This window comes from Malus sylvestris, chromosome 4 (assembly GCF_916048215.2).
Source record: "Malus sylvestris chromosome 4, drMalSylv7.2, whole genome shotgun sequence".
In the NCBI taxonomy this organism is placed as follows: domain Eukaryota; kingdom Viridiplantae; phylum Streptophyta; class Magnoliopsida; order Rosales; family Rosaceae; genus Malus; species Malus sylvestris.
The window spans coordinates 23,335,395-23,479,573 of NC_062263.1; the positions used below are offsets into that span (position 1 = coordinate 23,335,395).

Consider the following 144,179-nt stretch of genomic DNA (forward strand, 5'->3'; position numbering starts at 1 on the left):
AAGCATCAACACGTACATAAATAGGTGTAGCAGAGATGAGGATGCTTCGTTGGATGTGTGGGCACACGAGAAAAGATAAGATTTGGAATGAGGATATCCGAGGTACGGTAGGAATACCCGAAATTGAAGGAAAGATGAGAGAAAATCAATTACGGTAGTTTAGACATGTGAAACGAAAACCTACTGACGCTCCGATTAAAAGATGCGATTACAAGACAAAGGTTCAGGGCCAAAAGGGTAGAGGAAGACTTTGGATGAGACTCTAAGAAAATACTTAGAGTACTTAGATCTAAAGGAAGACGTGACATAGAACCGAACGCAATGTCATTCTAGGATTCATATATTTGACCTCACTTAGTAAGAAAATGTTTTGTTGTTGTTGTACCGTTGGTTTTGATCATATTATATCTTAGCCGTTGAATTCAATGAATTTATAAATATAAAATTAAAAAAAGTACACATATAGGGTGGGGTCAGCCCCACTAACCCGAAGAAATCCTAGGCTAAATTTGCCCTATAAATGAGGTTTGGGTAAAAACTAATATTTGCCCCAAGGGTTGGAGCAAGTTGGAGTAAGTTTAAAACCTAACATTTGAGTTTTACTCCAAATGTTAGAGATGATCTAAGCGTAGTTAGTGAAAGGTATGGTATGTGAAAAATACGCACGGTGTACAATTTTACTAAAATAATACTTTGAAAATTTGGTTAAAATTTTAATATTTATTAATCAATAATAAGTTTAAACTATGGGTAAAATGTGTGAATTGAAAAACGTGTGAAAATAACGTGTTTTAAATCTTTCTCTTCACTTGGAAGTGAGAAGTTTTAGTGCAAAAATATCTATGTATTAAAAAAAACGTGTTTTAAACCTGAAAAATATGTATAGTACGTTGGAGTTTTAAAAAGCGTACAATTTAACAAATCATTTATACGTGTATGGAAAACAAAACTTGTTAAAATACGTATGTACATATATAATAAGGATATTATACGCAAATTTACTAACTATGAAGTTAAGTGACAATGCTAAATATTTTGAGTATTGTTATTGACATTTTAGAAAAAATCATTATGTTCTTTTCTAATAAAACATATTGTAAGAAATGTTAGCAATATTCATATTAAATTTAATGTTTTGTTTTACACAAGCGATTTTATGGAGTGGGAAATCAATCCCAGGCCTTCAACTACAACGGAAAAATGCTCCTAACTTGAGCGTCCCTTTCACTCCAAACCCTTTGCACTAAACCTTAATGTTAAGCTCTTACCATCATGCAACTTTCTGCTTCTCGTTTACAAGTGAATCTGTTTTATGTTTTCACTTATGAATATGGCAAAATAACATTTTTAGAACACCGATAACAACAAACACTGGGATTAAATAAAAATGTAACTAGCAATGTTGTTACAATCCACCTTCTCTTTCACACTCCTAACACCATTTGCAAATTCTATAAAAAATGATAGCAGTTTGGGACTACTTTTTGTAGAGTTAGCCATTCAACAAAGAACATAAAAATAAATAAATAAATAAATAAATAAAAATTGATCCAACAAAAACCACTAATCATTAAAATTCTAAAAAATACCACACAAATTAAAATTCGAAAACTTCAAGTCATATAAGCAAAACACACCACAAACATCAACGAGACAAAATCCAAGGCAGTAGCAAGAGAAAGAAAGCAAAAACAGAGAGAAAACTTTGGTGAGTAGAGAGTGGAAAATATTATTGATGAGTGATCATGTCTTTTCTCCTTTGAGCAGCATGCTTTGTCCTTCTCAAGTTTTCTTAAACTCTGAGGTAAGAGTCCTTGATTGCGCTCATTTTTCTGACAACCGCGTCCATCAGCATCCATTCCCTTTGTGACATTGCACATCAAGAGAGTCTTATCTGCATCAATGGGACCAAACATTCCTTTAATTTATTTGCTTTCATCGAGCCACCATTGTTACGTCTGGATGGAGTTCATTCTCGCACTATGTCATTGTTGACGCCACCATCTGTTTCGAGGTTGAGAATAATTGAATGGTCAATAACATCCATGACATGGTCTGGCAAAGCCAAGGCTACAAATTGGTAAATGGTTAAACCGCCCTTGAACATGTCATTAATAGGTCTTTTTCCTGTGAACATTTCACACAATAGTATCCCATAGCTGTAAACATCTCCAAGTATGGAAACTTGGCCTCCTATGTCGTACTCTGTCAGGACATACATACAATATGTCGTATGCAATTTACTATTAGAACAATATCTTTTTTAGATTTATATGATACTTATTTTCCAAGAAAAAAAGAGGAAGTAATGTATTTTTCATAAATAGAAATTAATTAGTTGGTTTTTTGTAATAATTTACTAAGAACATAAAAAGGAAGTTAGAATGATAGAAACTCATACCTGGAGGAATGTAGCCTATAGAACCCTTTAGCTGAGATGACAGTGTTTGACTGAAGGATGAATCATTTGATGTTTCAAAGAGGAACCTTGCTAAACCAAAATCCCAACATGGGCTACCATATCTTCATCAAGAAGTACGTTGCTCGGCTTTAGATCACAATGAACAATGGCCGTTTCACAAGTGGTGGAGATAATCTAATGCAGAAGCAACATCAATGGCAATGTTCAATCTTTGCATAAAACTCATTCTTTTGCTTGGAGATTCCTCCTTGTATCTTGGATACAACGTTGAGTCTAAACTTCCCTTTGCCATGAACTCGAAAACTAGACTTTTGAAGTCCCTGCCCTGATTATCAATGCTCGAGCATGCAGTTATGATCTTGAGAAGATTCTGGTGCCTTATACTCCTTAAAGCTTTGCATTCATTTATGAAACTTTTGGAAGCTCCTTGTTGTTGAAGGTTTAGTACCTTAACCGCAACTACTGTTCCATCATTAGGAATTACCCCTTTATAAACATAACCAAAACTTCTGAAACCAATAAGATTATCCACAGAGAACTTGTTAGTTGATTCAGCGAGTTGTAAGGAGGAGACACTTGATTTCCAATCCTGATAAGAATGTGAAGTTACAAGTCTATCTCTTGACTTTTCTAGCATTGAACAAGCACCACAGAAGCATGATAGAGCAATTATGATTCCAAGTACACATGCTATGGGGATGACTACTTTTGGGGAGTGTAGTCCTCGAGATGAATGGTGTTTTTTTGGGGGGCATGGAGGTAGATGTAATTGTGGGATGCCACTACAAAGCCTATGATTTCCAAGAACAGAAACACCACTAGCATTTGCAAAAATACCATCTTTAGGCAACTTGGCCTCAAAATCATTATACGAAAGATTGAGATACTTGAGAGCACCAAGCTTGCCTATGAATTCAGGAATTGGCCCAGACAAGTCGTTGCTTGAAATATCAAGTTTTTCCAAGCCTTTCAAATTCTTAAGAGATTGAGGAATTGTTCCTTCAAACTTATTACTTTGCAAATACAAGCACTCCAAACTAGTACAACAGTCGAGGGTGCGTGGGATTTCACCTAATAAATTGTTTCTTAATACATTTAGCTCCGTGAGATGCACTAAATTACCCACCTCAAAGGGCATCAGACTAGTCAAATAATTGTCAGACAGGTCTAGAGAAATTGAAAGGGTTGAAAGCTCCATAAGCATTTTAGGTATGGTTCCCGTAAGGTTGTTACTGGAAAGGTAAAGATCTAATAGGTAGTGACAATTTCCAAGACTTGGAGGTATACTACCCTCAAACCTGTTTGAGTCTATGTTCATGTATAACAATGAAGTCATATTACCAAGGGATGATGGGATTGACCCAGAAAATTGGTTAACATCCAAATACAGTTCCTTTAACTTTTCTAGCTTCCCAATTTCATGCGAGACATTGCCACTCAAATGGTTATCTTCTAATTCTAAAGCAGTCAAGTTTATAAGGTTTCCAATTCCCCTATGAAGGTTTCCATGTATAAAATTTCCCCCCAAACTAAAACATTAGGTTGGGTCGAAAGGTTGGCTATGGATTGTTGGATATATGTCAACAATCTGTGATAAATTGATATATGCTAATAAATAAACAGTGTAATATTGAAGATCGAGGCTTGCGTACCGTAATGTCCTTGAAACAGAAATTCCGCCCCCACTCAGTACTTGTAGTTCTCCGGACGTCTGTTTCACCAGGATTCAACGATTAAGCTAGAATTCCAGCACCGGAAAACTTAACTTCTGGCGAATTTCTTTGTGGTACTTTCAATAAGAATGATATGGATTATAGAAGGAGATTTATGTTTTCTGTGTTCTAAATATCATGCAGATGGATGTATATATAGAGTGATTATTCCTGTTCGCAGCATGTATGAGAATGAGATGTGACTGTTGGGAGACATCTCATCATATGTGTGTTTTCTTTTTGCGTACTTTCACACTTTAGACTTCATCTGAAAAGATGAGTGGATGAGTCTGTTGATAAGATAATAATAATAAAAATAATTAAATTCGAAATTAATTAAAAATAATTAATTAAATCCAAAAATAATTAATTAGAGTATTTAATTATTAGAGTCTGTTTATACCATATTTAGGGCCTCGTATTTAGATCTCGTACAAATACTCGGGGGACTTAAATGTAATTATGGGATAAAGGAAGGGGCAAATATGTAATAAGTGAGGAGTCCTTATTCTATAAAAGGACCCCTCACCCTCACAATGGCGGAGGCCTCACTCTCACTCTCGGAGGCCAATTCCTAGGCCTGAGATCCCCTCTCTCACCCTCAGAAGCTCTCAGAAGCTCTCACCCTCTCCCTCTCTATTCCCTCAAATAAATACATAATCAGTGTGGACGTAGCCCAAACCTTAGGGTGAACCACGATAACTCTTGTGTCATTTACATTTTATGCAGATTCACGGTCGGATTTACGTTGTACCAAGACCTCCGGTTTTGTGCATCAACATTTGGCGCCGTCTGTGAGAATCGACACAAAAAACTATGTCGGTTCTCTTTCATTTTTTCATCAAATCTCACCACTGTGAATCTGCAAAAGCATAAAAACCAAGAACACCACTTTCTCTCTGCCTCTTTCTCTCTCCCCATGGTTTCTTCAACTTCAAATTCTGACTTTGAATTTGGCATTTGGGCCTCTTGCATATTTGCAGTATGAAATCTCTGCATACAAGATCCCCACTTCTTGACAGTTTTCGATACCCAACCTTCAACCATATCAAAACGGCGTTGTTCCGATCCCCGATCGGACCTTCTAGATCGAATCACTTTACGCTTTCCTGAAGCTTCAAGTCCTTTAAGATGGCAGATAACGACGAGGGAGGAGGCTCGGAGACCCTTCTTCGCCTCTCTCCACCCAGCCGCTCGATCGCCAGGTTCAGGCCAATTTCCAGACCGTGCTTCCCTTCCAATTTCTAGATTCTATTGTCTCTCCAGGGCCAGCCGCACGACTCCGCCGTTGCCAACACCACCGTAGCTGCCCAGTTTATTCACTCTCTCATCTCTCCGGGGCCAAAATCTCCATGCCCAGCACCTGTTTGAGGAGATCGCCCACTAATAGAGTCTCGTCGCCGGTTATGTCTCCCAAAGCTGTTTCCGCTTCTTGCTGCTCAGCAGAGCCTCACTTTCTCTCCCATCTTCCTCCGAACCAAATACAACCCAGATGGCCATCAACAGGGACTCCACTTCCTTTCCAATGATTGGCAAGATTGGGTCCTACACTGTCTTTATGACGCCGCCCGAACCGGTTTTTGAATCTCCCCGGAAAATGATCACGCCGGTCTTTGAGTCCCCCAAAAAGGCGGCCCCGCCCCCGGTCCAGCAGACGCCTCAGCAATTGCTGAGCCCATTGCCGTATCTTCAGATTCCTCGTCCGATGGCTCGATGTCAAGGATTTTCTAAGAATGCGGTCACCAAAGTGCAGAAGGCTCATTCAAGTTTGGACGACCATTGGCACGCTATTTTGGATTAAATCAGTCAAGACATCAGTGAGCGCTAGATGATTATTACCAGAGCAAGGGAGTGATGTTGATGGAAGCTGATATAAGCAACTAAGTTCAATCAAGGTCCAGAATCAAGGCGAGAAGAGGTCAAGTCACTGACCCGCACAACATAGCCGAAAGATTACGGAGAGAGAGAATTGCAGAGAGGATGAAGGCTCTGCAGGAGCTCGTTCCCAATGACAGCAAGCCGGGTTCAACGCAGCTGCAAGGTGTAGGCAAACACGACAGAGACAGAGACAGCAAAAGCAAAGTAAAATAGAAAAAGGAAAAGACAGAGACAAAGATAATGGATGGGCACGACCAAAACAAGTGGGTTTGGCAAAAGATACCTTACAAATCAAGGTGGGCAGAGAAGGAGTGGAGAGATAAAGAAAGGCATATGGGTGGTGTCTGTCCAAGCAGCTGTCATCCTAGAGAAAAGCAAGGAAAGCAATGGCAATTAAAAACTTAAAATCAGATGGTCTCCAAAGGCCATAAAACATGGGTGGACAGATATAATTGCGGAAGACCAGAGATAATTGCGGGGGACTCAAGGATCATGCAGAAAGGAAAAGAAAAAGTAAAAGCAAAAGCTTTTGCAGCCATCTGCCATTCCACTACCCAGCCTTCAATTATGCAGATACTATCTCATTATCCAACCATCTGCCATACTCACCTTCAAAAGCAGTATTTTTGAATGATGTAATTTATTTTTATTATCTTTCGGAGATATCTGTATAAACTCCATCAGAGAGTAATATGTATAAACTCCATCAGAGAGTAATATGTATAAACCCCATCAGAGGGTAAAAAAAAAAAAAAAAAAAAAAAAGAGGCAAAGCCCAAAATAAATGGGCTGGAATGTTGTGTGGAGAGCGAAGGCTCATAAGCCCAAAATAGCTCCAACCAGGCGATCAAAAGTACGCCTAGTACTCCACAATTATTCGACAACCTGCCACTATTACCACCAATCAGGTGATCAAAAGTACGCACAGTACTTCAAATCATACATGAGCATTACTCATGTCAATCATACATAACATTCATGAGCATCACTCATCCAATCATACATAAACATTCATGAGCATCACTCATGTCAACATTCATGAGCATCACTCATGTCAACATCCATGAGCATCACTCATGTCAATCAACATAAACATCTATAAGCATCACTCATGTCAACATCCATGAGCATCACTCATGTCAATCAACATAAACATCCATGAGCATCATTCATGTCAAATCAGCTTCAAAGACTTCATTTACAGAGCTCTAGCTTCAAAAGCTTCATTCACAAGAGCTCTAGCTTCAAAAGCTTCATTCACAAGAGTTCTAGCTTCAAAAGCTTCATTTACAGAGCTCTAGCTTCAAAAGCTTCATTTACAAGAGCTCTAGCTTCAAAAGCTTCATTCACAAGAGCTCTAGCTTCAAAAGCTTCATTCACAAGAGCTCTAGCTTCAAAAGCTTCATTCACAAGAGCTCTAGCTTCAAAAGCTTCATTTACAAGAGCTCTAGCTTCAAAGCTTCACTTGCAAAGCTTCACTTACAAAGCTTCAGTGCAGGGTATACAAATACCACATCCGAACAACCGCCACTTCGGCCCATACATGGATTCAATTTGAAGTCTTCAGCCAACAGACTCTATTGACCGAAGACTTGGGGGACTACATTATGTACCATATATTGGGCCTCAACTGGGCCTCATGAAAAATACTTGGGGAACTCTAGCCCATTATTTATGTATTAAGGAGTGAACCCTTATTCTATAAAAGGGACTCCCTCACTTTCATTGAAAGATCACCCATGATTTATGTATTGAGGAGCGAGCCCTTATTCTATAAAAGGGACTCCCTCACCTTCGTTAGAGAGCATCGCCGCCGGCTGAGCAACCGCCTCGCCGTGGGCATCAACTCTAGCCCATCACTTATGTATCGATGAGCGAGCCCTTATTTTATAAAAGGGACTCCCTCACCACCATTAGAGAGTATCGCCGTCAGCTGAGCAACCACCTCGCCACGAGCATCACTCCTAAATTTATGTATCGAGGAGCGAGCCCTTATTTTATAAAAGGGACTCCCTCACCTTCAAAACGCCACAAGCCAAGCCAACCAAGGCAACATAAGCTACAAGCAAAGCGGCCTCACAACATGTGCTACTTCTAGTTGAGCATCATTTCAGATTGGGCACCGCCTCATATCGAGCATCAGTTACTTCGGCCCACACATGGACTGAATTTCAAGTCTCCAGCCAAAAGACTCTCTTGACTGAAGACTTGGGGGACTACTGTTTATACCATATTTAGGGCCTCGTATTTAGATCTCGTACAAATACTCGGGGGACTTAAATGTAATTATGGGATAAAGGAAGGGGCAAATATGTAATAAGTGAGGAGTCCTTATTCTATAAAAGGACCCCTCACCCTCACAATGGCGGAGGCCTCACTCTCACTCTCGGAGGCCAATTCCTAGGCCTGAGATCCCCTCTCTCACCCTCAGAAGCCTCCTCACATCCCCTAAGCTCTAAGCTCTCTCTCCCTCTTCAACAGAGAAATACAATACAATCAGTGTGGACGTAGCCCAAATCTTGGGGTGAACCACGATAACTCTTGTGTTATTTACATTTCATGCAGATTCACGGTCGGATTTACGTTGTTCCAAGACCTCCGGTTTTGTGCATCAACAGAGTCCATCTTTTGATAATTAATTATATTATATTATATTAATTAGCACATCTCAAAGCCCAACCTCAAGGGTGAGCCCAATTTTATTTTCCAAGGTCTATCACTCCAATCACTTTCTACAAGGGACAAAGCCTTATAAAGTGAGGAAACATTGTGGTGGTGAGCAATGTGGGACAATGAAATTCTACTCAAAATTTCCAACATGGATCCCGGAATTTCTACTCCAAAATTATTATAGATTAGACTCAAAAACTCCGAACTAGTGCAATTAGCCAAGAAACTAAGAAAATTCAAGTCACCAACTTTTCTATTTCCTAACCGATTGTCATGTATGTTTAGCCAAATTAAGCTTCTCAAGTTTCCTAGACTCTCACCAAGGAATGTCCCAGAGAAGCCATTTTCAGAAAGTTCAAGCACCTGAAGTCTAGAAGCATTTGACAATGATATAGGAATATTTCCTCTGAATTTGTTCGTACAACAGTGAAGTTTTATGAGATTAGGAAGCATAGTGTCGAGATTTGGTGGTAGCTCTCCATGCAACTGGTTAACGCCAACAAAAAACGTGGATATGGAAGAAATATTATAGATTGGGGATGAGATTATACCAGATAGATCATTAATATGAACTAAGAACTTCTCCAAGCCTGTTATATGCCCAAGCTCATTGGGTATGCTTCCTTGAAAATTGTTGTCACCAAGATAAAGAATACTCAACAAAGAAAAGTTTCCTATCCATGGTGGGATGGTTTCAGTGAGATTGTTACCATCAAGCCATAAATATTTTAAATTCAACAATGAACTGAGTTGTTTCAGAATGGACCCCATAATCCGATTGATTTGTAGATCAAGCACTCTTAGTTGCGTGCATTGTGACAAATTAGTTGGAATTTTCCCACGGAAGGAATTATGAGAAAGGTTGAGATATTGTAAGCTTTGTAGACGATCCATTTCTGGAGGAATTTCTTGTTGTCACTCAAATTGATACCAGTAAGATAAGTAAGATTTCCAATGAAAGATGGAATGGAGCCTACCAACTTTTTTGCTGTGTTTTTTTTTTCAAAGCACAACAATACCAAACCAGCCTTAAATCTCACTTCCATAATTCCATTGGTTTCTACTTTTGCCCAAGGCATGAACGGCTGCTTAATTTGTAGTGCTCGGTTAAAAAAAAAATGGAGAAAATCTTGAAAGAGAAACTTAATATATGCTAAAGTTGAAATACCCTCCCAATTTTCTACCGATGTTAATTTGCGCTAATTCCTATTATGCCCTGATATACCCATCATGTATGTACTGTATTTATTTTACATTTTCTTTTTCTTCGTTCTCCCTTCTCACTCTTCTCCTCGACTAATCTGGCGACGACGACCAACCAACAAAACAAGCCCTCGATTGGTGTTTTTGGTTCCTCTCTAAAAGCCCCCCTCTCTCTTTCGAAAATTCCTCGCCGCTGCTCTCTCCTTGATGGTTCAATTTGGGTTTGCTTAAATCCTATGACGAGTAAGTATCTCCGATCTGTGATTCTTAGTGTTCTGAAAAGGTTTATCGGCTCGGAATAATTTGAAATTTTTGGGAGTTAATGGTTTGAGAAACAGCTCTCAATTTCCGGTTTTTGTTTTTGCTGATTTTTGAAGTGGTTGTGAGAACCAGTTCTTTTGAACCAATTTAATCGGTTTTAGTGATTGCATGTGGAGGGTTTTTGAATTTGTAGAGTCGATCTGAAAATATGGTGGGATTTTAGGGGATTGAAAGTGTTTACAGACTGTATGTGCTGAGTTTGAATTTGAATTTTACAGACTGTTTGTTTTCTCAAATTTGGTTTTGGATGAGAAAACGATGATAAACAAAGGGGAAGTCCCAGACTTGCAGTAGGCCTCAAAAGTGTAAGTCATCTTTTCTTCTATTTTGCTGATTTTGTCTCATGGTTTCTTGCAAAGCTAGCATCTTGTAATATATAAATAATATAATGTATTATAATATATAAAAGTATAATGTATATAAGTATATTAATGGGTTATAGTATAATGCATGTTTATATTGGTAAAAGTAATATTGGAATGATATTTCATGTCTCCTCATTTTCTATGTCAGAAAAGACTTTCCTTAAATATCATTATCATATATATATGGAGTAAGGGGCGGAGCCAATTACATGATGCCTTACATGATTATAGTTCCTCTTTTTGTTCAGCTCTAAACCCCTCTCCCCTGGTAATTATTGAATTCCTTACTAATGTTGTTTTGGCTTTTAGTTAAATTTGGTCAGGAAAAGTTCTATACTTACTAACTTTTGGAATGATAATTATCAATCTACTACAGGGATACTGCACAATTAAAATGAATCAGGGATTATGTACTAATATTTAAGCTATATAATGTTTATGGATGTGTACCTCACCTCATTGTGTAAAATAAAACATCGTTGTATAACAAAATGGATCTTATACTCATGTAAAATTTGGATCTACTTCAAATTTATCACTAAATATAATTGGGTTTTAGTAAGTTTTTCATCATTTTGTATATTTTTTCCTTTAACTTTCTGGGTTTTGGAGAAATTTTTTCCTTTATCTGAACTTAGTAGTTTTTTAGTATGCTTTGTACAATTAAATTTCTGATTTTGGTAGTGATACGCCAATTTCAAGTTTGAAAAGAAAAATGTATATTACACATGTGATTTGTTGTTTATGTGGTAAAAAAATAGGATGACTTTATACTCACAAAGAAGGGTGGAGGAATTTAGAGATTAGGGTAATGAACTGCTTTGGAGCTTAAGGTTGTTGGTTGAGAAATTAATAAGCTTTTCTAAGACCCGGTTTTAGGTTTTGAATTCTGCCCGAACGAAACTGAAGTCTATTTCATCTGCTTGATACAGGTTTTAGGGGTTTGTGGACAAAGTTTTCGGACGGTGTTTTCCCCATGATGAGCCTCACTGGACAATACATTCTGTAAATAGTAACTTTTGAACACTGTGCTCTATTGGGTTGATGAGAAAGTGATTGAAACAGATTCTGTAAATCAATGTTGGTGGAGGTGTTGTTCCGCAGCCTCAAGAAGAACAGAGCAATGTGTTTGAAATAAGGTCTGACTGAAACTTTTCTATTAAATTTTGCATTTTTTGAGTTTTAAGCCATTCAAAATGGTTTGTTAAGTAGGAATAAAAATACCTGTTAAACAAAGATTACTAATTACTAACCAAATTCACATTTGTCTACATTAATCTATTAAGTAGGTAACTTATCAATTTTTTGGGGCGATCTTGTGTATAGAGTGATGTGTTGTAACCAGCGATGCAAGGGCGAGATCTGATCGGTTGCACTCGAACAAGGTTTGTTTCTCGAATCACATTCATTAGTAATATTATTAATGTGCTTTGGTAGGGGTTTTCAATATGATTTTCTAATTTCCCCTTTGCAACATTTTTTTGTTTTGTTTTAGGAATATGTATGTGATTTATGTTTGATTAGCATAAAAATTAATAAAACATAAGAAATGCAGCAATTGGAAACATGGTTGCTAAGTGATAAGACATAGTAATTGTTTTAAATAACTATACTACTTTTGTATTGTATGCAAGCGTAAGAAAATTCCAAATTGTAATACAGGATCTTAGGGCTGAGTGTTTTGTGTTTAATAAGTCAGTGCATTGGTAGAATACGAGCCGTTGTGTCTGGTTTGGATGTGTGTCTAAGGTGGTACCCCATTTCAAGGCAAATGAGAACACTTGACTATGGTAACCTAATGGCTTTCTTTGTTATTTTTTCTTAATGGGTTATCCATTCCTTGTTGTTGTTGTTGTTGTTGTTGGTTATCCATTCCTTGCGTTTTTACTGAGTTATTGGCTCTGGATATTTTGTGGTTCACAATGATTCTGTTTTTGTTGTTGGGTTGCTAAAAGCAAGCAAAACCTATAAAATTGGCCTTTCGGTAGTTTTTTTCTCTGCATGAATATTATGCTAGAAATTATCTGTTTGTGTTTTGTTTTTGTCTTAATATACTGGATAAACTTTGTTATGACAATCTTAACCAACAGGTGGATGACGCATGTATTAGTTATGTTTGTAGAACTCAATGCATACCTTTTATCTTAAACTTATATCAAGTAATCATATTTGGTAATCTCCATTTGATTTGGGGACTTCACTTTCTCAGAAAGAATCATATGTTATTTAATTAATTACAAAAAAGATTCATAAGATTCTTATAAAGTTGAAGCTTAGTGTATGTGAAAGAGAGAGGGAGATCCCGTCTTGAATGGCATCATGAAAATCGTTCAAACAATATCAAGAAAGAGCACTCAACTTGTCTTCCGAAGTTAACCTTCGGCCGCTACAGTAACGTTTATGGGTGCCTACTCCGTCGCTAATCGCTTTAGTCACCGTGCAGTTATGAATTAAGGGGATTAACTGTTGCCTCTTTGTCACGATTAATTGCAGTTATACAGGAAGAAGAAAAAAAAAAAAAAGTTGATAAATTCTGAAGGAGAATAAAAGGCTTTGAGGGAAAAAGCTAGAAATGGAGGTGTGTGTGGTTTTGTGTACCATCAACCGGAGAGGGAAAGCAAAAGAATACGTAGAGACAGAGAGATGGGGTTTAAATATGAGGGCATAGTAAGGAGAGGAAGCAAAAGCAAGAGTGGTAATCAATCATTAGTGGAGTGAAAAATGTCATTGGTGCGGTCAAAAACACTCACATTTTCTTTTAATTTTAGGGCCAGAAAATAGTAACGTTATTCGCTCCCTCTAATATCATTGGAGTGAATAAATTGGTCATGAACTAGGCACTTCTAAAATTCGAACCTAAGACCTTTTGTAATGAAAATATTACTGAACAGTATTAGTAAGTGACAAACATCTTTTCCTTTACTGCCGTGTCTTTTACTTCAGGAATAAAGGAAGAGATAGAACCAACATATGTCCACAATATATGGGATCTAGAGTGATAATTAGTGGAGACGAAGGTGACATTGTTTGGTACTAAGGGATGTGATATCTACACACTCTATTTTATTTCTCACACACCTTTTTAATTTTCGGCCGTTGGATCAGATGAATTGAAGAAAATCAATGGACAAAAATTTTCAAGGGTGTGAGAGAAGTAAAATGAGGTGTGTGAATAGCACATCCCGGTACTAAAACATCAAATGCTCTCACTTTTTCTCCGATACTGTTTCTAGTGAGAGAGAGAGAGAGAGAGAAACCAAGAGCGGTAATCAATGGTAATTAGTGGAGAGAAAAAAAATGTCATTGTAGGGGTCAAATGCACTCACATTTTCTCTTAATGTACCTGTGGATAGTAATAATACTTATACACCCTAATGCGGGTTTGATCTTCCTCTCCCTCTAATATTGAACAATTTAATCCATTAAAGTTATCGTTTATCTCAATTTTTTTTTATATACAACAATATATCTACAAAACACTAAGGAGGGGAGAATAATTGGTTGCAAACTTGTCACTTGTGAGATTCAAATTTAGAACATTATAAAAGAAATATCATTAAACAATATTACTAAGTGGCAAACATCTTTTTTCCTTTGCCCTTTTTGTCCTTTTAAAATACAAATCTTTTCAATGTACTTTAAATTTTATAATAAGTATATAATTCAATAAATTCTAGACACCAAACCGGCAATATATAAGTAATATGTAGAAAAATGGCAGAGTTATCCATGCTTGGCATCTTGGGTGTAAAGAGCCAACATCATATCAATTGTTCTGAGGTATTTGATGAGGAAATGGGTTGAACATTTTGACTGACTTGGTTGAAGAGGTATTCTTGAAGAGGAGGAAGAGTTAAGCATTCTTACAGGTCTACCTTGACATGGAAGATGAAGGTCGACATGCGTAGGGATTTAAGCAAGTAGTGGTGCTGTTTCTTTACAGTTATCGGCAACAATAGTGTAATTGGAACTGAAAAATTATTGTATAACACATACTGAATCATTCAAAACCAAACCTTCTCTCTCTCCGACTCTCCTTCCTAAAAACAAACCCTAATTTTTCTGTAATCTCAGCCGCCGGCTGCTTGCTTTGGCTTAGGGTTGGTTACAACCACTTTTCACCTTCCTCCTAGCCTCTCTCTCCCCTCCTAACCCTTTGCCAACCCCTCCACCTCTGTTTTTCACCTTTCACTCCCTCCCCCTTCCCTGCGCTGCCCCCTCCCTCGTGTCTCTCCCTTTCCTTGCATCTCTGTCTACCATCTCCCTCCCCCGTAGTTTTTTCCCATTATTTTGTGCCTTTACCTAGATTTGCAGTTGCCTGTTTCAAGGTTCTTTCCTTGATTTGGGGCTTGATTGGCGGTCAGGGTAGGCTCGTGGCTATTGGTGGGTTGGTTCCACTTCCATCAGCTTGTTTTTGTGGTTGTGACCCTCTCCACTCCAATTTGGTGGTTGCATCCTTGCCCGCTTAGATCCTGCGGACCCGCCGCCTAGGGCGTTCAATGATGGGGCGGCTATCTTGTGCAACCATATTAGGTGACTCCGCCTTGTGTGGCCCGATCTTCTCAGGGATGTTGTTGAGCTCACTAGTGTGCTAATGGTTTGGTCCTGGTTTGGGTCTTGGTCGTTGAGATGAATTGATCGGTGGTCCTTTCATTCTCGAAGTAGTATGTAGTTGGTTTTGTTACCTCCCCCTGTAAATTGTGGTCGCGTGTTTTGTGGTTGCTGGATTTGTCTTTGCTTTATACGATTGATATGTAGTCTCGTCTTTCAACGATGATTTATTGTGGTCTCGCTTGCGATGACTTTATGTGGCTTCACACTTGTGCGATGACCTATGTGTTTGCCAATGTTAATTTGTTGCGTCTATCGTGCTTTTGTGACAAATTTGAACTGGAGACATCTTGTAGGGTAAGGCAGTGCTTGTGTTAGCTGTTTAGGGGTTTATTGTTTGTTTACTTGCACAAATTTACTCCAACCAATTTCTTGATCACTGAAGCTTATGTACCCGATTGGCATCTCGTGTAATTGTTTGTGAAATTCAATGAAATACCAGTCTATCGTTTCTTGTCCAAAAAAAAAAAACAAAAACAAAAAACAAGTCACATTGTAGAAATTGGAATTGTGAGTTTTGGGTTTACTAGTTGACTTATGAACTCTGAAGTCTTGCCCTACTTATCGAGAATTTGTCATGTCCACACTGGGATTTGGGGACCAATTTAATTTATAGAAATGCTAAGGAGATTTTTTCAAATGTGACTCTGTATGGTCTCTGTCAAATTAAATTTTCACTTTTTAAATATTAACGTATGAATTTTAAGCACATCAAACTCAATAATTGATCCCTTAAAAATACAAAATTTATCATACCACATATACATTTAAATAAAATTTAGAAACTAAAAATCAAATGAAAATTAGGATACATGGCCCACCTGCTGAATTACTCTCATCTCTATGGTTTCATATTAAGAGTATGATTATCTCTTATCCTATTCACATCATCTTCCCTCTCCTCCCCTCACACTATGCTTTTTGTCTTGTTGTCTCTACAAAAAAGTCAATATAAAATGTTGACGTGGCTTAATCGTACCAATTCTTATCCCCACTAATAACTAACTGTTTAACCTACTAACAAAAATTAAAATTTAAAGTAAGAAAGCATGCACACTATAAATCCAATTCCTTACAAGGAAGCAAGCACGCTACAAATAATGGGTATTGTTACCTACACACTCATTTTTACTTCTCACACACTTCTCTCATTTTTCGGCCTTCAGATTTAAAGCACACTGCTCACCTTTCATTGTTCCTCCAATTCATACATATACAATAAGAAATAGTCAGTACGAATTTGAAATAGAACATACAAACGAAAGTACTATGTTCAATTTTAACATACACAACATCGTCAAGGCAAAGTTAAAAGCAATATAGCATGAAAAAGAAAAAGAGAAACAAAAACCACAAAACAGCAATGCCTTCTCATGTGAAGCAGCAGAGCGGCAAAGGTCGAACATCTTTGGTGAGTACAGAGTGGAAAACGTTCTTCTCAGCGATGCCCATTCCCCTTTGAGCAACATTGCTTTGTCCTTCAGTCTTTTCTTAAATTTTGAGGTATGAGTCCCTAATGGCACTCATTTTTCCGACGACCACATCCATAAGCATCCGCTTTTTTGGTGATATCGCACAGCAATTGAATCCTATCTGCATCACTGCAACCAAGCATTCCTCTAATTTCTTTGCCTTGTTTGGACCATGATAGTTACGTCTGGGCGTAACTCTTTCTCGTACTATGTCATCGTTAACATCATCATTTGCTTTGAGGTCAATGAGCAATGAAGGGTCAACAACGTCCATCACATGGTCAGGCAAAGCCATGGCTGTGAATTGGTAAATGTTTAGACCATCTTTGAACATGTCATCAGTGGGCCTTTTTCCGGTGAACATTTCTAGCAACATTATCCCATAGCTGTAAACATCTCCCAGAATTGAAACTTGGCCTCCCATGCCATACTCTGCCATTGTTAGCAAACATGTGTATCTTATTATAGCACTCATAGTCCAGCTCAACAAAGCACTTTAAGAATTAGTTGGTTGTAAGTTAGCATGGTTAATTACTCAGTAAACTAATCCCTTTAGTGTTACTTCTAATTAATCAAACCTTAACTTAGCTGAGTATCCAGACTTGTATTTTATAGACGTTCATTCAATCAATTCTAAGGATAAAGTTTATTAACATTTTCTAAGTACGATTCATGAAGTCAATGTGGAATTCGATTAGCCATGACATTATAAACTAAGATATCATATGCAAATGCAATTTGACTTTTACAAATCGATAACGTCGTTACAAATTTTTATGTTATGATTTTTTGTTTGTTAAAAATAAGAATTAATTAGCTAATTTAGTAATAAGTTATTAGGAACAGAAAAAAGAAACTCATTATTCATACCTGGAGGAATGTAGCCTATAGAACCCTTCAACTGAGATGACATGGTTTGACTAAAGGAGGAATCATTTGATGTTTCAAAGAGGAGCCTTGCTAAACCAAAATCCCCAACATGGGCTACCATATCTTCGTCAAGAAGTACATTGCTTGGCTTTAGATCACAATGAACAATAGACGTTTCGCAATGGTGGTGGAGATAATCTAACGCAGAAGCAACATCAATGGCAATGTTCAATCTTTGCATAAAACTCAATCTTTTATTTGGAGATTCCTCCTCACATCTTGGATACAACCATGAGTCTAGACTTCCATTTTCCATGAACTCGAAAACTAGACTTTTGAAGTCCTTGCCTTGATTATCAATGCTTGAGCATGCTGTTATGATCTTGAGAAGATTACGGTGCCTAATACTTCCTAAAGCTTTGCATTCATCAATGAAACTCTTAGAAGCTCCTTCTTGTTGAAGGTTTAATACCTTAACAACAACTATTGTTCCATCGCTAGGAATTACCCCTTTATAAACAGAACCGAAACTTCCTGAACCAATCAGATTATCCACAGAGAACCCATTAGTTGATTTAACGAGTTCTGAATAGGATACGCTTGATTTCCAATCCTTATAAGAGCGTGTAGTTGCATGTCTATCTCTTGACTTTTTGAGCATTGAACAAGCAACAAAGAAGCACGATACAACAATTATGAATGCTAGTGCACAAGCTATTGGGATGACTACCCTTGAGGAAAGCAGTCCACGAGATGAATGCTGCGAATTTTTGGGGCATGGGTGTAGATGTAATTGTGGGATACCACCACATAATCTATGATTTCCAACAACTGAGACACTACTAGCATTTGAAAAAATCCCTTCTTTAGGCAACTCACCCTCGAAATTATTATATGAAAGATTGAGATATTTTAGAGCTTCAAGCTTGCCTATGAATTCAGGAATCTGTCCAGATAAGTTATTGTCTGAAATGTACAGTTCTTCCAAGGCTCTTAAATCCTTAAAAGACTGAGGAATTTTTCCTTCAAATTTATTGGCTTCCAAGTACAGGAACTCCAAACTAACACATCTGCTGAGGGTGCTGGGGATTTCACCTGATAACTTGTTGTTTGATATATTTAGCATTGTGAGATGTACCAAATCCCCTACTTCACTTGGCAGTGAACCAGTCAAATAATTGTCGGCAATTTCCAAAGAAATTGAAAGAGATGAAAGCTTAGTAAGCTCTTTAGGTATTGTTCCCGTAAGATTGTTATTAGAAAGTGAAAGTATTAACAAATCTCGGCAATTTCCAAGACTTGGAGGTATACTTCCAGAAAACCCGTTGTCCTCCATGTAGAGCTTTGTTAACGAAGTGATGTTACCCAAGGAGGACGGAATTGGCCCAGAAAACTTGTTGCCACCCAAAAAAAGTACGACTAACTTTTGAAGCTTCCCAATTTCATTAGGGACACTATGATCCAAATAGTTACGCTCCATTCCTAGACGGTTCAAGTTTATAAGATTTCCAATGCTATTAGGGAGGCTTCCATGTATCAAATTTTCCCCAAGAGTAAGGGACTTTAGTTGGGTTGAAAGGTTGGCAAGAGAACCCGGGATTCCTCCTCCAAAATGATTTTGGAAAATACTCAATGTTTCCAAACTAGTGCAATTAGCCAAGAAACTAAAAAATTTCAAATCACCGTTTTTTCCATTTCCCAGTCGATTGGATTCAAAGTTTAGCCGAACTAAGCTCTGCAAGCTTCCGAGATTTTCACCAGGGACTGACCCAGTGAGCTTATTCACAGAAAGATCAAGCCTTTGAAGTCTAGAAGCATTTGACAAAGATACAGGAATATTTCCTGTGAATTTGTTCATACCACAGAAAAATTTTACGAGGTTAGGGAGCAAAATGCCTAGATTTGGTGGTAGCTCTCCATGCAACTGGTTTTCAACAACACTGAAAATATGTATGGACGAAATATTATAGATTGAAGAAGGGACGATACCAGACAAATTATTCAGCTCAACTGTGAATACCACCAAGCCTGTTATATGCCCCAGCTCATTGGGTATGCTTCCTTGAAAATTGTTTTCGCCAAGAGTAAGACTGCTCAACAAAGAAAAGTTTCCTATCCAAGGTGGGATGGTTCCAGTGAGATTGTTACCAGAAAGCCATAGATGTTCTAAATTCAACAATGAACTGAGTTGGTTCGGAATGGACCCCTTAATATGATTGTATTCCAAATTAAGCAATCTTAGTTGTGCGCATTGCGACAAATTAGTTGGAATTTTCTCACGGAAGGAATTATGAGAAAGGTTGAGATATTGTAGGCTTTGTAGATGACCCATTTCTGAAGGAATTCCCCCATGAAAGTTGTTGTCTTTCAAATTGATTGCAGTAAGATAAGTAAGATTTCCAACGGAAGGTGGAATGGAGCCTACCAACTTTCGAGCTTCCAGGTTCAACATCAAGACTCTTTTGGTGGAACGATGGCAAGAAACCCCAACCCAATTGCAGAAATGGATGGAATGATTCCACGAGCTCATGACGTCGAAAGGATCTGCCGTTATTTTTTTCTTGAAGTCTAGCAGAGCAAAGCGATCAGATTCATTTCCAAGCAGAGTAAGACTGCGAAGTGCTGTAGATTCGAGGCATGTGCTCATGCATAAAAGAATGAACCCATGCAGGAATTTGAACAAAACCAGCTTACGGTTGATACGTGAATGATCCATCATTGCTCTAAGACAGAGAGCAAAACAGGTTAATTAACGAAACTGAATTTGCACAAATCCATAAATTTTGAAATTTTGAAATTTTGGGAGTTAATGTTTTGAGAAACAGCTCTCAATTTCCCGTTTTTGTTTTTGCTGGTTTTTGAAGTGGTTGTGAGAACCGGTTCTTTTGAACCAATTTAATCGGTTTTAGTGATTGCATGCGGAGGGTTTTTGAATTTGTAGAGTCGATCTGAAAATATTGTGGGATTCTAGGGAATTGAGGTTTCTTCCGATTCTAAATTTTACAGACTATTTGTTTTCTAAAATTTGGTTTTGGATGAGAAAATGATGATAAACAGAGGGCAAGTGTAGTTCTTCTTCTAACATTTTGCTAAGTTTGCTCAGCTCTAAACCCTTCAGTCTACTACATAGATATATTGAATTTATTATAAACAGTTAAGAAAAATAGTGAAACACCAACAAAGAAAAAAACAACAGAGATACTGCACAATTAAAATGAATAAAGGATTATATATTAGTATTTAAGATATATAATGTTTACTGATGTGTACCTTTTTTTATATTTTGATGAACAATAATGATTTCAATTTTTTTAGCACCGATCATTTTCAGTTAAAAGTAAAAGGTTTTAGTTTTGACTCTTATTCTGTAACTTAGTCAATTCCCTCACCTCAGTGGGTAAAATAAAATATGGTTTTATAACAAAATGGATCTTATACTCATGCAAAATATCGTTGTATAACAATATGTTAGACATAATACAAATTTCCCTTGAAAATTCTGAGAGAAGATACATTTTGTGTCAACAAAAGTCTGACGCACTAATCCTTTTCTTTTTATATCTACCTTTTTTGTTATGATATCATTTAACCTCCCTTTTGGACATGCTTACACTATAGTAAAATGAAGTTATAAGCTTTCTTGGGATATTCAGAAAGTATGAAAATATGAATATTATCAAAGGAAATTGTATTGAAATTCAAAGGTTTTATTTGCACTCATTTTTTTTTCTTTTTCTTTTTCGTATGTTTGTGAGGAGATTAGAAACAAGCTCAAAGGTTTTGCACTGTTTTCTTTTCTCAATATCTTTGATTCTATATCAAATTTTCTTCATAATTAATTATCCTTTGTGAATGTTGATATTGTAGTGAACAATCACAAGAAGGTAAAATAAGTGAAGAAGAAAGTTGTTGAAGCCAAGTATGCTTAAGCAAATCAAACAATTTGTGCCTTTTTACTGTAGCTCTTTATATGTTTGGCATTAGTATTCTTTCTAAACCCATAAACTTGAATTTACTTAGAAGGGTTTTTTTTTTTTTGTGTAATCTGTATTTGCTTGGGTTGAATGAGTTGTATTTGATGATTTTTTTTTGGGTAAATATTGCTTCTTATTTTCTTCAGTTTGTTTATCCCTCTCATAAATAGCAAAAACACAACCAAAACCAGGTATGAGGTTTTCTTTTCCATTACAGGAGTTCCAATAAATTTTAGTTTTGCTGTATCTATTTGTCAATAATTTTAGTTTTTTTTTTTTTTTGAGAGAAATTTTTCTCTACATGAATATTATACTAGAAGGTATCTGTTCGGGTTTTGTTTTTGTCTTAATATAATGGATAAATTTGGATATGAGTTTTGATCTTTTCAATCAATTGAATTCTTTGGTTTCTATGACAATCTTAATCAACAGGTGGAGGGACAACAATTTGGAATTTTAGATCTCCCCATTGAGTTGCATTTTTTGGCAACCCCAATATTTTAGATCTCCCCATTGGGTTGCATTTTTTGCATTTTCTGGGTTTTATTGGGAAGGAGAGAAGGTGGGAGGAGAGAGAGAGGGTGAGGGAAGATAGAGAAATTTTTAATTCCAACTTTTACCTTTTATTGTGTTATTAGTGGAACCCATATACAACATTTATTTTTTGAGCCGAACTCATAGGTAGAGGGAGAGTCCGTTATCATTTCCCTAAAAACAAAAGAATAATCTTACACTTATTATTTATTTGAACCATCATTTATATCATCTCTTTAATATAGGTTGGGATTGCCAATGCATGTGAGTCTCCTATTTATTAGAGAAATGGAATAAATAATGGTATAAATATGTGGCAAGAGTAACATTTTTATAAATAAAAAAATAAAAAAAAATAAAAAAGTTTTTGTGAATAGTGAATAGAACTTGTTGGAGTATGTGGCCAAGTGGCCAACTTTTGGCTATAAAAAATTATAAAGAAAAAAAGTGGACAACAAAACAAATTAAAAAAGGGAAAGGACAACATGATTATGTTTCCTTGTTTTGTGGCCTGTTTTGTGGCTCCTTTAAAGCCATAATTATTTGGTTTTTGGGTAGAAGAAAGGAGGAGAAGAAAAGAGGGCTCATTTTTTCTGAAGAGAGAAGTTAGAGCTACCGAGAGCAAGGAGAGTTGCAGAGAGCCCAAAAAGAAAGAAGAAGCTGCTGCTTTATTGGTTAGTAATCATCTACCAAAGTAGTTGTTGTAATAGCTTTGAGCTATATGTATAGAGAAGAAATTATTCATTATATTTCTTCCTCTATTTGTTTCTTTAGTGTGTGAGAGCTATTGGGTGTATTGGGTTATTTGGGTTGTGAGATTGCCAACACTTTGTAAACTCCCATTTGGTTGATAGTGGATTATTGGGTGAGCTCCTACTGCTCCGAGGACGTACTCCAATTACACTGACTGTTGAGGAACCTTGTTAAAATCTTGGTGTCTTTAATATTTTGTTCTTGCATATCATTTGATATATTTTCTGTGGGTTATCAAGAGTTGGTTCCATAAGGTTTTGGTGCTATCCTAGCACAACAATTGGTATCAGAGCACTGGTTGCTCTTGGGTACTGTCTAGTTGCCAAAGATGTCAGACGGGCAAGATGAGAATCCTTTTGGAAGCAGCTCTGGGTTTGCAAGAACTACGGTGCAAAATGCAAAGTTCGAAGTGGAAAAGTTTGATAGCACAAACAACTTCGGGATGTGGCAATGTGAGGTTAAAGATGTGTTGGCTCAACAAAATCTACTTGCCGCTTTGGGAGAGAAGCCGGAAGCTATGTCGAAGCCGGAATGGGAGAAATTAAATTTGTGGGCTTGCTCTTCAATTCGGTTGTGCCTTGCAAAAACTCAGAAGTATTTTGTGATGCGGGAGACATTAGCAAGTGTGTTGTGGCAAAAATTGGAAGACAAGTATATAACAAAGAGTGCAGAGAACCGACTACACTTGAAGAAAAAGCTCTACCGCTTCCAATACAAAGAAGGTACAAAAATGATTAGACACCTTGATGCTTTTAATAAGTTGATTGCCGACTTGTTAAGTTTAGATGAGGATATTAAGGATGAAGATAAGACCTTAATATTGTTGAATTCATTGACGGACTCTTATGAGCATTTTGTTACCACTATTATGCATGGTAAAGAAACTGTGAAATTTGAAGATGTGTCAAATGCCTTGATGAATTATGAAATGAGGCATAGAGATAAAAATCATGATAGTACCTCTGAAGCTTTATTTGTTAGAGGTAGATCATCGGAGAGAAGATCATCTTCTAGTAGGAAAAAATCACAGTCTCGACCTAGAGGAAACTCTAAAGGTAGAAAACCTTTGGAAAGGGATGAATGTGCCTTTTGTCATAATAAGGGCCATTGGAAGAAAGATTGTCCTAGGTTGAAGACCAAAGGCAAAGAAAGTTCTGAAGCTAATGTTGCTGAGGTTGAAACAGATTTTTCTGATTTTGCTTTAACCACTTCCTCATCATTTGATTGTGCTACTAAGTGGGTGTTGGATACGGGTTGTACTCATCATATGACTCCTCACAAGGATTGGTTTTCAAGCTTGAAAGAGTTTGATGGTGGAGTTGTGTTCATGGGAGATGACAATCCTTGCATAACAAAAGGGATTGGTACAGTTCGGTTGAAGTTGCATGATGGCATGGTTAAAGAGTTGACAGGTGTTCGGTATGTACCGAATTTGAAGAAAAATCTTATTTCTTTGGGTACTTTGGAATCCAAGGGTTTTAGGTTTCATTCAGATGGACAGACATTGAAAGTTACTTATGGTTCACTTGTTGTGATGAAAGCTCCTAGATGTGGCCATTTGTATTTATTGCAGGGAAGCACTGTGACAAGTGAAGCATCTGTAGTCTCTTAAAATATGAGCACATCTGATTCAGATACTACTAGATTGTGGCATATGAGATTAGGCCATGCCGGTGAGAAAGCTCTACAAGGGCTTGTGAAAAAAGGTCTTCTAAAAGATGCCACGACTTGTAAGCTTGATTTTTGCGAGCATTGTGTCTTGGGGAAGCAAACTAGAGTGAAGTTTGGTACTGCTGTACATCAGACGAAGGGCATTCTTGATTATGTGCATTCGGATGTTTGAGGTCCTACAAAGACTCCCTCTTTGAGTGGTAGACATTGGTTCGTGACCTTTGTTGATGATTATTCAAGAAGGTCTTGGGTTTACACTATGAAGCACAAGAGTGAGGTATTGAGCATTTTCTTGAGTTGGAAGAAAATGGTTGAGAACCAGACTGGGAGAAAGATTAAGATTTTGAGATCGGATAATGGTGGTGAATACACATCCGACCCTTTCTTTAAAGTTTGCAAAGAGGAAGGAATTGTGAGACATTTTAGTGTTCGGGGAACTCCACAACAAAATGGAGTTGCAGAAAGATTGAATCGAACCTTGCTTGAGAAGGTTAGATGTATGTTGTCTCAGTCGGGTTTAAGCAAGTCATTTTGGGCAGAAGCAGTTAATTATGCATGTCACATCATCAACCGGTTACCCTCAGCTGCTGTTCAGGGTAAGACACCAATGGAGGTATGGACTGGAAAACCTTCTTCTGATTATGACTATATCCGTATTTTTGGTTCACCTGCTTATTTTCATGTGACTGAAAATAAACTTGATCCAAGAGCCAAAAAGGCTATCTTTCTTGGTTTTAGTAGTGGTGTCAAAGGTTACAGGTTGTGGTGCCCAGAGATGAAAAAACTTGTAATCAGCAGAGATCTGACATTTGATGAAGAAAGTATGTACAAAGTCTCTGAGAAGAATGTGAAAGATGTCCAACATGTGGAGCTTGAGAAAGTTGCCTCTGGTACTTCAAATCCTATTTCCGCTGATGTCGAAGCCACTACAAGTGAAGAAGTTGGAGACCATGAGGATGTTGAAGAAGTTGAACTTGAAAATTCTATTCAAGTTGAAGATGAAGTTTCACCTCAAGAGTCTATTGCCAAGAACAGAGGAAAGAGACAAATTACCAAGCTAGCTCGGTATAGTGACTATGTTTCTTTTGCTCTTCTTATTATCACTGATGAGATTCCATCCAATTTTGAGGAAGCTATTGAGAGTGAAGAAAAGGAGAGGTGGTGCAATGCCATGGGTGATGAGATGAATTCTCTCTTAAAGAACAAGACTTGGGAGTTAGCTAAATTGCCTAAGGGCAAGAAAGCTATCGGTTGCAAATGGGTATATGCCAAGAAGGAAGATGCTGATGAGAAAAGCAATGTGAGATTCAAAGCAAGATTAGTTGCTAAAGGGTATGCACAAAAGGAGGGCATTGACTACAATGAAATCTTTTCTCCGGTTGTGAAACACTCCTCAATTCGCATTATGTTAGCTCTTGTTGCACAGTATGATCTTGAGCTTGTGCAACTTGATGTGAAAACGGCTTTCCTACATGGTGATTTGAATGAAGAGATTTATATGTGTCAACCGGATGGGTGGATGGGTATATAGTGAAAGGGAAGGAGAATTTGTTTTGCAAATTGAAGAAATCACTTTATGGCTTGAAGCAATCTCCAAGGCAATGGTATTTGAGGTTTGATAAATTTATGAGAGGCCAAAATTATTCTAGAAGTCAATATGATCATTGTGTGTACTTCAAGAAGTTGCAAGATGGGTCTTTCATTTATTTGTTGATATATGTTGATGATATGTTGATTGCCTCAAAGAATGTTGAAGAGATTGAAAAATTGAAGAAGCAAATGAAGAATGAGTTTGAGATGAAGGATCTTGGTGAAGCGAAGAAGATCCTTGGCATGGAGATCACTAGAGATAGAGAGAAGGGTTTGGTCAGTTTGAATAAAAAACAATACCTTGAGAAGTTGATTCGGAAGTTTGGAGTTCATGATTCAACCAAACCGGTTAGTACTCCTTTGGCTCCTCATTTTAAATTGAGTTCTCTACAATGTCCTAAAACTGATAAAGAGAAGCTGCAAATGAAAAATATACCATATGCAAATTTGGTTGGTAGTTTGATGTATGCAATGGTATGCTCTAGACCGGATATTGCTTATGCAGTTGGCATGGTGAGTCGATATATGCATAATCCAGGTAAAGAGCATTGGCAAGCAGCTAAGTGGATATTGAGGTATCTCCATGGTACTCGAGATGTTGGTTTATGCTTTGAGACAGATGACTCTGGTATTGGTCATTTTGCAGTTCGTTATGTTGATTCAGATTATGCAGGTGATCTGGATGGAAGAAAGTCTACTACAGGCTATGTGTTTACTATGGCTAAATGACCAGTTTGTTGGAGGTCCATTTTGCAGTTGTCTGTTGCCTTGTCTACTACAGAGGCTGAATATATGGCAGTTGCTGAAGCTATAAAGGAGGCCATTTGGATACATGGGCTGATTAGAGATTTGGGGGTTGATCAGAAGCAGGTGGAGGTACATTGTGATAGTCAAAGTGCTATTTATTTGGCTAAGTATCAGGTTCATCATGCGAGGACCAAGCACATAGATGTGCGTTATCACTTTGTTCGTGAAATTGTTGGTGAAGGGGAAATCATTCTCCAAAAGATTCCAACTAAAGACAACCCCGCTGATATGTTGACTAAGGTTGTTGGTGTAGCCAAGTTTGTTCATTGCTTGAACTTGGCTCATATTTTGCCTATATAAAGAAGGCGTTGAGCAGTAGGAGTTTTGGAGCATTTGGCTCTGCATGAGTTGTTCTCTTGCTAGTGTTTGGGAGTGTTTTTGTGTTGGTTGGCTTATCATGGTGATTTCGGAACTTGGCCAAGGTGGAGATTGTTGGAGTATGTAGCCAAGTGGCCAACTTTTGGCTATAAAAAATTATAAAGAAAAAAAGTGGACAACAAAACAAATTAAAAAAGGGAAAGGACAACATGATTATGTTTCCTTGTTTTGTGGCCTGTTTTGTGGCTTTTTTAAAGCCATAATTATTTGGTTTTCGGGTAGAAGAAAGGAGGAGAAGAAAAGAGGGCTCATTTTTCTGAAGAGAGAAGTTAGAGCTACCGAGAGCAAGGAGAGTTGCAGAGAGCCCAAAAAGAAAGAAGAAACTGCTGCTTTATTGGTTAGTAATCATCTACCAAAATAGTTGTTGTAATAGCTTTGAGCTATATGTATAGAGAAGAAATTATTCATTATATTTCTTCCTCTATTTGTTTCTTTGGTGTGTGAGAGCTATTGGGTGTATTGGGTTATTTGGGTTGTGAGATTGCCAACACTTTGTAAACTCCCATTTGGTTGATAGTGGATTATTGGGTGAGCTCCTACTGCTCCGAGGACGTACTCCAATTACACTGACTGTTGATGAACCTCGTTAAAATCTTGGTGTCTTTAATATTTTGTTCTTGCATTTCATTTGATATATTTTCTGTGGGTTATCAAGAGTTGGTTCCATAAGGTTTTGGTGTTATCCTAGCACAACAGAACTAACAACAATTAAAGTGCTAATTAAGTGGGTTAACCAACATGAGCAACAATTAAATGCTAATTTCACTTTTCCTACGCGGTTAATATTTATGAATATAGTCCATTCAATAAAGCTCGTATATGCGAAATTTCAAACACATGGAATTGGAATTATTTTCATTCATGACTTCTCCTTCCCAGTTACTGCTATAAGATTATAAGTATGAGGTTAAACATTAAGGCCAGCTATACAAGGTTCAATTGATATAGAAAAGTCTTATTAAAAGAGGAATGCTAGTCCTTGTTGTATTAGCATTGTATTATGACGTTGGAATTGATTTTCCTACTGGACAGGGAAATATATTCAGTTTCCTATATGGATTTTAATACGGATTCCTCATTAGTTTTGTCTAGGATTATGTTCGATATATGGTGGTCTCTACTACTGTCACAGATACTAAGCTCATTATTGGACTTAAAACTATTATGAGTCGAGCATATTATTTTCTGCAAGAGAGGAAAGGTTCACTGAGTTTTGTTAGGAGAGTTTTTGACTATGGCATCATCTTCTGGAGCTTCTACAGGTTAGTCTTTGGCCATTCTAGTCATATAAATATTATATTTGCAGATATGGTGTTACAACTGCATGAATATTCATTTAGTATCTATAAGCGAGATATGAAACCTAACTAAAATATATAAAAATAATATACCTGCAAACAAGACATTAATTTGTGATATAAGTTGATAAAAAAAGAATCAGTCATATAATAGATAAATACAATTTACCTGTGATATAGATGGATTATAAAAATTAAAAACTAAATCTATAAATGGGGTTTAGAGCAGGAAGAAGAAGAAGAACATACATAACAAAAAGAAAAATAAGTAAGAATAAATAATTAAAGAGACAATTAGAAAGAAATTTAATTTTTATTGTAAATTTTGTCATTAAAGAGACAATTATTTATAATAACATCATTTTAAACTTAAGGGATTGGAATTATTTTAATAAATAATGAATTGTATTTTATTCAAATACTTACAAAAAAGATTCATTAGATTCATATAAGATTGAAGCTTAATGTTTGAGAAAGAGACGCAGATTACATGTTGAATGACATCATGAAAATTGTTCAAACAATATCATTTCATGAAAAAGCACTCAATCTGTCTTCAAAAGTTCATCCAAATCATATATACAAAACAAAAATATCAAACAAATATAAACAAAAACAAGACAAGCGGTAGTCACCTCTTTTTTCGTAACCTTGGCCGCTGCAGTGACGTTTTGGGTGCCTACTTACTTCGTTACCAATTGCTTTGGTATTTGAGAAAGAGACGCAGATTACGTGCTGAATGGCATCATGAAAATTTTCAAATAATATCATGAAAGAGCACTCAAATCTGTCTTCAAAAGTTCTTCCAAATCATACATACTAAACAAAAATATCAAACAAATAAAAACAAAAACAAAACAAGCAGCGGTCACCTTTTTTTTTCTTTCATAACCTTCGGCATGTTTTGAGTGCCTACTCCATGACCAATCGCTTGAGTCACCGTGCAGTCATGAATAAAAGGATGGTGACATAATTGCTCCCTCCTTGTCACGAGAAGAAAAGGCTTTGAAGGCAAAGCTAGAAATGGAGGGTGTGTGTGGACTCTAGACTATTAACTAGAAACGGAAAGCAAAAGAAGTATGCAGAAAGAGAGAGAGATGGGGTTTAAATGTGAGGGCAGAGTAAGGAGAGGAAGCAAAAGCAAGAGTGGTAATCAATATATACACACTCTAAGGGGGCAGAATAAATTGGTTGCAGACTCGTCACTCTTGATATTCGAATCTAAGAGCTCTTGTAAGAGAAATATCATTAACTAGTATTAATAAGTGACAAAAGACTTTTCCTTTTAATATACCTTGAGTTTTATGACTTAACCAACCCAATCTAAGTCTAGCACTAAACGAGTCATATTCAAAGAGGGGTGGCCAAGGACTTGGAATAAAGCGATCATCAACTCGGAAATTTCTATGAGAAAATGGGAATCATGTAATGGAAACTGTTGAATTAGTAATTACTAAAAAAAATAAAAAAATAAAATCTTTTTTGAGGAAAATTTGAAAGAAAAACAGAAAACATGTTTAAGTCTTGTTAAAAATATTAACCAAATTCACTTTCATTTTCATAGACTCGAGAAAGTGAAATTCTAAGGAAACTCTTAAAGTAGTATACTTCATGGATTCTTAGCCACCTTACATTTTAACGTCAATTTTCGTGCTAACATTATAAAATGTTGTATAAAAAACATGAGGCGGCAGAGAGTCCATTGAGAGTTTTACATTTAAGAGTCTCCGTAGCATTTCTACTTCAGGGAATATATGTTAAAACCGATATTTAAAAACATTGATTATGTCACATTGTGGAAATTGGAATTGTGCAGTTTCTTTTTGGGTTGATGTGTTGACTTTGGAGTCTTTGCCCTACTTGTCGAGAAATTGTCGTGTCCTCACTCCTCACTGGAATTTGTGAAATCGGTAATGGATGAGTTAACAGGACATATTCAAGATGATATTCCTTGGTGTATGCTTTTCGCAGACGATATAGTGTTGATAGATGAAACTCAGGAAGGGGTAAATGCAAAGCTTAACCTTTGGAGAGAAGTGTTGGAATCTAAAGGTCTTCGCCTAAGCCGATCAAAGACAGAATATATGGAGTGCAAGTTCAGTGCAAATGGAGGCCAAAACGAGTTAGGGGTGAGGATCGGAGATCATGAAATACCAAAGAGCGACCGTTTTCGTTACCTAGGATCTATCTTGCAAAAGAACGGAGAATTAGATGGAGATCTCAACCATAGAATACAAGCTGGATGGATGAAGTGGAAGAGTGCATCCGGCGTGTTGTGTGACCGCCGTATGCCACTGAAGCTCAAGGGAAAATTTTATAGGACGGCAATAAGGCCGGCGATGCTGTATGGCACAGAATGTTGGGCGGTGAAACATCAACACGTACACAAAATGGGTGTAGCGGAGATGAGGATGCTTCGTTGGATGTGTGGGCACACGAGAAAGGATAAGATTAGGAATGAGGATATCCGGGGTAAAGTAGGAGTAGCCGAAATTGAAGGAAAGATGAGAGAAAATCGGTTACGGTGGTTTGGACATGTGCAAAGAAGGCCTACTGACGCTCCGATTAGAAGATGCGACTATGGGACAGAGGTTCAGGGCCGAAGGGGTAGAGGAAGACCTAGGAAAACTTTGGAAGAGACTCTAAGAAAAGACTTAGAGTACTTGGATCTAACGAAGGACATGACACAGGATCGAGCACAATGGCGTTCTAAGATTCATATAGCCGATCCCACTCAGTGACTTGGATTTTCCAAGTCTCCAACCAAGAAGTTTTCCTCACTCGGGAAATTAAGGGAACACTACCCCAACCTACATGCTCCACTCAGAAAGCTTCAACATACAAGCTTCAACAAAAGAAAATTCAAAGAACTTAGCGAAGAAGGCTTTGGTGTATTTAACACAATACGTTGAAATGAAGGAAAGCTTATTTATTGATATCCCCGATAAGCTACAAATATGTACATATACATGAGTCAAAATAAACACACAAGAGGGAGCCTTCACAAAGGTTGCTTAGGAGAAGTCTCAGCAGTCGGTAGAGCCCCAGAAAGAGAAGGCACCGGAGGGGGATCATTTGGAGCCTCAGTACTGGACAGAACCCTAGGAGGAGGAGGCATCAGAGGTTGATCATTTGGAGCTTCATTACGCGGTACAGCCCCAGAAGACGAAGGCAATAAATGTCTTTGGAACAAACCCACAAATCTCTGATGATCAAGTAAAACCTGACCATCAGTTTCCTTCATCTGGTCAAGCTTCCTCTTCATGTTTGTAGCATAGTCATGTGCGAGCCGGTGCAACTGTTTATTCTCATGCTTGAGCCCTCTAATCTCCTGTTTGAGACTCATCACTTCAGCCGCCAATGATTCAACTTGGCGGGTTCGAGCAAATAGGCGTTGGGCCATATTAGACACAGAACCTGCACACTGAACACTGAGAGCCAGCGAATCCTTAACAGCTAACTCATCAGACCGTTTGGAAAGTAGTCTGTTATCTTTGGGAGTGAGAAGGTTCCTGGCCACCACCGCAGCGGTCATATCATTCTTCATCACGGAATCCCCAACGGTAAGAGGACCAGTTGGGGAGACGAAGGATGGGCGCCATATGTTGTCTGGAGAAGGCGGGGCTGCCTCTTCAACAAGGTTCAAGTCAAAACGACGGTCGGAGGGGCCAGACATTTTCAAAGGTGTTGAAGAGAGAAGAGGTCGGACAAATCAAGATATTAGAAGTGCAAGAATGAAGCTTCTACTGGTGGAGATTCAAGTGTGCTTTGGAACTTAATGCCAGCCTCTATAAAAATCTGCACTCGACGGAGCTTCAGAAATCAAAGAGGCGCCTGCTCAGAAATCGAAGAGGCGTTTGCTTTCTCAAAAGTTGGGCTGCTTAGAGATCACGAGGGTTGATCTCAGAAATCGAAGAGCCGTTTGCTTTCTCAAAAGTTGGGCTGCTCAAAGACCACGAAGGCCGATCTCAGAAATCGAAGAGGCGCTCGCTTTCTCAAAAGCTGGGCTCCCTAGAGACCACGAGGGCCGATCTCAGAAATCGAAGAGGCACCTACTTTTCCAGCCTTGTCAGCACCTGTCACACGCACACTCAGCTTTGCGGAAATTATGGGCATTCTGTCAAAGACTTCTGGGGAAGTAGAAAACACATGAATCTTACTGTTCAATCACCCACTTCCCACACGCAACAATAGCTCATGGGTACCACAGATAACTTTGCCAAAGTTCTCTGCCAAAGTTGAGCACGTGAAGCTTGCAGCTCCCACTACATCGCTCTGACCAAGAAGGGTAAAAGAATAGCAAAGAAACAGCACTAACAAAGTTTAGACCCATAAATTTTGAAGGTCTAGCTACCATATTATTACCCACAAGGGTAAAGGAACAGTACCACTGCTGGATAATTGGAAAGTCCATGTATGTCAACCTTTGTGCTTCGTGGCAAGGTAGACTAGCAAACATGCCCAACCTTTACTCACATTCGAGAAAACACTCCCAATAAGATTGCTTGCTCCAAAAGCGAAGAGGCACCGTCCTCCGAATCTAAAGAGCCAGACTCCTAACATGACTACTTTCTTAAAAATCGAAGAGCGGGTAAAGGAACAGTACCATTGCTGGATAATTGGAAAGTCCCTGTGTGTCAACCTCTGTGCTTCGTGGCAAGGTAGACTAGCAAACATGCCCAACCTTTACTCACATTCGAGAAAACACTCCCAACAAGATTGCTTGCTCCAAAATCGAAGAGGCACCACCCTCCGAATCTCGAGAGCCACTCTCCCAACATGATTACTTTCTCAAAAATCGAAGAGACACTGCTCCCCGAATCTCGAGAGCCAGACCCCCAGCATGATTGCTTTCTCAAAAATCGGTGAGGCATCGTTCTCCGAATCAATCGAAGAGGCGCTCGCTTTCTCAAAAGCTGGGCTGCTCAGAGACCACGAGGGCCGATCTCAGAAATCGAAGAGGCACCTACTTTTCTAGCCTTGTCAGCACCTGTCACACGCACACTCAGCTTTGCAGAAATTATGGGCATTTTGTCGAAGACTTCTGGTGAAGTAGAAAGCACATGAATCTTACTGTTCAATCACCCACTTCCCACACGCAACAATAACTCATGGGTACCACAGATCACTTTGCCAAAGTTCTCTGCCAAAGTTGAGCACGTGAAGCTTGCAGCTCCCACTACATCGCTCTGACCAAGAAAGGTAAAAGAATAGCAAAGAAACAGCACTAACAAAGTTTAGACACATAAATTTTGAAGGTCTAGCTACCATATTATTACCCACAAGGGTAAAGGAACAGTACCACTGCTGGATAATTGGAAAGTCCCTGTGTGTCAACCTCTGTGCTTCGTGGCAAGGTAGACTAGCAAACATGCCCAACCTTTACTCACATTCGAGAAAACAGTCCCAACAAGATTGCTTGCTCCAAAATCGAAGAGGCACCGTCTTCCGAATCTCGAGAGCCAGACTCCCAACATGACTACTTTCTCAAAATCGAAGAGAGGGTAAAGGAACAGTACCATTGCTGGATAATTGGAAAGTCCCTGTGTGTCAACCTTTGTGCTTCGTGGCAAGGTAGACTAGCAAACATGTCCAACCTTTACTCACATTCGAGACAACACTCCCAACAAGATTGCTTGCTCCAAAATCGAAGAGGCACCGCCTTCCGAATCTCGAGAGCCAGACTCCCAACATGATTACTTCCTCAAAAATCGAAGAGACACTGCTCTCCGAATCTCGAGAGTCAGACCCCCAGCATGATTGCTTTCTCAAAAATCGAAGAGGCATCGTTCTCCGAATCTCGAGAGCCAGATACCACAGACCACTTTTTCAAAGTGCTCTGACAGAGTTAAAACATGTGAAACTGGCAGCTCCCACTACCGTGCTATGACCAAGCAGGGTAAAGGAATAGCATTACTACTTGTTGTTAGGGAGACTCCTATATATGTCGACCTCCATCCCCAACGGACAGGCAGACCTGCAAAAATGCTCAACCCTTCATCATATCTGAGAGGGCACTCCCAACAAAGCCTTTCGAAATATTCAGCTTTCTTTCCCCCCGATAATACCTCTGCAAACAAGCTATACTAGAGCAAGAATATCTCATATCATCAGGGTTAAAAGCAAGAGTATCCCATATCATGCTTTTTCCCTGTTTTTTCTTTTGGCCTTGTTTTTACCTGCAAGACAAGGAGAAAGAGAGCAATCAGTCAGTACTTGGAATCAAGCTTCCAGCCAGGAACTGACTGCCTGGAACCCCTTACCTGATTACTTACCTGGCATTGCTCTCGAGTACTCATCTTCATCATCTTATGTTTCCAGGGAAGATTCCGCATCTGCTTGAGGAACAGATAGGGCAAGTGCGAAGGATACAAGGAAGCATGTGGAGACAAGCGTAACAGCACACGTGCCGATACATCCATTACTCTGTCAAAAGCAAAAGTATCCCATATCAGCAGGGTGGAACGTACTCTAGATTTGATGGACTTGTTTTGACCCTCAAATTCTTCAGTCGGCCTTATACTCTGGAGGAAACCAGAAAACCCTCCAGCTCAGTTCAAGAATAAGCCTGTGGAAAGTTACTTCTTCAAAAGCAAAAGTATCTCATATCATCTCTTCTCATTTTTCTTCTCTTTATCCTTCATGCTGCTGCAAGATGGGGAGAAGGTGAACAATCAGTCGGAGCTCTGATTGCTTACCTTGTCTGTCACCTCTTTCAGCAGACCCCCTAGCTCGGCGACTTGGGGGACTCCTACTACATGGTTTGTATCGCGCTTGACCAAGCCTGAAACTACAAGTAAGCTTCAAGTGAAATTGATACATTACCTTGTGCATCTCCACCAGTTAAAGATACCACCCCTGGATGGAGGAAGAGTACTTCCAGAGAAGATGCCACATCTACCTATGAGACAGATAAGGCAAGTCAAGACGACACCACACTCCGATACTTAGAAGTTTCGTGATTACGAGATCATTATCCCACAATATTTCCTAATGTCATTTGTACTAAATCATTCACTCGTACTCACTAAAGGAGAGCTTGAACCTATGTACTTGTGTAAACCCTTCACAATTAATGAGAACTCTTCTATTCCGTGGGCGTAGCCAATCTGGGTGAACCACGTACATCTTGTGTTTGCTTTCCTATCTCTATCCATTTATATACTTATCCACACTAATGACCGGAGCAATCTAGCGAAGATCACAAAAAGCGACCGTTTTCGTTACCTAGGATCTATCTTGCAAGAGAACGGAGAATTAGATGGAGATCTCAACCATAGAATACGAGCTGGATGGAAAGAGTGCATCCGGCGTGTTGTGTGACCGTCGTAGGCCACTGAAGCTCAAGGGAAAATTTTATAGGACGGCAATAAGGCCAGCGATGTTGTATGGCAGAGAATGTTGGGTGGTGAAGCATCAACACGTACACAAAATGGGTGTAGCGGAGATGAGGATGCTTCGTGGGATGTGTGGGCACACGAGAAAGGATAAGATTGGGAATGAGGATATCCGAGGTAAAGTAGGAGTAGCCGAAATTGTAGGAAAGATGAGAGAAAATCGGCTCTGGTGATTTGGACATGTGCAAAGAAGGCCGACTGACGCTCCGGTTCGAAGATGTGACTACGGGACAGAGGTTCAGGGCCGAAGGGGTAGAGGAAGACCTAGGAAAACTTTGGAAGAGACTCTAAGAAAAGACTTAGAGTACTTGGATCTAACGGAGGGCATGACACAAAATCGAGCGCAATGGCGTTCTAGGATTCATATAGCCGACCCCACTTAGTGGGAAAAGGCTTTGTTGTTGTTGTTGTTGTGGTAATGAGATCATGATCTCCTCTTTCTTCTAATCAATTTAATCCAGAATTTTTAGGTGTATATTGAATTACCCGTTGCAATGTGAGATCCACATAATTTAAATTTTAAATGTGTTAACAAATGTAGAGCAATGAAGAATGAAAATAATTCCAAAACAAATTCCAACTCATTAAGGAAGTAAACATGCTATAAATAATTTAGTGGCCACATTTAGGAAGCAGAAATAAATACAATTTTAAGTAAAATTTAAATGTTTAATCCCCAGTAGTTTTTAAGTAAATTCAACTAAGGAATCATGGAAGAGTAAGGCCAAGGTTAATCCACAACTGGGGTCTAGAGGCAAGAGCCCTTTTTTTTTTTTTTTTGGAAAAACGCTATATTTACACTAATCTTTGCTACTGTTTTTAGTCTCTTCAAAATGAAAAATCATTCCTACAACGTACTATGAGTTGTATAAACATATAACATGTAGAAAATGGCACATAATTAAAGGTTACAAATTTACACCAACTTTGCATTAAATTTGTCTTCATGTTTCAATGGTCAATGTAACAGTGTGAGATGAGTCCTATCATTGTGGAATTATGAGATTGCTTTATGGATTGATTTGTTGACTTTTAGTCTTACCTGCGCACTTTGTCTGGTGGAAAGTGGAAGAAAGTGGCGAAACTAAGGGAAGGGGAATCTGAAACTACCCCTTACTCAACGCTTAGGTCATCTCCAACCAAAGAGTTCAGAGGGTCAGAGGGTCAGAGGGCCGAAAATAATCCGAAAATTGTCTCCAACCGAGGGCTAGGCCAGAGGGCTCTGGAATCTGGGAGGGACCCACGGAATCGGAGAGGGCTGGTGGGCTGGCTATTTTTTTTTAATGCTTTGTTATTTCTGTTAGTTATAGCCGACAGAAATAATATATACTATATTATTAGTGTCGGTTATAACCGACACTAATAGCAATGTTAGTGTAATATCAGTTTGAATAGTGTCGGTTAAAACCGACACTAATTTGAATTCTAATTTGAATTCCAACGGCTAGCCAGTCACTAGCCGTTGTATTCAATTTTTTTTTTTTTTTTATGAATTTAAACCTGTTTGTACCATACTTGACCAATTCCGAAACTACTGAGCACCGGCCAACGTTATACCGTTAAGGACCCAGAAGAGTTTCCCTCCAACCAGGAGACCAATCATAGCGCGACACGTGTCGACATCAGAAGCCAATCATAACGCGACACGTGTCAACATCAGAAGCCAATCAAAACACGACACGTGTCAATGAGAGCTTGAACCTATGTACTCGTGTAAACCCTTCACAATTAATGAGAACTCATCTACTCCGTGGACGTAGCCAATCTGGGTGAACCACGTACATCTTGTGTTTGCTTCCCTGTCCCTATCCATTTACATATTTATCCACACTAGTGACCGGAGCAATCTAGCGAAGGTCACAAACTTAACATTTTCTGTTGTACCAAAGTCCTCACTGATTTTGTGCATCAACATTTGGCATCGTCTGTGGGAACGACACTTATTCCCACTCTCTTCAGCTTTGTTAAGCCGGTTTCCACCATTCGTACACTCTCTTTTGACCAGGTATCCCTCTCTAACATAGGGAGCGAAGGAAGCCACAGCACGCAGAATGACACCCCTCTTGCATTTGGTGCGAGGCAACGAAATAAGGAAGGAAAGAAGGTTGCTCTTTAAGCTAAAGTCGATGAGCTAGAAGCTCAGAACAACAAGATATCAATGAAGAATGAGGTCCTCCAGGAGCAGTATGAGAAGCTATTTGAGACGCTTTACGAAACTAGGTGTACTCAAACACGCGAGCTCATTTAGGAAGCAGAAATAAATACAATTTGAAGTAAAATTTAAATCATGGAAGAGTAAGGCCAATGTTAATACACAACTGGGGTCTAGAGGCAAGAGCCTCTTTTTTTTTTTTTTTTTTTTTTTTTTTTTTTTTGGAAAAACGCTATATTTACACTAATCTTTGCTACTGTTTTTAGTCTCTTCAAAATGAAAAATCATTCCTACAACGCACTATGAGTTGGATCATATAACATGTAGAAAATGGCACATAATTAAAGGTTACAAATTTACACCAACTTTGCATTAAATTTGTCTTCATGTTTCAATGGTCAATGTAACAGTGTGAGATGAGTCCCATCATCGTGTAATTATGAGATTGCTTTATGGATTGATATGTTGACTTTCAGTCTTCCCTGCTGCAATTGGTCTGGTGGAAAGTGGAAGAAAGTGCCGAAACTAAGGTATCATTTGTTATGCAGACAGGACGATATGACCGGACGAAACAGATAGGGAGTAAAGATACCCTCAAATGAAAACAAGGAGGAAGAAGGAGACGAAAATGTTATAATTTTGTGTTCCACAGATGTAAAACGAGTCGTTCTAGGAAGGTGAGGCGGAACGAAAATTTATCCAAAATTCGTTCCGTGGAACAGCGCATTCCACCCGTTTTAGGTGCACCAAATGTGGGACGGAACATCTCGTTCCACTTCGTTCAGTCATGTCCCACGTAACAAACGGTACCTAAGGAAAGGGAAATTTGACACCCGTCTACCCCTTACTCAAAGCTTAAACACTATCAACTTTTTGACAAATAATTAAAAAATAAATAAATAACAAAAATGGAACTTGAAAAGGCAGAAGGCCAACTGCCCAGCCACTCCCGCTCAACACCGACCACCACCACTGCACCAACGAACATCCATCTTCTCCTTCCAGATCTTCCACACCACAAATCTAGAAGCCCAACTATCGTCATCTCCTTCCAGATCCTCCACATTACCAAACCCACTCAAAACCGGAGGCTATGGCGTTGGAAACTACTCCGAGATTTTTTATTTTTTATTTTTTATTTTTACCATTAATATGCTTTTTTAATTAGCGTTAACTCTGTTAGGTTTTGGTTCAGTTAGCGGACACTAACACATGCCTTCACACTTTGTGTGTGTTAACATTTAAATTTTTTTTTTTAAATTTATTTGTTTTTAAAATGGGAAGGAGATAGGGAGAATGAGAAAGTGGGAGGGGAAGAGAGGTTTTTTTTTTTTTAAATTTTATTTTAATATTCGAAATATGCTAAAAATATATGTAGGCGAGGTTTAAATAAAAAACAACAAATTTGGTTTTATGAATTTTATTACTGCTCATAATTTTTTTTATTATAATAGAAGATTAAATAGTTTTTTTACTCTCTTTTGGTGGACAAATTTTTTTTTATTAATATGTAATTTAGATGTGTCAAAATTTCAAGAGATCCTACGTGTACTAATGGGTGAAGAAGATTTGAACTCTCCCTGCACATTGTTGAAGAAAGCAGATGACAATGGGTCACATTCACACACTACTAGCTGCTTGCCAAAGTTAAGCACTCATGACACGCCAATGCAAATAATTTTTTTGTAAAAATAATTTTCAAACCAAGATTAAGAAATTGAATGGTTTTCATTAAGAAATTTATACGGTAAACATATGTTATAAGAAAATTTATTAATATGTGCACATTCCCTATTGGGAAAGAAAAAAAACTCCCAATTTCTCTTTTTATGTTTATTTATTTATTTATTTTAACATATTGATTTAGTAAATTAAAAGAGAACACATACATAAAGACGATACTTAGTACTATGGTCTAGTAATATTCTTATTTTGTTCAATTCTCGCCAAATGCGAACTCGAACCAAATTATTATGGGTGTCTCATTGTGAGGTTTTAGCCTACTCTAAAAAAAGGTTTGTTATTTTGTGATTCTTTTGGGGGTGTGTATTTTTTTCACAATTGTTTTTGTCAGAGCGGGATTTCGATTTGACAAGAAAGGGAAGGTGGTTTTGTGTTAGCTTAATGGGGGATTTAGGATCTGCCCGGATGACGGGGCAACACGTCTCAAGGCGGCAAAGTGGAGGGATAAGCAAGCTTCCTAAGAAAAATACCTGAATGTAATATAGCCTAAGCCTCAATGATGAACACAACAAAATGATTTCCGGAAGCTAAACGAAACTTGACCTGCTAAAGATCATCTTTTCTTGAAACCATACTTTTTCCGTTCATAGAACAGATCTGTTTTGGCACTTCCCAGATTCACAATTTTCGGACAGCCATCTCTATCTTTCTCCTGCTGAGTACACTCTTTGCAGTAATAAGCATCAGAAATTCCAACCCCTCCACAGATAACACACCTTCCCTGGAAAGATCCATAGTTGCACTCATCGCAAACCCGAACAAGCGTGCAAGGACGCACATAAGAGTCACAAATTACACACTTACCGTCGCACTTCTCACACAACCTTCCAATAGCTATTCCAGGTTGCTTCCGGCACATAATCAGGTCAGGATGATGCTTCGCCATGTTCCTGCAACAACAGGGTAAAGTAAGATGCTGTCCAACAGAGAGAATAGAGCCAAATCGCAGTAGAAACAGAATCCAAACAATAAAAAACAGATAAAATAGCAATATAATCGAAGTTATAATCGAAGTTGGAACGAAGATAATTGAGTCCTATGGCAAGAAACCCAAGAGGAAACTCTGATTCTGAGAATATATTGATAAAATCTGAATACATTCGTAGCCTATTTATACTAGAGGACAGCAGCCTAGAATTCCCAATCCTTTTTTCTAAGAAATCCTTATTCTACTAGGAACTACCAAATTAAAATTTAATCCTATTCCTACTAAATAAATCCTAATCCTATAAATAAAGACTACACAAAACGTAAAGGAAAACATGAAAAACTCCCAAATTAACTAGAGCCCTAGCCAGCTACGTAGCTAGCGGACTCACTTAGCTTTCGGGAGCCCCTCAGAATATGCTCCTGCATCTTCTACAACAACAACAACAACAACAAAGCCTTTTCCCACTAAGTGGGGTCGGCTATATGAATCCTAGAACGCCATTGCGCTCGGTTTTGTGTCATGTCCTCCGTTAGATCCAAGTACTCTAAGTCTTTTCTTAGAGTCTCTTCCAAAGTTGTCCTAGGTCTTCCTCTACCCCTTCGGCCCTGAACCTCTGTCCCGTAGTCACATCTTCGAACCGGAGCGTCAGTCGGCCTTCTTTGCACATGTTCAAAATCACCGGAGCCGATTTTCTCTCATCTTTCCTACAATTTCGGCTACTCCTACTTTACCTCGGATATCCTCATTCCCAATCTTATCCTTTCTCGTGTGCCCACACATCCCACGAAGCATCCTCATCTCCGCTACACCCATTTTGTGTACGTGTTGATGCTTCACCACCCAACATTCTGTGCCATACAACATCGCTAGCCTTATTGCCGTCCTATAAAATTTTCCCTTGAGCTTCAGTGGCCTACGACGGTCACACAACACGCCGGATGCACTCTTTCCATCCAGCTCGTATTCTATGGTTGAGATCTCCATCTAATTCTCCGTTCTCTTGCAAGATAGATCCTAGGTAGCGAAAACGATCGCTTTTTGTGATCTTCGCTAGATTGCTCCGGTCATTAGTGTGGATAAGTATATAAATGGATAGAGATAGGAAAGCAAACACAAGATGTACGTGGTTCACCCAGATTGGCTACGTCCACGGAATAGAAGAGTTCTCATTAATTGTGAAGGGTTTACACAAGTACATAGGTTCAAGCTCTCATTTAGTGAGTACAAGTGAATGATTTAGTACAAATGACATTAGGAAATATTGTGGGAGAATGATCTCGTAATCACGAAACTTCTAAGTATCGGAGTGTGGTGTCGTCTTGACTTGCCTTATCTGTCTCATAGGTAGATGTGGCATCTTCTCTGGAAGTACTCTTCCTCCATCCAGGGGTGGTATCTTTAACTGGTGGAGATGCACAAGGTAATGTATCAATTTCACTTGAAGCTTACTTGTAGTTTCAGGCTTGGTCAAGCGCGATACAAACCATGTAGTAGGAGTCCCCCAAGTCGCCGAGCTAGGGGGTCTGCTGAAAGAAGTGACAGACAAGGTAAGCAATCAGAGCTCCAACTGATTGTTCACCTTCTCCCCATCTTGCAGCAGCATGAAGGATAAAGAGAAGAAAAATGAGAAGAGATGATATGAGATACTTTTGCTTTTGAAGAAGTAACTTTCCACAGGCTTATTCTTGAACTGAGCTGGAGGGTTTTCTGGTTTCCTCCAGAGTATAAGGCCGACTGAAGAATTTGAGGGTCAAAACAAGTCCATCAAATCTAGAGTACGTTCCACCCTGCTGATATGGGATACTTTTGCTTTTGACAGAGTAATGAATGTATCGGCACGTGTGCTGTTACGCTTGTCTCCACATGCTTCCTTGTATCCTTCGCACTTGCCCTATCTGTTCCTCAAGCAGATGCGGAATCTTTCCTGGAAACATAAGATGTTGAAGATGAGTACTCGAGAGCAATGCCAGGTAAGTAATCAGGTAAGGGGTTCCAGGCAGTCAGTTCCTGGCTGGAAGCTTGATTCCAAGTGCTGACTGATTGTTCTCTTTCTCCTTGTCTTGCAGGTAAAAACAAGGCCAAAAGAAAAGACAGGGAAAAAGCATGATATGGGATACTCTTGCTTTTAACCCTGATGATATGAGATATTCTTGCTCTAGTATAGCTTGTTTGCAGAGGTATTATCGGGGGGAAAGAAAGCTGAATATTTCGAAAGGCTTCGTTGGGAGTGCCCTCTCAGATATGATGAAGGGTTGAGCATTTTTGCAGGTCTGCCTGTCCGTTGGGGATGGAGGTCGACATATATAGGAGTCTCCCTAACAACAAGTAGTAATGCTATTCCTTTACCCTGCTTGGTCATAGCACGGTAGTGGGAGCTGCCAGTTTCACATGTTTTAACTCTGTCAGAGCACTTTGAAAAAGTGGTCTGTGGTATCTGGCTCTCGAGATTCGGAGAACGATGCCTCTTCGATTTTTGAGAAAGCAATCATGCTGGGGGTATGACTCTCGAGATTCGGAGAGCAGTGTCTCTTCGATTTTTGAGGAAGTAATCATGTTGGGAGTCTGGCTCTCGAGATTCGGAGGGTGGTGCCTCTTCGATTTTGGAGCAAGCAATCTTGTTGGGAGTGTTGTCTCGAATGTGAGTAAAGGTTGGGCATGTTTGCTAGTCTACCTTGCCACGAAGCACAAAGGTTGACACACAGGGACTTTCCAATTATCCAGCAATGGTACTGTTCCTTTACCCTCTCTTCGATTTTGAGCAAGTAGTCATGTTGGGAGTCTGGCTCTCGAGATTCGGAGGACGGTGCCTCTTCGATTTTGGAGCAAGCAATCTTATTGGGAGTGTTTTCTCGAATGTGAGTAAAGGTTGGGCATGTTTGCTAGTCTACCTTGCCACGAAGCACAGAGGTTGACACACAGGGACTTTCCAATTATCCAGCAGTGGTACTGTTCCTTTACAGTTGTGGGTAATAATATGGTAGCTAGACCTTCAAAATTTATGTGTCTAAACTTTTGTTAGTGCTGTTTCTTTGCTATTCTTTTACCTTTCTTGGTCAGAGCGATGTAGTGGGAGCTGCAAGCTTCACGTGCTCAACTTTGGCAGAGAACTTTGGCAAAGTTATTTGTGGTACCCATGAGCTATTGTTGCGTGTGGGAAGTGGGTGATTGAACAGTAAGATTCATGTGCTTTCTACTTCACCAGAAGTCTTCGACAGAATGCCCATAATTTCTGCAAAGCTGAGTGTGCGTGTGACAGGTGTTGACAAGGCTAGAAAAGTAGGTGCCTCTTCGATTTCTGAGATCGGCCCTCGTGGTCTCTGAGCAGCCCAGCTTTTGAGAAAGCGAGCGCCTCTTCGATTGATTCGGAGAACGATGCCTCATCGATTTTTGAGAAAGCAATCATGCTGGGGGTCTGGCTCTCAAGATTCGGGGAGCAGTGTCTCTTCGATTTTTGAGAAAGTAATCATGTTGGGAGTCTGGCTCTCGAGATTCGGAGGGCGGTGCCTCTTCGATTTTGGAGCAAGCAATCTTGTTGGGAGTGTTTTCTCGAATGTGAGTAAAGGTTGGGCATGTTTGCTAGTCTACCTTGCCACGAAGCACAGAGGTTGACACACAGGGACTTTCCAATTATCCAGCAATGGTACTGTTCCTTTACCCTCTCTTCGATTTTTAAGAAAGTAGTCATGTTGGGAGTCTGGCTCTCGAGATTCGGAGGACGGTGCCTCTTCGATTTTGGAGCAAGCAATCTTATTGGGAGTGTTTTCTCGAATGTGAGTAAAGGTTGGGCATGTTTGCTAGTCTACCTTGCCACGAAGCACAGAGGTTGACACACAGGAACTTTCCAATTATCCAGCAGTGGTACTGTTCCTTTACCCTTGTGGGTAATAATATGGTAGCTAGACCTTCAAAATTTATGGGTCTAAACTTTGTTAGTGCTGTTTCTTTGCTATTCTTTTACCCTTCTTGGTCAGAGCGATGTAGTGGGAGCTGCAAGCTTCACGTGCTCAACTTTGGCAGAGAACTTTGGCAAAGTTATCTGTGGTACCCATGAGCTATTGTTGCGTGTGGGAAGTGGGTGATTGAACAGTAAGATTCATGTGTTTTCTACTTCCCCAGAAGTCTTTGACAGAATGCCCATAATTTCCGCAAAACTGAGTGTGCGTGTGACAGGTGCTGACAAGGCTGGAAAAGGCTGGAAAAGTAGGTGCCTCTTCGATTTCTGATATCGGCCCTCGTGGTCTCTGGGGAGCCCAGCTTTTGAGAAAGCGAGCGCCTCTTCGATTTTTGAGATCGGCCTTCGTGGTCTTTGAGCAGCCCAACTTTTGAGAAAGTAAACGCCTCTTCGATTTCTGAGATCAACCCTCGTGATCTCTAAGCAGCCCAGCTTTTGAGAAAGCAAACGCCTCTTCGATTTCTGAGCAGGCGCCTCTTCGATTTCTGAGCAGGCGCCTCTTCGATTTCTGAAGCTTCGTCGAGTGCAGATTTTTATAGGGGCTGGCATTAAGTTCCAAAGCACACTTGAATCTCCACCAATAGAAGCTTCATTCTTGCACTTCTAAGATCTTGATTTGTCCGACCTCTTCTCTCTTCAACACCTTTGAAAATGTCTGGCCCCTCCGACCGTCGTTTTGACTTGAACCTTGTTGAAGAGGCAGCCCCGCCTTCTCCAGACAACATATGGCGCCCATCCTTCGTCTCCCCTACTGGTCCTCTTACCGTTGGGGATTCCGTGATGAAGAATGATATGACCGCTGCGGTGGTGGCCAGGAACCTTCTCACTCCCAAAGATAACAGACTACTTTCCAAACGGTCTGATGAGTTAGCTGTTAAGGATTCGCTGGCTCTCAGTGTTCAGTGTGCAGGTTCTGTGTCTAATATGGCCCAACGCCTATTTGCTCGAACCCGCCAAGTTGAATCATTGGCGGCTGAAGTGATGAGTCTCAAACAGGAGATTAGAGGGCTCAAGCATGAGAATAAACAGTTGCACCGGCTCGCACATGACTATGCTACAAACATGAAGAGGAAGCTTGACCAGATGAAGGAAACTGATGGTCAGGTTTTACTTGATCATCAGAGATTTGTGGGTTTGTTCCAAAGGCATTTATTGCCTTCGTCTTCTGGGGCTGTACCGCGTAATGAAGCTCCAAATGATCAACCTCTGATGCCTCCTCCTTCTAGGGTTCTGTCCAGTACTGAGGCTCCAAATGATCCCCCTCCGGTGCCTTCTCTTTCTGGGGCTCTACCGACTGCTGAGACTTCTCCTAAGCAACCTTTGTGAAGGCTCCCTCTTGTGTGCTTATTTTGACTCATGTATATGTACATATTTGTAGCTTATCGGGGATATCAATAAATAAGCTTTCCTTCATTTCAACGTATTGTGTTAAATACACCAAAGCCTTCTTCGCTAAGTTCTTTGAATTTTCTTTTGTTAAAGCTTGTATGTTGAAGCTTTCTGAGTGAAGCATGTAGGTTGGGGTAGTGTTCTCTTAATTTCCCGAATGAGGAAAACTTCTCGGTTGGAGACTTGGAAAATCCAAGTCACTGAGTGGGATCGGCTATATGAATCTTAGAACGCCATTGTGCTCGATCCTGTGTCATGTCCTTCGTTAGATCCAAGTACTCTAAGTCTTTTCTTAGAGTCTCTTCCAAAGTTTTCCTAGGTCTTCCTCTACCCCTTCGGCCCTGAACCTCTGTCCCATAGTCGCATCTTCTAATCGGAACGTCAGTAGGCCTTCTTTGCACATGTCCAAACCACCGTAACCGATTTTCTCTCATCTTTCCTTCAATTTCAGCTACTCCTACTTTACCCCGGATATCCTCATTCCTAATCTTATCCTTTCTCGTGTGCCCACACATCCAACGAAGCATCCTCATCTCCGCTACACCCATTTTGTGTACGTGTTGATGTTTCACCGCCCAACATTCTGTGCCATACAGCATCGCCGGCCTTATTGCCGTCCTATAAAATTTTCCCTTGAGCTTCAGTGGCATACGGCGGTCACACAACACGCCGGATGCACTCTTCCACTTCATCCATCCAGCTTGTATTCTATGGTTGAGATCTCCATCTAATTCTCCGTTCTTTTGCAAGATAGATCCTAGGTAACGAAAACGGTCGCTCTTTGGTATTTCTTGATCTCCGATCCTCACCCCTAACTCGTTTTGGCCTCCATTTGCACTGAACTTGCACTCCATATATTCTGTCTTTGATCGGCTTAGGCGAAAACCTTTAGATTCCAACACTTCTCTCCAAAGGTTAAGCTTTGCATTTACCCCTTCCTGAGTTTCATCTATCAACACTATATCGTCTGCGAAAAGCATACACCAAGGAATATCATCTTGAATATGTCGTGTTAACTCATCCATTACCAACGCAAAAAGGTAAGGACTTAAGGATGAGCCTTGATGTAATCCTACAGTTATGGGAAAGCTTTCGGTTTGTCCTTCATGAGTTCTTACGGCAGTCTTTGCTCCTTCATACATATCCTTTATAGCTTGGATATATGCTACTCGTACTCCTTTCTTCTCTAAAATCCTCCAAAGAATGTCTCTTGGGACCCTATCATACGCTTTTTCCAAATCTATAAAGACCATGTGTAAATCCTTTTTCCCATCTCTATATCTTTCCATCAATCTTCGTAAGAGATAGATTGCCTCCATGGTTGAGCGCCCTGGCATGAACCCGAATTGGTTGTCCGAAACCCGTGTCTCTTGCCTCAATCTATGCTCAATGACTCTCTCCCAGAGCTTCATTGTATGACTCATTAGCTTAATACCCCTATAGTTCATGCAATTTTGTACGTCGCCCTTATTCTTGTAGATAGGCACCAAAGTGCTCATTCGCCACTCATTTGGCATCTTCTTCGTTTTCAAAATCCTATTGAAAAGGTCAGTGAGCCATGTTATACCTGTCTCTCCCAAAAGTTTCCACACTTCGATTGGTATATCGTCTGGGCCTATTGCTTTTTTATGCTTCATCTTCTTCAAAGCTACAACCACTTCTTCCTTCCGGATTCGACGATAAAAAGAGTAGTTTCTACACTCTTCTGAGTTACTCAACTCCCCTAAAGAAGCACTCATTTCATGTCCTTCATTGAAAAGATTATGAAAATAACCTCTCCATCTGTCTTTAACCGCGTTCTCTGTAGCAAGAACCTTTCCATCCTCATCCTTGATGCACCTCACTTGGTTTAGGTCCCTTGTCTTCTTTTCCCTTGCTCTAGATAGTTTATAGATATCCAACTCTCCTTCTTTGGTATCTAGTCGTTTATACATATCGTCGTAAGCCGCTAACTTAGCTTCTCTGACAGCTTTCTTCGCCTCTTGCTTCGCTTTTCTATACCTTTCACCATTTTCATCAGTCCTCTACAAATTCAAAATTTCAAGACAAACCCAATTTGCAAATCTGCATAATTTAAACAATTTCATGCCAAATTGCAAGGTGCTTATATTCACAAATCATGAAACTAACGCCAAATCGATCAGCTACGAATATTTGCAAACTCTTTTACAACTATGCACAAAAATAATAAAAGTGGTTTACTTTTGTAACACCAATTCATGAGGGTAAGGACTAACAAAGAATGTAAATTCAAGAAAATGTGCAACAATGAAAAGCAGTTCATTGACCCATAAGTACAAAAACAGAAAAATAAACCCTTTTTTTTTTCCTTTTTTAATTTCTAATTACTCTTTCAACTTCTGGGCGCTTGCGATATTGCCTAATTCGCATCACAGAAAACAAATTGTGGGATTTAAAAAGGCTGTGTAAATAGATGAAACGATTCATGAATTGAACAGAAAAGGAACCCTAAAAAGGCTAATCGAATGCGCATTCGGCTAGATTTAAATTTCAGATGGGAAAAATTCAAAACTAAGCAGCAGTTTCCACATACGCGAAAGCTAGATATGAAGAACAAGTAGCTAAAGGACCAATGCTTACCGAAGATAGCTGGAGAGGACTCGGACGAAGGGCTGCTACGGTTTGAGAGATGAGAGCTCAAATGACACAGAGAATCGAATAGGGCTAATGTTTTGTTTTCTTTTAAGTTTCAATTAAAAATTCTTACAACAATTTCAATTATCTTATATTTGTTTTCTTATTTATTATTGGGCAGAAGATTTTCAGCTATCATGATTTCTCTCACTCTTTTTAATTTTGATAGCCAGATTAATAAATCAAACGAAAACAATTCACAAGATTTAACAAGTTGTGTGAAAATTAAAAAGTATTTATGTTTATAACTTCACCTTTATCAAAATAGCTTTATATGATTTAATAAAAAACGTTTAATGAATTACTATAAATAATAATGACAAAAAACAAGAGAGCGGTGATGATAGTATTGTAAATGAGTTTAGTTTGAGTCAAGGTCTAAAATATCGATGATATCGGAAATATCGGTAACCTAAAAATACGGAAATTTCAATGGAAATATTAGAATATTATTGATATCGATAAAAATTGAATAAAAACCACTGAAATTATAAGAAAAACTTGAAAAATTTTATTGAAACTTTGCAGGATATTTATTTAGTCAATTATCTATTAGTTTACCACAAAAAAATTAGAAGGAAATGCATTGCATGATGAATTTAACTGATTTAAATTGATTATATAGCGAGTTGGCAAACATTGTGAGTGTATAAAATATGTAGTAATTAATGAAAAAGGTTTAAACACACCATAATCATTTATATATAATGAATTAGTACAATATTTTACACTTTATACATTGCATGGTAAGACATGAGTGACTTAGTACCACATAGAGTTCCTATCAAGGTCTAAAATATCGATGATATTAGAAATATCTGTAGTCCAAATACACGGAAATTTCGATAGAAATATCGGGATAATATTAATATTTTAGACCTTGGTTTGAGTATGGTAACTATATTGTAAATAAGTTAAAAGCTATTTCTTCATAAAATTTGTAATTGTCCTTATGATTAAAATAACATTCATTAGATATTTTTGGATAAAAATAAGGTGGTGAGACATTTTGCATTAGTCTTATAATTTTTTATTTTTGTGGTGGGAGGGTAAACTGGCACGTTTAAATAGGACTCAGTCGTAAAAATAAAAAGAAGGTCAAAAGCTAAGCACAGTTAGTAAAAAGTATAGTATGTGAAGCACGTGTATAGCTTTACTCAAATAATACTTTGAAAATTTCGGCATTTTTTTTAATTTTAATATTTATTTAATCGACAATATGTTAAAAATATGGGTAAAGTGTGTGAATTTTATATGTATTATTGAAAGACAGGTGAAAATAACATGTTTTAAACATGAAAAAAAAATGTATTGTACATTGGAGTTTTAAAAAGGGAACTTTAACGAAAAGCACCCGGTACTGTTCACTTTAACGAAAAACCATATTTTTACACTAAAAAGTCAATCCTGGTACTATTCACTTTACCATTTATTTTGTCCTTATCATTAAAACTCAAAGTTTTCAAGCCCTTTTCATTAGTTTTTCTTTTTAAAAAACATACAATTTAACGGATCATTAATACGTGTACTGAAAACAAAACTTGTTAAAATACGTATGTACATATATAATAAGGATATTATATGCAAATTTACTATGACAATGCTAAATATTATGAAAATTGGTATTGATACTTCAAAAAGAAAAAATCATTATGTTCTTTTCTAATAAAACATATGGTAAGAAATGTTAGCAATTTTTATATTAAATATATTGTTTTGTTTTATACAAAAACGATTTTATGGAGTGGAAAATCGATCCTAGAACTTCAACTACAACAAAAAATGCTCCTAACATGAGCGTACTCCAAACCCTTTGCACTAAACCTTAATCTTAAGCTTTCACCATCACGTAACTTTCTGCTTCTTACTATTTGTAGAATTATCAAAGAGACGGGTCAAATGCCCACTTTCAACAACATTGATATTGTCCCCAACTTGGTAATTACCACCTACACAATCCGTCAGGTGTGAGATTTTATCCCCAATTTGGTAATTACCACCTGCACAATTCGTCAGGTGTGGGGTTTTATCACAAAAGACCTCAGTATTAGTTGGATTGAGATTAAGATATTTAAACTATTCTTTTCTCAATGATACGGTCGATATGAGACATGTCAACACGCCCCCTCACGTGAGACCCAATTAGTGGGTCACACTAATTGGGTGATCCACACATCGCACGGGGCCAAGGGGACTCACCCATCACATGGCAGTACTGTACAGGCCCGCTCTCTGGCTCTAATACCATGTAGAATTATCAAAGAGATGGGCCAAAGGCCCACTTCCAACAACACCGATATTGTCCCCAACTTGTAATTACCACATGCACAATCCGTCAGGTGTGAGGTTTTATCACAAAAGACCTCAGTGTTAGTTGGAGTGAGGTTAGAATATTTAAACTCTTCTTTTTGCATAATTAGCCATTCAACAAAGAACATAAAAAAAACAATTATCGAACAAAAACCACTAATCATTAAAATTCTAAAAAGCACCACACAAATTAAAATTTGAAAGCTTGGTCATATAAGTAAAACACACCACAAACATCAACGAGACAAAATTCAAAGTGATACCAAGAGAAAGAAAGCAAAAATAGAAAGGAAATTTTGTTGAGTAGGGAGTGGAAAATATTATCGATGAGTGATCATGTCCTTTCTCTTTTGGGCAACATGCTTTGTCTTTCTCAAGTCTTCTTAAACTTTGAGGTACGAGACTTTGATTGCGCTCATTTTTCTGACAACCGCGTCCATCAGTATCCGCTCCCTTGGTAACATTGCACAGCAAGAGAGTCCTATCTGCATCATTGTTACGTCTGGATGGAGTTCGTTCTCGCACTATGTCATTGTTGACATCACCATTTTTTTCGAGGTCGAGGATAATTGAATGGTCAACAACGTCCATGACATGGTCAGGCAAAGCCATGGCTACAAATTGGTAAATTCTTAGACCGCCTTTAAACATGTCATCGGTAGGTTTTTTTCTTGTGAACATTTCCAGCAATAGTATCCCATAGCTGTAAACATCTCCAAGTATGGAAACTTGGCCTCCTGTGCCGTACTTTGCCAGGACATACATACAATATGTCGTATGCAATTGACTATTAGAACAATATCTTTTTTAGATTTACAGGCTACTTATTTTCCAAGAAAAAAGAGAGGAAGTAATGTATTTTTCATAAATAGAGATTAATTAGTTGATCTTTAGTGATAATTTACTAAGAACATAAAAAGGAAGTTAGACTGATAAAAACTCATACCTAGAGGAATGTAGCCTATAAAACCCTTTAGTTGAGATGACATTGTTTGATTGAAGGAGGGATCATCTGATGTTTCAAAGAGGAACCTTGCTAAACCAAAATCCCCAACATGAGCTACCATATCTTCATCAAGAAGTACATTGCTCGGCTTTAAATCACAATGAATAATGGTCATTTCACAATGGTGGTGGAGATAATCTAGCGCAGAAGCAACATCAATGACAATGTTCAATCTTTGCATAAAACTCATTCTTTTACTTGGAGATTTCTCCTCATATCTTGGATACAACATTGAGTCTAGACTTCCATTTGCCATCAACTCGAAAACTAGACTTTTAAAGTCCTTGCCCTGGTTATCAATGCTCGAGCATGCAGTTATGATCTTGAGAAGACTACGGTGCCTTATAGTCCTTAAAGCTTTCCATTCATCTATGAAACTCTTGGAAGCTCTTTGTTGTTGAAGGTTTAATACCTTAACAACAACTGTTGTTCCATCACTAGGAATTACCCCTTTATATACAGAACCAAAACTTCCCAAACCAATAAGATTATCCACAGAGAACCCGTTAGTTGATTCAACGAGTTGTGAGTATGAGACACCTAATTTCCAATCCTTATAAGAACGTGAAGTTGCAAGTCTATCTCTTGACTTTTTTAGCTTTGAACAAGCACCAAAGAAGCAAGATAAGGCAATTATGATTCCAAGTACACAGGCTATGGGGATGACTACTTTTGGGGAATGTAATCCTCGAGATGAGTGGTGTTTTTTTGGGGGGCATGGAGGTAGATATAATTGTGGGATGCCACCACAGAGCTTATGATTTCCAAGAATAGAGACACCATTTACATTTGTAAAAATACCTTCTTTGGGCAACTCGCCCTCAAAATCATTATATGAAAGATTGAGATACTTGAGAACACCAAACTTGCCTATGAATTCAGGAATCTGCCCATACAAGTTGTTGCTTGAAACATCAAGTTTTTCCAAGGCTTTTAAATCTTTAAGAGATTGAGGAATTGTTCCTTGAAACTTATTACCTTGCAAATACAAGCACTCCAAACTAGCACAATCGTCGAGGCTGCTCGGGATTTCACCAGATAAATTGTTTCTTAATACATTTAGCTTCGTTAGATGCACTAAATCACCTACCTCAAAGGGCAGCGTACCAATAAAATAATTATCAGATAGACTCGAGGGTGCCGATAAGGTTGTTACTGGAAAGGGAAAGATCTAATAGGTTTTGGTAATTTCCAAGACTCGGAGGTATACTACCCTCAAACCTGTTTCCCCCCATGTAGAGGTTTAACAATGAAGTCATGTTACCAAGGGAAGACGGGATTGACCCAGAAAATATGTTACTATCCAAATACAATTTCTCTAACTTCTCTAGCTTCCCAATTTCATGTGGGACACTACCGCCCAAATAGTTATTTCCTAATTCTAGAGTGGTCAAGTTTATAAGGTTTCCAATTCCGTTAGGGAGGTTTCCATGTATAAAATTTTCCCCCAATGTGAGATAATTAAGTTGGGTCGAAAAGTTGGCTATGGATCCTGGGATTGCTCCTCCAAATTATTATAGCCAAAAGACAAATTCTCCAAACTAGTGCAATTAGCCAATAAACTGAGAAAATTCAAGTCACCAACTTTTCTATTTCCTAATTGATTATCTGCAATGTTTAGCAGAACTAAGCTTTGCAAGCTTCCTAGACTTTCACCAGGGACTGTCCCAGAGAGGTCATTTTGAGGAAGTTCAAGCACCTGAAGTCTAGAAGCATTTGACAATGATATAGGAATGTTTCCTTCGAATTTGTTCGCACCGCAATAAAATTGTACGAGATTAGGAAGCATAGTGCCGAGATTTGGTGGTAGCTCTCCATGCAACTGGTTGCTAACAACACTGAAAATTTCTATGGAGGAAATATTATAAATCGAAGAAGGGACCATACCAGATAGATTATTCAGCTCAACTACAAACCTCTCCAAGCCTGGTATATGCCCCAGCTCATTGGGTATGTTGCCTTGAAAATTGTTGTCGCCAAGATAAAGATAGCTCAACAAAGAAAAGTTTCCTATCCAAGGTGGGATGGTTCCAGTGAGATTGTTACCATAAAGCAATAAATATTTTAAATTGAACAATGAACTGAGTTGGTTCGGAATGGAGCCTTTAATCTGATTGACTTGTAGATCAAGCCATCTTAGTTATGTGCATTGCTACAAATTAGTTGGAAATTTCCCACGGAAGGAATTATGAGAAAGGTTGATATATTGTAGGCTTAGTAGTCGACCCATTTCTAGAGGAATTTTCCCATGAAAATTGTTGTCTCTCAAATTGATTGCAGTAAGATAAGTAAGATTTCCAACTGAAGGTGGAATGGAGCCTACCAATTTTCTAGATTTCAGGTTCAACATCAAGACTCTTTTGGTGGAACGGTGGCAAGAAACCCCAACCCAACTGCAGATATGGATGGAATGATTCCACGAGCTCATGACATCAAAGGGATCATCGGTTATTCTTTTCTTGAAGTCTAGCAGTGCCAAGTGATCAGATTCATTTCCAAGCATAGTAAGGCTACGAAGTGCTGCAGATTGAAGGCATGTGGTCATGCATAAAAGAATGAACCCATGCAAGAATTTGAACAAAACCAGCTTACGATTGGTACGTGAATGCTCCATCATTGTTCTAAGACAGAGAGGAAAATAGGTTAATTAACGAAGTTGAATTTGCACAAATGCATAAAAGAGAAGAAATGTTATCACATAGAAGAAAAACTTGATTCAGTATGTTTACAAAAAATGAGATGGCAACTATAAGTACCAAAAATCATAGAGCTCTGTCCTGCCATACATCTTACAAGGAATGAAGGAGATTTTTCAAATGTAAAGGAAACCTTGTCAATTCTTAATTAATCTTTGGACACACAAGAGTCTGATTGATGCGATCGTTCCCAAGTAACATTTAGAAGGAAAAGTTTAAAGGATATTGGGATTATTAACCGGAGAGCTTTTGACAGTTTAAGACCTAGTTTGGGAGTGAGGTGCTTAAAAAAAAAGCACCCATGAAAAAAAGCTGTGAGAGTTTTAGGTGTTTGGTAAACTGAAAAAAAATGGCTTATTTTGGAAGCTACTGTGAGAATAAGCTGAAATCAAAGGAAAAAGCTGAAGCTGCTATTTGTAGCTTTGGAAAACTGGCTTTTTTTCAAAGCACTCGAAGCTACAGTGCTTCTTTAATGAAAAGACCCACTATTAGACTGCTTTTTTTTTTCAAAAGCACTTTTACAAAAAAGTTTACCAAACACTCTGCTGATTTATTTCACAGCCGCTTATTCTCACAGCACAGCCACTTATTCTCACAGCAGCTTTTTTTCAAAGCACAGCAATACCAAACCAGCCCTAAGTCTCACTTGTATTGGCTTCTTCATTCTCCTTTCTCTCTTCCTCTCACTCTTCTCCTTGACTCAACTGGCGACGACAACCAAACCAACAAAAAAAAAAACCCTCTCCTCCCCGGAACCGTAACGAGGCATGTATCGAGTGATGTTAGTTTCTGAGATGAAGGGGAGATGATTGGTGTCTTTGGTTCCTCTCTAAAAGTCCCTTTCTCTCTCCTTCGAAAATTCCTCGCCGTTGTCCTCTCCTTGATGGCTCAATTCGGGTCTGCTTAAATCCTATAACGAGTAAGTACCTCTGATATGTGATTTTTAGGCCATCTTCAATTGAATGGTCCAGAGGGCCAGAGAGTTGAAAATAGTCCGAAAATCGTCTCCAACCAAGGGCTAGGCCAGAGGGCTGTGGAATCTGAAAGGGCCCCACGGAATCGGAGAGGGCTGCAGGGCTGGCTGTAAGCAGCCAACTAGCCAGCCCGGGGTTGGCCAGAAAATTGCTTAATATTGTCGGTTATAACCAACATGAATACATTTATATTATTTAATATAAATGTATTCATGTCGATTATAATCGACATGAATTCTTAAAAAGAATTTTGAATCCAACGGCTAGCTGGCGCCAGTTACCGTTGGATTCAATTTTTTTTTATAGGTTTTTTAATTCACAAAAAATCTATTTTTTTACCTATCAATACCTAAACCATTCATTCACCATTCCTCACAAAATTTTTAAATTTAAGTTAATGTTGTTTTCAAATTTAATTTGTAGTTTTTAAATTTAATTTGTCATTTTTAAATTTTAGTTGTAGTTTTTAAATTTAAGTTGTTGTTGTTTTTAAATTTAAGTTGTTGTAGTTTTTAAATAATAAATTATGTTTGACCCTATGACCCTTTGACCCTCGGTTGGAGACGGTTTTTTGTGACATGGCTAAAATGAATCCTCTGGCCCTCGGTTGGAGACGGAGGTAAATATGGCCCTGTACTGTTCATTAAAATATTAATATCTTGGAGAATCTTGGAGGGCTAGAGGGCTAAAACGAGCCATCTGGCCAGCCATCAGTTGGAGATGGCCTTAGGGTTCTGAAAAGGTTTATCGGCTCCGAATAATTTGAAATTTTGGGAGTTAATGTTTTGATAAACAGCTCTCAATTTCCGGTTTTGTTTTTGCTAATTTTTTAAGTAGTTGTGAGAAACCGGTTCTTTTGAACCAATTTAATCGGTTTTAGTGATTGCATGTGGAGGTTTTTGAATTTGTAGAGTCGATATGAAAATATGGTGGGATTTTGGGGAATTGAGGGCTTTTCCTATTCTAAATTTGGTGTGTGCGTTGTGCTAAGTTTGAATTTGAATTTTACAAACTGTTTCTTTTCTAAAATTTGGTTTTGGATGAGAAAATGATGATAAACAAAGGGGAAGTCCCACGCTTGCAGTAGACCTTAAATATGTGTAAGTCATCTTTTCCTCTATTTTGTTGATTTTGTGCCAGACTTGCATTATACTATAATTACCAGGCCTTAATGTATATAAGTATATTATTGTATTACAATATAAAAGTATATTACTGTATTATAATATATTAATAATATAATGTATATAAGTATATTGATGGATTATATTGTTGATGGATTATTGTAACATCCTACATCGCCCAGGAGAGTGGATCCCTTAAGCCTTATATGTATATTCTCATCTCTACCTAGCACGAGACCTTGTGAGAGCTCATTGGCTTCGGGCTCCATCAGAACTTCGAAGTTAAATGAGTTCGCGCGAGAGCATTCCCAAGATGGGTGACCCACGGGGAAGTTCTTGTGTGAGTTCCCAGAAACAAAACCGTAAGGGCGTGGTCGAGACTCAAAACAGACAATATCGTGCTACGATAGAGTAAAGCTTAGGATGTGGTGGGGGCCCGGGTTGGGATGTGACAATTTGGTATCAAAGCCAATCCCTAGCCGAAAGTGTGCCGACGAGGACGTAGGGCCCTTAAGGGGGTGAATTATAACATCCCACATCGTTCAGGGGAGTGGATCTTGTAAGCTTTATATGTATATTCACATCTCTATCTAGCACGAGGAGTTCGTGCGAGAGCATTCCCAGGATAGGGGATCCACTGGGAAGTTCTCGTGTGAGTTCTCAGAAACAAAACCGTGAGGGCGTGGTTGGAGCCCAAAGCGAACAATATCGTGCTATGACAGAGTCAACCCCGGAATGTGGTAGGAGCCCGGATCAGGATGTGATAATTATAGTATATATTGATGGATTATATTGTTGATGGATTATAGTATAATGCATGGTCATGTCTCTTTTTTTTGTATGTCAGAAAAGACTTTCCTTGATTATCATTATCATATACGTATGGAGCCAATGGCGGAGCCAATTAAGGCTTAAAAGGGGTAGCAATGTAGTTCTTCTTCTAACATTTTGCTAAGTTTGTTCAGTTCTAAACCCTGTCGCCTGGTAATTATTGAATTCCTTACTAATGTTGTTTTGGCTTTTGGTTAAATTAGGTCAGGAAAAGTTCTATACTTAATAACTTTTGAAATGATAATTACCAGTCTACTATATAGATATATTGAATTTATTATTAATAGTTATGAAAGATAGTGAAACAACAAAAAGAAAAACAACAGAGATATTGCACAATTAAAATGAATAAGAGATTATATATTTGTATTTAAGATATATAATGTTTATGGATGTGTACCTTTTTTTTATGGGAACTTTAACGAAAAGCTCCCGGTACTGTTCACTTTAACAAAAAACCACATTTTTACACTAAAAAGTCAATCCTGGTACTATTCACTTTACCCTTTATTTTGTCCTTATCATTAAAACTCAAAGTTTTCAAGCCCTTTTCATTAGTTTTCCTTTTTTTTATTAGTTTGATGAACAATAATGATTTCAATTTTTTTGCACATATCATTTTCTGTTAAAAGTAAAAGGTTTTAGGTTTGACTTTTATTCTGTGATAGTCAATTGCCTCACCTTATTGTCTAAAATAAAATATCGTTGTATAACAAAATGGATCTTATACTCATGTAAAATATCGTTGTACAACAATATGTTAGACATAATACAAATTTCCCTTGAAAATTCTGAGAGGAGATACATTTCGTGTCCATAAAAGTCTGACTCACTATTCCTTTTCTTTTTGTATCTACCTTTTTTGTTAAGAAATCATTTCACCTCCCTTTTGAACATGCTTACACTACAGTAAAATGAAGTTAAGTTATAAGCTTTCTTGGGATATGCAGAAAGTATGAAAATATAAAAATTGTATTGAAATTCAAAAGGTTTTATTTGCACTCATTTTTTTTTTGTTCGTATATTTGTGACTACGGGACAGAGGTTCAGAGCCGAAGGGATAGAGGAAGACCTAGGAAAACTTTGGAAGAGACTCTAAGAAAAGACTTAGAGTACTTTGATCTAACGGAGGACATGACACAAAACCGAGCGCAATGGCGTTTTAGGATTCATATAGCCGACCCCACTTAGTGGGAAAAGGCTTTGTTGTTGTTGTTGTATATTTGTGAGGAGATGAGAAACCAGCTCAAAGGTTTTGCACTGTTTTCTTTTCTCAATATCTTTGATTCTATATCAAATTTTCTTCATAATTAATTTTTTGTGAAGTTGATATTGTAGTCAACAATCACAAGAAGGTTAAATAAGTGAAGAAGAAAGTTGTTGAAGCCAGGTATGTTTAAGGAAATCAAACAATTTGTGCTTTGTTTTACTGTAGCTCTATATATGTTTGGCATTAGTCTTCTTTCTAAACCCATCAACTTGGATTTAATTAGAAGTTCTTTATTTTTATTTTTTTTTATTTTTATTTTTTGTAATCTGTATTTGCTTGGGTTGAATGAGATGCATTTGATGATTTTTATCCCTCTCATAAACAGCAAAAACACAACCAAAACTAGGTATGAGGTTTTCTTTTCCATTACAGGAGTTCCAGTGAATTTTGTTTTTTGCTGTATCTATTTGTCAATAATTTTAGTTGTTTTCCTTTTTTAAGAAAATTTTCTCTACATGAATATTATGCTAGAAGGTATCTGTTCGTGTTTTGATTTTGTCTTAATATATTGGATAAATTTTGTTATGCGCTTTCACACTACTACAAAAGGGTGTTGTAGTGTCAGTGGGTGGTGTCGCTTTAATCTAATATAGTGGCGGATAAGATAGTTGCGACACTAACTGAACATGACGTCGGATTTACTGTCGCTTATAAGCGTCATAAAATATTTATGTCACTTTTAAACCGATGTAAACATACATTTTAATAATTTTTAAATACTAGTGTCGCTTTTAAGCGACATAAAGTATTTTTTAAATACTGGAGTTGCTTTTAAGGGACATAAATTTTATATATATATACTAAATTAAATTTTATACCCCTAAAAACTATAATAATTATATATATATTAAATTAAATTTTAAAAATTGGTGACCATTGGATTGGCTTAAATATACATACGATTCAATTTCTTAAGTGTTATACATACAAAATAAATAAATTTAAATCTACTTAATAAATAAATAAATATATATATATATACACACACACACACCATTGAACTTGATTGGATATGAATTCTACGAAACTAATTTCGATTGTTATAAATGAAAAATCACGATTTAATGGTTATTTTAACTCTGTTTGATGATTTTTTACAGCTACACTCCTTAACTGTCACAGCCCGTCCCGGAATTTTAATTTCGAGGACGTGAAAAGACGAAAATGCCCTTAAACGGGACTAAGGGGCGAAAATTTAACAATTGGTTTTACTTAAAGTTCCTAAGTTATTTGGTTTTAGGAACTTAAACTAGGCTTAAGTTGGATTTTTATGTTGGAACTTATGACATTGGGATTGGGTTGGACACGTGGGATCCCCACACCTCAAAACCCTCCCCATAACCCGTAACATTGTCCATCTCTCTCTCCTCTCTCACAATCTCTCATTCTCCGTCTCTCTCCCTCACTCTCAAACGTACGGACCACCACCATATAACCCTGAAACTTCATGGATCGAGGGTTTTGAAGGCATCATCGTGCTTGTGAGGACTCCACGAACTCAAAGACACCATTTTCAGGTAAGGAATCCTTCGTTTTCACGTTGAAAACTCGAGGTCCGAGTTTGGCACTATTCATGAACTTTTTGTTGGTTGATTTTTAGGACAATCCAAGCTCATACTGAGCTTAGTGAGGTCCCAAGGAAGCTCGGAGTGCTTCGTTTGAAGGAATTGGACGTCGGGATCACGAGCTGCAAGTTTGGCCGGTTTTGCTTCGACTTTTCCGGTGAGATTTAGTTGTTTTTGAAGCTTAAAAGTAGTATATTGTGATTCTACATGTTTGGGGCTTCATTTTGATATATTATACGAAGAAAATGGGTGAGAAACGAAGGAGAACAAGGCATTTGAAAAATGCCCAGAATCCGGCCACCGGAGAAAAACCAGTCCGGCGAACTCGCGAGGAAGAAGGTGCGCGTGGGGGCGCGTGCTACAGTAAAAAAATTATTTTAAAAATTTTTCGACGTCCGTGACGTCGAGTAGATCAATGTGGTATATTCATATACCCAAATTGAGCACCGTATGAGGAGTTATTAACTAAGTTTTGGGTTAGGCGTTAAATAACGTCAAATTGGTTACTTTTGTATAGGTGAGGTTTATGCGGGCATCGGGCATGGCCAAGGGATGCTCAGGGACTTACGAGACGTCGATGTAATCTGTGAGTGGGCAGTTTTGTTTTCCGTATATATATATATACTTGACGTTTTCCCAGAAATTGAATTAGAATGAAATTATGTTTTAAACGAAAGGTATATAGAATTATATGAAAATGTGAATTAAGATGCCATGCATAGAAGTATATGAAATATATATAGAAATGTGAATCGAATTGCCATGCATGAAATGATATGAAAAGTATGAATTGAGATATGATGCATATGAATGAATGGTGCGGCGGACGCACAGGTGAGTATCAGGTGAGTATTTAAATACTGTTATGATGATGTTGATATATATTGAGCTCAAATCCTGCACCATGGTTTAGTGCTTATAGTATTCACCGCATCGCACGCTCGCCTTGGATCCAAGTAGATGCTGGTCGCACAGTCCACGCGGAGTGGGTGCGACGGGCCAGTCGAAGAGTGTTAGTGAGATTTCGACTGGTGGGTGACCTTAGATTATGTGCACAGATGATTGATGAGAAAGCACTAGAGCGTAACTTGTGTGCAGAAGGCCGGACAGGTCACAGAGGTGACTCCGGCAGAGTGAGAGTGATAGATTTTGAGCTCTAGGTTCAACCGTGCAGGGCTATTAGAGGGCCTCCGGTTGATTACTTTCTTGCACCTGATATGATTATTGTTGATGCATCCATACTTAACTGTTGAATTAGACATGGCATGGCATGATTGATAAAGAAAAATGTTGAGATAGTAAAAATGAAGTTTTGAGAATATATATGTATATTTATATTTTACATTTCTGGGAAAGTATACAGGTTTTACGGAGAGGGGTTATAACGTTTTGAGAAATGTTTGGATTTGGAAAAGAATTGTTTTACTGACCCACTCAATTTTGGTTTTGCGCCCCTCCAGGTTCAGGAATCACAAAGGTGTGGTGACTACGAGGAATTCGACGGTGTTCTGACAGATTGGACAAAATTAGGACTCACCTTCGGGTGTATCAACTTATAAATTGTATCTTAAAGCTTCCGTACTGTGCAAATGGTTACGTCACTCTCACGTGACGGCCAGCATGCCCTCCTTCGGGACGGGGTGTGTCATTAACCCTATATCAATACAATGATTGAATTTGATCTTCAATTTAAAATATTTAAACTAGTGGATACCATAAATCTTATGTTATACTTAATGAAAGTATAAATAAACTCCAAGTGTAAGTGAATTTATCGTTTTGACCAGATACGCATCATACTAAACTAATTTCAACGATCCAACCGTCAAACTTGTTTGTATATGCTTCGAGATCGCATACGCCTAAAATCGCAAAAAACAAACCTTCAGAAATTAAGTAACGGAATAAAACTTTTCGACGGTTATAAACGAAAAATCACGATTTAACGGTTATTTTAACTCTGATTTTGATGATTTTTTATAGTTACACTCCTTGACCCTATATGAATACAATGAATGAATTCGATCTTCAATTTAAAATATTTACACTAATGAAAATATAAATAAAGTCTAAATGTTAGTGAATCTATCATTTTGATGGGATGCGCATTCTACAAAACTAATTTCAACGATCCAACAATCAAACTTGTTTGTATATGCTTCAAGATCGCATATGCCAAAAATCGTAAAAAACAAACATTCAGAGATTAAGTAATGGGACAAAACTTTTCGACGGTGATAAATGAAAAATCACGATTTAACGGTTATTTTAACTCCGATTTTGATGATTTTTTATAACTACACTCCTTGACCTTATATGAATACAATGAATGAACTCGATCTTCAATTTAAAATATTTACACTAGTAGATACCACAAATCTTATGTTATACTTAATGAAAGTATAAATAAACTCTAAGTGTTGGTGAATATATCGTTTTGATGAGATACGCATCCTACGAAACTAATTTCAACGATCCAACCATCAAACTTGTTTGTATATGCTTCGAGATCGCATACGCCAAAAATCGCAAAAAACAAACATTCAGAGATCAAGTAACGGAACAAAACTTTTCGACGGTTATAAATGAAAATTCACGATTTAACGGTTATTTTAACTCCGATTTTGATGATTTTTTTACAGCTACACTCCTTGACCCTATATCAATACAATGAATGAATTCGATCTTCAATTTAAAATATTTACACTAGTGGATACCACAAATCTTATGTTATATTTAATGAAAATATAAATAAACTCTTAAGTGTTAGTGAATCTATCATTTTGATGGGATGCGCATTCTACAAAACTAATTTCAATGATCCAACCATCAAACTTGTTTGTATATGCTTCGAGATCGCATACGCCAAAAATCGTAAAAAACAAACATTCAGAGATTAAGTAATGGGACAAAACTTTTCGACAGTGATAAACGAAAAATCACGATTTAACGGTTATTTTAACTCCGATTTTGATGATTTTTTTTATAACTACACTCCTTGACCTTATATGAATACAATGAATAAACTCGATCTTCAATTTAAAATATTTACACTAGTGGATACCACAAATCTTATGTTATACTTAATGAAAGTATAAATAAACTCTTAAGTGTTGGTGAATATATAATTTTGATGAGATACGCATCTTATGAAACTAATTTCTATGATCCAACCGTCAAACTTGTTTGTATATGATTCGAGATCACATACGCCAAAAATCGTAAAAAACAAACATTCAAAGATCAAGTAACGGGACAAAACTTTTCGACGGTGATAAACGAAAAATCACGATTTAATGGTTATTTTAACTTCGATTTTGATGATTTTTTATAGTTACACTCCTTGACCCTATATGAATACAATGAATCAATTTGATCTTCAATTTAAAATATTTACGCTAGTGGATACCACAAATCTTTGTATGAATGATCTTTCGTTTCCTTCTTTTTGTCCAACAGATAGTTTTGCTACTTTGGCTTTCTCCTTTGCTTTCATTTAACATGTTGAACTATCTCTCGGTGACTCGTGTTAACGTAGCGGACTATGTGTTGGCATCTTGGTTAGGGATGATGATATTCACTTGCTTTGTTTAAATACCGATTTAGCCATGAAGATCATTTTTTACCAGAGCTCATAATTTACTAATCTATCTAAATGTCAAATCCGAAAAGTTCAGTGCCCACTACCAATTTAGCCACAAAGATCATTTTTTTTACCAGAGACCATTTATACCCTATTGTTCCCAAGTTAAAAATTCAGTTTTGCAATCATGCTTGAATGATATTGCAACCCCACCCATCCTAAGAAATAAGCAGCAAGCATGCTTAAAAAAGTTTAGCAAAAGAAAAAAAAACACCACTAAACTATCTCAAAGAAGATTTGAATATTTCAGAATATATCTTTGTCTATTATGTTGCAGAATACTTTACAGTTAATAAAAAAACATAATGACAAGACATTGTGAGTGCAGGTGTGTACAAACTACAAAATTATAAATAAACTTACGGGTAGTTTTAGGATTTTATTTTTCATGATTTGGGTGTAGGAAGAAAATAATTGCTTCTTTTTTTATTTTAGATTTTTTTTTGAGAAAAATAGAGTTTAAATAGTCATTTTATACAAGTCATTTAACATTAAATATTAAGTGGGGTGTTATTAAAAAAACCCTTAAATATAACATAAAATTATAATATTTAGTAATATAAGAATATATTATATTAAATTAATTTGTTTTGCACTCTAGATATTCAAAATAAACTAGGCAGGAACTTTCCCGCTTGTAGTCGTGTCGGTTTAAACCGACACCAAGTGAAACTAAACCGACGCAAAGGCCACCTCATTAAAGCTTGTCAGACCATGGTGTCGGTTTTAATCGACACCAATGTTTATTAAAGCGACGCCTTATTAATTTCAAAAAACTATGTCAGAAGTCATTGATTGATTTAATGCGTCAGTGGTGGTGTCGGTTTAAACCGACACTAAGTGTAACTAAACCGACGCCAATTTTGTTCAAAAGACTAAAAAACTATGTCAGAAGTAGGTGATTGATTTAATCCATGTCAGTGGTGGTGTCGGTTTAAACCGACATCAAGTACAACTAAACCGATGCCAGGTTTTCTTCAATAAATTTTGTCAGAAAGTGGTGTATAATGAATGTGAGAAGTTAGTGGCGGTTTAAACCGACACCAACTTTCACTTATTATGAACTCCAATTCGAAGAGGAAGAAGTTGAAGGTTGTCCATTTTTAATTTTTTTTTTTTTTGGAAACGTGGTACTTTTTCATTTTATTATGGTTTTTAGTTTCAGTTTATGGTTTTGTAGTCTAACTATTATGATGCCGAAATTGATAATTATTTTTTAGTTTTTAGTTTCAGTTTATGGTTTTTTATCGGAACCCAGATGGAAAGTCTTTCAGTTGCCTTCTCAGGTCTGCTTTGCTGATACAAGTCCGATCGAGCCTTTGAGATTGTCTTCTAGAGATGATCTCTCCTAACTCTGCCTCGTCTGTGACTCTCTCCCGGGGAAGGCCTCTGCTGCTACGGGGACACTGTGGCGGCGGCTGCATAGTTGAGGGGAAGGGGGAAGGTTTACTTTAGATCTGTACTTTTTAAGTTTAAAAGTGAGAAATGCATAAGATGATAGATATGCGAAACACATCGACAGATACATACCCACTTGATGAAGGGATGACAAGTTGTGTGGCTGACGTATTCTTTCACCATGGGCTTCCAAAGGATCATATCCTAATTTCACTCTATGAAATTAGGTTCGAATTTCTGTGAATTGTTGTTAAAGATTCTATATTTCATATGGGTTTTGCGATTTACTGTGAATTATTGTTGGGTTTTGTTCTTTACCCACTATGAGAAAACCTAGCCAGCAACATACCTGGTTTTAGCTACCAATTTCATATGGGTTTGGTCATTTTGGTTATTATTAATTAAAAATGGATTTTTTTTATTATTAATATATTTGGTGTCGCTTATGGACGACAATAGCTTAATTATTTTATTTATCTAGATGGTAGGTAATGTTGGTTACGACCGACAGTAGCTTGACTATTTTACAGTAAGTGTGATATTTTAATTGTTTATTTGTTACTTAATGTCGGTTTGAACTGCCATCATATCAGATTTCTATGTCGCTTTTAAGCGACGTAAGAACCGATGTCTCTTTTAAGCGACGCTGTTGTTCTTTTTTATTTTATATTACTTTCCTTCTTGGTAGCGGATTAAGGAAGATAAGCGACGTCGATACCCATTTGTGACGGTAGTATTGGCGTCGCTTCCACTATCGGACATTGCACGATTTAATGTCGGATTTTTACCAAAAATCCGACAGTAAGTGGTGTTTTTTGTCAGTTGTATAGCGCCAGGGTTTGTTGTTGTTGTTTGTATAGCGCCAGTGATATCCCTTTTTGTAGTAGTGTCATCATTTCAATCACTTGAATTCTTTGGTTTGTAGGACAATCTTAATCGATTGGTGGATGACACATGTATTAATTATAGAGTAAATTGTAGCAATGATCTCTTAATTTTAACTCAATTATAGCAATGATCCCTCAATTAAAAATCTATTACCATTGGTCCCTCAACTCATCAAAACATGCAGTTATAATCCCTCAACTAAAAATCCATTACCAGGTCTCTCAACTTTAATCTAACTGGAAAAATGGTCCTCAACTTTAACGGAGCAATAATCCCTCAACTTTAACCCAATTGTAACAATGGTCGTTCGAACAAAACTCATTTTGAAAAAATTCTAACAAAGTTGGAGAAAATGACCATAACTACACATTTTGATGAGTTGAGGGACCCCAATTGTAGCAATGGTCTTTCCAACATAACTTATTTTGACAAAATTCTAACAAAGTTGAATAAAAAGACCATAACTACACATTTTGATGAGTTGAGGGACTAATGGTAATAGATTTTTAGTTGAGAGACCATTGCTCCAATTTAATTAAAATTGAGGGACCATTGCTACAATTTACTTATTAATTATATTTGTAGAACTCAATGAAGGAAAAAGCCGGATCCCTTCGACCAAATCCACCAAATCCGGGGATCCAAGCCGTTGAAATTTGATCAAACGATTATAGTTATTATACCTTTTAAAGAAGCTCCCTGTTTGTAGTCGTTGGATCAAATTTCAACGGTCCGGATTCTCAAACTTGGTGGAATTGATGGAAGGGATCCGAGGATCCCTATCCCTCAATAATACCTTTTATCTTAAACTTATATTTAATAATATCCATTTGATTTCGGGACTTCATTTTCTCAGAAAGAATCATATTTTGTTTATTTACTTACAAAAAAGATTCATAAGGATCATATAAAGTTGAAGCTTAATGTATGAGAAAGAGAGAGGCATATTACGTGCTGAATGACATCATGAAATCGTTCAAACAATATCATGAAAGGTCCAGCTACCCTATTATTACCCACAATGGTAAAGGAACATCACCACTGCTTGATAACTAGAAAGTCCCAATGTGTGTCAACCTCCGTGCTCCGTGGCAAGGCAGACTGGCAAAAATGCCCAACCTTTACTCATATTCGAGAAAACACTCCCAACAAGATTGCTTGCTCAAAAATCGAAGAGGTGCCGCCCTCCGAATCTCGAGAGCCAGACTCCCAACAGGATTACTTTCTCAAAAATCGAAAAGACACTGCTCTCCGAATCTCAAGAGTCAGATTTCCAACAGGATTGCTTTCTCAAAAATCGAAGAGGCACCGCTCTCCGAATCTCGAGAGCCAGACTCCTAACAGGATTACATGCTCAAAAATCAAAGAGGTACCGCCCTCCGAATCTCGAGAGCCAGACTCCCAACAAGATTACTTTGTCAAAAATCGAAGAGACACTGCTCTCCGAATCTTAAGAGTTAAACTTCCAACAGGATTGCTTTCTCAAAAATCGAAGAGGCACCGTTCTTTGAATCTCGAGAGCCAAATCCCTGACAGGATTGCTTGTTCGAAAACCGAAGAGGCACCACTCTCCAAACTTCGAGAGCCAGATTTCCTTGGATAAAACTTGTCTGCAAACTTCACACGCAACATCAGCTTTCCAGATACCACAGACCACTTTTTCAAAGTGCTTTGACAAAGTTAAAACATGTGAAGCTTGCAGCTCCCACTACATTGCTATGACCAAGATGGGTAAATGAATAGCACTACTACTTGTTGTTAGGGAGACTCCTATATATGTCGACCGCCATCCTCCACAACCAGGCAGACCTGCAAATAAAAAAAATGCTCAACTTTCTTCACATTCGAGAGGGCACTCTCAGCAGAGTCTCTCGAAATACTCAGCTTTTTTTCCTCCCGATAATATATCCGCAAACAAGCCACACCAGAGCAAGAGTATCTCATATCATCAGGGTTAAAAGCAAGAGTATCATATATCATGCTTTTTCCCTGTCTTTTCCTTTGGCCTTGTTCTTATTTGCAAAACAAAGAGAAATAGAGCAATTAGTCAACACTTGGAATCAAGCTTCCAGTCAGGAACTGACTACCTGAAACCCCTTGCCTGATTACTTACGTGGCATTGCTCTCGAGTACTCATCTTCAACATCTTATGCTTACAGAGAATATACCACATCTGCCTGAGGAACAGATAGGGCAAGTGAGAAGGATACAAGGAAGCATGTGGAGACAAGCATAACAGAACACGTGCCGATACATCCACTACTTTGTCAACAGCAAAAGTATCCCATATCATCAGGGTCGAACGTATTCTAGATTTGATGGACTTGTTTTGACCCTCAAATTCTTGAGTCGGCCTTATACTCTGACTGAAACTAGAAAACCCTCCAGCCCAGTTCAAGAATAAGCCTGTGGAAAGTTACTTCTTCAAAAGCAAAAGTATCTCATATCATCTCTTCTCCATTTGCTTCTCCTTATCCTTGTTATTGTTTACGACACAAAGAGAAAGAGAACAATCAACCGGAAACCAAAGTCGAACCTCCGATCCAGGTTGCTTGCTTGGAGGTCTGATTGCTTACCTTGTATGTTACCTCCTTCGGCAAATCTCCTAGCTTGATGACTTGGATGACTCCTACTATAGGGTTTGTATCGCACTTGACCAAGCCCGAAACTACAAGTAAGCTTCAAGTGAAATCGATACATTACCTTGTGCATCTTCATCGGTTAAATATACCACCCCTGGATGAAGGAAAAGTAATTCCAGAGAAGATGCTACATCTACATATGAGACAGATAAAGCAAGTGAAAAGTATCTCATATCATCTCTTCTCCATTTGCTTCTCCTTATCCTTGTTGCTGTTTACAACATAAAGAGAAGGAGAACAATCAACCGGAAGCCGAAGTCGAACCTCCGATCCAGGTTGCTTGCTTGGAAGTCTAATTGCTTACTTTTTCTGTTACCTCATTCGGCAAATCTCCAAGCTCGGCGACTTGCGGGGACTCCTACTATAGGGTTTGTATCGCACTTGACCAAGCCCGAAACTACAAGTAAGCTTCAAGTGAAATTGATACATTACCTTGTGCATCTTCATCGGTTAAAGATACCACCCCTGGATGGAGGAAAAGTATTTCCAGAGAAGATGCCGCATCTATATATGAGACAGATAAGGTAAATGAAAATGATATCACACTTCGGTACTTAGAAGTTTTGTGATTACTCAATGGCTTGGATCTTGCAAGTCCCCAACCGAGGAACTTCCCTCACTTGGGAACTTAGGGGAGCACTGTTTGTACCATACTTGACCAATCCCGAAACTACTGAGCACCGATCAACATTATACCGTTAAGGACCCAGAAGAGTTTCCCTCCAACCAGGAGGCCAATCACAGCGCAACACGTGTCGACATCAGAAGCCAATCATAATGCGACATGTGTCAACATCAGAAGCCAATCACAACACGACACGTGTCAATGTCAGAATGAAACTAGAAACTCTCTTCTATAAATAGAGATCATTCTCTCACAATATTTCCTAATGTCATTTGTACTAAATCATTCACTAGTACTCACTAAAGGAGAACTTGAACCTATGTACTTGTGTAAACCCTTCACAATTAATGAGAACTCTTCTACTCCGTGGACGTAGCCAATCTGGGTGAACCACGTACATCTTGTGTTTGCTTCCCTGTCCCTATCCATTTACTTACTTATCCACACTAGTGACCGGAGCAATCTAGCGAAGGTCACAAACTTAACACTTTCTGTTGTACCAAAGTCCTCGCTGATTTTGTGCATCAACATTTGGTGCCGTCTGTGGGAACGACACTTATTCCCACTCTCTTCAGCTTTGCCAAGCTGGTTTCCACCATTCATACACTCTCTTTTGACCAAGCATCCCTTTCTAACATTGGAAGCGAAGGAAGCCACAGCACACAGAATGACACCCATCTTGCACCTAGTGCAAAACAACGAAAGAATGAATGAAAGAGGGTTGTTCTTCAAGCTAAAGTCGATGAGCTAGAAGCTTAGAACAACAAGATAGCAATGAAGAATGAGGTCCTCTAGGAGCAGTATGAGAAGCTCTTTGAGACGCTCCACGAAACTAGGCGTACTCAAACACGCGAGCTCGTTGCCCCTGTGGACATCAACCATCATCTGGGTGCCCCCAACACGGAGGGTCACCTCCCTTCGACATGGGTATTCCTGATGAGGAGCGAGCTAATCATCAAAACATTGATCAACATGAGACTTCTCTCAACCTAGATGCTTCGACCTGAAGTAGAAGAAGTGGAGGAAGAAACCTCCTTGCAGAAGGGTTGGAAGGATCGAAACTTGTTTATCGTGACTGCCGAGACTTCCTAAAGCAACGTCGAGAGAATCCCCTCCACATATGCTCGAAGATCAATGACCCAAGGGTTTCTGAAAGACTCGGTCCCCTCCCACGACCCAGGCCAGCTGCCAATCTAGGGAAGGAATGACAGGTCCTAGAGGAACATGAAGGTAGGGGACTCTGAGGTATTCCGACAAATTTGCACTAGAAGTCAGTACGGCGAGTCCAAGAAAAAACCACACGCCCATGCTCAAACTTTCCTACTTCCAAGAGGCGATGGAGACTTATGAAAGAAAATTCAAGTGCTACATAACTCCATTCATGACCCCCTTATCCTACAGCTCCTTGAGGAAGTAAACAAGTTGAAGGCCGAACGTTAGGCCGAGATACTTGACTGGAACCAACCCAGGCATGGCCTTCTCACAAGAAGGATCCTCGACACCCCCCTTCAAGCGAAGACAAAACAAAAGCTTGGTTTACAACTCTATACTGGAAGGGAGGACCCAATTGAACACCTTAACCTCTTTGAGTCCACCATGGCATATCGAATGCACACCGACGATAAGCGATGTCTTCTCTTCCCCTCCACCCTCTCTAGCGGAGCTCTAAACTGGTATTGCCGTCTTCCACCTGAGACAGTAGACTCATTTGAGGAATTGAGGAAACTGTTTGTCTCTCAACACATCTTCCAGACCGATCACTTGCATTCTACAGATGATTTGTACACTATGCACATGTGATGTTATGATGAAACAATCACACATTTTTATGTGTCTTATCTCTTCCACATGATAGTATACGAATTTGAGGTAGCATTTATGTTGCATGAAAAATCTTTTCTGATACCACAATACTTTACGTCTAAGCAGAGGGGATAATATACTCTAAGAGGAAAGGTTGAGTTAGGTCATTCAATGGATCAGTCACTTAATAGGTATCAAACTAAACCGCAGTTCCAAGTGATTGCGAATTGCAATGAAGTTGAAGGGAAGGTGACAAATTTTCCTCGACTTCTACTGATGACAGAATTTGGCTGCCATGAGATAAATTCAGCAGCAACCTGCTGCTGAATTGACATTTTTGTTAAAATTGGTTCAGGACGTGTTCCAGTTGCTGCAAGTGATGATCTTTTACGGGATGCTGGTATGGCCAATTGGCAATTTGACCAGCCAATGATTGTACAGGGGACTACCACGTGGCATGGGACATAAAATTTGGTTGTCCTTATCACCTCAGCAAGTCTCTCTAATTTTTTTTTTTCATACATAAAGCTGGAAATCCAATGAGGTTTGATGTCACGACCAACAATATAACTATTTTTTAATTGTTTATCCTCGTTCGTAAATTTACAAGTGCTTCAGTTTGCGGTACACATCAAAATGATTTGTATTTTACCATAAACGTAATATACATATACATATTGAAATATACGGTTTTTCCATAACCGTATAAGGCTTGATCGAAATCTGAATGGTTGGTATCGAAATCTGTATGGTGTTCACCTGCAGAGCATAAGTTTCGGATCGCATTGTATACCCGGGTTTTTTTCTGTTAACTACCATAATCTACGGGAAGGGGATCAAATTCTGGAGCAAAAGGTTGGACAAGACACACTGCCTGGCCAAAATCACTAAGCGGGATGAATTCAATTGAGATTTTGAAGGATTTTTAAAGAGTATGGCATTGACATACTGAACCATTAACCAACAAGCAATCTTTAGCAGAATCCCTTCGCAACTTCAGTAGAAGATAAAAGGAAACGCCGAGTTGAGATAATGAACATAAAATCGCATATTTAAAATTACTTCAAAGATTACGAGGGAGAATTACCGAAATCATAAATTACTTAGCTAGACTAGCCACAGAATTACAGTTGGTTGGAAACATATCGAACGAGAAAATACAAGAGTCAAACATACCAGCAATAATAGTGAACACAACAAAATGATTTCCGGAACTAAACGAAACTTGACCTACTAAGATCATCTTTTCTTGAAACCATACTTTTTCCGTTCATAGAACAGATCTGTTTTGGCACTTCCCAGATTCACAATTTTCAGACAGCCATCTCTATCTTTCTCTTGCTGAGTACACTCCTTGCAGTAATAAGCATTAGAAATTCCAACCCCTCCACAGATAACACACCTTCCCTGGAAAGATCCATAGTTGCACTCATCACAAACCCGAACAAGCGTGCAAGGACGCACGTAAGAGTCACAAATTACACACTTACCGTCACACTTCTCACACAACCTTCCAATAGCTATTCCAGGTTGCTTCTGGGTTCCGGCACATAATCAGGTCAGGATGATGCTTCGCCATGTTCCTACAACAACAGGGTAAAGTAAGATGCTGTCCAACAGATAGAATAGAGCCAAATTGCAGTAGAAACAGAATCCAAACAATAATAACACAAAAAGGAGATAAAAGAACAATATAATCGAAGTTGGAACGAAGATAATTGAGTCCTATGGCAAGAAACCCATGAGGAAACTCTGATTTCTGATCATATATACTGATAATTCTGAATACATTCATAGCCTATTTATACTAGAGGAAAGCAGCCTAGAATTCCCAAACCTTATTTCTAAGAAATACTTATTCTACTAGGAACTACCAAATTAAAATTTAATCATATTCCTACTACTTAATAAATCCTGATCCTATAAATAAAGACTACATAAAACATGAAGAAAAGATGAAAAACTCCCAAATTAACTAGAACCCTAGCCAGCTATCTAGCAAGCGGACTCACTTAGCTTTCGGAAGCCCCTCAGAAAATGCTCCTGCATCAACTGATAACGCTTCTACAAATTCAAAATTTAAAGACTAACCCAATTTGCAAATCTGCATAATTTCAACAATTTCATGCCAAATTGCAAGGTGTTTATATTCACAAATCACGAAACTGACGCCAAATCGATCGATCAGCTACGAATATTTGCAAACTCTTTTGCAACTATGCACAAAAATAATAGAAGTGGTTTACTTTTGTAACACCAATTCATCTGAGTACGAACTAACAAAGAATGTAATTTCAAGAAAATGTGCAATTTAATCATCAATGAAAAGCAGTTCATTGACCCATAAGTACAAAAACAGAAAATACCAACAAAAATCCAATTTATTTTCCTTTTTTAATTTCTAATTACTCTTTCAACTTCTGGGCGCTTGCGATATTGCCTAATTCCCATCACAGAAAACAAATTGTGGGATTTAAAATGGCTGTGTAAATAGATGAAACGATTCATGAATTGAACAGAAAAGGAAAACAAAAACAGGTAATCGAATGTGCATTCCGCTAAAATTTGAATTTCAGATGGAAAAAATTCAAAATTAAGCAGCAATTTCTACATACGCGAAAGCTAGAGAGGAAGAACGAGTAGCTAAGGGACCAATGCTTACCGAATATAGCTGGAGAGGACTCGGATCAAGGGCTGCTACTGTATGAGAGATAAGAGCACAAATGGGGGAATTGGCGCGATTGGGGAAGTAGGGCTCGGCGAGAATCGAATAGGGCTAATGTTTTGTTTTCTTTTAAGTTTCAATTAAAAATTCATACAACAATTTGAATTTTTAAATTTTTTTTTCCTTATTTATTAGACTTAAATGTTAAAATGGCGTCTGAGTTTTAGTTTTTGAGTCAATTTTAGTTCATGTGTTTTAAATTTGACCAATTTGATCATCTTCGTTAGCCAATTGAGGACATTTCCATCTTATTTTTGTAAAAAAATATATATAAATTATTATAAACTTATTTATAAAATTATTTATTTGATTTCACATATTTAAAAATAAAATAAAATTAAAAATTAAAAGAAAAATTATTCTTCTCCCAATTCCCCGACCTCCTTGCTAACATTACCCTCTTCTTTTTTATGTCACAACCTTAATTATTTTTCATATTGGCTCATTGATTTGCATTTTTATGTAAAGATGAAGGGTAACTATATCTCATATAATTTTTCTTATAAATTTTTTAAAAGAAATTGAATGAAATGTCTTTAATTGGCTAAAAGAGATAAACACGATGACTAAATTAATCAAATCGAAAACAAAGGGAGTAAATTGACTATATGGCTATAACACAAGGACCATTTTGACATTTAAGCCTATTTATTATTGGGTAGATGATCTTCATCAACCCTAACTTCTCACACTCTTTTTAATTTTGATAACAATTTTGATAAATCAAACAAAAACAACTAACAAGATTTAACAAGTTGTGTGAAAATTGAAAAGAGTTTATGTTTATATAACTTCACTTTTATGAAAATGGCTTTATATAATTTAATAAAAAAAAACACTTAATCAATTACTATAAATAATAGTGACAAAAAACATTAAGTTTGGGTGCGGTAGTTGTTTCGTAAATAAGTTGACGTTTAGTGTCATCAACAACTATTTCTTCATAAAATTTCTAATTGTCCTTATGTTTAGAAAAAAGCTCATGAAATATTTTTTGGATAAAAATAAGTTTGCGAGGCATTTTTCATTAGTTTATAATTTTAGAAAAACTAATGAAAAAAGTTTGAAAACTTTAAATGTTAACAAACAACCATGTACTAACTTTATTTAATGGTTAGGACAAAGTCCAACACTAAACTAGTCTAATTAAAATGGTCCAAACAATGAGTTTCAAATTTTACCCATAAGGGCAAGTCTTTTGTCTGTCTAATCTTCCGGATCTCTCTGTTATGTTGTCTCCCCCTCTCTCCATGACACAACGACGATCTTCTCCCGAAGAAGATGAAGAAAGGAGAGGAGAGATCTTTATGTTGTTGATGAACATTCGTTTACCACTACTACTGCTACCTCAGACCCGCCCTGGCCCAAAATTTCGACCGACGAAAAGCTTAGGTCCAATGACCTCAATTCAATCTTCCAATCTTTGGGTCCATTGCTACCACCGAGCTACATCAACGTATACAACAACAGTGCTGGAGTTCATGTTGAGATTCACCAGAAGGAGAGGGTCTATGTCCTAGAGTTGATCTTCGACACCGCCTGACCAATAGCAATTAGGATTTGGTCTTCTATTTAGGGGTTGGTGCATATAAATTTTTGTGTTTTTTTGGTTTGCCCCTTGGACTTGCAGAACTTTCTGAAAGCTGCTGCCCCTCTGAACACTCTTCCATTTGCTGATGAGCCCTTCACCCTCTTACCAACATTATGATGTTGATCTTGACCAAAGGGAGTGAGGAAGAAGCTGGACTTTGAAGTTGCATTGTTTGATTTGATGCAAGCCAAAACCAAGAGCTACAAAATTGGAATCTCATTAAAATCAAGACAATTTCATTTTTTTTAAATTTTTTTTCTTATTTATTATTGGGTAGATGATTTTCACTTATCCTGACTTCTCACACTCTTTTTAATTTTGATTGTTAGATCAATAAATCAAACGAAAACAATTGACAAGATTTAACAGGTTGTGTGAAAATTAAAAAATGTTTATGATTATAACTCTACTTTTATGAAAATGGCTTATATAATTATTAAAAAACACTTAATGAATTACTATAAATGATAGCGACAAAAACAAGAGAGCGGTGGTGATAGTACGTAAATGAGTTTAACTTTGGGTGCGGTAGCATTGTCGTAAATAAGTTAAAGTTTAGTGTCATTGACAACTATTTCTTCATAAAAATTTGTAATTTTCCTTATGATTAAAAAAAAGTTCCATCAGATATTTTTGGATAACAATAAGTTTGTGAAGCATTTTTCATTAGTCTTATAATTTTTTATTTTTATGGTGGGAAGGTAAATTGGCATGTTTTGATAGGACTCAAAAAAATAAAATGAAAGTGGTAAAAATAGAAATAAGGTCAAAAGTTAAGCATAGTTAGTAAAAGGTATAGTATGTAAAAAATAGGCACATTGTTGTAGGCATAATTTACTGAACAATTATGGAGGCCAGAGAGAGGATAGGTGCGGCATAGATAGAGAGAAAGAGAGGGATATGTAATTGTGGGTGTGTTCTATTCCACCCTATTGTGCCTTTATTTATAGTAGTAGGATAGGTAAAAGCCTTTCCCTTTAGAATTACAACATTTAATAGGTAATCTACTCCTAATAGGAATATAAGATACATTCTCATATCTACTATGATTTACACAATCACATTCCTAATCTAATAGGACTGCAACACTCCCCCTTGAGTGTGTAAATACTCAAGTAAATGGCGCATCAAGTCTTCAGTGATGAAGCAAATACAGTTGATGAAGTCGTCGGCACAATGAGTGAATGCGAGTCTCAAATCATTGGAAGAATGCATAAAAAGTAAAACTCACAAAACCTCGCTATAGTAAAACCCAAGGTGGGGAAAAACCTGTAGTCTAAGGAGAAACGTGAGAAGTTGCATTAAGTCAAAACTATACGTCTTTTAGACGCAAGTAGAATAGCTCACAAGGGTATGATCAGCCCAAGATGGATGCCTCCTTAAAACCTAGTTAGGTAGCAAAAACCCAGTGGGAAAAAATGCTCCTAATTGTAGGAAAAAAGAGTACATTAAGATCAAGTGAGTATACTTTTGGATACTCCCCCTGAGTTTGACATAACTTCCAAATGAGAACTACAAGCATTGCATATGAATAGTTAGGCATACCAATTCCTCGAACAAGCTTCTGGAAGGTTGACTTTGGCAATGACGTCGTGTAGAGGTCAGTAAGGTTGTCTGGGACAGGCTTGCATGATTTCAATCTCCTAATGCTTTGCTGATGTAGATGTGGACGCAATATGTCTTGGTGTTGACTTCGTTGATGTATCATGGCTTGGTCGGATGGATACATGCGACATAATCTTCATGGATCATCTTTGGGACTTCAACGATGGATGAAAACAACAAGTACTTCAAAAAATGCTCAACAAGAACTCCTAACTATATCTCACTTATGGCATAGTGAAGTAAGATGAGTCTTGGAACGATTCGAAGATTTCAGAACTAAGGTCATATCATGAACCTCCAAGATATTGCGATATCCTTAACGGTAAAGACATAACCATTTGGGGATTTTGCCTTGTGCGGGTTTGATAAGTAACATGCGTCAGCATAACAAACAAGGCAAGCATCATTCTGAGGATCAGGGGGGTTGGATCCGCTAAGATGCGTTGGGATTTGCCCATGTAGTACCTTCAGGGTATGTCTTTAAGACCAATTCAGTGGTTGCGTGTAGGCGCGGTGCTGCATCTTTACCAAGATCAACAGCAAAGGAGATGTCCTATCTAAATACAATGAGCTAAGTACAACAAAGCGCAAAGTTGAACTTAGATATGGAATTTCATATTCCATAACCTCTTCAAGGGTCTCATTTGCATATAACGTATGGACGATCATAGGTATACTCAAAGGCAACACATTCAGGGTGTAGTTCGATTGGTAGACCAAAATACCTTCAGAACAATGCTTTAACTTCAGGTCAAAGCATAAATGAGTTTTCCTAAGATCTCATCTCAAATTCCATATTCAGGTGCGAGGCAGTTTTCTCAAGCTCTTCCAGAGTCTTAGTGAGATTCGTGTTAACGACATAAACTGTAACTCTAGTAATTTAGAATAAGACTTCATAGTTTAACATGCAAAGGCATAATTCATATCCCTGACTGATCAAATAATCACTTAGGCGAGTATACCACATCCGTCGAATTGTAAGTGAACGCCTCAAAACAACTTAAGAGGGGTGTTCCGTGGTTTTGGAACTATTTAAACCAGTCCATGTAATTCTTCAAGAACTTACATGTAAATCTCCGTATCTATATCCCCATGGAGAAAACACTAACCACATTTCATAATGCTGCTATCAATCACAGGACATTTGAGAGAAACCTTGCGCCGTAAGGCGTGCATCATATCGCACTATTTCATTCATCTCATAATGTTTCCTTTCCCACTCGGAACACAATGGGGTTACCTTGGGCAGTGTAGGAACGACAGGTCCAATACACACTTTGGTAAGGAATTTGACCTAGATTGTAACTTTAGTTGTCCAATCAGTTCTACGTTGCTACTTAATCAACGGAACACAGTTCGATATCAGCGCTTTTCATTTATGTCGGTAGTTACCATATAAGTGAAAACATCATCGATGATAATCTCATTTCAATTCCATTTAGCTCATCCAAACTAGTATATTGGACCAAGAACTTTAAGTCTCGGGAGAAATCCAGATTAATCTCATGAGATGGAAATGATTTGAGACAGCGATCGAGTTTAGATTCATTGTTGTGCTGTATCTTCCTCTTTTAGGAAAGTGAATCCTACGAACCGAATGATCTGTCGTGCTCCAGGCCAAGACAGATTGATTGGCTATCCCCCGGTGTACCGGACCGTCCAACAAGGACGTCTAAATCGTCTAACAGGGGCGGCATACCTTCCAGTGATGTTGACTCGACGTCCGTTAAGTACGTCTATCCTTGCAGGCATATTTGCAGATGGTATATGATCTTGTCACTTTAGCTAGATCAGAGGAATGCATCTGGAGCAACATTCTGAAATCTAGAATTCATCGCACTTGCTTATCATATTTGTGCGGTATGTGGATCGAGATGAGACATAGTGGGCAACGTCCACACAAATTCACGTCGTTCTACAGGAACGTTGGCGTTCTTATCTCCCCATAACGACGGGAATATTGTCTCATTAAAGTGACAACCCGCAAATGAGCAGTAAAGAGATCGCGTGCAAGGGCTGAAGAGAGCTAGTGTGAAGGAAAATCATGTTCAACAAAAGATACACATCATTCTTTGAAGACCCATGGTGGTATGTTGCGGCGGCACAACTTGGCACATAGAATGCACACCCAAATGCGTAAATATGAAAATCATCAGGTTCATACCTAGTAACCAACTGTAACGTCATATAGGTTAGGTGGCAATGGGCCTCAAGGCGGACCAACATAACTACGTACAAGGATTGCATAGCCCTACGGAGAAACCGAAAACTTTGTACGTTTACCAAAATTCAGGCGATCATTTAAATTACGCTTTATGATCGTTAGGTGAGGCTATTTGGGGTGAACATGGGAATTCGATGTTCAATTATAAACCCAAAATACATGCAATACTTTATCGAAAACCCTCGATATAAACTCTCCGGCATTATCCAGTCTCCCAGACCTTAAAGGATAAGTAGGGTGGTGAACCCTTAATCAGCCATGAGGTTTAGCAGTAATGTTTGTGGACAAACATGTGACCAATTTGTCGATTCATCAACCAAAACCATAAGTATTTATATGGTCCGCATTTTGGTTAGATTAGTCCACATATATTCCCTTGAATCCTCTGTGAAAAGGGAATCATTTCGTATCTTTGCTAGGGATGATTTAGAAATCAAATTTCCCAAAACGAGCGGGTTTTAGTAAAGTGTGCTTGTAGGCACAAGATCCTTACTTCGGGTAAGGAGATGCGTAGTAGCATCATTATTCGACCTAAGTGTCCCAAAAGGTTATGCCAAAACAAGTAAAATGCTCAATCACCTAGCTCTAGGCCGGCCACATGTGGTGTATTCCTAGTTGGGGGATAACCCATTGCCCCCAAATCAAAGCTTCAGGCTTATTTTTAGAGGTGGTGCAAAGATATTTCACTCCATTTTCTTCAATGGTTCATTTATGATCATTGTCATCTCGAATATCCTTAAAAACTCAACGTCAGGGAGAATTTAAGGTCCCTTAAATGGTGATTCAGTACCATTCATACAGCGAGAAGCGTGCCAATGCTCTTAAACAGGTTGGATAGACCTGAAGTGATTGTTAGAGATGTGATTTAGGTGTAAAGTTAGTGTGCGTAGTACGCATTCATCCAGAAAACTAACTTTTCCACATTCCTACCTAATCACTTGTTTAATTGAATCAGTCACATGTATGAAGAAACATGATTCAATTAACTCATATTCGAGGACAATATCAATAAGATTATCCATAAGTAAAACATACACCAAACGTGAATCCAAGAACATGGAAAAATGTTCACAAAGCAAATGGTTTACTAAGGGGATTCGGCCATCAAGGCATCCATGTCAAAATTATGCTCTTCCAATGATGTTCGGTAGAGCAAAATTAGTCTCATATATTGACTACTAGAATGGTACTCCTTAACAACATTGATAGGGGCACGAATGGGTGCATAACCAATGGTCTATTCCATCGAGACGAAAATAGATTCTGCAGAGTTAAGGTTCGGGAATATTTTCCCTTATTCTTGAAGTTTTAGGTCTTAGGTATCAAGGATCATGCTTCGGGCATGATGCCACACCTTAGCAGGCCCTAATTCTACCATATGCTATAAAAACAAACTCGAAATTGGATTGTGAGAGAATTTGTCATTCGGTGTATCTCTGCCGAAGCAGTACATCACCATTCGATAGGCTTTGACCGAACTGGGTCGAGCAATTTGGTAGATTCCAGCCGAACTGGGTCCATACCTTTCTCTCACATTTGTGGTAGTAATCAGATCCGAGAATTTGGTAAACTTCTGCTTTCTACACTGTTGTTCTAGGGGCAAGTTAGAAACAAGGAAGGACGAGAAAAGCATTCTCTAGTCAAAATTCGATCGAATTTATAAACTTCAGAATCGTACTCATTCATGGACAGAATCATAGTGTGCTTCAGGTAATATCTTTCATGATCCATAAAAGCGAGCCAAAGAGCCATGGAATCCTCGATTGGGAGGTATTTCCATTTGTAATGCTTCAGGCATAAGTCTTCGAGTGAAGATCATGGAGGAGGCTTAGTCAACTCTTCCATGACATTGTTGGCTGCAATGGTGTCTTAGCTTCTTGATAGTCAAGTGGAGATTCATGTCTTATACCCCACATAAAGTGGTTTCTATTAGAAATGTACAAATCAGGAAAATCAAACTTGTGATGGTATGACAATCCACTGAATGAAGGGAACAAGATTGTGATTGGTGCTATGGGAAGGAATCATCCATAAGCATCAAAGTTAGAACGTTCGAGTTCTAAGACATGGTTTTCATGAAAAAACGTCGAGTTTTCATGGGCGTATTGTTTTATGAAATCTTCGGGTTTCAAAGGTACTAAATTTGAAACTACAAGTTCAATTTAGTTTATGAACATTTAGTTCATAAAGGAGAGGTTTCTGCAAGAACACAGAATGCAATATCCAACTAAGTGTAGTGGATTTTGGTTGCTTCAGGAACTCAAGTGTGAGTGCTTCGGGACTACGAAAGTAAATCAACGGTTCAAAGAAAAGAAATAAATTATTGAATCGTTAATGTCCAAAAGTGATATTGAGGTCAATAATTTTGGATTCATTATCAGATTAATGGACTACATGTCACTTTTAATTAATTCAATAGATCGGGACCAAACAGGGTCGATCGTAGAAGCAAAATAATGACTTCGAGTCATATTCACTTTAGATGGCTTCAGGCTAAATAATGAAGAAAATATAGCCTAGTGAGGCTTTAACCAAAAATGTCCAAAAAATATTTCGGTATGGTTAAGAAGCGGGGGATGCCAAAATATGGCATCGGGTCGAAAAATGTATGCAGCCCAACATGTAATTGCGTGCTGCAATGAGTCACGGTCTTGCAACAATATGTAGGCCTTTAGGCTCCCTTATACAGCTGCACAGTAGCCTAACTGGACTGCAAGTCAGCATGCTAGGGAAGGAGGGCCATGCCCAGTAGAGATAGGCTTAAGAAAGGCTGCTAGTGCGCTTGGGAAAAGCACCGAGCTGGGGCGAGCTGAAGCCGAAGCTAGAGTCGAACAAAGTCCAATAGCAGCTGAAAGCGGGCCAAAACATAGAAGCCCAGAGCTTCTACGAGGCAGGCCAAGTCGTGAAAAAACCCAGCACGTTAGCTGGCTTCTTGAACGGTCTGAGGGCTGAAGCCCATGTACCAAGGACCCAAGTAGCAGGCTTGGTCCAATTCGAGCAGTAAACCTAAAAAGGCTATCCAGTTGCTTACCCAAGCTTCAAGCTTGGTGCGTTTCAGCGACAAAATTTTCCCAAAAAAAAAATGTAATTGTTTTTTTTTCTTTTTTTTTTCCGACAATCTTAGGGTTTGAAAAACCCTAAATGCTTCTAATTTATTTTGATTATTTGACTCACAAATTCCACATAGCATGTCACAGCCCGTTCCGGGATTTTATATATCGGGGACATGAAATGACGGAATTACCCTTGGCGGGTATTAAGGTATGTGTGTGTGTGACATATTGGACTAAATGCATTCATTCCTAAACTTTTGGAAACATAGTTTTAGTGGGATTAAAATTTGGATTGTATTTTGTGGTTAGGGAGTTAGAAAATTAAATGGATGGTGATGGTTTGAGGTGGACCACACAACACACACACACAGTCAACCCTTCTCTCTCCCTCCCCCGTGCCTCTCTCTCTATCTCTTTTCCGTTCAGTCTCTCTCTCCCTCTCGAATTGTACGGACAAGGGTCAATACCCTCGAACTTTCACGGATCGACGCCATAAAGGTATGGTTTTTCATCCTTTCGACCTCTTGAATCGTTTGGTACTAGTTTTAGGACGTGAAACCTTTGAAATCACGTGAAACCCGAACCCCAATTTTATGTCATTGTTCATGCAATCGTGATATGTTGATTTTCATGGAATTCTAAGCTTATAGTGAGCTTAGTGAGGTCCCAAGGAAGCTCGGAGTGCTTCGTTTGAAGGTTTTGGACGTCGGGATCACTGGGTACGAAATTGGCCGGTTTTCTTGGAATTTCTCCGGTGAGATTTCGTAGTTTTTAGAGCTTTAAAGTAGTATAACGTGAAACTACATGTTTAGGGCTTTATTTTGATATAAAATACGAAGAAAATGTTTGAGAAACGACGGAGAACAAGGAGATTGAAAAATCTCTAGTTTTCCAGCCACCGAAAAACTCAGTCCGGCGAACCGAGGTAGGAGACGAGCGTGGGGGGCGCATGAACCCGTGCCTGCCCAGGCGCGTGCAGCTTCAGAAATTTTTTCTAAAAATTTCTCGACATCCATGACGTCGAGTAGGTCGATGTGGTATATTCGTATACCAAAATTGAGTACCGTATGAGAAGTTATTTCGATTTGTTGGTTATGTGCTTTAATTAACGTTGTTATAGTTGTTTCGCATATAGGTGACACCTATCCCGAGGACGAGCGCATCCAGGGACGTCACGGGGGTTACGACCCATCGACTTACCAGTGAGTGGGCAGTTTTGTTTTCTGTATATACCTATATATTATTGATTTTCCCATAAATTGAATTTATATGAAATTATGTTTTCAAATGCCATGCATGCATATTATGAGTTATATGAATTGATAATTGATGCATATATATATATATATATATATATATATATATATATGTGAATTGGTGTTGTGGACGCACAGGTGAGTATCAGGTGAGTTTATGTTATTCAGGTGAATCATTGATGATGTAAATTGTGTTGAGAGCTCATAACCTGCATCCCTGGTGTTAGTGCTTATATCATTCACTGCACCGCACACTCACCTTGGATCCAAGTAGGTGCATGTCATACAGACCATGTGAGGTTTCCGACATGCTAGTCGTACAGACCACTAGAGGTGGTTCCGACTAGTAGGTGACCTTAGATTATGTGCACAGATGTTGATGAGAGAAGCACTAGAGCGTATTCTTACACCATTCTTATCGTACAAACGACTTTAGGTAGTTCCGATATATGTGCAGAGTAGTGCCGTACAGGTCACCGTGGTGACTTCGGCTGGGTTGGATATTGAGCTATGGAATTAACCGTACAGGACCAACTGCAGGGTCTCTGGTTGATTCATTATGTCACCTGTTATTTTGATGCATCCATGTTTTCTTATTGACATTTATGGCATGGCATATTCCTGGATTTGTGATAGATTGGTGATTGGTGACGTATGAGGTTTTATATACTATTATGTTATTTTCTGGGAAAGTATACAGGTTTTACAGTGAGAGGTTAGAAATGTTTTAAATGAAATGTTTTGGAAAACTTTGGTTTTACTGACCCACTCAATTTTGTTTTTGCGCCCCTCCAGGTTCTAGTTAGTAGTTGGTGGCTCACGAGGTTTTTCTTCGGCGTTCTGACAGACTTCCTGCATGTAGGACTCACCTGCAGGTGTTGTAATTTAATTATAGTCCTACTTGACTGCACCTAGTTCTTATGCTCTGAAATTGTGTACTGCACACTTAAACTCTCTTTAGTATGCTAGTTGGTTATTACTGCTAGTAGATTGCTAGTAGTTGTTTTTTTTTATTCCTTCGTATTTTTCATATCTTTTGCTTCCGCATCGCACTTTTGGTTACGTCACGCTCACGTGACGGCCAGCACGCCTTGATTCTAGGATCGGGATGTGCCATAGCATATATGCGTAATGCATGAAACAAATATATATATTGACAAAATATTTGAAACATATACAATATATATATATCGGAAGGAAAAGATAAACATAGGAGGTTCACGCTTCATGGTCGTTTCAAATATCTTACTTTATTTTAAGCGTACCTGATTGGCATAAAACAATAAAAGCCTTTGAACTTGTAGAAGATCCTTCTCGGAAAGCCGGAATTGCATCTCCAATGCGTTGTATCACGTTCAACACAGAAAAATTAAATTGAATCAATAGCATGTAGATCAATTCAAAATAATAAATTAATCATAAAAAATGATTAAAATGTAATACTCCCCTGATTGAAAATCAAACTCTCTTTAGCGCCACGTCAAGAGTGTGCTGATAACGTGTTGTAGGCATAATTTACTGAACAATTATGGAGGCCAGAGAGAGAGGGTAGGTGCGGCATAGATAGAGAGAAAGAGAGAGATATGTAATTGTGGGTGTGTTCTGTTCCACCCTATTGTGCCTTTATTTATAGTAGTAGGATAGGTAAAAACATTTCCCTTTAGGATTACAACATTTAATAGGTATCTATTCCTAATAGGAATAAAAGATACATTCACATATCTACTATGATTTACACAATCACATTCCTAATCTAATAGGACTGCAACACACATGTATAAGTTTACTAAAATAATACTTTGAAATTTGGGCATTATTTTAAATTTTAATATTTATTTAATCAATAATATGTTAAAAATATGGGTAAAATGCATGAATTTTATATGTATTATTGAAAAACATGTGAAAACAACATGTTTTAAAAATGAAAAATATGTATCGTACATTGGAGTTTTAAAAAACATTTAATTTAACAAATCATTAATACGTGTATAGAAAACAAAACTTGATAAAATACGTACATACATATATAATAAGGATATTATACGCAAATTTACTAACTATGAAGTTAAGTGACAATGCTAAATATTCGAGAATTGTTATTCACACTTCAGAAGAAGAAAAAGAATTCCGTTCTTTTTCAAGTAAAACATATTGTAAGAAATGTTAGCAATTTTCATATTAAATTTATTGTTTTGTTTTATACAAGTGATTTTATGGAGTGACAAATCGATCCTAGAACTTCAACTACAACAAAAAAATGCTCCTAACTTGAGCGTCCCTTTCACTTTAAACCCATTGCACTAAACCGCTCTCACCATATCATGAAACTTTCTGCGTCATACTATCCCACATTCTCTCTCATACTCCTAACACCGGTTTCAAATTCTATCAAAGGTGATAACAGTTTGTGACTACTTTTTGCAGAGTTGGCCATTTAACAAAGAACATAAAAAAATTTATCCAACAAAAACCACTAATCATTAAAATTCTAAAAGCAACACACAAATTAAAATTCGAAAGCTTCAAGTCATATAAGTAAAACACACCACAAACATCAACGAGACAAAATTCAAAGTGATAGCAAGAGAAAGAAACCAAATATAGAAAGAAAATTTTGGTGAGCAGATAGTGGAAAATATTATTGATAAGTAATCATGTCCCTTGAGCAGCATGCTTTGTCCTTCTCAAGTCTTCTTAAACTTTGAGGTACAAGTCTCTGATTGTGCTCATTTTTTTGACAACCACATCCATCAGCATCCGCTCACTTGGTGACATTGCACAGCAAGAGAGTCCTATCTGCATCACTAAAATCAAGCATTCCTTTAATTTCTTTTCTTTCATCGGGCCACCATTGTTACGTTTGGATGGAGTTTGTTCCCGCACTATGTAATTGTTGACATCACCATCAGCTTCGAGGTCGAGGATAATTGAATGGTCAACAACGTCCATGACATGGTCAGGCAAAGCAATGGCTACGAATTGGTAAATGCTTAGATTGCCTTTGAACATGTCATCGATAGGTCTTTTTCCTGTGAACATTTCCAACAATAGTATCCCATAGCTATAAACATCTCCAAGTATAGAAACTTGGCCTCCTGTGCCGTACTCTGCCAGGACATACATACAATATGTCGTATGCAATTAACTATTAGAACAATATCTTCTTTAAATTTATAAGTTACTTTTTAACCAAGAAAAAAAGAAGGCAATAATGTGTTTTTCATAAATAGAGATTAATTAGTTGGAATTAGTAATAATGTACTAAGATAATAAAAAGGAAGTTAGAATGATAGAAACTCATACCTGGAGGAATGTAGCCTACAGAACCCTTTAGTTGAGATGACATTGTTTGACTGAATGAGGGATCATTTGATGTTTCAAAGAGGAACCTTGCTAAACCAAAGTCCCCAACATGGGCTACCATATCTTCATCAAGAAGTACATTGCTCGGTTTTAGATCACAATGAACAATTGCCATTTCACAATGGTGGTGGAGATAATCTAACGCAGAAGCAACATCAATGGCAATATTCAATCTTTGCATAAAACTCAATCTCTTGCTTAGAGATTGCTTCTCTTCCATTGGATACAACATTGAGTCAAGACTTCCATTTGCCATGAACTCGAAAACTAGACTTTTGAAGTCTTTACCCTGATTATCAATGCTTGAGCATGCAGTTATGATCTTGAGAAGATTACGGTGTCTTATACTCCTTAAAACTTTGCATTCATCCATGAAACTCTTGGAAGCTCCCTGTTGTTGAAGGTTGAATACCTTAACAGCAACTATTGTTCCATCACTTGGAATTACCCCTTTATAAACAGAACCGAAACTTCCTGAACCAATAAGATTATCCACCAAAAAACCATTAGTTGATTCAACGAGTTGTGAGTAGGAGACACCCAATTTCCAATCCTTATAAGAACGTGAAGTTGCAAGTCTATCTCTTGACTTTTTCAACATTGAACAAACACCAAAGAAGCATGATAGAGCAATTATGATTCCAAGTACACAGGATATGGGGATGACAACTTTTGGGGAATGTAGTCCTTGAGATGAATGGTGTTTTTTTAGGGGGCATGGAGGCAAATGTAATTGTGGGATGCCACCACAGAGTCTATGATTTCCAAGAACAGAGACTCTACTAACATTTGCAAAAATCCCTTCTTTAGGCAACTCGCCTTCAAAATCATTGTACGAAAGATTGAGATACCTGAGAGCACCAAGCTTGCCAATGAATTCAGGAATCTGACCAGACAAATTGTTGCTTGAAATATCAAGTTTTTCCAAACCTTTTAAATATTTAAGAGATTGAGGAATTGTTCCTTCAAACTTATTACCTTGCAAATACAAGCGCTCCAAACTAGCACAACTCCCGATGGTGCTCGGGATTTCACCTGATAAATTGTTTCTTAATACATTTATCTCCGTGAGATGCACTAAATCACCCACCTCAAGGGGCAGCGGACCAGTCAAATAATTATTAGACAGGTCTAAAGAAATTGAAAGGGTTGAAAGCTCCATTAGCATTTTAGGTATGGTGCCCGTAAGGTTGTTACTTGAAAGGTTAAGAAATAATATGTTTCGGTAGTTTCCCAGACTTGGAGGTATACTGCCTTCAAACCTGTTTGACTCCATGTAGAGATTTAACAATGAAGTCATGTTACCAAGGGAAGACGGGATTAACCCAGAAAATTTATTTCCTTCCAAATACAGTTGCTCTAACTTCTCTAGTTTCCCAATTTCATGAGGGACAATGCCGCCCAAATGGTTCCGATCTAATGTTAGAATGGTCAGGTTTATAAGATTTCCAATGTCGTTAGGGAGGCTTCCATATATCACATTACCCCCCATACTAAGAACTTTTAGTTGGGTCGAAAAGTTGGCTACGGATCCTGGGATTCCTCCTCCAAAATTATTATCGCCAAGACCCAAAACCTCCAAACTAGTGCAATTAGCCAAGAAACTGAGAAAATTCAAGTCGCCAACTTTTCTATTTCCTAGTTGATTGCTTTCAACGTTTAGCCAAAATAACCTTCGCAAGCTTCCGAAACTTTCACCAGGGATTGTCCCAGTGAAGCCATTTTGAGAAAGATCAAGTTTCAAAAGCTTAGAAGCATTGGACAACGATATGGGAATATTTCCTCTGAATTTGTTCATACCGCATAAAAGACGTACAAGATTAGGAAGCATAGTGCCGAGATTTCGTGGTAGCTCTCCATGCAACTGGTTCTCAGCAACACTAAAATTGTATATGGAAGAAATATTATAGATTGTGGAAGGGATCATACCAGATAGATGATTGCTCTCAACTACGAATTCCATCAAGCCTGTTATATGCCCCAGCTCATTGGGTATGCTTCCATGAAAATTGTTGTCGCCAAGAAAAAGACTACTCAACAAAGAAAAGTTTCCTATCCACGGTGGGATGGTTCCAGTGAGATTGTTACCATAAAGCCATAAACATTTTAAATTGAACAATGAACTGAGTTGGTTCGGAATGGACCCCTTAATTCGATTGACTTGTAGATTAAGCCATCTTAGTTGTGTGCATTGCGACAAATTAGTTGGAATTTTTCCACGGAAGGAATTATGAGAAAGGTTGAGATATTGTAGGCTTTGTAGACGACCCATTTCTTGAGGAATTTCCCCATGAAAGTTGTTGTCTATCAAATTGATTCCAATAAGATAAGTAAGATTTCCAACGGATGGTGGAATGGAGCCTACCAACTTTTGAGCTTTTAGGTTCAGCATCAAGACTCTTTTGGTGGAACTGTGGCACGAAACTCCAACCCAACTGCAGAAATGGATAGAATGATTCCACGAGCTCATGACATCGAAAGGATCTACTGTTATTCTTTTCTTGAAGTCTAGCAATGTCAAGCGATCAGATTCATTTCCAAGATAAGTAAGGCTGCGAAGTGCTACAGATTTGAGGCATGTGCTCAAGCATAAAAGAATGAACCCATGCATGAATTTGAACAAAACCATCTTATGGTTGGTACGTGAAGGCTCCATCATTGTTCTAAGACAGAGAGCAAAATAGGTTAATTAACTAAGTTGAATTTGCACAAATGCATAAAAGAGAAGAAATGCTATCATATAGAAGAAAAACTTGATTCAATATGTTTACAAAAAATGAGATGGCAACTGTAAGGACCAAAAATCATAGAGCTCCGTCCTAGGGTACATCTTACTAGGAATGGTGGGGATTTTTCAAATTGAAGGGGAACCTTGTCAATTCTTAATTAATATTTTGGCCACACAAGAGTTTAATCAAGGTGATCACTCACAAGTAACATTTAGAAGAAAAAGTTTGTAAGAAATTTGGATTATTAACCAGAGAGTTTTTGACAATTTAAGCCTCACTTGCAATGACTTCTAATTTTACCAAGTCATGAACTTAGACCTAACATTCGTGTCGTGTTTCCCGTGTTCGTATCGTTTTCGTGTCGTACTCAATATCTTAACGGGTCGTGTCCTGTAACACCCGTTAAAATAAAAGGGTAAAATGACCCTATCCGAATTCGACCCGATAATATTAACAGGTAATATAACCCGACCATGGTCTAAAATATTCATAATATCCCGATATTTTCATCGAAATTTCCGTGTTTTTGGACTATTGATATTTTTTTGGACTACCGATATTTCTGATATCATCGATATTTTAGACCTTGCTAAGTCACTCATGTATCTTACCATGCAATGTATAAAGTGTAAAATATTGTACTAATTCATTATATATAAATGATTATGGTGTGTTTAAATTTCTTTCATTATTACTACATATTTTCTACACTCACAATGTTTGCCAGCTTGCTATATAATCAACTTAAATAAGTTATATCTATCATGCAATGCATTTCCTTCCAATTTTTTTGTGATAAACTAATACATAATTAACTAAATAAACATTCTGCAAAGTTTCAATAAAAATTTCCAAGTTTTTCTTACAATTTCAGTTTTTATTCAATTTTTATCGATATCGATAATATTCCGATATTTCCATCGAAATTTTCGTGTTTTTGGACTACCGATATTTCCGATATCATCGATATTTTATACCTTGGACCCGACCCGTTACCCATTAAGGAAAATATATTTTAAACCAATAAATAATCAAATGAAAAACATAATAGTAAATAAGTATACACATTAGAACATTACAAAATATCAAATGTTCAAAAGATTTGAAAAATTAAGGGAATTATGTTTCAAGGTTTGGAACCTTGCACATTTTCTTACAATCAAACTCTTCAATTTTTATCAATCACCATGGGAAACAGTATTGGAACTTTAGCTTGATATATTGTCTTCAAGAGTTATATTGATGATATTTTCAATAAGGCTATCTACATTAGCACTCTCTTCTCATTTATCATATGGCTATTGTTTAAGTAAAGTCTTTAATAGTTTTTTAATTAATGTAGAAGTGTGAAAAATATAGAAAAAATATATAAACGCTCGTAATGACAAGCTTTACAACTCTCGTGAAGGGCTTAACTTTGAAATGTGCCACTATAATCATATAAATCATAGATCAAAATTTAACCGTCGATTGTTGTTTACATTTATGCTTCATTTTTCTCACCAAATTTTATTTTTTCAGATTTTTTTTTTGAAAACATGATCTATTAGAGGATACGGGAAGATGAACGGTTCAGATCGTTGCTATTATGTTCAGAGTTTTACCGTTAGTGAAAATATTACTTGGTGTTTATAAAGTCTCTGCAAACTATATAACATCGACTCATATTTCAATTAACCGTAAATATCGGGACGTGATATCAAAGATCTGAACCGTTCATCTTCCTACATCCCCCAGAAGATCATGTTTTCAAAAATGAAATTCAATATAAAGAATAAAGCCTAAACGACAATCAGCAGTTAAATACAAATTTAAGGTTTATGGATTATAGTGTCGGATTTTGAAGTTGACCCCTTCATGAAAGTTGTAAAGTTTGTCACTACGAGTGATTGTATATTTTTATTTTTTTACATTTCTTACACTTCTACAATAATTATTATTAATTTTATTACTCTTACACTCAAATAAAAAACTATTCATGACGGTTTGGAGAGTTTTAAAAATCTAAACGATAATGTAAGTGTAACTATTGTCTATTTGTGGAGGAATGATGAATCACGAGTGTTTATATATTCTTTCACATTTTTCATACTTGTAGGGATGTCTTATTGCCTATACTAATACTATACTGGTTGATTTTAATTTTGGACAACAACATGTTAAGTAAAATTTATCCTATTAATGATAATAAGAAACTCTCATAATAAAAATAAATAAATGAATAAAACTTAATTTTTTTAAACTTATATGGAATAATAATACAAAAATATATATTTAATATAGAATATACCAATATATACAATATGGCTATTGTTTTTTATAATAAATTTTTTAGTAATTAAACTTTAAAATTATAATTTATTTTTCTTAACGGGTCGAAATGAGTTACCCACGTGTTACCTGCGTATATACCTGTTATTAACAGTTTCTTAACAAGCCATATTTGCATATATGGTGTTACAGCTGCATGAATTTTAATTTAATAGTGCTAATATTTGCAAAATTTCCAACTAACGTTGGTAGGGGCATTTAGATTTAGGTCAAAAAAAAAAAAAACATGGCTCTTAGGTTAAGTCTAGTATGATATTTTCTTCATTTTTATTTCTTTTATACCCTATTTATATATTTTTTTAAATATTAAAGAAATGAAAATCTTCTAATTTCATGCATCTTCTAATTCCAACAATATCATGAACGAGCACTCAATCTGCCTTCAAAAGTTCTTCCAAATCATACATACAAAACAAAAATATCAAACAAATAAATAAAAAAAAACAAGGGAAAATTTGAAATATGTCCAATTTTATAGGCCTACTTTTGAAATAGGTCTAATTTTTAATGACTTTTAACTTTAAAATATGTCTAATTTTTAATTACTTTGAACTTATATCAAAAGATCCCAAAAAACAAAAACAAAACAGGCAGCGGTCACCTTTTTTTTTCTTAACCTTCGGCCGCTACAGTAATGTTTTGGGTGCCTACTCCATGACCAATCGCTTGAGTCACCGTGCGGTCACAAATAAAAGGACGGTAGAACTGCTCCCTCCTTGTCACGAGAAGAAAGGCTTTGAAGGCAAAAGCGAGAAATGGAGGGTGTGTGGACTATAGACTATTAACTAGAAACGGAAAGCAAAAGAAGTATGCAGAGAGGGGGAGAGAGAGAGATGGGGTTTAAATGTGAGGGCAGAGTAAGGAGAGGAAGCAAAAGCAAGAGTAGTAATCGATATATACACTCTAAGACCATCTCCAATCCTGATCTAAAACCTAAAAATATTTAGCCCATAAAATTTAGGTTTTAACCGAGAAACAGTTTTTCTACTCCAACCCTTTTGGCCTAAAATTTTAGCCCTAGATTATCAAAAAATGAATTAAGGCTAATTTTTTTTTAAATTAACTTTAAAAAAAAATTATGTAGACTATCCTAAATTAATTTTATGAACATTTTAACCTAAAAATATTTAAATTCCGATAAATTTTGAAAAATCATTAAATCAATACATGAAAATCATGATAAACCACATAAACTTAAAAAAAAAAATTATTCTAGCCATTGGAAAAAAATATTTAAATTTCAATAAATTTTAAGATTATTCTAGCCATTGGATTTAAATTTGGACCGTTAGATCTTTTTTTTATCGTTAGATTTGATTATATTCGATTTAAGCCATTAGATTTAATAAATATATAAATATAAAACAAACAAAAAAAATGAATGTGGACCGTTGGTTAACGGTCCAATTACCACCACCACCCGATGAAGATAAGTAGTCGTTGGCTACATGACAAGGCCCACTTTTCACTCTCATCCGTGGGTTCTAGCAGCTTTTGTGGGCTAAATTTGTGACCTATATTTGCTTTCATTTTAAGTTTTAGTTTTTAGGTTTGGTTTAGGTTTTGGGTTGGAGTGGATTTGGGGGGGAAAAAAAGGGGAAAATTTAGGTTATAAGCCACCATTGGAGATGGTCTAAGGGGGCAAAATAAATTGGTTGCAGACTTGTTACTTCCGAGATTCGAATCTAAGATCTCTTATAAGAGAAATATCATTAAATAGTATTACCATGTGACAAAATATTTTTCCTTTTAATATACCTTGAGTTTTATGAGTTAACCAACCCAATCTAAGTCTAGCACTAAACGAGTCATATTCAAAGAGGGGTGGCAAAGGACTTGGAATAAAGCGATCATCAACTCGGAAATTTCTATGAGAAAATGGGAATCAAGCAATGGAAACTGTTGAATTAGTAATTACTAAACAAAACAAAACAAAACAAAACAAAAAATCCTTTTTGAGGAAAATTTGAAAGAAAAACAGAACAACATGTTTAAGACTTGTTAAAAATATTAACTAAATTCACTTTCATTTTCATAGACTTGAGAAAGTGAAATTCTAAGGAGACGCTCAAAGTAGTATACTCCATAGATTCTCAGCCATCTCACATTTTAACATTAATTTTCATGCCAACATTATAAAATGTTGTGTAAAAAACATGAGACGGCAAAGAGTCCATGAAAAGTTCTACATTTAAGAGTCTTCTTAGCATTTCTACTTGAGGGAATATATGTTAAAACCAATATTTAAAATCCGTGCTTATGTCACATTGGTGAAATTGGGTTGATGTGTTGACTTTGGAGTCTTTGCCCTACTTGTCGAGAATTGTTGTGTCCTCACTCCTCACTGGAATTTGTGAAATCGGTAATGCGATCATGATCTTCTCTTTCTAATCAATTTAATCTGCAATTTTTTGGTGTATATTGAATTACCCATTGCAACGTGAGATCCACATAATCTCTTATATATATTTTCGCTGGCGTCCGGTGACTCGTCGGGAAAGAAGGGGAATATTCTGTCAGTTTTGACGGAATATGCTAAAGGCGTTAGTTAACTTTAACGGATTCCGTTACTATTTGACGGAATATTCCTAACAGGGTTAAGGGATTCTGTTAGGGTCCCTGCGCGTGGGTGGTCGGAAAATTATTCTAAAAATATGGGGATATTCGTGGAGTTGTGTAGATCACATTGGTATATTCAAATACCCCATTTGAGTATTGTATGAGAAGTTATTAGCTAGTTTTGTCTATGTGCTTTAAATAACGTTTTTATAGTTAATTCGCATATAGGTGAGACTTATCCCGAGGACGAGCGCGTTCAAGGACGACTCGGGGGCTACAACCTTTCGACTTACCAGTGAGTGGGCTTTTGGTTTTTAGTATATATTTATATGCTTGATATTTTCCTAGAAAAATAAGTTTAAAATGAAATATGCCTTGAATGCCATGCTTATGAATTTATATTTCGTATATGAATTGGTATTTGATGCATTATATATATAATTGTGGTGTTGTTGACGCTCAGGTAAGTTCAGGTGAGTTATGTTTGGTTATGTGAATTATCTATGATGTGATATGTGATTGAATAACGTTGAGCTCATAAAACTGCACTTAGGGTAATTGTGATTTAGCCAGAGATATGACACAGGCTTGTTTATAATGTCACCTCTCACACCATATGCTCATATTGGATCCAATTTAGGTGCACAGTCTTGTCATACATACCTTATTTATTGTTCCGACTCGTAGGTGACTAGCAATTTATCGCCCAGCTATTATGTGAGAATAATATTGAGCATAATTATATTACACCCAGTACTGTCGTATAGACCTTTTCATTTGGTTCCGACTCTTGTGCAGTATAGTGTCGTATAGGTCATTGTAGTGACTCTGGCTAGATTGACTTTTGAGCTATGAATTCAGCCGTACAGACTACCACAGAGGTTCCAGCTAATATGTTATATTTCTATGAAATTATTCTCACCTGAATTACTTACTTTGTTATATCTTGGCATGACATACATATGAATATGATGATGTGAAGCATGATTTGAATTGATATATTACATATATATTTATTTATATGCTTATATGCCAATTTTGGGAAAAATTATACATGTTTTACAGCGAGGGGTTAGGAATGTTGATAAATGAAATGGTTTTGTAAAACATCTGTTTTTGCTCACTCATGTTTTTTGTTTTGCGCCCCTCCAGGTTTTAGGTAAGTTTGCAGTTGCTGGGTGCGAGGACTTCGGCAGTTCTGACATATCAAAATAATTGTAGGACATCTTATGGTATTGTATAATTAGTACTTGTTCTACTGGACTGCATCTAGACTTTCTATGCTCTGATTAGGAGTATTTACTTTTGTATCTTACTCCTAACACTTCATGTTTAGTAGTGCACTCTAGTAGTTCCCGTTTTTAATTATTCATATATTTCTTATCTTTATTGCTTTCGCACTGTGCACATGGCTACGTCACCCTCACGTGACGGCCATCATGCCTTGATCTCGATCGAGGTGTGTCAATTAATTAGGGCGGTAGCCAACCACCTAGCGCCTAGGCGGGGACTTTTAGAACAGTGGAGAAAATGCAAAGTCAAATGAAACATTTACAAGACATCATCAGAGATATGATCAACCCAAGGTGGGTGCCTTGTCAAAACTTCGTTATGTAGCAAAAACCTAGTGGGAAATCGTAGGGAAAAATAGTACATTAAGATCAAGTAAGTATACTACAGGATACTCCCCCTGAGTTCGACATAATTCCAAGGAGAAAAAGTTTGTATGAAATTTGGATTATTAACTAGAGAGTTTTTGACAGTTTAAGCCTCACTTGTAATGACTTCCAATTTTACCAAGTCATGAACTGCTACTTAATTTGTATGAGTAATGCTATTCATACCATGTTTTTGTACCATATTTTCATACCACCTTAGGTGGCATTTGATGTGGACAACCACATCATTTGAATTAATCAGATTTTAAATGAGAGCTATTAGACCTACCTCGTTGTCTTATTTCCCTACCCACGTTATATTTACATTCACTATAAAAAGTTAAAAAATTAAAATGTTATTTCCCCACCCACTATTATTCCTAAAATAACCCTTTATATATATATATATATTTGTTTTTTTCAATTCAGCTTTCTATGTTGCACGTTCACCGTTTCTCAAGTCACTTTTGTTTTATTTTTCTAATTGATTCACGTTTTCGTTGTTTTATCGAACTGAGTTTAGTCAAGTTAATTACAACACCATGCTTCATGTTTCTAGTTCAATTGATCACGATACACTATCCATTATTGCCAAATTGTACAACAACGTAATACGAAATCGTAGATACAACACATTCAAATAAGAATCAATTCAATGAATGATTCAAGTTCGAGTTGCCGTGCTGTTGAATTGTCTGATCGGATGGACATAAAGGTTAATCATAATTTTGACAACTCTTTACCCTATCAACAGGATTACCATCATCAGGAAATACCACAGAACTTGAACAACTTCCAGTCTCTAGGGCATTGAACTACTTAAAAAGTAGGTAAAATCCTATCAATAGATTTGACCATTGCACTTGACGTGAAAGTGATACTTAATGGCATTGAGTTACAAGACCTAATACATTTGTATTTCTCCGAGAATTAAAACTTTCATCAATTGCATGTAAAATAAAAACCCAGAATGGCAAATGTTTAAATCCTAACAAATTGCACACAAAAAAAATATTCTTTTACCTTTTCGATAGAAACATAATCCTCTACTTCTTCTATAAAAACGCCATCTTCTAAGTTCATTCTTTTTGCTTTCTCTGAATGAAAAGAGATGAGAAGGATGAGAGCAATAACGGAGCTAGGAATTTTTTACCGAGTGGGCTAGTTTAAAATTTTAAATCTTTTTAAATAAAGAAACTTGATACCCTATTTCTCATAGTATCAGCTAGCTTAAAAAAATTCACAAGGTGAGCCAAAAACATGTTAAAATTAAACAAATCCAAATTTGTACATGCACAAGAAGCGATGAGAAAAATAATGTAAGAAAAAGATATGGTTTGCAAACTGTATTATATAATTTTATATAGTTAAACCTAGAGAATTCGAATTAGCGACTAAATATTTGGTGGGCTATATTCGAAAATCAATCAAAATTACATGTAAAATTTTATTTTTCACCACAAACTACATGGGCTACAGCCCAGGGCAGCCCTTAACTTGGCTCCACCATTGGATGAGAGATGAGAATGATGAGTTAGGGTTTAAGGAAGATAAATAGTCTAAAGAGTTATCAAACCCAAACTTTTCTTTTTCATTTTATATAAAAAAAATAATGCAAAAGAGGGTAACTAAGGTCCTTATTAGTCATTTTACAAATGAGGTGGGTAGGAAGATAAGACATTGAGATGTGAATAAGAGCTCTCTTTTAAATTTAGTTCATTATTTAATAAACTAATAATTAAGAAAAACTAGTTAATTAAATAATGATTGTGGTATGCCACCTAAGAGCAAGTCCACCCCTAAGGACTTTGCGCCAGCACCCAGCGTATTTATCCACTCAAGTGAACAGTAATAGACTGGAGTGAACAGTAATAGCCCAAGGCATCTCCACCCCTAAAAAAATGCGCTGCCATCCAACGCATTTATTTGGTGTGTTTTTTTTTTAAGTTTATTTCGGATAAGATTTTTAACCAATTTCGGATAAAATTTCAAATAAACTTAAAAAAAATACACACTAAAATAAAATTACATACTCATCAAATAAACTTAAAAAAAAAACACACTAAAATAAAATTACATAAACTCATCAAATAAATTAAGGATGAGCTTTTGGTATTTTTTTTTCACACAAAAAGTATATGAAAGCTTTGGTAGAAGGTGTAGAAAATATTGAAATGTGGTGTAAGGTGGAAGATGAGGGTTAGGTATTTATAGAAAAAATAATAACTTTTTTAAAATTTTACTGTATTTAAAAAAAAAAATATGTATTTTTTTATATTTTTAATTAATTTTAATGTAGTTAATTAATCTGGACCGTTGGATTTGAAAAATATTCAAATCCAAGAGCCCAGGATCAGCCACGTGGCCAACGCCAGCAAATGGCCCAGCTTCTTGGTCAGCCTGTTTTGTGCTGGCCCAGAGACCAGCTTGGGCTGGGTGCCAAGTTGTTTTGTGGGCTGGAGTGAATGGACAGGGTCCCAGCCTGTTTTTTGTGCTGGGTGCTGGCCTAATCCACCACCGGTGGACTTGCTCTAAGATGGTATGAAAATATGGTACAAAAACATGGTATGAATAACATTACTCAATTTGTATTGCTTAGTAAATAAAAAAAAATGAAGAGAAAATCTAGAAAGAGAAATTTAATATATACTAAAACTGACTGTACTCTGAAATTACCCTCCCAGTTTTGCACTAATTCCTATTATGTCCTGATACACCAATCATATATGTACTGTATTTATTTTATGTTTTCTTTTTCTTCGTTCTCCCTTCTCACTCTTCTCCTCGACTCAGCTGGCGACGACGACCAACCAACCAAAAAAAGCCCTCGATTGGTGTTTTCGGTTCCTCTTTAAAAGCCCCCCCTCCCTCTCTTTAAAAAATTTCTCGCCGTTGCTCTCTCGATCATGGTTCAATTCTGGTTTGCTTAAATCCTATGACGAGTAAGTACCTCCGATCTGTGATTCTTAGTGTTCTGAAAAGGTTTATCGGCTTGGAATAATTTGAAATTTTGGGAGTTAATGGTTTGAGAAACAGCTCTCAATTTCCGATTTTTGTTTTTTTCTGATTGTTGAAGTGGTTGTGAGAACCGGTTCTTTTGAACCAATTTAATCTGTTTTAGTGAGGATTTTTGAATTTGTAGAGTCGATCTCAAAATATGGTGGGATTTTAGGGAATTGAGAGTGTTTACAGACTGTTTGCGCTGAGTTTGAATTTGAATTTTATAGACTGTTTGTTTTCTAAAATTTGGTTTTGGATGAGAAAATTATGATAAACAAAGGGAAGTCATTTTCTCAGAAAGAATCATATTTGGTAATATCCATTTGATTTGGGGACTTCATTTTCTCATAAAGAATCATATTTTATTTAATTACTTACAAAAAAGATTCATATAAAGTTGAAGTTTAGAGGTGTATTCAATTGAGAATGAGAGAGATTTTGATGGATTTATAAATCTATGGATTTTTATGAAATTTAATTGATTTGTAGAGATTCCATATAAAATTTTGATTCAATTCTCTCGAAATCTCATGGGAATAGTTGAGATTTATGGATACTTAAAATACACTACGAAATCTCTCCAACTCCCTTTAATTCCTCAACTTTCTCAAATTCTTTAAAATCAATTTCTAATTGAATGCATCTGGAATGTTATAAATTTCTTTAAAATCTTAATTGAATGTACCTGAATTTTTAAGGATATTAATAAACTATTTTAAAATTATAATTGAAGACACCTAGAATTTCAAATAATCACTTAAAATTGAATACTCTAGATATATTAAAAGAATTAAAATCCTTTAAAACCTCAATTGAATACACCCCTTACTGTGTGAGAAGCAGAGAGGCAGATTACATGTTGAATGGCATCATAAAAATCGTTCAAACAATATCATGAAAGAGCACTCAACCCGTCTTGAGAAGTTCTTCCAAATCATACATGCAAAACAAAAATATCAAACAAACAAAACAAGCAGTAGTTACCTTTTTGCTTCCGTAACCTTTGGCCGCTGCAGTAACGTTTTTGGGTGACCACTTCGTCACTAATCGTTTTTGTGTGTATCGAACTCAGAACCTTTGAAGGTAAGGAAAAAACCCGGTTGATCAAACAACTTATTTATTGCAATAACTTGTAATATTTTAGTTTTATAGATGAGAAAATTAAAAAAAAAAATAATAAAGAAATCTAACATTAATAAAATGAAGAGTCTCCATCTATGTTTTGCGCAGATCCTATATACTCAGGGCCAGCCCTGTTCTCACTTTTCCTCCGCTACTGTTTCTATTCCTTACGTAGAGAGAGAGAGAGAGAGAGAGAGAGAGAGAGATATGGGGTTTAAATGTGAGGGCAGAGTAAGGAGAGTAAGAAAAAAGCAAGATGGCAATTAGTGGAGAGAAAAATGTTATTGTCAAGGTCAAATGCACTCACATTTTCTCTTAATTTGATTGGTTGAAAGTAATAATACTTCTATATTTTGATGCGGATTTTTAACCCATTAAAATTACCGTTTCTCTTAAAAAAAAAAGTATACAACAATATATTTACACACTAAGAAGGGGAGAATAATTTGTTGCAAACTTGTCACCATTGAGATTCGAATTTAAGATCTCTCGTAAGAGAAATATCACTAAACATTATTACTCAGCAGTAAACATCTTTTCCTTTATCACCTCTTATATTTAAGAAAAAAATGGAAGAGCCAGACCAAACATCATCCACAACTTATTGGGTCTAGGGTGATAATTAATGGAGATAAAAATGGGAGGTAGATTGTCTGCCCTCCCATTTCCATACTTTCTCATCCCCTTCTGTTTTGTATGGTCACAGTTAAGCCATGTCAACATTTTATATTCCTATTACTTTTTGTTTTATTATTTTATAAAAAATCAATATAAAATATTGACGTGACATAACCGTGATCACATAAACAGAAGGGAATGAGAAGAATATGAAAATAGGAGAACAGACAATCCACCTCTATAAAAATGGCATTGTTTGGCACTAATACACCAGCTGCACCCACTTTTTCTCCAATACTGCTTCAGTGCTTCTTGTCCTTTTAAAATATAAAACTTTTCTTTTCAATGTACCTTAAATTTTATAATAAGTATATAATTCAATAAATTCTAGACACCAAACTAGCAATATCTAGAATGAGGATTCTCTTCGGATCCTCTTGTGAGGATTATTGAGATCCTCAAATTATGTGTGTTCATCGTATATTATATGGTAAGAAATTATTTTAAATTAAATATGAACAGTAACTAACAAAAATTGGCCGAACGATATACGATGAATAAACACAATTTAAAAATTCTCGAAATCCTCGTAAAAAGATCCAGATAGAATCCTCGTTCCAATATGTATGTAATATGTAGAAAAATGGCAGAGAGTTAAAAGCCACTAACTGTCCATCAAACTCGTGGCATTTTAGGTAAGTTAACACTGGAATTATGAGATTGGTTTATGAATTGACTTGTTGACTGGAAGTCTTCCCTGTACATTGTAGAAGAAAGCATGACGATGAGTCACATTCGCAGCCCACTAGATTGTTGAATTTGAAAATAGGAAAAGGGATAAGGTTGTTGCTGACAAAGAGAAGCTCTTAATGTAACTATCTCAAATAAATAAGGCCTTCTTTTTTCAAATGTGATAAAAACTTGGGTAAAAGACTGTTTACCACCCTCATGTTTTGTGGTTTTCAACATTTAGTACATCAAGTTTTTTTTGTCCCAGAGTCATACCTAAAGTGTAAATTTTGGGACAGTCTCATACATCTGTTAGTTCTCTCGTTAAGTGATGACGTGGCGCCCTGATTGGACGCCACGTGTCATTAAAAAAATAAAAATAATATTTAAATAAAAATAATATTAAAAATATTTAAATAAATATTTAAATAATAAAATAATTTTTTTTCCTTCTTCTCTTCTTCTTCTTTTTTTTTTCTTCTTCTTCTGGGTTTGGTTCTCTCTTTTTTTTTCTTTTTTTTTTTTCTTCTTCCTCCTCCTTCTTCTTCTTCCTTCTCCTTCCTCCTCATTCTTCTTCTCCTTCTTCTTCCTTCTTAAGAAGGAAGGAGGAGAAGGAAAAAAAACAGAAAAAAAAAAAAAAAAAAAAACCGAACCCAGAAAAGAAGAGGAAGAAGAAGGAAGAAGAAGGAGAAGAAGAATGAGGAGGAAGGAGAAGGAAGAAGAAGAAGAAGAAAAAGAAGGAGGAGGAAGGAGAAGGAAGAAGAAGGAGAAGGAGGAGGAAGAAGGAAAAAAAAAAAAAAAAAAAAAAGAAGAGAAACCGAACCCAGAAGAAGAAGAAGGAGAAGAAGGAGGAGGAGGAAAGAGAAGGAAGAAGAAGGAGAAAGAGGAGGAAGAAGAAGAAGAAGAAAAAAAAAAAAAAAAGAGAGAAACCGAACCCAGAAGAAGAAGAAGGAGAAGAAGGAGGAGGAGGAAGAAGGAAAAAAAAAAAAAAAAAAAAAAAAAAAACCGAACCCAGAAGAAGAAGAAGAAGGAAAAAAAAAAGAAGAAGAAGAAGAAGAGAAGGAGAAAAAAATATATATTTTATTATTATTTTAATATTTTAATATTTATTTAAATATTTTTTAATATTATTTTTATTTAAATAAATTTTTTATTTTTTTAATGACACGTGGCGTCTAATCAGGGTGCCACGTCATCACTTAACGGGAGAACTAACAGTTTGACTAACAGATGTATGAGACTGTCCCAAAATTTACACTTTAGGCATATTTTTTTACTAGCCTAAAATTAGTCACTTATTCTTAATTATGAATTCATGTTCATGTTTTTCTCGGTTAAGTGTGGTTTGGTATGCAACACTTGCGGCAGTGGTAAGTGGAAAAACATAGCGAAGTGGAAGAAACCATAGTCAAAACATTCTCTGGTCGGGACTTTTTTGGGGCTGGTGATTGAACATTCTCTGGTCGCATTAATCTAGCCTCTTTATCTGTGGGTGTTGTTGAAGTTGCTTCTTCCGATTTTTCTTCGCTTTTGGTTTTGATCAGCTTCACTGAGGTTAAATCCATCTTGATGACTAAAATCAGCTAAAATGTACACTACTGAACGACAAACAAACGCACGGAGGCAATTGAAACGCAAACTACGTTGCCAAGGAAATTAAAGGTGGTTTTGTTGAGAACAATATTAAGGCCTATATTTATACTAGTGTGTTCATCGGCTATTTCTAGCTTTTCTCACTTGCCAGCGGCTGTTTCTAGCTTTTCTCTCCCTTGCCAGCGGCTGTTTTTGGCTTTCCAGTGGTTTTACCTAGCCTTGCCGCACCCTATTTATAAATATAGGGTGTGGTTTACATGCCTATTTTATGATTAAGTTTCATGTTCTTATGGAATAGGAAAGTACACTTTCATTCCTTTTCCAATATATGTTATAGGATTCCCAATCTAACTGTACAAGGAAACTTTGATTCTTTCCTAGTCCTTTTAGGAGAAGAATCGGTGCTCCTTTAATTTCCCTAATACAATCCTAAACAAAATAGGACATATTAACTTTGACGAGCCAAAATCCTAACACATGATTGGTTGGCCCTACCTATATTACAGAGATGATACAAATGTGGTAAGTGTAACATTACTCTATTAAGTTTTGAAAATCATGAATTTGTCATCTCATCCTAACTTCGTTAAAGTTTTCTATCCAAAATAAGTCATGTGCTTCAAGTTTATTTCTGATATTTCAACTTCCCACTCGATCCCCTTCAAGATTATTTTGGACATTTTAAGGTTATTTTTGGACATTTCAACACTTTCTTTTAATTGATATGATTGACCACATTGAATTTCAAAGCTTGTAATTAGTTAAACTCTATGTTAGTGGAGCCTAATGTACCTCTTTAGTAGTTCACTATAAGTTTTTCAAACAAGCGTGGCATATTTTTTTACTAGCTAAGTCACTCTTGAGATTCGAAAACATAAGACCTCTTGTAAAAGAAATATCTTTAAACAATATTACTAAGTAACAAAAGACTTTTCCTCTAATATACCTTTAGTTTTACGAGTTAACTAACCCAATCTAAGTCTAGGCACTAAGCGAGCCATTTTCAAAGAGGGGTGGCCGAGGACTTGGAATAAAGCAATCATCAACTCGGAAATTTTCATGAGAAGTAGTGGAAGTGGATGCGTAATAAAATTAGTCACTTATTCTTCTTTAATTATGAATTCATGTTCATGTTTTTCTCGGTTAAGTGGAAGAAAGCAGAAACGATGGGTCGCATTCACTCGCACCCTACTAGGCCACTACCTTAGTGCTATGAGATATATAATACTTGGTTAGGAAGTGTTATTGACCTCTAGCACTCACATAACTTTGCACAGAACACTCGGGTAACTTACACTAATGGTTGCCAGTATTACACTAATGGCTTTATATAATTTAATAAAAAAACGCTTAATGAATTACTATAATAATAACAAAAACAAGATAGCGGTGGTCAGGGCCAGCCCAGGCCCAGTGCGGGGAGGGCGACCGTCCAGGTGATAGGATTAAAAGCACACCACAAAGTAGCACACAAATGTCCTATTGATTTTCCTTATTAACACTAAGATTTGTCAATTGTAGCATATGAAAATAAGAGTCTTTCCCGCAGAAGATTGTTTTATCTAACTACCTAAAATGTCACAAAAACTGGGTTGCTGTCCCTACTGACCAGCCACCGAAAAATAATTATTAGACTGACTTATACATATCTAAAGTCTACGAAATTTTATATGTAGATACTAGACACACAAAGCTACACTCACACAAATATTTGGGATTTTTGGAGTTGATTTGCTATTTAAATTAAATCGAACAAAAATAGGATAGAAACAAATTTTAAGTAGTTAACAAATTAAGAAAAACGAGTTAGGGGTATTGCTATCCACCACCAAATAATCATGCAAACATGTTATGTTTCATTCAAATTTCTTTTATTTCCGGATGAAGATGCTCAAGTTGGCTCAATGTTAGAACTCAACCTATTACTCTTTCTTACGTAGTATGTTAAGAGAATGACGTTTTCAACTTAACTTAGTCCCTAGCATGCAATCTAGAATGGCGTGTTCATAGATTTAACAAGTAGAAATCATTAAGAACGAAAAGAGTTTGAGTCATCACAAGGCATCGTAAGTACTGGCGTTGTCTTACTTATCCTAGAAATTGGTTCACATGTTAATCGCAATTAACAAGTACTACTTTAGAACATATGTAGGTCCTCATTCGACAAGGGCAGACACACACATACTCATAGCATTAGAATCATATATATGCTTACTACGTATGCATCCATAGAAAACAAATAAAGAATTCATCAATGAGACAAGTAGTGAACCAAGTTTCATCCATTCATAAAAATAATTTAACGAAATGTCATAACAAAATTGCAATCATATTCGGGGCTTCAAAACAGCCCCTAACCTCTAAAAAATTAGTTACACATAGTTCTCAAAATAAACCAAAAGAAAGACATGAGTTTGAGAAGATAAAACCGAGATAAGAGAATGCCAAGATTTCCTCCTTCCTTTCCTTCCTTTCTCAACGCAGCAGCCTTGCTTTTTTTTTTTTCCTTCCTTTCCTTCCTTTTTTTTCTATCTTTTTTTCTCTAAAGAACTCTCCTTTGCTGCTGCAACCTGCAGCCTTTATGCCCATGCTTGCTGCCCCATTTCTGCTCCATAACTCATCCCACTAACAGCCATTTAGTGATGACAATAAGTGAGAGGAAATTGTAAAACAATTGTAACTCTTTGGGCAACCTTTATGCCAATTACTCCCACTTAATCCTCATCTTTAATTCCATTTCATCTGATATTTGAGGAGATGTCAGCTGGCTTGTTCTTGGCTGCAAGTTTTATTGGATTTATTGCCTTCAATGCAGTTACAAACTGCACAGCGTCTTGGAAACCTTTCAGTGTTAAAACGACCATAACTTCTTCTACAAAAATGCTCTTAACAATCCGCGAAATGCTCCAGAAAATAAACATCCGTAGCTTTCTAAGCATATAAGACTCATTCTCTAATTCATTCTGAGCTGTTCACAACTTGCTTTCAAAGTCAGCTGACCTGCACAGGCAGTTTTGACGAATTTGTCACTTAATATCCAACTTGTGCTATTTTTCTTTTCTTTGGTTGACAAATCCTACTAAACACAAAAACAAAGTAAATAGCTCAAAAATATAAGGAACTAACTAAGAAAAGACAAGTGAATTTAATGTAAAATATATATAAATATGAGCTTATCACCAGGGCCCAAAAAAATTAGGGGCACTAAAATTATTAGGGTGATATATTTATATATGTTTTATAAGAGTATAAATTTATAAAATTTGGTTCAATGACATAGAAATTTAACTGAAGTGGTGGTTTGTCATTTGAAAATAACGAGGAGGTCTTGTCTTGGGTTCAAAACACCATGGCCTCGTTTGGCAGCTCGGACTGTACTGACTATTTCTGTCGGATAGGATAAATAGCCACCGGATAGTACTGACTAAATTAGTCGGGTGTTTGGTGCAGTATCAGACTAATAACCGTATTATTTATACTGTGTTTGGTATTATACCGAATATGAGGAATCAAACTTAAAATAAAATTAAAAAAAAAACAGAAATCCTCTCTTTTGTTCCCAGATCTCTCCGCCGCAAACCCCCCAAAATCCCTCCCTCACTATCCTTTCTTCTTCTTCCCTGTCTGCTCCCTGAACGAAACCCCACCACAAAGGCAGCAACAAGAAACCCAGCAAAACCCACCTTTCAAATTCTCATCGTTTTTTTTTCCCAATCCTTCTTTTTTTTTTTTTTAGCTACAAATCAGCCCAGTAAAAGTGTTGAGGAGGACTGGGCTCGCTGGAAGAACTGAGGAGGAGGAAGAAGAAGAAGAATACGATGGAATTTGAACCATAACCATTTAGTACAATGATATAGTATTATTTTGAATTCAACGAACCATAACCATTTAGCTACAACCGGTTTCTTCTTCTTCTTTCTTCCCTGTATTCTTTTTCTTCTTCTTCAAATCTTTGAATTTCCCAATCATTCTCTTTCTTCCCCGTATTCTTCTTCTTCTTCTTCAAATTCCATCGTTTTTTTTTTTTAGTTTCTGCTTTGCAGGTTCGCCGGCAAAGGAATTGGGCTTTGGGATTTGTGGGAATGAGGGGGAAGAACAAAGGGAGGGGAAATGAAGAATATGTTCACCTCTATTGACTGCGTGGTGGTGGGCGATGGAATCAGTGGGCTCTGCATCGCTCAGGTGCTGGCTACCAAGCACGGCGACGTTGTTCCGATTGTCATAGTCACGAAGGCTAAGGACCAGGTGGGAGGCAACATCATCATTGTTGAGAAGGACAGCTATGCTGGAGCAGAGACACGGCTGTGTTTGGAGAGGAAGGACCCGACTAAGGAGAAGAAGAAGAAGAAGAAGAAGAAGAAGAAGAAGAAGAAGAAGGAGAAGAAGAAGAAGAAGAGGAAGAGGAAGGAGGAAGAAGAAGAAGAAAAAAGAGGAAGAAGGAGGAAGAAGAAGAAGAAAAAAAAAAAAAAAACTTCCCCAGATTCGGAGGAAGAAGAAGAAGAAGGTGAAGGAGAAGGAAGAAGAAGAAGGTGAAGGAGAAGGAAGAAGAAGAAGGTGAAGGAGAAGGAAGAAGAAGAAGAAGAAGAAGAAGAAGAAGAAGAAGAAGAAGAAGAAGAAGAAGAAGAAGAAGAAGAAGAAGAAGAAGAGGAAGAGGAAGAAGGAGGAAGAAGAAGAAGAAAAAAAAAAACTTCCCCAGATTCGGAGGAAGAAGAAGAAGAAGGTGAAGGAGAAGGAAGAAGAAGGAAGAAGGGGAAGGAAGAAGGAGGAAGGAAGAAGGAGAAGGAGGAAGGAAAAAAAAAGTTGCAGTCGGAGGAAGAAGAAGAAGAAGGAAGAAGAAAAAAAAACCTGGATGACACGTGGCGCCCAGTAAGTGCGCCACATCACAGTTAACGAGAGACTTAACAGTTTGACTAACGGATGTATGAGACTGTCCCAAAATTTACACTTTAGGTATGAATCTGAGACGAAAAAAACTTGATGTACTAAATGTTGAAAACCACGAAACATGAGAGTAGTAAACAATCTTTTACCCAAAATAATACTTTGAAAATTTAGGCATTTTTTTAATTTTAATATTTATTTATTCGATAATATGTTAAAAATATGAGTAAAATCCATGAATTTTATATGTATTATTGAAAGAGATGTGAAAATAACGTGTTTTAAACGTGAAAAAAATATGTATTATGCATTGGAGTTTTAGGGGGGTGTATTCAATTGAGAATTTGAGAGACTTTAATGGATTTATAGGGGGTGTATTCAATTAGGGCTTCAAGTACAATGAAAAAAATGCTACTAACATGAGCATCCCCTTCACTCCAAACCTTTTGCTCTCACCATCACTTAACTTTCTGCTTCTTGGTATCTGTAGAATTATCAGAGAGACAGGCCAAGGGTTCACTTTCAACAACACCGATATTGTCCCCAACTTGGTAATTACCACATGCACAATCTGTCAGATGTATGGTTTTATCACAAAATGCCTCGGTATTAGTTGAAGTGAGGTTAGGATATTTAAACTCTTATTTTCTCATTGATACGATCGATGTGGGACATTTCAACATTATCCACCTTCTCTCTCACACTCCAAACACCATTTGCAAATTCTATCAAAGCTAATAGCAGTTTGTGACTACATTTTCCAGAGTTAGCCATTCAACAAAGAACATAAAAAATATTTATCCAACAAAAACCACTAATCATTAAAATTCTAAAAACACCACACAAATTAAAATTCAAAAGCTTCAAGTCATATAAGTAAAACACACCACAAACATCAACGAGAAAAAATTCAAAGCGATAGCAAGAGAAAGAAAGCAAAAATAGAAAGAAAATTTTGGTGAGTAGATAGTGGAAAGTATTATTGATGAGTGATCATGTCCTTTCTCCTTTGGGTAGCATGCTTTGTCCTTGTCAAGTCTTCTTAAACTTTGAGGTACGTGTCTTTGATTGCGCTCATTTTTCTGACAACCGCGTCCATCAGCATCCGCTCCCTTGGTGACGTTGCACAACAAGAGAGTCCTATCTGCATCACTGAAACCAAGCATTCCTTTAATTTCTTTGCTTTCACCGAGCCACCATTGTTACATCTGGATGGAGTTCGTTCTCGCACTATGTCATTGTTGACATCAGCATCTGTTTCGAGGTCGAGGATAATTGAATGGTCAACAACGTCCATGACATGGTCAGGCAAAGCCATGGCTACAAATTGGTAAATGCTTAGACCGCCTTTAAACACGTCATCGGTAGGTCTTTTTCCTGTGAACATTTCCAGCAATAGTATCCCATAGCTGTAAACATCTCCAAGTATGGAAACTTGGCCTCCTGTGCCGTACTCTGCTAGGATAGACATACAATATGTTGTATGCAATTGACTATTAGAACAATATATTCTTTAGATTTATATGTTACTTATTTTCCAAGAAAAAAAAGAGGCAGTAATGTATTTTTCATCAATAGAGATTAATTAGTTGTTTTTTTTTGTAATAATTTACTAAGAACATAAAGTTAGAATGACAGAAACTCATACCTGGAGGAATGTAGCCTATAGAAACCTTTAGCTGAGATGACATTGTTTGACTGAAGGAGGGATCATTTGATGTTTCGAAGAGGAACCTTGCCAAACCAAAATCCCCAACATGGGCTACCATATCTTCATCAAGTAGTACGTTGCTCGGCTTTAGATCACAATGAACAATGGCCGTTTCACAATGGTGGTGGAGATAATCTAACGCAGAAGCAACATCAATGGCGATGTTCAATGTTTGCATAAAACTCATTCTTTTGCTTGGAGATTCCTCTTCATATATTGGATACAACATTGAGTCTAGACTTCCATTTGCCATGAACTCGAAAACTAGACTTTTGAAGTCCTTGCCCTGGTTATCAATGCTCGAGCATGCAGTTATGATCTTGAGAAGATTACGGTGCCTTATACTCCTTAAAGCTTTGCATTCATCTATGAAACTCTTGGAAGCTCCTTGTTGTTGAAGGTTTAGTACCTTAACAGCAACTATTGTTCCATCACTAGGAATTACCCCTTTATAAACAGAACCAAAACTTCCCAAACCAATAAGATTATCCGCAGAGAATCCGTTAGTTGATTCAACGAGTTGTGAGTAGGAGACACCTGATTTCCAATCCTTATATGAACGTGAAGTTGCAAGTCTATCTCTTGACTTTTTCAGCATTGAACAAGCGACACAGAAGAATGATAGAGCAATTATGATTCCAAATACACAGGCTATGGGGATGACTACTTTTGAGGAATGTAGTCCTCGAGATGAATGGTGTTTTTTTGGGGGGCATGAAGGTAGATGTAATTGTGGGATGCCACCACAGAGCCTATGATTTCCAAGAACAGAAACACCACTAGCATTTGCAAAAATACCATCTTTAGGCAGCTCTCCCTCAAAATCATTATACGAAAGATTGAGATACTTGAGAGCACCAAGCTTGCCTATGAATTCAGGAATCGGCCCAGACAAGTTGTTGCTTGAAATATCAAGTTTTTCCAAGCCTTTCAAATTCTTAAGAGATTGAGGAATCGTTCCTTCAAACTTATTACCTTGCAAAGACAAGCGCTCCAAACTAGTACAACTGCCGAGGGTGCTCGGGATTTCACCTAATAAATTGTTTCTTGATACATTTAGCTCTGTGAGATGCACTAAATCACCCACCTCAAAGGGCATCAGACCCGTCAAATAATTATCAGACAGGTCTAAAGAAATTGAAACAGTTGAAAGCTCCATAAGCATTTTAGGTATGGTGCCCGTAAGGTTGTTACTGGAAAGGGAAAGATCTAATAGGTTTTGGTAATTTCCCAAACTTGGAGGTATATTGCCCTCAAACCTATTGAACTCCATGTAAAGGTTTAACAATGAAGTCATGTTACCAAGGGAAGACGGGATTGACCCAGAAAATTCATTAGCATCCAAATACAGTTGCTCTAACTTCTTTAGCTTCCCAATTTCAAGCGGGACACTACCACCCAAATGGTTATTGTCTAATGCTAGAATATTCAAGTTTATAAGGTTTCCAATGCCGTTAGGGAGCCTTCCATGTATCAAATGTAACCCTAGACCAAGAATATTAAGTTGGGTCGACAAGTTGGCTATGGATCCCGGGATTCCTCCTCCAAAATTATTACTGTCAAGAGCCAAAATCTCCAATCTAGTGCAATTAGCCAAGAAACTAAGAAAATTCAAGTCACCAACTTTTCTATTTCCTAACTGATTGCCATAAATGTTTAGCCAAACTAAGCTTTGCAAGTTTCCTAGACTCTCACTAGGGATTGTCCCAGAGAAGCCATTTTGAGAAAGATCAAGCAACTGAAGTCTAGAAGCATTTGACAATGATATAGGAATATTTCCTTTGAATTTGTTCATAGCGCACTGAAATTTTATGAGATTAGGAAGCATAGTGCCGAGATTTGGTGGTAGCTCTCCATGCAACTGGTTGAAAGCAACACTAAAAGTGGATATGGAAGAAATATTATAGATTGGGGATGGGATCATACCAGATAGATCATTAAGGTGAACTAAGAACTCCTCCAAGCCTGTTATATGCCCAAGCTCATTGGGTATGCTTCCTTGAAAATTGTTCCTACCAAGATGAAGACCACTCAACAAAGAAAAGTTTCCTATCCAAGGTGGGATGGTTCCAGTGAGATTATTACCATAAAGCCATAGATATTTTAAATTCAACAATGAACTGAGTTGGTTCGGAATGGACCCCATAATCCGATTGGCTTTTAGATCAAGCAATCTTAGTTGCGTGCATTGCGACAAATTGGTTGGAATTTTCCCATGGAAGGAATTATGAGAAAGGTTGAGATATTGTAGGCTTTGTAGACGACCCATTTCTGGAGGAATTTCCCCATGAAAGTTGTTGTCACTCAAATTGATTCCAGTAAGATAAGTAAGATTTCCAATAGAAGATGGAATGGAGCCTACCAACTTTTTTGATTTCAGGTTCAACATCAAGACTCTTTTGGTGGAACGGTGGCATGAAACTCCAACCCAACTACAGAAATGGATGGAATGATTCCATGAGCTCATGGCATTGAAAGGATCAACTGTTATTCTTTTCTTTAAGTCTAGCAGTGCCAAGCGATCAGATTCATTTCCAAGGAGAGTAAGGTTGCGAAGTGTTGTAGATTCGAGGCAAGTGCTCATGCATAAAAGAATGAACCCATGCAGGAATTTGAACAAAACCAGCTTACAGTTGGTACGTGAATGCTCCATCATTGTTCTAAGACAGTGAGCAACATAGGTTAATTAATTTGCACAAATGCATAAAAGAGAAGAAATGCTATCACATGGTAGAAAACTTGATTCAATATGTTTACAAAAAATGAGATGGCAAATGTAAGGACCACTAATAATAGATCTCTGTCCTCTCGTACATCTTACAAAGAATGGAGGAGATTTTTTCAAATGGGAGGGAAACCTTGTCAATTCTTAATTAATCTTTTGGCCACACAAAAGTCCGATCGATGATATTGCTCACAAGTAATATGTAGAGAGAAAAGTTTAAAGGATATTTGGATTATTAACTAAAGAGTTTTTGACAGTTTAAGTCTCACTTCCATTGGTTTCTACTTTTGCCCAAGGCATGAACTGCTGCTTAATTTGTAGTGCTCGGTAAAAAAAATAAAAAAAGAGAAAATCTTGATAGACCCATCATATACGTACTGTATTTATTTTATATTTTCTTTTTTCTTAGTTCTCCCTTCTCACTCTTCTCCTCAACTCAGCTGGCGACGACGACCAACCAACAAAAAAAAAGCCCTCGATTGGTGTTTTTGGTTCCTCTCTAAAATCCCCCCTCTATCTCTTTCGAAAATTCCTCGCCGCTGCTCTCTCCATGATGGTTCAATTCGGGTTTGCTTAAATCCTATGACGAGTAAGTACCTCCGATCTGTGATTCTTAGTGTTCTGGAATGGTTTATCGGCTCAGAATAATTTGAAATTTTGGGAGTTAATGTTTTGAGAAACAGCTCTCAATTTCTGGATTTTGTTTTTGTTGATTTTTGAAGTGGTTGTGAGAACCGGTTCTTTTGAACCAATTTAATCGGTTTTAGTTATTGCATGTGGAGGGTTTTTGAATTTGTAGAGTCGATCTGAAAATATGGTGGGATTTTAGGGGATTGAGAGTGTTTACAGACTGTTTGTGCCGGGTTTGAATTTAAATTTTACAGACGGTTTGTTTTCTAAAATTTGGTTTTATAACAATATGTTGGGCATAATACAAATTTTCCTTGAAATTCTGAGAGGAGATACATTTTGTGTCCACAAAATTCTGACAGCACTATTCCTTTTCTTTTTATACCTACCTTTTTTGTTAAGATATCATTTAACCTCCCTTTTGGACATGCTCACACTATAGTAAAATGAAGTTAAGTTATAAGCTTTCTTGGGATATTCAGAAAGTATGAAAATATGAATATTATCAAAGGAAATTGTATTGAAATTCAAAGGTTTTATTTGCACTCATTTTTTTTTCTTTTTCTTTTTTTTTTCGTATGTGTGTGAGGAGATTAGAAACAAGCTCAAAGGTTTTGCACTTTTTTCTTTTCTCAATATCTTTGATTCTATATCAAATTTTCATCATAATTAATTATCCTTTGTGAATGTTGATACTGTAGTGAACAATCACAAGAAGGTAAAATAAGTGAAGAAGAAAGTTGTTGAAGACAAGTATGCTTAAGCAAATCAAACAATTTGTGCTTTTTTTACTGTAGCTCTATATATGGAATTGGAATTATTTTCATTCATGACTTCTCCTTGCCCCAGTTACTGCTATAAGATTATGAGTCCGAGGTTAAACATTAAGGTCAGCTATACAAGATTCAATTGATATAGAAATGTCATATTAAAAGAGGAATGTTGGTCCTTGATATATTAGCATTGTATTATGACATCTGAAATTGATTTCCCACTGGACAAGGAAACATATTCGGTTTCCTATATGGATTTTAACAGGGATTCCTCATTACTTTTGGCTAGGATTATGTTAGATATATTACTTTTGGCTAGGATTATGTTAGATATATAGTGGCCTCTCTACTGTTACAGATACTAAGCTCATTATTGGACTTAAATCTATTATGAGTCGAGCATATTGTTTTCTGCAAGAGAGGAAAGGTTCACTGAGTTTTGTTGGGAGTTTTTGACTATGGCATCATCTTCTGGAGCTTCTACATCTTAATCTCTTGCCATTCTAGCTATATAAACCATATATTTGCATATATGGTGTTACAACTGCATGAATTTTAATTTAATAGTGCTAATATTTGCAAAATTTCCAACTAACGTTGGTAGGGGCATTTAGATTTAGGTCAAAAAAAAAATGGCTCTTAGGTTAAGTCTAGTATTATATTTCCTCCATTTTTATTTCTTTTATACCCTTTTATATATATATATATATATATATATATTTTTTTTTTTTTTTTTTTTTTTTAATATTAGAGATGAAGTTCTTCTAATTTCATGCATCTTCCAATTCCAACAATATCATGAACGGGCACTCAATCTGTCTTCAAAAGTTCATCCAAATCATACATAAAAAACAAAAATATTAAACAAAAAAACAAAGCAAGCAGTGGTGGTCACCTATTTTTTCGTAACCCTTGGCCGCTACAGTGACGTTTTGGGTGCCTACTTCGTGACCAATCGCTTTAGTATTTGAGAAAGAGACGCAGATTACGTGCTGAATGGCATCATGAAAATTGTTCAAACAATATCATGAAAGAGCACTCAATCTGTCTTCAAAAGTTCTTCCAAATCATACATACAAAACAAAAATATCAAACAAATAAAACAAAAACAAAACAAGCAGCGGTTTTTTTTCATAACCTTTGGCCACTACAGTGATGTTTGGAGTGCCTACTCCATGACCAATCGCTTGAGTCACCGTGCAGTCACGACTCACGAATAAAAGGATGGTGACATAACTGCTCCCTCCTTGTCACGAGAAGAAAGGCTTTGAAGGCAAAAGCTAGAAATGGAGGGTGTGTGGACTGTAGACTATTAACTAGAAACGGAAAGCAAAAGAAGTATGCAGAAAGAGAGAGAGAGAGAGATGGGGTTTAAATGTGAGGGCAGAGTAAGGAGAGGAAGCAAAAGCAAGAGTGGTAATCAATATATACACACTCTAAGGGGCTGAATAAATTGCTTGCGGACTCGTCAATTCTGAGATTCGAATCTAAGATATCTTGTAATAGAAATATCATTAAATAGTATTACTAAGTGACAAAAGACTTTTCCTTTTAATATGTTGAGTTTTATGAGTTAACCAACCCAATCAACTCGGAAATTTCAAAGAGAAAAGGGGAATCATGTAATGAAAACTGTTGAATTAGTAATTACCGAACAAAAAAAAAATCCTTTTTTGAGGAAAATTTGAAAGAATAACAGAAAATAGGTTTAAGACTTGTTAAAAATATTAGGGTAAAAGACTGTTTACTACCTTCATGTTTCGTGGTTTTCAACATTTAGTACATCAAGTTTTTTTCGTCTCAGAGTCATACCTAAAGTGTAAATTTTGGGACAGTCTCATACATCCATTAGTCAAACTGTTAAATCTGCCGTTAATTGTGACGTGGCGCCCATGTGGACAATGACTGGGCGCCACGTGTCAGCCACGTTTTTTTTTTTTTTTTTCATCTTTCTTCTTTCTTCTTCTTCTTCTTCTTCTTCCTCCAACTGCAACTTTCTTTTTTTTTTCTTTTTTTTTCTTCCTCCTTCTCCTTCTTCCTTCCTTCTTCCTTCTTCTCCCTTCTCCCTTCTCCTTCTCCTTCTTCTTCCTCCGAATTTGGGGAAATTTTTTATTTTTCTTCTTCTTCCTTCTTCCTTCTCCTTCCTCCTTCTTCCTTCTTCTTCTTCTTCTTCCTCCGAATCTGCCCATATTCGGTTTTTTTTTTTCTTCCTTCTCCTTCTTCCTTCTTCCTTCTTCCTTCCTTCTTCCACTTCTTCTCCTTCTTCCTTCTTCTTCCTCCGAATTTGGGGAAGATGAAGTTTTTTTTTTTTTTTGAGGAAGATGAAGAAGAAGGAAGAAGGAAGAAGGAAGAAGGAAGAAGGAGAAGAAGGGGAAGGAAAAAGGAGGAAGGAAGAAGGAGAAGAAGAAGGAGGAAGAAGGAGGAAGGAGGAAGAAGAAGAAAGAAGAAAAAAAAAAAAAAAAAGCCGAATCTGGGCAGATTCGGAGGAAGAAGAAGAAGAAGAAGGAAGAAGGAGGAAGAAGGAGAGAAAAAAAAAAAAAAAAAGAAGACTTCCCCAGATTTGGAGGAAGAAGAAGAAGAAGAAGGAGAAGAAGAAGAAGGGGAAGGAAGAAGGAGGAAGAAGGAGGAAGAAGAAGAAAGAAGAAAAAGGAAAAAAAAAATCGAATCTAGGCAGATTTGGAAGGAGGAAGGAAGAAGGAGAAGGAGGAAGAAAAAAAAAAGTTGCAATCGGAGGAAGAAGAAGAGGGAGAAGAAGAAGAAGAAAAAGAAGAAAGAAGAAAGAAGAAAAAAAAAACGTGGCTGACACGTGGCGCCCAGTCATTGTCCACATGGGCGCCACGTCACAATTAACGACAGATTTAACAGTTTGACTAACGGATATATGAGACTGTCCCAAAATTTACACTTTAGGTATGACTCTGAGACGAAAAAAACTTGATGTACTAAATGTTGAAAACCATGAAACATGAGGGTAGTAAACACTCTTTTACCCAAAATATTAACCAAAGTCACTTTCATTTTCATAGACTTGAGAAAGTGAAATTTTAAAGAGACTCTCAAAGTAGTATTTTTCATGTATTCTCAGCTACCTTATAGTTTAACGTTAATTTCCGTACTAACATTATAAAATATTATGTCAAAAACATAAAATAACAAAATATTCATGAAGAGTTCTACATTTAAGAATCCCTTTAGCATTCTTGAGAGAATATATGTTAAAACCGATAATTAAAAACCTTGCTTATGTCACATTGTGGAAATTGGAATTGTGCAATTACTTTTTGGGTTGATTGATTGACGTGTTGACTTTAGAGTCTTTGCCATGGATTGTCTGCCCTCCCGTTTCGGTGCCATCCTCGTGCCATCCTGTTTGTGTGGTCACGGTTAAGCCACGTCAGCATTTTATATTACAATTTCTTTTTGTTTTATTATTTTTATAAAAAAATATATATAATGTTGACGTGGTTTAACCGTGACCACATAAAACAGGAGGGCACGGAGAGGACACCGAAATAGAAGGGCAGACAATCCAAGTCCCTTTGCCATACTTATCGAGAAATTGTCGTGTCCTCACTCCTCATTGGAATTTGTGAAGTCGGTAATGAGATCATGATCTCCTCTTTCTTCTAATCAATTTAATCCGGAATTTTTGGGTATATATTGAATTAGAGTATGATTCTCTCTCATCTTTTTTTCTCTCCTCTTCCATTCTCTCTTATGTGAACGATTACGGTTAAGCTACGTCGTCTTATATTAAATTTTTATAGAAAGAGAAAGACAAAATCAAGAATATGAAAGGAGGGGATGAAAAGAGAAGAAAAGAGAATTCTAATCCTATTGAATTACGCATTGCAACGTGAGATCCGCATAATTTAAATTTTAAATGTGTTAACAAATGTAGAGCAATCAAGAATGAAAATAATTCCAAAACAAATTCCAACTCATTTAAGGAAGTAAACATGCTATAAATAATTTAGTGGCCACATTTAGGAAGCAGAAATAAATACAATTTTAAGTAAAATTTAAATGTTTAATCCTCAGTAGTTTTTAAGTAAATACAACTAAGGAATCACGGAAGAGTAAGTCCAATGTTAATCCACAACTGGGGTCTAGAGGCTAGAGCGATTTCTTTTTTATTTTCTGTTTTTGGGAAAAACGCTATACCTACACTAATCTTTGCTATTGTTTCTAATCTCTTCAAAATGAAAAATCATTCCCATAACGTACCGTGAGTTTTATAAACATATATGTAGAAAATGACACATAATTAAAGGTTACAAATTTACACCAACTTTGCATTAAATTCGTCTTTATGCTTCAATGGGTCAACGTAACAGTGTGAGATGAGTCACATTGTGTTATTATGAGATTGCTTTATGGATTGATTTGTTGACTTTAAGTCTTCCCTGCTGCACTTTGTCCAGTGGAAAGTGGAGGCAAGTGGAAGAAAGTGGCGGAACTAAGAAAAGGGAATTTGAAACCTGTCTGCCCCTAACTCAACGCTTAAACAGTATTAACTTTTTGAAAAATAATTAAAAATTAAATAAACTGTTATAAACTTTCCTAGTTTAAGTGTGATTGTGTAAATCCTAAATTAGATTGGATTCTAGTTATCATTTCCTATTACAACTTGTATTCCTTGGGGATGAAGCATTTTATTACTATAAATAAAGGCACAATGTAGGAGGGATAACACACACACATTCCCCTACAATTCTACAAACGCATCTCTCACTCTCTCTCTACCCTTGCCGCCGGCCACCCTAACCTTGTAAGATAAAATTGGCTACAACACGTTATCAGCACGCTCCTACCGCTGCGCTTAGGAATTTGACGTTGAAGAATTTTTCTACATCAAACCAGTTCATCCATATCATCACGCAATTAAGTTCTTTCAAAACAACGGTTTTTATCTCAATATTTTGCAGCATTGATAGCATGAACATTCACCATGATACATGATCCAATTTTATGTTTTACGAATTTTAGATTCTACATAAATTGTATATGCATAATAATCATAATTGTTGAATTATGTGAATTTGATATTTGCCATGAATTGCATCAAATATATGTACATGAATTGAAATTATTGAATTGCAAATGCATCAAATTGAATTACAATATGAAGTGAATTTTTTTTTTTTTTTGAAATCGGGAAACAAACCTGGTGCCGCTAGGGTTCTTCGAACTCGCGACCCTCGCCCAGGCCTGTAGCCTATGAGCTAAGCCACGCCACGGCGCAAGCCGGAGCCATGGGCTCCTCGGCTTGACACCCGAGCCACTGGGCTTGGCCCTTCTACTAGAATCCTACTCTAGCCCATTGGCCTTTGGAGCTTTCCCGACCCGAATATGACCCGAGACCCCAGCCCAATTTTTAGGCCTGGAATGCTCAGACCAATTTTTTTAAGCCACCCGTGGGCTTATATTTTTATTTTGGGCCCCGAATTTTATTCGCCTAATTATTTTAGGCCCAAATGGGTTTTATATTTTTTCACTCACACTTTAATTTGGCCCGAAGTCCAAATAATTAATTCAATTATAATTAAAACACCTAAAAATCCTATCTTTGCATATTCTTGTTGCATATTTATGTGTATATATTTATGTTTGCTTGCAGGAATATATGAACTTAAAGTTCATAATTATTTTGAAACCGAAGTTTCTTATAAATATGCCTTGTTTGAAAACCTGAAGTTTTCACTTAAAAACATCACCCATGAAAACCCGAAGTTTTTTCATGCAAAAGTACACCAATACATGTCTATTAGAACCTGTATGTTCTACTCATATGTGAATGGATTGATTATTTCTCCATTACACTAACCACATCTTGTTCATCTATTTTGTGATAGGAACACGTCGAATTTGAACAAACTCGACTTCTCCACTTTGGAGGTCTCTGGAAGAAACTACCTCAAGTGGGTCTAAGATGTGAAACTCCACCTCACTGCAAAGAACTTGCGTCCTACTATTGAAGAAGAGATGGACGATTCCATTGGCGAAGCTTAAAAAGCCCCTGCTATGATCTTCATCCGAAGACATATCCATGACGCTTTGCAAATTGAGTATCTTGCTGAGGAAGATCCATGTGCACTATGGGTCGCTTTGGCTGATCGTTTTGATCACCAAAAGGACATATTCTTGCCTAAAGCAAGATATGACTGGCAGCACTTAAGCTTCCAAGACTTTAAATATGTGAATGATTATAATTATGAAGTTTGTCGAATCCGATCATTTCTCAAGTTTTACAATGAAACTTTGACCCAAGAGGATCTCCTGGAGAAAACCTATTCGACATTCTCTGCTTCTAATATTGTCCTGCAACAACAATATAGAGCTCAGTAGTTCACTAAGTTCTCAGATTTGATCTCTCTTTTACTTCTTGTTAAAAAGCAGAACCAACTGTTGATGAAGAATCATCAAGCTCAACCTACTGGGGCAACTGTTGTGCTTGAAGCACATTATAGCACAAATCAACGCCCAAAACGCCAAAAGAGGCGTGGTAGGGGCAACCAGAAGCCATCCCACCAAGGTCAATAGAGTCAAGGCCCATCCAAGGGAGGCAACAAAGCCTAGCATCGCTCAAACCTTGCTCCCAAGGCCCCGAACTTCAAGAATGAAGGCAAAACACCTTAAACCATGGATGCAGACATGTGCTATCGCTGTGGTTCAAAGGACTATTGATCATGCGTTTACTGAGCTCCTAAAAAGGTTATAGATGAATATCATTCTCATCGTAAGAAGTTTGAATCAAACTTCATGCAAGTAGACGAACCGGAAACTACAAAAATAGAGGTTTCTGACTTTCAAGAGGATACCACCCCTATGGAGATTACAATCTTAGACAATAGACTTATTTTTTTCGTTGAAATAAGACAATAGGGGCCGAATTCCACCTAGGGGCCGAATTCCACCTAGTGGCCGAACCCCTCCTTTGTTTTTGGTTGATTTTTGAACAATTTTTCCTTTATATTTGGATTATTTGTTGGTGATTTGTTTTTGGATATTAAGTTTTAATTAATTACCATCCTTGAATAAATGAAATTATTTTGAATTGATATTTGTTTTAAGAACTTTTATGCCTGTAACCGATTCAAATTATTTTTTCATTCTAGGTATGACTAGTGGGAAAGTTAGTTGTCTGGCAGATAGTGCAACCACGCACACTGTTTTGCGTGAATGCATCTATTTCACTAACTTCATACCTAAGAATGCACCTCTGACAACCCTCTCAGGGCCATCCAACCTAATAGATGGATACGGTAAGGCACGTATAATGTTGTCCAATGGTACAATCTTAACCATTACTGAGGCACTCTATTCTCCACGTTTCGGAAGAACGTTGCTAAGTTTCAAGGACATTAGAGATAACAATTACCACGCTGAAACCCACGTACAAAACGGAGTTGAATTTCTGTGCATAACTTCATACGAATATGGCCAGAAGCGTATTCTAGAGAAGATGAAGCATATCCCGAGTGGTTTGTATACTACGACCATACGCCCCATAGAATGCCACTATATGGCCGGCCCTACTACTGGGACCGCGCATGAAATTACACTTTGGCATGACCATTTAGGACATCCTAGACGAATAGCGATGCGCCGAATCCTCAAATCATCACATGGGCATCTACTAACTTGAAGTTTAGGTTTAATCCAAGGAATCCCATGTCAAACATGTTCCATGGGAAAGCTTATTACTAAGCCTTCTTATGACAAGATTTGTTTGAATCCTCCCATTTTTCTACAACGGATTTAGGGGGACATTTGTGGACCGATTCACCCTCCCTGCGGACCATTTAGATATTTTATGGTTTTGGTTGACGCTTCCACACATTGGTCACACATGTGCTTGTTGTCCACAAGGAACGCTGCATTCTTTAAACTGTTGGCTCAGGTTATCAAGCTCAGGGCTCACCTCCCTGATTATCTGATCAAATCTATTCGATTGGATAATGCTGGAGAATTCACATCTAAAACTTTTGATGACTATTGCATGTCGGTTGGGGTTGAAGTTGAACATCATGTACCTCATGTTCACACCCAGAACAGCTCGACAGAGGCTTTTATTAAGCACTTACAAATGATTGCTTGATCGTTGGTTATACATACCAAGCTCCCGATCGCTGCTTGGAGCCATGCAATATTGCACACAACAAAGTTGGTCCGCCTGAGGCCTGTTGCGACATAACCATTTAGTGCCTTTCAGTTGGTTACCGAATACGAACCCGACATATTGCGTATGTGTGTTTTTGGTTGTGCAGTATATGTGCCGATTTCACCGCCTTTAAGTAAAAAAATAGGGCCTCAGCGAAGGATGAGAATCTATATCGAATACGATTCTCCTTCGATTATTCGTTACTTAGAACCTTTGACAGGCGATCTGTTTACTGCTCGTTTTATGGATTGACACTTCTATGAGACAGTCTTCCCGTCGTGAGAGGGAGATAAAAACATCAACGTTCCTGAAGAACGATGCGAATTATCATGGATGACTCTCACTTTGTCTCATTTAGATCCCCGCACCGCTCGGTCTGAAACTAAAGTGCATGACATATTAGATCTCCAGAGCATAGCTCAGAGCATGCCAGATGCTTTCATCGATTTAGCGCGCGTGACAAGATCACACATTCTAGCTGCAAATAATCCTGCAAAGATAGATGTACCAAATGTACGACGGACTTCCCTCCTGGAAGCCTGGGACGCCAATCTTGGTGATCCACGTACATTAGCGGCTAGCCAATCATCTGCCCCTACACAAAAGCGTGGCATACCTCTTGGTTCAAAGGATTAACACCCCCGGAAAAGGAAATCCACGACACAAGGTACCGAATAGCCTACCGTGAATCCGACTCATTCTATCTAACTCATGAGGAAATTATAAATTATGGAAGTGTCTTTGAAGAGATGAATCCTCCTCCTTAGAATCGTGAGATTTCGGTCTATTATGGTAGCTTAGATGATGTGTGGCGTAGAAATGAGATGATTATCGACGATGCATTAGCATTTGTAGTAGCTACTGAGATCATGTTGAGCGATGACATTGAACCACGTTTCGTTGATGAATGTCGATGTAGAACTGATTGGTCAAACTGGAAACAAGAAATCCAAGTCAAACTCGATTCGTTTGAGAAACGTAAGGTGTTTGGACCTATAGCTCCTACTCCTCCACATGTGAAGCCCGTTGGCTACAAGTGGGTTTTTGTTCGGAAGCATAATGAGAAGAACGAAATTGTGTGTTACAAAGCTCGTCTTGTTGCATATGGTTTCTCACAATGCCCAGGGATTGACTATGACAAAACTTATTCACCCGTTAGGAATGTGATTACTTTTCGCCACCTTATCAATTTAGTAGTTTCTGAAAAACTGCAGCTGATAGACGTAGTAACCCCGTATCTCTATGGGGATCTTGATACGGAAATTTACATGAAAGTTTCCGAATGACTTACATTGACTGGTTTAAATATTTTCAAACCCCAGAACACGCTATCAATTCGGCTGAGGCGTTCACTCTACGGTTTGAAACAATCTGGAAGAATGTGGTATAACCGTCTGAGTGAGTATTTGACTAGTCAGGGATATATGAACAATGAATTTTGCCCTTATGTGTTCATTAAGAAGTTGCGATTGTTGCAGTATATGTCGATGACATGAATCTCATCGAAACTCCTGAAACGCTCGCAAGAACTGCGACGCACCTGAAGTTGAAATTTGAGATAAAAGATCTAGGTAAGACTCGATATTGTCTCGGTCTCGATATAGAGCATTGTTCGGATGGAATTCTAGTGCATCAATCAAACTACACCTAAAATGTGTTGTGCCGCTTTAATGAGGATAAAGCGAAGCCTTAGAGTACTCCTATGGTCGTTCGATCGCTAGATGCAAAATGAAATCACTTCCGTCCAAAGGAGGATGATGAAGAGATTTTGGAGCCTGAAGTTCCTTATCTAAGTGCGATAGGCGCTTTATTGTACTTAGCTCAATGAATTAGACCCAACATCTCCTTCGCTGTTAATCTTTTAGCAAGATAGAATAATGCACCTACACACAGACACTGGACTAGCATGAAAGACATCTTCTGTGACCTTAAGGGTACTACGAATTTGGGTTTGTTATATCCCTACGGATCCTCGAGTGATGCCGCACCCTCTACTTCTCGAGTCGATTCTCGCCTTGTTGGTTATGCCGACACAGGATACTTGTTTGATCCGCACAAGGTGCGTTCTTAAATGGGTTATGTCTTTACCGTTGAAGGCACCGCAATCTCTTGGAGGTCAACTAAACAGACCTTAGTTGCCACTTCGTCTAACCATGTTGAAATTCTCACCTTACATGAAGCAACTCGGGAATGCTTTTCGTTGAGAGCAGTAATGAAGCTCCTACGATCTTTATCCCGTCGTTGATGTCTCGACAACGATCTTTGAAGACAACGCAGCATGCATCGAACAGCTCAAGAAGGGTTACATCAAAGGAGACAACACCAAGCACATTGCGCCAAAGTTCTTCTTTTCACATCAACAACAAGAGCATCAAAATATTGAAGTCATGAAAATCCGTTCACAAGATAATATGGCCGACCTCTTCACTAAATCACTGCCGAATACGACGTTTCATAAGCTTGTTCATGGAATTGGTATGCGTAAACTTTCTGAGTTATAACATTGCTATTTCTATTTGGAATTGTGTTAAACTCAGGGGGAGTATCCTGAGGAATACTTGCTTGATCTTAATGTACTCTTTTCCCTTACGATTAAGAGCATTTTTCCCACTGGGTTTTTGCTACCTACTAGGTTTTAACGAGGCACCCACCTTAGGCTAGTCATATCCCTGATGACGTCCAGTAGACGTTTCTTTTGACTTTTGCATTTCTCATGCATTTTTCCTTAGACTATAGATTTTGTCCTTACTCGGATTTTTGCCATAGCCTTAGGGTTTTTTAGTGAGACTTACTATCACACCCCGATCCTGACATACGTCCAGGATCGACACATGACATCACCAAATACCTGTATCTCTAACATACCCTGTCTCCGGGATATGTACAAAGCGTAATTCAAGAACCAACTGTTTAATAATTTTTCGTATATTTTATGGCTGCATCTAACATCCTCGTTAGACTACCTACGTACCCTAAATAGGGATCAAGCCATTCGTAGTTCACCTATTAAATAAACTCATATGACTACTGCAAGATACTACTACATACATGTAATCAGAATACCTATTACAAACTATATGCTTTCTTTGTATAGCTTGTCTATGCATATGCGACATATATACATATGGCTTCAGAACGTGAATCATCAACTCAATTTTGATTTCAGAATAGGCATGCGTATAAATATTTATGTATAATGGGACATCATTCTACAATTTAAGCAAGCCACATGATACGTATAAAAGTGAAGTATTTAATCGAATGGTAATCACACCAAATTGAATTTGTCAACTATTGATATCTATTCAGGCCATGACATTACTAACCAATATACTTTAGATATAATTGTAATCATCTACTATAAGCATACCCTTTTCAAATTGTATACCAAAATACAAAGTCAATAGTACATATAAAAGCTGTTTGTACCATACTTGACCAATCCCGAAACTATTGAGCACCGGTCAACGTTATACCGTCAAGGACCCAGAAGAGTTTCCCTCTAACCAGGAGGCCAATCACAGTGCAACACGTGTCGACATCAGAAGCCAATCACAGCGCGACACGTGTCAACATCAGAAGCCAATCACAACACGACACGTGTCAATGTCAGAACAAAGCTAGAAACTCTTCTATAAAAGGAGATCATTCTCCCACAATATTTCTGAATGTCATTTGTACTAAATCATTCACTTCTACTCACTAAAGGAGAGCTTGAACCTATGTACTTGTGTAAACCCTTCACAATTAATGAGAACTCCTCTACTCCGTGGACGTAGCCAATCGGGGTGAACCACGTACATCTTGTGTTTGCTTCCCTGTCTCTATCCATTTACATACTTATCCACACTAGTGACCAGAGCAATCTAGCGAAGGTCACAAACTTAACATTTTCTGTTGTACCAAAGTCCTCACTGATTATAACTAGCTGGACTAGTTATAAAATAAAATGGTTCGTTAGAACTAATCCAATTAGAGTATATAATGAAATTGAGTGAGGAAGATACGTATAATTTGATACATAGGCAGATAAAACTAGCTGCATACATTTTCTGTGTACAAGTAGTTATGTATTTAGCATATAATAGTTTGAAAACAGCCACCTCACATAGAATCCAGTATATTTATAACTTCACTAAATTTGATTACATTTATTTGCACTAGTTAATCAAATAAGCATGCCAAACAAACCACAAGAACCTGACCCGCCGTATTAAATTGATCTTGAACTCAAAACATAGTTATATTCAATTAGAGAATAGGTATAATGTTTGATACCAAGGAACTAGTTCTCAGGCCATAGAATAACATGCAATCCCTAAACTATAACATTCAAGAAAACCAAACGGTTTATTCAAGTGCCTCAAACAAAAATATAAATTCTTAGCAGTCTTAAGCTCTTCATCCGTTGAAAGAATGAAATAAAGAACCACCAATAAATCAATGACCACAACCAAGAGTCATAAACTACTCTAGTAATAGCATTGTCCAATCAAATATTTAGCATCAACATTTGACAATGCCATGGAAAAATATAGGATCACTCGGTAGTTTTAGAACTCTAATTATCTACACAAATCTAGGCTACAACACATTCAAATTCAGCAATGTTCTTCAAGGGTAGGACAAATATGGCACACTAAATATTCGAATGTATCTAGCCTTGATTATGGAATAACATTAATCCTTATAAAACAAACCCAACTCTTACATTTCTAAAGAAAACCAAATTGAGGTTAAGATTTCAAGGTTCTTCCCTAAATATGCAACCAATCCTTCTTGCACGGTTCCGATTCAACTCGCTAGAGGAGAGCCCACGGGAAAATAATCATTCTTTTCACTTGGGTTGAGGCCAGGTTCCAGCGGGGTTGGCTGAAATCGGAGGAAAGTCGTTGGAAAACGTCAATATGTTTGGCCCTCGATTTCTTTATACACCGGTTTTCAAAGGGTAGGTATGGTATCAGATTGAAGACGGCTTTGCTACGAAAGTATAGCTTCTGGCCTCGTGTAATTTCTTTATCGTATGAGGAAGTTATGTTGAAAATAGTTTTCTAGGGGTGAAGTGAGTAAGGGAGGAAGAAGAAGAAAATGGCCTCCCCTCTCCTTTTCCCCCTTCTTCCGTTTTCCCTTCTTTCTCTTTTTCTCGATGGTTCTCCACCCTTCCTCTTTTTCTTATGTTATTATTATTATATTCTACTATTAATATTTTATATTTAGTGATATTATCTTTTCCCTCTACTTTGAATAAAATGATTGATACTTGTTTTGTAAAATCTTTCTGATTCCAATTTTCGTTACGTCTGTGTCGTTTGTAATGACAAGTACTATGAAAATATACTAATTAATATCGCATACGTGTCCTGACTACTAAGTCAATGAAAGTTGACACATACCATCTAAGGGCATTTTGATCATTTCATATTTTTCAAAAAAACTAAAATATAAAATATAGTAAAAATTTTAGACGGGTTGTCACACTTATTTATGCAAGTTCCTACCTTATTGAGAATAAGCGTTGTTCCTTAGAATCAGTGCCGACGAGTCGACTTCCTCAACTTCTGCAAGATGCTGAATCTACCTTGAGTATTTACACGCTCAAGGAAAGTGTTGTAAACTTTCCTAGTTTAAGTGTGATTGTGTAAATCCTAGATTAGATTGGATTCTATTTATCATTTCCTATTACAAGTTGTATTCTTTGGGGATGGAGGAATATCTTCTCTCCTTTTATTACTATAAATAAAGATATAACGTAGGACGGATAACACACACACATTCCCCAACCTTGTCAGATAAAATAGGCTACAACATAAACAACAAAAATGAAACTTGAAAAGCCATAAGGCCCACTGCCCAGCCACTCCCGCTCAACACCGACCACCACCACTGCACCGACGAACATCCATCTCCTCCTTCCAGGTCTTCCACACCACAAATCTAGAAGCCCAACTATCGCCGTCTCCTTCCAAATCCTCCACATTACCAAACCCACTCAAAATCGGAGGCTATGGCGTTGGAAACTACTGCAAGATTTTTTATTTTTTATTTTATTTTTACCATTAATATGTTTTTTTTTAATTAAAACAATAATGAGACATCCACTCCAACATTGCTAGCATGAAAAAAGACATTATTGTGAATATATATTGAAGAAAAACATAAAGGAGCAAAAATTATTAGAAACAAAAATCAATTGTGAGGTTTAGCCTACTCTCACATTTCTTAGTGTAGATAATATCAAATGTATTAATAAAATGTATAAAGGCAAAGAAACGAGTACGAGGCATGGGAAAATCACTATCAAGAAAAACTCTGATGATTTTGATTGTACAGTTTTTACTTGAAGCAATATTCACTAATCATGTAGTGTTCTATAAGAAAGTAATTTGTATAGAATAAGTTCATCGCTACCGTTGATTTTGCGGTCTAATAATAAAATTTTAGGTGAATATGACCTTATACGTCACATTTTATATAATCTGAAACGTCACGGTGGCTTGAACCTATTCCATGTAATTCATACTTCTTCTTGATATTGAGGCAAGGACAAACAAATTGTAAATCGATCAGCACCTACTTTGATAAACGGACGTGTTCTCTGGGATTTGCACTAAATTCATGCTCATGTTTTTCTTCTTGCGAAAATGATCGTACTTCTTCAGGCAGGGCAAGTGGAAAACTTTTCAGAGTGTTGAAAATTAGAAATTGGAATTATGAGATTGCTTTTTGCGTTGACTAGTTGACTTATTGATTATGAAGTCTTGCAGTACTTATCGTGAAAGTGTCGTATCCAGGAGATTTAGAAAAATGTTAAGAGAATTTTCTTATCTTGATTTTAAGATGGTTTATATATTATTTGTCACCTTATAGTTTATCAAAAATTTTAATATCAATATTATAAATATTGTACTAAAAATATAAGATGACACCGAATTCATAAAGAGTCCATTTTTGAAAAAAATCTTTTAAGAGCAACTTCACCCTTGGAGCTCTCCCCCCCATGCAATCCATTATTTAATCCACCATGTGAACAGTAACTGCCTTAATGAACAATAACTGCCTTTTGCATCTCCACCGTTGCACTTGAATAGCCCTGACAATAGGCAATAAAATATTATTATTTTTTTTTTACAAAATAATACTAAATAAATTTATTAATTTTAAAACTTTTTTTTTTACAAAATAATACTAAATAAAATTTATTAATAAAAAATATTATTAATTTTAAAACTATTTTTTCTTTTTTTTTTAACTTATAAAGCAGATTAACATCAACCGTTGATCTTAGATCGAACGGTTGATATTAAATCAGCTTTTTTTTTATTACCGTTGGAAATCGAACGGCTCATATTAAAGAGTCGTTGGGATCGAACGAACCGTGGGAAGCCACGTGGCTTCCCAACGGTCACTGCGTGCGGGTCATTCACTCTGAAAACGTGTCGGTTGACGCGCCCCCACACGCACATGAGGGGCACGCGCCTGACACAAAAAAAATAAAAAAAAGGACCGACGCCAGGCATGGCTTCAGCCTGACGTCACACCCCTCGGGCTGAAGGGCTGGCAATCCGTCACGGGCCTGGCCCTCGGGCTCCCACCCTCACTCGGGCTGCCCAACGCTCGAGCCGAACCCACCGACCCTCAGGCCTTTTCCTCTCGCCTGTCCCCCGAGCAAGGTCCAACGGTGGACTTGCTCTAATATTTCTCTTTAATTTATCATTTTTCAAGTATATATACAAGAAATGCTAACTACTTTCCCACGCATTTTTCCCTACGTATCTTTCGCGTGACACATGAATTTTTAAGCACATCAAACACAATAATTGATCGTCTGTAAACACACAATTTATCATACCACATATACCCTTAATTAAAATATAAAAACTGAAAATTAAGTTACATAGCCCACCCGCTCTTTTACTCTCGTCTCTTTGGTTTCCTATTGTGCATTTGAGCGGCCAGGGCTGCCGCTGGCATCAACCCTATCAAATCAAATCGAGAAATTTTTTTATTGTAATAAAAATAGGTGATATATCATATATTTTTATATAAATGGTGAAATTTTTTATTTTTTAACATATGTATCTCATTATTTGTATAATAACACGTAGTATACCATTTCATATTCCGATCACACTGAAAAATCTCCCCATCAAATCCTTCGCCATTTAGTCACCCACATCTCCTGCAATTTTTTTTTTTCGCCATTTACTTTTTTATTTGATCATATTTCCTCTTAATTTACCCAACTTGCTTTCCAGTTCGTAAAGGGAGTGGACAGCTTGAAATCCGCTACTAAGTTGACCACACAAATAAGCTTTTCAAACTCAACAGAACGGAGGCTCTTATTTTTTTCAATTGTTAGATTATGGTCACCGGTGTGAAATGAGGTTGGGGTGATAGCGGGAGTAGAATTTGGTGGGGCTGGTGGGAGACTCGCCAGCCACCGGTGTGAAATGAGGTTGGGACGACGGCGGGAGAAGAAGTTGGCAAGGCGATCAATCTAAAGAAATCTCATTCGGACTATATATTTATTTAGGTAGTAATTTGATTATGTGATAATTTTTTTTAGGAAAACTAATTAATAGGGCTTGAAAACTTTGAGTTTAAACGATAAAGACAAAATAAAAGGTAAAATGAATAGTACTGTGATTGATTTTTTGTGTAAAGATATGATTTTTCGTTAAAGTAAACAGTAACAGAAATTTTTCGTTGAAGTTCCTTTTTTTTGGTATGTGTTAACTTTTCTTAAGTTAATTTTTTGATGTACTATCTAAATTTTTTTTTGTTGAGCATTTTCTCTTATTTCAATCTCATAAAGATCCAAAACCCTATTTCGTCCTCTGAAATAATTTGATTTCACATACAACACAACAATTTACCTAGCACCAATTGGTAACTTAGTATCATACAATTTTGAAAAAAAATTATTTAAAAATTTCACCCACCAATGCCCATGAACATTAAATCAATTGAAATTTTAGTTCTTATGAAATTTAAAACAATCATTAATTAGCCAAATTGCAAAAAAAAAAAAAATATGTAAGAAAAAAGAACGAAAAAAAAAATAAAGGATAGTATAAGTGTATTTGTAAGTGGAGAGAGTGATAGAATTTTGCTCACATAGGTTCCTACTTTTTTGTGGGACACACTGTTTTGTGGGGCTAGATGTAGCCCAATTTTATGTTACCCAAGAAAGGAAGTTGTTAGCCCCAATGGTAGATCTAATCTCATTTTCGGACTCATTGGGGATGAAATTTCTCACTAAGGCTAGAAATGTAGTAGCTTCATAGAAGATAAAGCCCCATTGGGGATGCTCTAAAGCATTACAGTGAGGGGCTTTACATAGGGCTAGAAAAGTAGTAGATATAACTCATTTTAGAGTTTCGAGGAACATTTAGGACTTTATAAAAGAATCTCTCCTAATGAAGAGTTATTTCTTTTGGACTCTATATAGGGCTATATATATTTATTTATGTAATAATTTTATTGCGTGATAATTTTATTTTTCATGTTAACTTTTTTTAAGTTGATTTTTGGACTTGTTATCTTAATTTTTTTTTATGAACCCTTCAACCTAAAAAAGTTCAAATTCTAACAAAGTTAAATTTCATCACTTATGAACAATTCATTGGATTAGATTTTCTTATCTCAATCTTATCTATTGAAAGATACAAACTTCCACTTTGCCCTGTGAAATAATTTGATTTTCACGTACAACACAATAATTTACCGAGCACGAATTGGTAAATTAGTATCATACAATTTTGAAGAAAAAAAAATTATTTGAAAATTTCACTCACCAATGCCCATGAATGTTAAATCAATTTGAAATTTAATTAGCCAAATTGCAAGAAAAATATGTAAGAAAAAAGATCTAAAAAAAATGGAATGAGAGTATAAGTGTCGTAAGTAAAGAGAGTGATAAAATTTTGCTTACATAAGTTGCTACTTTTTTGTGGGACCCACTATTTTTTGGGATTAGAAGTAACCCAATTCTATGCTACCCAAGAAAGAAGGTCGCTAGCACAAGTAGTGGATCTAGCCCTATTTTTCGGCTCATTGGGAATGAAATTTCTCTCTAAGAACCACAATGTGAGGCTCTTCAATGATGGTAGTAGCAGCATTTTGCGCATAGATAGCAGCATAAGACGGAAACTGGACTAGGTCACACAATGTCTTAAGAGATACTTAAGTTTACCATTTTAACCATAAATCGCTTGTAAAAATTCTCTTTATCTCATAACTTACAAGGCTTGCAACAACGGTAACGTCATGGTAATACATTTTGCAGAGTTTTCGAAAACTACCGTTTGAACGAGTTATGAACAATGTTACACAAGTCTGCACAAGCGAGGTCTCGAACAGAATTGCCTTCCGTTAGCTTTCACCACTACCGCTACTCCAGCAGTCACCCCAGCCAAAAGAACAGAAGACATATATTGCTGGGCATTTCGACCAGCTGCAAGTAGGATTTGAAATTTCTCGCGTCTTAGTGGATCGAACAGAACTCACAATTGAGAACAAAGTTCCATGGACTATAAGATTTCAGGCAAAACCAAAATAACAGTAATACCTTGCTGAAGTGTGACGGATGTCAGTGTCAACCCTCCAATTAGCAAAGCTGATGCCACCGGTAGAAACTGCAATGTTTGTTCTCACATTTAAAACTTGACTATAGACTCAGTGAAGTCATTTTAAAAGTGGCACAAGTTACTTTCATTCACGGCCACCTAACAATGATTACATGCCAAGCTGGCCAACGAAACATCAAGTTTGCCAGAATTGAATTTTATTTTTCCTTTAGTTACTACAAATATATCCATTTAATAGCGCTCGTATTTGCTAGAGTAGGCATGATTTCTTACTAAATTTACTTTCAAGAGATGCAACTGAACCGTCAGAGTACTCCCCAAACCATCTTAAACTAAAATATTGAGGTTCCTTGAAGATGAACCAAAAAAGATTTTCTTGTCCTACCAACTGTAACATGATCTGAATAACTGATAACAGCAGGATAAAAGCAGACATGGAATTCAGGCATTTCAATTTCTCAGAAAGATTCATTATACTTACAGAAAAAGATTCAGCCCGGAATGGTGAAGTATCCCTTCTGACTGTATAGCGGCCACTGATAAGATCCATAGCATCCTGAACAAATTTGAGACTTATTTTAAGCAACTATAAACAACTAGACGTCACTCGCCTTCATGCAGATGAGTGATACTCAATATTTGAGAAAGAGGAGCAGATTACCTGCCGAATGCCATCCTGAAAGTTATTCAAATAGTATCTTGAAAGAGCACTCATCCCATCTTTGATTATTCCTCCAAATGTCTGCTTCCCGTATCTGCGGTAAAATGGATCCAAAATATGATTTGAAAAAAGGATAAGTACATGTTGGCCGTGAATCAAGTCATATTTTAGGTTGAATTTACCTAACCAGGTCCCCTTTCAGGGCATAAGTGCCAGCATACTCGAGGCTTATCTCATCACCTTGCTCAGCCCACACTGAAGCAACAGAGTTCAGAGTAAGGATAAAATTTCATTACAGACATCATCTGATCATTTATGAAAGATGGGATACATGACACGAAGAATTTCATACATGCTCTAAATGTTTGATAATCTTCAGCAAACATGGAAATGCTTTCAGAAGAATCCAGCAATCCAGTTCTCTGTAACTGTGCATCTAGAGACTTCTGAGCCAAGTAACTCTACAAAATAAAGAAGTAAATTGTTTATGTTAAATCTCAGTTTACTCATGCTATGGCATATGGGATATAATATCAGCACAAAATATTATAAGATCCATTGCACAACATAATTCTCTTAGAAACCTGAGTAACATTTGTTCTATCAAGGCAATCAATGCAGTTTGTTCTGACAATTCCTTTCTGCTCCTCCAGTATGTTGCCCTTCGCATCTACGAGGAAGTATCTGCTCAGCTGGAGCAGTTTTGATTAAAAACAGTATTACATATAGCCAGCATACCTAGACTTTGGCATACTTAATTCAATCAGATATTATGCTTTCATTACCCTTGCTTTTCAAATTGCTCCGAGATCTGCTCATATAGAAACTTTAGGTTTTCAAAGTTTGAGTTACCACATACATGATGAAAGTCAAATGAAACGTATCTGCAACAAAAACACAAAGTAGTAACTATTAAGTTGAGAACAAAATCACATTTCTGACATTTTTCCCAATGCCAACCAATGGAACTGACTCATTATAAGCAACATCGAAAACAAAAAAGGAATCTACTTGAAGTGGGAAAGGATTCAGTTGGGGCCAGCATAATTACATACATAAGTATGCAAATTGTTACCTCAGATTTGGTAGATTTTTCATTTCAGCAGAAAATGCCATGCTTAATTGACCTTCATCACCATGCTACAAATAACAATAAAAGGAAAAATTATATTAATTGGAAATCCATGAAACAACATCTACTTTACATACAAGTTAAATTTAATTAAAAAAAAAACAGAAAAACTTGTGTAGCACAAGCAATCAGCTGGGAAGAATTATAAACATCATTGCTTATTTCGCACATCCCAGTGCCACAATGGTGACTCTGTTGTACAAACACAATTTGAAGGAAAAAATTGCAAACTTTTCAGCTTTAACACGGAAGGTGAATCAGTGTGCAGAGATAGAAACCCTTACTTTATCAGTTAGGTCTACTGCCATTGTCTCTCCGTATCTTTGGGAAAGATCAAAAAAATGGCGCTCCACAACATTTGACTGCAAGTTGATAGGAAAATTCAGAACACAACTCTAACAAGTGGGGTGTACCACGAAGCCAAGAAAATAGTAAAAAGGGATGGAGTTGCATCTCTGGCAAGTGGCAACAAATTACCGTCTGCTCATGATCAATAATTCTAAGTTGTGGTTTATAGCTCAAGTCAACTATTTGCTCCCAAAGAAGCGGTATTGAACCCCGAATCTGAAAAACATATCAAAAGTATTATGGAGGATTTTTATTGAGTAAAAAGGAATAGATAAATAAATCTTCTCGTATCAAATTATGACAAAACTGCCAGTCTACTATCAGTCTTAAAGGTTAATCGTCACACACTGTGTGCAAGTTTAGAAAGTATTGTAATGAAAATGTTCTCTAAATGTATAAAAGTTGGCAAAACCAATCTGTCCTTGTTAAACTGTACAAAAGTTTCATTTATGTGAGGGCCAGCCCTAAACCTCAAAAAAGAATGAAAAAGTTCTACCATTATGATATTTCTCACACCAAGGAGCGCAGAACATACTTTTCTCAAAAGTTTAATCCTCAACCAACTTAGTTGATCATGTTACAATGACACCAAGATATAAGCTAATGTCCTATTTAGGCAAAGACATAATAGTAACTAAACATATTCTGATACAATAATACCTCAGCACACATTTCTTTTCGGAACCTCCATATGAGAATTACCTGCAATAATGAGGACTGGAAACCTTCAATCTCCACCAACTGCTCAGTTTCAATAAAATTAGCTACATCTCCATCAAGATTCGCTCCTCTTCTCCACATTCTTGTCCCTAAGTGATCACATTACAGTGTTTCATGTTTAGGTCATTCAAAACATGCCGATACAGACACAAAAGTGATTACAAGAATCAATCATCTCTCTAAGATTGTACCTAGACGTCGGGTACACCTCCTTGAGACTATCGTAAGTGTGGCAGGTGAGCCTTTTAGCTTTAGCTTTGCAGTCTGGAAGCTTAAATGTAGGTTAAGGAACACCATAAAATTCCCCAGTTGAATATATTACTCACATAATTTCAGAATCTCCATCTTCCTTACAGGTGCACACATATGCATGCCCACATACAGGGAGAGGGGGAGAGAGGGAGAGGGAGAGGGAGAGGGAAAGGGAGAGAGACAGAGACAGAGAGACAGAGAGAGAGAGAGAGAGAGAGAGAGAGAGAGTCATAGACATAAGCAATCAGTAAATTCAGGATATTTCCTTGTAGTAGAGGAATAATGAACCCATCAAGCTGCCATGAGAAAATTAATGTGCATTAGCAATAAAATATGTGTGCGAATAACTAACAACTTTTGGAAATGCTTTTCTTCCTTAAAGATATACATAAAGTGGCTTAGGCAAGCAAGAAAATACTCCAAATTGTTTAACTACGTATGCCCTAGAAGATGGAAAGTCTAACCTTATACTCAATCAGTTCGTCCAAAAGATTTCTGTTCCAAACAAATCGAGGGTCAGCCTGAAAACACAAATAAAATTAAAAACTACCAAGCAATTACTAGTTATAGATCGTAAAGAGTAAAGCAAACATTTGAAAGGGGATAAAATGACATTAAAAGAAAAGACTGATGAACATCCATATGATCTGGTGGGTCAGTTGACTCGATACTCATGCTTTCTAGTGCCGACAGAAAATCCTTTGGATAAAGGGGAAGGGGGGATCACTTGACAATGAAAAAATTGCACAAAGGATGGCATGTCTTCAAGGATAAGAACTGAGAAGGCATCTTTATTGAGCTGAAACTTTTTAGCTTGAGAACAAAAGATAAGCATAATACCCCCCAAAAAAAAGTAGGCAAATCCTTAGGGTGGTGTTCCTTTCTTTTCCCTATTAACCCTCTTACTTGGAAGGAGTTGAGGATAAACTAAACCCCGGGACAATATGCATGCACCTGACCGATAAACCCAAAAATCCAAGTCTCCAACTAACCTGCTTCCATATTGGTTTGGCCATCCATCCTTCAACTAACTTACATCGTCTTTGAAAGCTGGTTGAAATGATAAAATACATATAATTAGAATATACTAACACAACACTTGACCAAATAGAAACATAAATTGACATGATATGACTCGGAACCTTAACAGATACAAAACTTTTCAACTGTGGCTGAGTTCAAGGTATAAGAATTTACTTGAGTGTTATATCAGTCTCGTACGAGAAGTACAACCCCGGAGTTGATTGGACTGTTTTCAAAAGAGCCATGAAGTAAGCCTCATCTTTTTTCTGCACAAACACATCACAATCTTTCAGGCAAAGAGTCAAACTTTAAAAATCCCAACTCACTCCTCACATTCGCTTCGTACACTCATCAAAATGAATCAAAAACCTTACCTCCTGAGCAGTTGAATTCTTCAAACCCTCATTGCAGGACAGAAACCTCATCGAGTTTACTCTGTAAACAGGAAAGCCGAGATAATTCCCGACTTCCGTCCGCGAAGTTATTACAAGCACATAATTTCCTGCACCAAACACATCAATTCAACAAACAAACACCATATCCTGGAAATTTAGCCATTCAAAACACAAATAGATACAATTATAGCAAAAAAAAGTTTCACATTTTCGATTCGATATACCCAAAAGCAAGTAAAAGAAAGCAATTCACTTACCTGCAAGCAATCTGATCGTTCCCGCCACTCCGTATATCGTCGAGGTTTTCGAAGGACTTACAGAAGAAGAAGAATCGCCTAGCAATCAGAAACGAGTATTGATTGAGCTACATAAAATCAGCGAAAAAAATGAAATTCGCCCGAAAAAGCGGAAGATTATGTACCGTTGAGCGGCTCAATGATGCCGTCGCGGTGGTCGATGGAGAATCCTCGATCCGGAGCCGCGACCGATTTGATCACGAACTGGTCCTGAAACTCCTGCAATTCCAGCTCCTCGTAGAGCTTGAAATTTCCGCCGGAGCAAGATCCACCGCCGTCCATTTCCGCCGTGTTTGATCGGAGAAGAAAATGATGGTTTATCAATTTGGAAAATTTCTTTAAGTTCCCAACGACTCCTCCCTCTGTTTTCAGGCTTTCAGCTGATAACCGGTGTTGAGGACATAAAATGACGTTATCACCCCTAATAATTTGTGATTATTCTAATTATTGCCCGCTGGCGGCGAAGAAAGGGGCAGCTGTGATGATTGCGTACCTGATATTGTACCGTAATAAGCTACAGCCGCATTGTTCGTCGCGTGACCGAAGTGAACACACGTGGCGACGTTTGGGATGGCGTCGGTGGCGACGAGGAGTCTGTGCGCTGAAAACGAAAGATGGACGCTTGGATTGTGTCAACAGAAAACAGTTGGAATTGCGTACACGTATTTTGGGTTGTGCTCAGTAACTAACTTCTAGAATTTTCTGTTGGTTGAAACTTGGAAGTAGATAAATGTGGGTTAAATCAATTGGTTGGGGTAGAATTCCCTTGTAATCGAATTCAAATCTCCTTTCTGATAAATTAAAATAGTATAAGAATGCTTTCATTTTTTACGGAGCATGAGGTATAGCACACCCTGAAGGGTAGGACTGATACCTAGTAGAGCCCAAAAAGGTTAAAGGCATTTCAGTTCATCTCTGGTTACCGTCAAATAGCATACGTCCTCTCAAAACTTTCAATCAACAAATCATCTGTATTTTTGTTACTTCGTACCTCAAACTCAAGATCAGAGAGCATATCTGACTTGAAATTGTACCCAACAATTGAATGTCACCTTGCAAAAAGTAGGAAAAAACCAATGAAGATGACAGACAGCTTATCATTCCCACTCAATCAAATTTCCCTTCACCCAACTTTATTTGCTCAAAGTTTGAGAATTACAAGCCTAAATCTAAGCACGACAGCCTAAAGTTTTGAATCCAGTCCATCACAGCTCACGGTCCACCCGGTGATTCGTTGTGCTTCTACCATTTAAGACCCAAATTCCATTATTTGTTCACAAATTATCTTTTCTACATAACTTGTATAAAACTAATTAATTTCAGCAATTTAACATAAAATCAGAGCTACTTTAATTAGATAAAAAGAAATACAAAATATGTAACCCAACTTATCTTTTGCTAGTTCTCAAGCAAAACATTAAATTGTGCAGAGGAGTTGCGTCTCTTGAGGGTTTACCAATTACGCTACCCCCAAACGCTTTATGTGAACATTTCAACTTCACCACCTCTAATTTAGTTGAACATGCCTTACGTGAGGACCAATTCTTTCTTCAAGCTAAGGGAATATGTTAACAAGGATTTTATACATAGCTCTATAATACCATTTACCCCATCTCTTGCACAACACAAGTGACCCAATCGCAACCGCAAAGCCAGACGCAAATCCGATTTCGACACTGATAAGATCTCAGTCAATCTCATGTCTAGAATTTGGATGGTTTCCATTTGCTTGTGGGGGTGACAATCCTGCCTTCTTATCCATCGTTAGCGGAGGCCCCATAATCCTTTATTACCCGTAAATGATTCTTTTGGAAATGTTGAAATTTGAGTACCAGCTGGGATCTTGCCAACAAGTTGATTATTAATTTGAAAGATTCAAGAATGCAAGGAAATTAAGCTTTGCCAACTGCGGTGGAATTTCCCCGCTCAGCTTGTTCTGTGAGAGGTCTAACAACTCCAGTTGATGCATGTTGCCAAATGACGATGGGATTTTGCTTGTGAAAGAATAGTAAGACAAGTTAAGGAAGTATAGTGACTTAAACTCTCCCATTTCCTTAAGTATTGGTCCACTGAAATTGTTGCATGGGAAATCAATCAAGGTCAAGATAGTTAGGGCTGGTTTGGTATTGCTGTGCTTTGAAAAAAAACTGCTATGAGAATAAGCGGCTGTGAAATAAAGCCAGTAGAGTGTTTGGTAAACTTTTTTGTGAAAGTGCTTTTGGAAAAAAAAGCAGGATGATAGTGTGTCTTTTCATTAAAGGAGCACTGTAGCTCCGTGTGCTTTGAAAAAAATGGCTTTTTTTCAAAGCAGCAAATAGCAGCTTCAGCTTTTCCTTTGATTTTGAGCTTATTCTCACAGCAGCTTCCAAAATAAGCCCTTTTTTTCCAGTTTACCAAACACAAAAATGACCCTCAGCTTTTTTTCACAGTGGCTTTTTTTAAAATCACCTCAATCCCAAACGGGCCTTTAGAATCTTAACCATGTCCATCCTTGAATCTTTTCTGGTAAATGTTATACCATCCTCAAAAGAAAAATTTTAGGTGTTTGGCCTTGCCAAGGGAATCATCTTCATTAGCCCTCATTGGCAGCCATGTTGCCAAAGATCTTCTCGGTATTTCACCACTCAAATTGTTGTCAGCTAGGTCTATAATTTGAAGCATTGGCCAGGTGCCATTGGTTTTGGGACATGCAATGCATCCATAAAATTTGTTGGACCGCAAAAGAAGAACATGCAAAGTGGATATGTTCAATAACAAACAAGGAAAGGCATCTTTCATTTGATTGTTTCCAAGGTTTAAAAACTGTAATGATCTGTAGTTGGCTAGAGATTTTGGAAACTGACCTTTAATCCGATTTTCCCTAAGGTCTAAAGTGTGCAATCCACATGATTCTAAAAACTCAAAATTTGAAATAGTTATGGTGAGGTTGTTTCTCCTTAAATTCAGTACTCCTAGACCTCTTTTTTTTTGTAAACAAACATTGAGGAACCATGCCACTCAAGGAGTTATTGGACAGATCAATAAGCTCATGACCTCCCTTGCATATTGATGCTGGAATGATGCCACGCAAGTTATTGTTTGAAAGAGATAAGAACGAAGTGTCCAGATTAAAGAAATCACCTATGTCAGCTGGAATACTACAACAGAAATGATTGCTGGAGTAATCTAGATAAATGGCATTTGGTGAGGTATAAGGGATTTCTCCTTGGAGTTGGTTTGAATGAAGGTCAAGGATAATGACATTAGAAGTATTGAAATGAGTTCTAGAATTACCAAGGAGTTACAAAGAAAGATTTAGGGAAAGATATCTGAAACTCCAAATCCAATCGGTTATCTCACCTTGAATATGATTTTCCAAAAGGTCCAACTCAGATAATTCAAATTGGTTTATCAAGAAACCTGGTATTTCTCTCAACTTGTTAGAAGCCAAATACAGTGTCATAATTTGAGGAAATGAGAAGTACGAGGGATTGGTACCATTATACAAAATCAGCAAGCTATTGTACTAAAGATCAATGAAGGTCACATTTTTCAGATGCCGAGGACCGTTGAAAGGAAAGGCACTGAAATTGTTTGAAGAAAGAGAGAGTTCTCCAAACCCTCAAAAATTAAAGATAGACGCAGGAACTGGACCTTCCAAATTATTAAAAATCAAATCAAGGTTAACTAAGTTGGAAGAGGCGTCAGAAAAACTCACTAAGATGACCAGAGAATCGATTGTGGGAAAGTACTAGTTCCACCAACAAGGGAAGAGAAAAGAGAGACGATGGGATTGGACCATTGAAACTGCAGTTTACAAGATCAATTGTTTCCAAAACCTTGAGGTTGCCTATAGACTCCGGCAATAACCCTGAAAATTTTGTGAAACCTAGAACCAAGGACCGAAGAGATCGATTGTTTGGAAATTCTGGCAAGGAACCATGAAGTTCTTCATTAAATGAAAGGTCAATAATTTTCAGAGTAGGTACCTGAAAGATCTCTTTTGGGAATGTTCCTTGCAACGAACAACTACTGAGATGTAAGAAAGCCAGCTTTGAAAAATTGGCAAAGAACCCTAGAACTGGAGCAGAGATATTGTTACCACCCCAGCTGAACACCTCATGTTTAAAAAGTTGGCAAATAATCCTGGAATTGGACCCGAGATATCATTACGATCCAATTGAATCACGAATAGAGACTCTAGCTTGGTGAGGGACCGATCAACATGACCCGAAAGAAGAGTGTTAGACAAGCTCAACACCCTCAGGTTTGGGAGTGAAGATGATATCGCTTGACACCACTCATTCCCCTGTGCTGATATATTCACACCATCAAGATATATCTCTGTGAGATCTGTGAGGTTGTGAAAGACCATGCTTAAATTAGGGCTCTCCAATGGCCTGTACCACATATTGTAAGATTGAGAAATATCAAGGACAGCCAACCTTGTCAATTGTGAAATCTCAACTGGAATTTTCCCCTCGCCGTCATAATTGCTATATGATAAATTTAAGTACCTCGAGTTTGTAAGCTTTCCAATTGCAGATGGAATGCGAGAGCCATAGCTAAAGATATTATTTGCTAAATTGAGGCTTTGAAGCTGTTGAAGATCAAAAAGACTGCTCGAATTGTCAATCCCACCGGAGATAGATTGGTTGCTAATGTCAAGACCAACAACATGTCCATTAGTACCGCAAGTAACACCCATCCAAGAACAACAGTCGGTACTTGAATTCCATGATATGAACTTGGACGCAGTAGGAGAAAAATCAGGAAATGTAAAGGTTTTTTTGAAATTGAGCAACAACAGTTGCTGGTGTTGAACTGCAGGGATGGTATTAGCACAGGTAATAATGATAGTGGAGATATTGAACATGAATAAGAGGAAGAAATATTGGAGCAAAGCTTTCATTTTCCAGGCACAATTTGCTAAGCTTAAGGAGAAAGTAATAAAGAACAATTGGACATCTGAGAATGGTTTGGGTGGCTTTTATAGGCATGGCCATTGGCCAGCGAATTGGAAAAAAGTAAAAGAATATGGTTGAGGATTGTATTGATCATGATTATATATGCATACAAGAAAATATAATCTGAAAAGATATGATTACGTTCTCTCTAGGTTTACCATTAAATTCTTTGGGGCATTGTAAATGTAGCGTTAGGCTACGGAGTTGTGATATTGCTGGGTTGACTTGTTGACTTATAGACTTTAAAGTCTTGGTCTTCTTCTTTTTTTTTTCTTTTCTTTTTACATTGATAAGTGAATATGAACCCCTATTATTTCTTTCTACATCATCTTTCTATCTACAAAATATATTATTTTTAATTAAACTATCAATATCTCTTTAAAACTTTCCATCATTGAATTGAATATTTTTAGTTACATCAACAAAAAAGATTAAATAAGAATGTAGATAAGTCCCCTGACCAACCCTTGATGAAAAATTTACAATAGCCTCTAAGTTATTAGAAAGGAAGTGGAAATTTGTCACATAAGAGGATACTAATGATATAATTGGATTTATCCATGACATTGTGGAATTGTGAGATTGCTTTTTTTGGGTTGAAGTTGATTTTGAAGTCTTGATTGGTTTGTCGAAATGTATGGATTTTGATGGAGTTTAATTTTTAGATATTTTCATGTAAAATTTTGCGTGATCCATTCTTCCAAAATCTTAAAGAGGAATGTGAGATTTGTGAATGCTTAAAATACACTACGAAATCTCTCTCATTTGAGGGACTTGACATGATTCGTAATATATTTTAAGCACTCTCATATCTCGCCTCTTCTTCTACGATTTTGAGCGAATTCATCTCAAATATCTAGACATGTTACTAAGCCTGTAAGAAAACCAGGTAGGCTACCTTTAACGATGTCACCAATGGTATTTTTGTAAAAAATGAGATAAAAGTCTCAATGCATTCTGATGATCCCAACGAGTTGAGCCAAAAGTGTGGATTTCATAAAGTAAGAAAAATTCTATATAATTATAATAATGATTTTTATATTAAAAAAAACTTGGATTTTCCAAGGCTGGAAGAGGTAATTGTATGGCAAACATGACAATTTTTCATATATTTGAAGAAAAAACTACATGCATGCGGCAAGTACATAATCTAAACTGCAGAGCCGTCTTAATTCAAACTTAGTCCTAAGACGAAAATAAAATGAGGTTTTTCAACTTTAGAATGTAGTTTTTGTATTAGCTAGTGAAATT

The 144,179-nt window shown here is 37.2% G+C and overlaps 7 protein-coding genes, 1 long non-coding RNA gene and 2 pseudogenes across 12 annotated transcripts; 1 reads left to right on the plus strand and 9 right to left on the minus strand.

Moving 5' to 3' along the window:
• Window positions 1-1,969: 1,969 nt before the first annotated feature.
• Window positions 1,970-5,181, minus strand: LOC126618233 (probable LRR receptor-like serine/threonine-protein kinase At3g47570). Its single transcript, XM_050286294.1, has 4 exons — window positions 5,015-5,181; window positions 2,581-3,915; window positions 2,402-2,523; window positions 1,970-2,205 (listed from the first exon to the last, which is right to left on the minus strand). Exons 1-4 carry the CDS (start codon window positions 5,179-5,181, stop codon window positions 1,970-1,972), a joined length of 1,860 nt encoding a protein of 619 aa, XP_050142251.1.
• Window positions 5,182-16,254: 11,073 nt separating this feature from the next.
• On the minus strand, window positions 16,255-115,799 carry LOC126619120 (probable LRR receptor-like serine/threonine-protein kinase At3g47570). Of its 3 annotated transcripts, XM_050287400.1 has the most exons (5): window positions 115,541-115,799; window positions 115,343-115,446; window positions 29,165-29,208; window positions 17,525-20,247; window positions 16,255-17,086 (listed from the first exon to the last, which is right to left on the minus strand). In XM_050287400.1, exons 4-5 carry the CDS (start codon window positions 20,241-20,243, stop codon window positions 16,674-16,676), a joined length of 3,132 nt encoding a protein of 1,043 aa, XP_050143357.1. In that variant the 5' UTR covers window positions 20,244-20,247; window positions 29,165-29,208; window positions 115,343-115,446; window positions 115,541-115,799; the 3' UTR covers window positions 16,255-16,673. The 3 variants fall into 3 exon arrangements, with proteins under 3 accessions (XP_050143357.1, XP_050143354.1, XP_050143356.1); XM_050287397.1 differs by lacking the exons at window positions 115,343-115,446; window positions 115,541-115,799 and adding an exon at window positions 29,402-30,312 and having other exon boundaries at window positions 29,165-29,264; XM_050287399.1 differs by lacking the exons at window positions 29,165-29,208; window positions 115,343-115,446; window positions 115,541-115,799 and having other exon boundaries at window positions 17,525-20,281.
• LOC126619137 (PHD finger-like domain-containing protein 5A) lies at window positions 40,259-74,342 on the minus strand. Of its 3 annotated transcripts, none has more exons than XM_050287413.1 (2): window positions 74,186-74,342; window positions 40,259-40,711 (listed from the first exon to the last, which is right to left on the minus strand). In XM_050287413.1, exon 2 carries the CDS (start codon window positions 40,705-40,707, stop codon window positions 40,375-40,377), a length of 333 nt encoding a protein of 110 aa, XP_050143370.1. In that variant the 5' UTR covers window positions 40,708-40,711; window positions 74,186-74,342; the 3' UTR covers window positions 40,259-40,374. The 3 variants fall into 3 exon arrangements, with proteins under 3 accessions (XP_050143370.1, XP_050143369.1, XP_050143371.1); XM_050287412.1 differs by lacking the exon at window positions 74,186-74,342 and adding an exon at window positions 48,695-48,839; XM_050287414.1 differs by lacking the exon at window positions 74,186-74,342 and adding an exon at window positions 41,141-41,164.
• LOC126618234 (probable LRR receptor-like serine/threonine-protein kinase At3g47570) lies at window positions 51,215-53,949 on the minus strand. Its single transcript, XM_050286295.1, has 5 exons — window positions 53,646-53,949; window positions 53,286-53,556; window positions 52,091-53,083; window positions 51,458-51,845; window positions 51,215-51,229 (listed from the first exon to the last, which is right to left on the minus strand). The coding sequence occupies exons 1-5, from the start codon at window positions 53,947-53,949 to the stop codon at window positions 51,215-51,217; spliced, it is 1,971 nt and encodes a 656-aa protein (XP_050142252.1).
• Window positions 72,557-73,102, minus strand: LOC126619135 (PHD finger-like domain-containing protein 5A; annotated as a pseudogene).
• LOC126619148 (uncharacterized) lies at window positions 83,241-84,988 on the plus strand. Its single transcript, XR_007621980.1, has 3 exons — window positions 83,241-83,475; window positions 83,857-83,923; window positions 84,773-84,988. It is a non-coding gene; the product is annotated as an uncharacterized LOC126619148 (long non-coding RNA).
• Window positions 86,570-89,807, minus strand: LOC126619124 (probable LRR receptor-like serine/threonine-protein kinase At3g47570). The gene is made up of 2 exons (XM_050287402.1): window positions 87,284-89,807; window positions 86,570-87,087 (listed from the first exon to the last, which is right to left on the minus strand). Exons 1-2 carry the CDS (start codon window positions 89,733-89,735, stop codon window positions 86,675-86,677), a joined length of 2,865 nt encoding a protein of 954 aa, XP_050143359.1. The 5' UTR covers window positions 89,736-89,807; the 3' UTR covers window positions 86,570-86,674.
• LOC126619121 (probable LRR receptor-like serine/threonine-protein kinase At3g47570) lies at window positions 109,360-115,433 on the minus strand. Its single transcript, XM_050287401.1, has 3 exons — window positions 115,298-115,433; window positions 110,212-112,934; window positions 109,360-110,018 (listed from the first exon to the last, which is right to left on the minus strand). The coding sequence occupies exons 2-3, from the start codon at window positions 112,928-112,930 to the stop codon at window positions 109,606-109,608; spliced, it is 3,132 nt and encodes a 1,043-aa protein (XP_050143358.1). The 5' UTR covers window positions 112,931-112,934; window positions 115,298-115,433; the 3' UTR covers window positions 109,360-109,605.
• Window positions 115,800-132,740: 16,941 nt separating the features above from the next.
• Window positions 132,741-138,391, minus strand: LOC126619126 (phosphoinositide phosphatase SAC8). Its single transcript, XM_050287404.1, has 20 exons — window positions 138,108-138,391; window positions 137,944-138,021; window positions 137,666-137,793; window positions 137,466-137,557; window positions 137,261-137,318; window positions 136,733-136,789; window positions 136,541-136,564; window positions 136,208-136,298; window positions 135,999-136,105; window positions 135,426-135,512; window positions 135,233-135,310; window positions 134,892-134,956; window positions 134,602-134,700; window positions 134,401-134,500; window positions 134,169-134,277; window positions 133,999-134,071; window positions 133,817-133,910; window positions 133,637-133,711; window positions 133,137-133,203; window positions 132,741-133,022 (listed from the first exon to the last, which is right to left on the minus strand). The coding sequence occupies exons 1-20, from the start codon at window positions 138,262-138,264 to the stop codon at window positions 132,895-132,897; spliced, it is 1,767 nt and encodes a 588-aa protein (XP_050143361.1). The 5' UTR covers window positions 138,265-138,391; the 3' UTR covers window positions 132,741-132,894.
• Window positions 138,392-140,455: 2,064 nt separating this feature from the next.
• Window positions 140,456-142,886, minus strand: LOC126619129 (receptor-like protein 6; annotated as a pseudogene).
• Window positions 142,887-144,179: the final 1,293 nt, after the last annotated feature.

Bases quoted from the DNA above. Each gene is read 5' to 3' on its own strand.
- LOC126618233 (XM_050286294.1), bottom strand. From the start codon at position 5,181: ATGGTTGAAGGTTGGGTATCGAAAACTGTCAAGAAGTGGGGATCTTGT. The intron at 3,916-5,014 runs GTTTTTATGCTT...AAACCTTCATAG, and splicing joins GAGAGAAAGTGGTGTTCTTG to GGGAATTGGAAACCTTATAA. The intron at 2,524-2,580 runs GTGAAACGGCCA...TTCTTGATGAAG, and splicing joins TTAGATTATCTCCACCACTT to ATATGGTAGCCCATGTTGGG.
- LOC126619120 (XM_050287400.1), bottom strand. From the start codon at position 20,243: ATGATGGATCATTCACGTATCAACCGTAAGCTGGTTTTGTTCAAATTC. The intron at 17,087-17,524 runs GTATGAATAATG...TAACAATGGCAG, and splicing joins TATAGGCTACATTCCTCCAG to AGTATGGCATGGGAGGCCAA.
- LOC126619137 (XM_050287413.1), bottom strand. From the start codon at position 40,707: ATGGCGAAGCATCATCCTGACCTGATTATGTGCCGGAAGCAACCTGGA.
- LOC126618234 (XM_050286295.1), bottom strand. From the start codon at position 53,949: ATGGTCCCTTCTTCGATTTATAATATTTCCTCCATAGAAATTTTCAGT. The intron at 53,557-53,645 runs GTGACTTGAATT...GAGCAATCCCAG, and splicing joins ATTAGGAAATAGAAAAGTTG to GATCCATAGCCAACTTTTCG. The intron at 53,084-53,285 runs GTTTGAGGGTAG...AATCCCGAGCAG, and splicing joins CTCTACATGGGGGGAAACAG to CCTCGACGATTGTGCTAGTT.
- LOC126619124 (XM_050287402.1), bottom strand. From the start codon at position 89,735: ATGCTGAACCTAAAAGCTCAAAAGTTGGTAGGCTCCATTCCACCATCC. The intron at 87,088-87,283 runs GTATGAGTTTCT...ATGTCCTGGCAG, and splicing joins TGTAGGCTACATTCCTCCAG to AGTACGGCACAGGAGGCCAA.
- LOC126619121 (XM_050287401.1), bottom strand. From the start codon at position 112,930: ATGATGGAGCATTCACGTACCAACTGTAAGCTGGTTTTGTTCAAATTC. The intron at 110,019-110,211 runs GTATGAGTTTCT...CTATCCTAGCAG, and splicing joins TATAGGCTACATTCCTCCAG to AGTACGGCACAGGAGGCCAA.
- LOC126619126 (XM_050287404.1), bottom strand. From the start codon at position 138,264: ATGGACGGCGGTGGATCTTGCTCCGGCGGAAATTTCAAGCTCTACGAG. The intron at 137,558-137,665 runs GTAAGGTTTTTG...GTGTTTGTGCAG, and splicing joins AGAATTCAACTGCTCAGGAG to AAAAAAGATGAGGCTTACTT. The intron at 135,513-135,998 runs GTAATTCTCATA...TATGTTTTTCAG, and splicing joins TCCAGTCCTCATTATTGCAG to ATTCGGGGTTCAATACCGCT.